At 40.6% G+C, this 144,179-nt stretch overlaps 1 protein-coding gene across 3 annotated transcripts; it reads left to right on the forward strand.

Moving 5' to 3' along the window:
* Positions 1 to 16,350: 16,350 nt before the first annotated feature.
* On the forward strand, positions 16,351 to 97,185 carry ptbp3 (polypyrimidine tract binding protein 3). Of its 3 annotated transcripts, XM_063048961.1 has the most exons (15): positions 16,427 to 16,565; positions 17,445 to 17,478; positions 56,633 to 56,708; positions 62,308 to 62,477; positions 63,042 to 63,188; positions 74,732 to 74,896; positions 75,811 to 75,921; positions 82,308 to 82,503; positions 85,105 to 85,179; positions 85,659 to 85,795; positions 88,047 to 88,080; positions 88,397 to 88,489; positions 89,963 to 90,179; positions 90,957 to 91,034; positions 94,475 to 97,185. In XM_063048961.1, the coding sequence occupies exons 1-15, from the start codon at positions 16,558 to 16,560 to the stop codon at positions 94,605 to 94,607; spliced, it is 1,674 nt and encodes a 557-aa protein (XP_062905031.1). In that variant the 5' UTR covers positions 16,427 to 16,557; the 3' UTR covers positions 94,608 to 97,185. The 3 variants fall into 3 exon arrangements, with proteins under 3 accessions (XP_062905028.1, XP_062905030.1, XP_062905031.1); XM_063048958.1 differs by lacking the exon at positions 17,445 to 17,478 and having other exon boundaries at positions 16,351 to 16,565; XM_063048960.1 differs by lacking the exon at positions 17,445 to 17,478 and having other exon boundaries at positions 16,352 to 16,565; positions 82,308 to 82,482.
* The last annotated feature ends 46,994 nt before the right edge of the window (positions 97,186 to 144,179 follow it).

Here is a 144,179-nt window from a genome sequence, read left to right on the forward strand (position 1 = left end):
GACCAAGCGGTCCCCCAATCTGTGTCAGGTTTCACCAATGTAGAGGAGGCTGCACTGTGAGCACCGGATGCAATAGATGACCTCCATTCCCCTATCCCTATTTCATTAAATTACACACTATTGTTTTGAAGCACACCTTTGGACTGACTAGAATTTGCCTCATAAGACTGGATAATAGATCCATGTTCTATCCAATGAGACAATAATTATACAGCTTAGAAAATCAATGTTTTACAGAAATGTTGATCTTTTTGTAGCAATGCTAGCTGCTACATATTACAAAATTAAGTTGGAAAGAAAAAATATCAATTTTAGCAATGCTGTTCTAATATTGCAATTGCTAAACACATTATGTGAAGTAATACCTCTGAAGTTGTAATTTTAAGCATGTAATAATATTCATGTTGTGCACTTGCGAGTTATGACCTCCCAAGCATTAGGTAAACAGCAATAACAATCAACTTGCAAACATATTTCATGTTAATACACCTTCTTGCAGACAAATATCAACTACAAACTCCTATTGAATTTAAGACGGGCAGATTTTTAAAATTGTTTACAGTAAGGATAAATTAGTCTGAAATGCAATTTAGTTAGTCATAAACAATATATTTTATCAACTTGCAAGGCTTTTATATCATTTTCTACATTTTCCAATTCAAAATATTTGAGCCAGTATCCTGCCGCCCAAATTGTCACCTTTGCTCATCTCAGTTCGACACCTTCAATGAAAAGAAATTTAAGCTAAATCTTCCCTGGTCCTGCAGGAAACCAAATAATACAAGTGATATTTGATTTTTTTTTTACAAGATGAGCATCTCCTTTTGTGTTACATTAATTTTCTTAAATGTATTTGGGTAACTCATAGTCAAATTAGAACCACTGATTTTGTTGACTGCCCACTGAAAAAAAAAGGAGTTGCTTCAGAACCTGGGCCCAGCCAGAGCAGCTTCAATTCTGTTGTTAATCAGCAGTTGTCTCAGTAAATGTGATACGAGACAAATAATTGGTAATTCAATCCAAAACCAAGAGTTCTTCATAAAATGAAAGAAAAACTGACTTTGGAAGGACAGCTTTCTCACTGGGGTTCTCTTTGAGACATACAAACTTTCTGGAATTGCCTGCACCAACATTTGTTGCAATAACAGAATAATTAATTACATGATACAATGCTTAATGTGAAATCCTAAAACAGCAATTATTGTTAACAAATCTTACCAAGATTATTGGCTCATTATGGTCTTTTCATGACCAATATATACCAGAGGTTCTGGATTGCTTTGTCAACTTCAGGAAAACTATCCTAATTTCTGATGTTTCTTCCTAATGGACAAGCCCTCTTCTCACTGTTACCATCAGGGAGAAGGTACAAAAGCCTGAAGACGATTCAGGAACAACTTCTTCCCCTCTGCCATCTGATTCCTAAATAGACATTGAACCCACTTTTTTTTATTTCAGTTTTTGCACTATTTCTAATTTCACTAATATATACATATATATATATATATACTTAATGTACTTGATTTACTTATTTTTTCTATATTATCACATATAGCATTGTACTACTGCTGCTACTAAGTTAACAAATTTCACGACATATGCCAGTGATAATAAACCTGTTCTGATTTTAATGTGCTGTATGCAGTTTTCTTCTAATTGCACTCTTTCTGAAACAGAAGCAAATTTAAAATGCAGTGTTTAAAAATATATTACAATAAAATATTGCAGAGAGGATGAAAGAAAATATAAGATGTCATGATTGTGTATTTCCTCATGAAAATATAGTTAAGCAAATTAACAATGCAAGTACACTTGGAGAAAATTAGACTGGAATAATCATACAGAATCAGAATCAGGATTAATATCACCGGCATACGTGTTTTAGGTGACAAACCAAATCTCCTAAAACTCCTAATGAAATATAGTCACTGTCTTGCATTCTATAAAACTTTTTCACTATGTTGGGACCAGGTTAGATCCTCAAGAGATCTTGACACTCAGGAACTTGAAATTGCTAACTCTCTCCACATATTAGAATGACCCAGAATACCGAAGAGAATATTTCTATTTCTCGGTATAATAAAGTTATATTTTTGAACTCAAAGTCTGATAACAAAAAAATTCACACATCACAAATAGATAATTAGAATATTATTAGAGATTATATGATACTATACCTGAAATGTAAGAACAAGGACAAGGGCAAACTCAGTATAGAATGAGAGCTTGGTATGCCACCAGTCAAATGGACATCTGTGACTATCTTCAATTAACTTCATGGTAATAAAGACAATTTATATCCTGTAGTTTATACCTGAGGAAATCCACCAATGATTCATGATTACCAATAATTTGAATAAGAATGCAGGAACTAGTTTGCAAATGACAACAAAATTAACGATTAGTGAAATGAACCTGGTCAGGTATCAGATCTCTTGGTTGAAGAGCATTTTGAAGGTAGTGATCACAACTCTATCTCCATTACCATAGCACTGGAGAGGGATAGGAGCAGACAATTTGGGAAAACATTTAATTGGAGTAGGAGGAAATATGATGCTATTATGCAGGAACTTGGGAGCAAACGTTCTCAGAGAAATGCATGACAGAAATGTGAAATATGTTCAGCGAAGATTTGCATAGTATTCTGCAGAGGTATGTTCCACTGAGGCAGGAAAAGGATAGTAGGGTAAAAGAACCATGGTATACAAAGGATATAGAAAATCTACTTAAAAAGAACAGTAAAGCTTACAAAACGTTCAAGAAACTAGGTACTAATATTTTAGAAAATTACAAGGTTGCCAGGAAGGAATTTAAGAATGAAAGTAGGAGAGCTAGAAGGGGCCATGAGAAGGCCCAGGCGGCCAGGATTTAAGGAAAACCCCAAAGCTTTTAACAAGTATGTGAAGAGCAAGAGGATAAGCCATGTGAGAACAGGACCAATCAAGTGTAATAGTGGAAATGTATTCCTGGAGTCAGAGGAGGTAGCAGAGGTACTTAATGAATACCTTTCTTCAGTATTCACCAGTGATTAGGATCTTGGTAATTGTGGGGATGACTTACAATGGACTGAACACTTGAGCATATAGACATTAAGAAAGACGATGTGCTGGAGCTTTCGAAAAGCATTAAGTTAGATAAGTCGCCACGAATGGGTGAGATATACCCCAGGCTACCATGAGAAGCGAACGAGGAGATTGCTGAGCCTCTGGCAATGATCTTTGTATCATCAATAGGGATGGGAGAAGTACTGAAGGATTGGAGGGATGCAAATGTTGTTCCCTTGTTCAAGAGAGGGAGTAGAGATAACTCAAGAAATTATAGACCAGTGAGACTTCAGTGGTGGGCAAGTTGTTGGAGAAGATCCTGACAGGCAGGATTTATGAGCATTTGGAGAGACATCATCTGATTAGGAATAGTCAGCATGGCTTTGCCAAGGCAGTCCGTGCCTTATGAGCCTGATTGAATTTTTTGAGGATGTAACAAAACACAATGATGAAGGTAGAGCAGTGGATGTAATGTATTTGAATTTCAGTAAGGCATTTAATAAGGTTCCCCATGCAAGGCTCATTCAGAAAGTAAGGAGGCATGGGATCCAAGGAGACCTTGCTTTGTGGATCCAGAATTGGCATACTCACAGAAGGCTAAGGCTGGTTGTAGATGGTTTATGTTCTGCATGGAGGTTGGTGACCAGTGGCATTCCACAGGAATCTGTTTTGGGACTCCTTCTCTTTGTAATTTTTATAAATGACCTGGATATAGAAGTAGAAGGGTGGGTTAATAAGTATGCTGATGATAAAAAGGCTTGGGGTGTTGTGGATAGTCTGGAGGGTTGTCAGAGGTTTCTCCCGGACATTGATAGGATGCAGAAATGGGCTGAGAAGTGGCAGATGGAGTTCAACCAAGTAAGTGTGAAGAGGTTCATTTTGGTAGGTCAACTGTGAAGACAGGGTAAGACTCTTGACAGTGTGGAGGATCAGAGAAATCTTGGGGTCCACATCCATAGGACACTCAAAGCTATTGTGCAGGTTAACAGTGTTGTTGAGGAGGTATATTGTGTGTTGGCATTCATCAACCGTGGGACTGAGTTCAAGAGACGTGAGGTAATGTTAGAGCTATATAAGACATTGGTTAGACGCCACTTGGAGAACTGTGTTCAGTTCTGATCACCTCACGACAGGATGGATGTGGATACCATATAAAGAGTACAAAGGAGATTTACAAAGATGTTGCCCGGATTGGAGATTGTGCCTTATGAAAATAGGTTGAGTGAACTTGGTCTTATCTCCTTGGAGCGATAGTGGATAAGAGGTGACCTGATAGAAGGGTGTAAGTTGATGAGAGCTATTTATTGTGTGGCTAGCCAGAACTTTTACCCAGGGCTGAAATGGCTAACAGGAGGGGGCATATTTTAAAGTGCTTGGAAGTAGGTACAGAGGGGATGTCAGAGGTAAGTTTTTCACACAGAGAGGTGGGTGTGTGGAATACACTGCCAGTGATGGTGGTGGAGGCGGATACAATAGGGTCTTTTAAGGTACTCTTAGATAGGTACATGGAGCTTAGAAAAATCGAGTGGTATGTGGTAGGGTAATTCTAGGCAGTTTCTGGATTAGGCACACGGTCGACACAACATTGTGGGCCGAAGGGCCTGTAATGTGTTGTAGATTTCTATGTTTTATCACCACAATTAAGTTAATAAAAGATCATTCAAAATGCATGCAAGACAGGTAAACAGTAAACAATGTACAGTAAACTGCACATTGACCTAGTGACAAGACCTTGGTGGTGGCATGGTCTCACAGCCTGAAGGAAGAAGCTGTTACACAGACTGGCAGTTCTGATGTTTCTGTACATCCTTCCTCATGGTAGTGTGTCAAATAGATTGTGGGATGGGTGGTGGAGAGCTTCAACAATGCTTTGGGCCCTTCATCTGCAATGCTCCCGATAACTGTCTCAGAAAGTACATTGTTCCCTGAAAGTGACATTAAAGTTAGACAGAGTGATGAAGAAAGTTATGGCACACTGCCTTTATTCGACAAGTGAATACAAGTCATAAGTCATAGAAAAGTACAGCACAGAAACAGACTATTCAGTTTATCTAGTCCATGCCGAACCATTTAAAATGCCTACTCCCATCGACCATAGCCCTCCATACCTCCACTGTTCATGTACCTATACAAACTCCTCTTAAATGTTGAAATCGAGCTCACATATACCGCATGTGCTAACAGCTTGTTCCACACTCTCTTGACCCTCTGAGTGAAGATGTTTCCCCTCATGTTTCCCTTAAACTTTTCACCCTTAGTCCATGACCTCTGGCTGTAGTTCCACCCAACCTCAGTGGAAAAAGCCTGCTTGCATTTACCCTATCAATATTCCTCATAATTTTGTATGCCTCTATCAAATCTCCCCTCAATCTTCTATGTTCCAAGGAATAAAGTCCTAAACTATTGTAACATTAAACGTTGGAGATTAAGCAACATGCTGGTAAGATCACATTTGGAGCACTGTGTGCAGTTTGGATTGCCACAATATAGGAAACATGTGATTAAGCTAGAGAAGGTGCAGAAATTATTCACAAGAGGTATGTTGCCAGTACTGGAAGGCTTATGTTATACAGAAATATGGGATAGCTAAGATTATTTTCCCTAGAGACTTATAAAATCATGAAAGGCATGGATAAGGTGAATAATCACATTCTTTTTTCCAGGATGGAAGAACCTAAAACTAAAGAGCAAAATTTTAAGGTGATTGAGGAAATATCTTAAAGGGACCAAGGAGGTAAGTTTATCCAGACAGAAGGTGGTGGGTATCTGGAACAAGCTACCAAAGGAAATTGAACAATTGCCACATTTTAGAGATATTTCAACAAGTACATGGACAGGAAATGTTTAGGGATATGAGACAAATGTACATAAACTTAGGCAGACACCTAGGTTGGCACAGACCAGTTGGACCGAAGGGTCTTTTTCCTTGTTATACATACTCAGTGGCAACTTTATTAGGTACATCTGTACACCTGTTCATTAATACAAGTACCTATTCAGCCAATCATGTAGCAGCAACTCAATGCATAAAAACATGCAGACATGGTCAAGAGATTGTTATTTTTCAGACTGAACATCAGAATGGAGAAGTAATATGATCTAAATAAGTTTGACCATGAAATGATTGTTTGTGCTAGACAGGGTGGTTTGAGTATCTCAGAAATTGCTGATCTCCTGGAATTTTCATGCACAATATCTAGAGAATGGTGCAAAAAACAAAAAAAAACAAAAAATTCAATGAGTGGCAATTCTGTGGGTGAAGATGCCATGGTAATGAGAGAGGTCAGAGGAGAAGGGCTAGACTGGGTCAAACAGATGAGAAGGCAAAAGTAACTCAAATTACCACACGTTACAACAGTGGTGTGCAGAAGAGCAGCTCTGAATGCAAAATGTGTCAAACCTTGAAGTGGATGGGCTACAGCAGCAGAAAACCACGAACCTATATGCAGTTGCCACTCTATTAGGCTCAGGAGGTACCTAGTAGAGTGTAACTCCATAATTCTTTGGATAAATTGATTTTTGAGTAAATAATAAACAAGGACAGCAAGTTAATTAAAGGGTCCACATATGTGATAATAGTGTCTCAAGCGGAGTTAATGTCAGTCAGCATGTCACATAAGGAATTTTCTCAATGTCAGTGTGGTCACTTTAGTATGGTAACTACTGCTTCAACAAAACAAAGTTTCCACATAAATAAATTACAAATATAAACTAAAGATTCAGTAAGGTGCTGATACAAAGAGCATAGGCAATTTTAACCAAAGCAGTGAAAGGGACAATTGGATAGGATTCTTGCCTCTGATTACTTTTAAGCAATCACAATGATAAGTGCATGTGTGATCAGCCCCAAATTTGAGAATGAACAAATGGTTATTTGATCATGGCAATAAATAGCATTTCCAAAATCAGATTGCAGCAAATAATAAATGTATTCAGTACAGGCAAGAAAAGAAGTTTTTCTTGTTCCTTTAATTCAGCTCTACCTAATTAAATTATCATAAAAGGATAACTGAAGGAGCTTTCCATACAATCCAAAAGCCTCAAAGCAAAAGCAAATGTCATAATTCATCTGACATAAAGTACTTATCTTTGCAGAGTACGCAGGATAATTCAAGACAACTATAGTTCACTGCAGTAGTACTTTACTTATATATCAAAGGTATCTAATTAAATAGTTATTCCTGCATTCTGTTTATGGTATATTAAATTTATTATATGGTTTGCCCTGAGGTTTCTACTGCCAACATTGCATTAGTGAGGGATGAAAATTAACCCCAGTGTTGTGAGAAGAAAATAACACATATGCACTTGCAACGATCTCCAATGAATGCTGCAATCTCCCCAAAACCATTTCCTGTCTTTGTTATTCCCACTATTTTAACATGTAATAGATGTCCTTGTTTATATTAGTCAATTGGATAGAAAATCCTTTGTTTCCTAACTGTAATTGGTCAAGGTTCAGCTGGCAGTCAGCATAACTTATAATAAATCATATTTGGTAAGAGACGTCAGTATTTTTCAATCTAAATTCAGCACAAAATAAAAACCTGACATGTTTCTTTGTTATCTTTGGAACTCAGAAAATTCCTCCCTAGTAAGCCACATTCCCAGAGCCACAAGAGCAGTACACCTTCAATCCTTCTGAACACCAGTGCCATTTCTCATTATATAGTATAAAATATTTCAGGATAAATTAAGAAAGGCGAGATCCATTTTCTAAAGAAGCTATCCTTGTCAACAAAAAACAAAACGTACTGTGTTGGATGTCATTTCTGGAGCCTCTTTATGTACATCCTAAAATAACAGTAAGAATTTTTAGTTCATTTAGAAAAACAACAAAATTAATTCTAAACATGCTTTTTAAATGTGAATGTGGAGCTGTGCAAAGGATCAAGGCTACTTTGGTATGATGCCTTAAGGGCTTATATACTGATATGCTGCTAGTTTTGTTTTTGCCTGGGCAATGCTACATATCTAATTCATTTATCTATTCCATTCAAGTCAGGCAAAATACACTTACATGTTTTGGACAGGAGACAGGGTATGCAATAGTTAATGTAGTACCCTTGAAAGAGATGAAATCTGTGTGTACACATCCAATGGCACAAGGTCTCTCACACTTGCACAGAACAATTCATACCTATCTCCTTGGCACTTAGTCAGTGTCCACATAACTGCCATCTTCTCTCCCTTAATGCCAGCAAAACAAAAGAAGTTATTGACCTTAAGAAAAAGGGTAGAATACACACTCCTGTCTATATCAAAGATGTTGAGGTGGAGATAGCTGAGAGCTTCCAGTCCCTCAGTGTAAATATTCCCAACAATTTGTCCTGGTCCAGCCATGTCAGTGCTATGGCCAAGAAAGCACACCAGCACCTCTATTTGCTCAGAAGGCTAAGGAAATTCCACATGTTCACCTAATTTTAACAGATTCACCATAGAAAACATCCTTTCTGGATGCATTGCAGCTTGGTGTGGCAACTGCTCTGTCCAAGACCACAAGAAATTACAGGGATTTATGAACGTAGCCTAGTCAATCACAAGAAATTGATTTTGTCTATACTTCCTGCTGTCTCAAGAAAGCAGCCAACAAATCAAGAATCCCTCAATCCGCAGTCATTTTCTCTTCTGCCCCTATCTTCCACTGGGCAAGATACAAATCTTGAGAACATGTACCACCAAACTAAAGAACAACTTCTATCACACTGCAGTAAAATTCTCGTATCGACCTCTTATACGATAAAAGATGATCTCTCAATCTAACTCATTGTGGCCCTTGCATTTCATTTGTCTACCTGCACTGCACCTTGTGTACCTGTAACACTATAGTCTGCATTTTTTTCCCACTCTTCACTACCTTGATATACTTATGTATGGAATGATCTGTTTGGGTAGAATGCAAACAGAAGCTTTTTACTGTATCTCAGCATTTATGACAAGAACAAACCAATTATCAATTTAATCCTGAGTAACTGTTGTGTTGCTTCTTAATAAGAGCAATGCAACATGCTTAAACAGGTCAATTGGCACGCCTTACTTCATTCTTCCAAAAGTCTTTTCCTTGTCTGCTGGGCTGCAGGTGCTTGTCAGTTCCAAACCACTTGGAAGGATAATTGGTGTCCTGCATCTACCTTTCACCAATCATTCAGGAACCCTGATATGATCTTTTCAGTGTACGTCAAGTGTTTGATTCAACCAAAGGCTTACACAAAATACTTCTGAATTTTGCTGTCCATATTCTGTCCCTGCCCAGCCAAGAGGAGTCAGAAAAACAATGTAAGATTGCCTTCCATCTCCGAATAATTGATCATTTCACCTGAAGAATTGAAGAATTGCATCATGCTATTTAAGCTGAGAAACTGATACCTCTAGTTTCAGGCTTCTCAACGTGGTGAGGATATGGACATAATTCGCCAAAAGTCTTGTCATTACCAAATCTGCTGCAGAGGATAAAACAATATTTGATTTTTTTAACGTCTCATTTTACAAGCGCCTCTCAGGAGCCTTGTCACACCAATATTTAAAAAGTTTAAATTGCTTTGAAAAACAATGCAGGCCAACAATTTAAAAATTACAAAACTGCTCAAGATCTAAATTGGAGAAATAAATGTAAGATTGGATTCCCACATTGCATAATGTCCAAATTGCATGATAAGCCTGCCTCTAGGATCTTTTACAATGACTGGGATGGGGGGTGTAAGGGACAAGGTTGTTGGTGTTGGTTAGGGGAAGGAAAAAGACAGTGGAAGTAGGGTACTAAAGAACATGAGAGTAGATTGGCAAGAAGATCTTGAGGAGGGTGCTGGGACATGATTGAAGAAGTTGAGACAGGATGATTCTAGGAAGTGTGGGAAGAGGAAAATCAGTATATTAAAAGAGAATAACATCAATTTTACAGAGGAGGTGGAGGTTGGACAAGATGATAGTGGGAGTTGTGGATGGTGGTCATCATGGAAGATTTTGAGAGTAATCAAGGAACTTATCTTAGGAATACTCCCTAACATTGGTCAACAGCAGTGTCCCAGGGAAAGTCCTGGACTATGCAACATAGAAGCAGGTCTTAACCATTCGGTTAGCATCAGCTTTCCAAATCAAGGACTGTGCAGTTTGTAAATTATTAGTATAACTTTAAAAAGATTGTCCAAATGATGTCCATATTATGTACTAATTGGCATGTCATTGAAGATAGCACTTTGATTTATAAAACCAAAGTACACCCACACAATGTACATAACAGATATCTGATTACTTTTCTATCACATCATGCATAAAGATAATGCATTAACTCCTGTTGCTAACATCATTGAGATATGCAAAATCACTTCAGTGAAGTCATGAGGATATCCAACGTCAAAAGAGCTGTCTATTAGATGAGAAATTAAGACAAATTCTCAGATACTTTCTCAGGTAGGCAATAAAAGGTCCCTGAGCACCACTTCAATGAAGAGCAAAGTAAAAGCTGCTGACTAATATTGGAGCCTCTCATTTTTTATATCTGCATTAATGATCCAAGTGAAAATGTCAGGTCTGCTAGAGACGTAAAGATTAAATCAAAGTAAGTAAAGTACACGTAGTTAGTTATCTGGCAAAAAGATGGCAAATGTAATATAATGTTGGAAAGTACAAGGATAGAGAGGAAAGAATAGAAAAGCAGAATAGCACTTAAGTGGTGTGAGATGATTAGGTTCTGAAAAACCTGTAAATACATTTGCAAGGAATTCAGAAATGTAGCATATAGGTAAAGCAAGTAATCTGGGAAGCAAATGGAATGTTGCCCTTTATTGCAGGGAGATAATAACAAAATTGATCTTGCTACTGAATAGAGCTTTGATAACACAGCAGCTGGAAAACCACATGTTTTTTCTGCCTGCTTTTTTAAGCTTTGAACATTGTAGATTCTTTGGAAGATAACAAAAGGAATATGGAGATGACACAGTAAAATGGAGCTAGGTGGAACTGGCTGGAGATTGTATCAGATTAACAAGGCATCTACTTTTATGAAATGAGGCATTTTCCCCTCACTGGACTGTAATTCTTGGAATTATTGGCTGTGACTGTTCACTTACCAAGTATTTTCTTTTCTCTCAAATGTTCATTCACCATCTTAATTGGTAATGGATGAGGGATATCCATAAATTGGAGAGGATTATGTATTTTCAAGAAAGCTTTGAGATGATGCTTCAAGTGCTTTCTCCATCCTTTCAGTATTTTTTTGCCATCAAAGAGTTCAGAGTGGCTATTTCAGGAGTGTGGTTTTGGGTACACAATCAATGTAGCCTGACCATCAGATCTGGTTGAGTATAATTAAAGGCTAAACAAAGGAGCTACTAGCCTGGGAAAGACCAACAATTTGCAATCTCCAAATTGTTTATCTAGTACTATTTTTGGAGGACCTTGAGAATTCATCATTAGGGCACCTCTAATGTACTTTTGAATACCTGCTGTTGATCAACTGGCAGTGATCACTGCTGATTGACAGATCGTGAGCCCAGTTTTGAGGCTGTAATCTACAAAATTATTTTTTACAAAGGATGTGCTAGCTAACACCCTAAAGACTGTGATGAATTTCAATAACAGTGTCCTTCTTTGTTAAATGATGGCATCCGAGATAAAAGGTGGATGAACCAGATCATATCTGGTTCACTTCATTGATCTTGTTGTGCACTGGACAGAAGGCATTGGTAGAACACATTTATTTATGAATGTTTAGTATATGACTCATTCTCCCCAAAGAAGTCAATGACGATTGGGAGCTCAGCTTCTAAGTTGACACAAGCTTCATCATTGTTGCATCCTGCAACTGGATGACTGTGGCTGAAGTAATTTTGATTTGGAATTGGATATATTAGAAGTTAACTAACATATGGTAACACAATGTACATAGTGATTTTACAGAATATAACACTAATAATAAAGTTATTAGAGTTTAGCTGGAATTCCTCCACCTCCACTCGAATTATACAACCAACTCCTAAATTAAAGGTGGTCAATAGAGTGGAGCTTATCTTCAGAACAAAGGGAAAATGTTTAAAATCTATTGCCTACATTTCAGAACCAGTCACTGCAGCTTCAGTCTTGAACCACAGTACATTGACAATGCTTGCTGGTACACACCTTTGAAGACCATATTCCATATCACCATTAATTCAGTCAATGAAATGTACAAAAACTGGCCATATGCTACAAGTCTGCAAAACAAATGAAAATTCAAATGCTGGAGATCTGAAATAAACACAGAAAATGCAAACAACAGGAATTCTGCAGATGCTGGAAATTCAAGCAACACACATCAAAGTTGCTGGTGAATGCAGCAGGCCAGGCAGCATCTCTAGGAAGAGGTACAGTCGACGTTTCAGGCCGAGACCCTTCATCAGGACTAACTGAAGGAAGAGTTAGTAAGAGATTTAAAAGTTGGAGGGGGAGGGGGAGATCCAAAATGATAGGAGAAGACAGGAGGGGGAGGGATAGAGCCAAGAGCTGGACAGGTGATTGGCAAAAGGGATACTAGAGGATCATGGGACAGGAGGTCCGGGAAGAAAGACAAGTGGGGGGGAAACCCAGAGGATGGGCAAGGGGTATATTCAGAGGGACAGAGGGAGAAAAAGGAGAGTGAGAGAAAAAATGTGTGTATAAAAATAAATAACAGATGGGGTACGAGGGGGAGGTGGGGCAATAGCGGAAGTTAGAGAAGTCGATGTTCATGCCATCAGGTTGGAGGCTACCCAGACGGAATATAAGGTGTTGTTCCTCCAATCTGTGTGTGGCTTCATCTTTACAGTAGAGGAGGCCGTGGATAGACATGTCAGAATGGGAATGGGATGTGGAATTAAAATGTGTGGCCGCTGGGAGATCCTGCTTTCTCTGGCGAACAGAGCGTAGGTGTTCAGCAAAGCGGTCTCCCAGTCTGCGTCGGGTCTCGCCAATATATGAAAGGCCACATCGGGAACACCGGACGCAGTATATCCCATTCCCATTCTGACATGTCTATCCACGGCCTCCTCTACTGTAAAGATGAAGCCACACTCAGGTTGGAGGAACAACACCTTATATTCCGTCTGGGTAGCCTCCAACCTGATGGCATGAACATCGACTTCTTTAACTTCCGCTAATGCCCCACCTCCGCCTCGTACCCCATCTGTTATTTATTTTTATACACACATTTTTTCTCTCACTCTCCTTTTTCTCCCTCTGTCCCTCTGAATATACCCCTTGCCCATCCTCTGGGTTCCCCCCCCCTTGTCTTTCTTCCCAGACCTACTGTCCCATGATCCTCTCGTATCCCTTTTGCCAATCACCTGTCCAGCTCTTGGCTCCATCCCTCCCCCTCCTGTCTTCTCCTATCATTTTGGATTTCCCCCCCCCCCAACTTTCAAATCTCTTACTAACTCTTCCTTCAGTTAGTCCTGACGAAGGGTCTCGGCCTGAAACGTTGACTGTACCTCTTCCTAGAGATGCTGCCTGGCCTGCTGCGTTCACTAGCAACTTTGATGTGTCTTGCTTAAACACAGAAAATGAAGGGTTTCGGCCCGAAACATCAGCTGTACTTTTTGCCATAGATGTTGCTTAGCCTGCTGAGTTCCTCCAGCATTTTGTGTGTGTTGCTCAGATTTCCAAGTGCTGCAGATTTTCTCTTCTTACAGAAACGTTAGAAACATTCAGCAGGTCAGGCAATATCTGTGGAAAGAGAAACAAAATTAGTGTTCCAGGTCTGACAAAGACTAATTATTTTTCTTTCTATAGATACTGTGGAGTACTTTCAGTAGATTTCATCTTTACTTTCAGAGTAGGGAGTCCTCTCCCTACATGCCCTCCTTGCATAACACTGTACTCAACAACAGAGGTCCATGATATGATCTAAGAAAACATAAATCACTATGCATTATCCCATTTTATCCAGTGTGTCATTTGGCCACACGTAAAAGAATGTTTGGATATGAAGAGCTTAAATTTGGCATCAAGTTATGGTCCACCAGGCAGCAGTAATCCAGTCTTCCCTAATTCCTCAGAGTCAAGGCCTACCCATTAGATGATGTTCACCATGGCTGACTCCGCAAATTCATCTAAATTCTCTAATCAATGTGTCTTTTCCCAACAGGCTTGTTTACCTGTTGCTTGCATGCTTAACACCAGAATCCCAAAACAGATATTCTAATCAAAGCAGTATCACAAGAGCTTTTTAGGCAGACAAAGGAAAATAGGTTCAGATTTGTTCCTAAAGCATTCTCAAGAACTGTAACATCTTCACCAACTTTGGGAATCACTGGCCTATAAATGCTTGAAATATGCCTGTGGTATGTATGAAGAGCACGCTGAAGCATTGCATAAACAACAAACAGGCTGCACCATCTCCTAAGCTACCCACCCACCATCAAGAATCCGCTGACCCTCCTACAGCAGAATCTATGAGCCATCTCACATCCAATAGAACTGGATGGAAGCAAATCAGAGACACAAGAGATTCTGTAGATGCTGCAAATCTTGAGCAACACACACAAAATGCTGGAGGAACTCAGCAAGTCAAGTACGTAGAAAAATGAAGTTGACGTTTCAGGCTGAGACCATTCACCAGGCCTGGGGGGGGGGTGCAGGATGTAGAAGCCAGAATAAGAAGGTGGGGGAGGGGAGGAGTACAAAGATGGTAGGTGATAGGTGAAACTTAAGTAAGGAGGAAAATGGGTAGGTGGGATAGCGGGGATGATATTTGAACTGGGAGGTGATGGTTGAAAGATGTAAAAGGCTGTGGAAGAAGTGATCTTAAAAGAGAGCACAGTGGGTGAAGGAATAAAGGATAGGAGGTAGTAAAGCAGTACAAGATGATTGCCTGGTCATGAGCAGGGGCAGGGGAAATAAGGGGTGAGAGGGGAACAAGAATGGGAAATGGGAAAATAGAGATGGGGTGGGGGAAAGAGAGGAGTGATTATGGAAGTTGAAAAAAAATCAAAGTTCAAGTCATAAGGTTGGAAGCTACTCAGATGGAAAATGAAGTAATGTTCCTCAAATCTGAGTTTGGTCTCAAAAAAAGGTGACATCCATCATTAAGGACCCCCACTACCCAGGACATGCCCTCTTCTCATTGCTACCATCAGGAAGGAGGTACAGAAGCCCAAAGGCACACACTCAGTGATTCAGGAAAAGCTTCTTCCTCTATGCTATCCAATTTTTGAATGGACATTTAACCTATAAACACTACCTCACTACTTACTATTTCTGCTTTTGCACTACTTAATTTAACTAATTAATATACATGTAATTCACAGTTTTCCCCCTAAATTTATATGTATTGCATTGTACTGCTGCTGCAAGGTTAGCAAATTTCACAATATATTCCAGTGATATCAAACCTGATTCTGATTCATGGCAGTAGTGAAGGACATGGACAGACATGTTGGTATAGGTGTAGGATAGATATTCTTTTCCTGCTGAGGGTCAAAGAAATTTAATCTCTTACTTCACAAGTTTCAATTATAATAAATGAATAAAATCAAAACAGATACTGGAAATCAGAAATTAAATCTTGAATCTATTTTAATATTTCTTGCAATACAGTACTCCAAAATGCAATACTGGCAAACTGCAACAAATCTTGAAAATTACTCAGTTACAAAAATTCCAAAGAAACAGTGATTTCACCCAGGGCTATAATTTGGAATGATTTTGTTAAAAGATTTAAAACGTTAAGTAGAAACTCACCAAGTTGAATCTATTTATTGAAACTCAAAACACATTTATTCCTGTTAACAAATGTGGGAACAGAATGCTATCGTTACCAGCTAAGTTCATAAAGGAGAAAACAACAGAAATATTCAACAGTTCGGGCAGTAACTGCAGAAAGAGTAACTATAAACGTTTCAGGTGCCAAACCCTTCAGAAAAACAGATCCTATTCGATCTGCTGAGGTGTTTTTTTTTAGCAGTGTCTGCTTTTATTTCAGATCTGCAGTTTTTCCCCCCCTGATTTTCTTCTTCTGTTTGCAATTGTGTGTGGATACAGACGGTTATCGCTAAGTTGCTTCCACAGCCAAGGAACCAAAACAACAAAACCATATTTACATTTTGAAGCAAAAATCAGCAGAACAGGAATTGTACCGATGTACGTGGGCAAGAACAATTCAAAATACGCAATTGAAAAGGAATGCAAAATAAACGCATCATACAACATTTGGAGTGGTTAACTAAGCAAAAGGTTGCTGTGGTTTCCAGACCTGGTGGCGTTGCTAAGGCTTGGTGGCCATTTTGTGAATGCGAGTGCGAGGTGGATGAACAGGAGGAGTTTCTGTTTCACCCGCCCCCCTCCCCCCAGTCTCTACCTCCCTTTCCGTCAGCCTTTCGCTCTGGCACGCCTCGTTCCCTTCGGTATTACTCACGGCGGGAAGTTGCCGCTGCCGTCTTCTTTTCGGACATCACCGCGTGTTTGAAAGCTCAGCTCGCGGCAGCCCCCTTCCCCTTCCCCACCAACGGCCGCCGTCGCTGTCCCTTCTCGTTGTGGATCTGTGCACAAGGCGGGCGTGTGTGCGATGGACGGGTAAGTTCATGGTGGCCTTTTTTTTTCCTCCCCTTCCTCCTCGGGCCGCGGGCTTACGCTGGCGCCCAGACTCGTCGACGCCGACTTGTTTTCCTTTTAAATTTATTACCGTGCGTCTAGGATGATTTGATGGTGTTAAACTTACGTGACATTTTGTTGTCTGATCATGTTGAGATTTCAAAACCGTTTGGTAAATTTGAGTTAAAATTTCGCTCTCCAACTTGATTTTTTTTTGTGTGTGCGTGCGTGCCTTCCTTTTGAGTCTTAAAAATGTTCTATTAACTGGTCATAGCACGATAACTCCCAAAATAAATTTGAAATGTTATGTGAAATTGTAAATATGAGGGGAGAATTGTTTATTTATGAACACGTTTTATTTTTTAATCAAAGAAAGGTTTCCCCCTCCCCCAAAGCCAGTTCTGTCTACAACTGGAACTTGTGGTAACGAGCGAGGGGCTGGAGGGTGAGTGTTGGTTTCCTAGTAGAGTATCATGGCCTTCTCTGGCTTTTTTCCCCCCTCCTGTCTCGCTTTGTACGAGCGACCGTGGTTCAGATTGTAATTTGGTTTGTACAACACCACCGAGCTGGAGTGAAGAGCCTTCCCCCATTATGAAAGCTTAGAGACTTTTTCTGTTTCCTTAACTCGATTAGCTTCATCTGTGTTCTCTTTTTGCCTTTAAGAAGAAAAAAAACTGCAAACGTAAGCCATAAGCATACTTTCCTATAAGCTTTCCCCTTTGTTAAAATCCATTTTTAAGTTTATAAATTATTTCCATACCCCTCCTTGTCTCTTTAAGTTTCATTATATCACTGTGTAAGTAACTGGCGCTTTAACTTTTTTTTTCTCACGTTCTCTTTTCCCCTTTTCCTTCCCTACAGCATTGTCACCGATCTTATAGCAGTCGGTTTAAAGGTAGGAGTCTTTTCTCTCTTTCTAACTTCACTATTTTTCCTTTATTAATTTCATGCATTCTTCTTAAGTTACATGCTTTGAAAAGTTCAGCCTTGAATCTCCTGCCTTTTGTGTTTCATTGTATCGCTTAGAGGATTTTCTTCCTCTCTAGTTCATCGTCACCATTTTCTGGCAGGGCTGCTGTTTCAACAACAGCTTCTCAAACAATTAGTCATAGGGTTGGAGCAATGAAGCCGTTTCTCTTCGTAAAAGGATTATGTGAAGGCCCCGAAAAGCCTTTGCGGCGATTATAAGCAACTTGGTCATTTTTTTTTTACTGAAACTTGTCGCCAACTTCCAGCGAGAAAATAAAGCTGAAATCAACAGGAAGTATGTAGCTGTTGAAGGAGGAACTGATGTTTTTTTATATAGATATCTAACCGGTTTGTTACTTTCGTGAGTCCTATTTCGGGTTTTACTTTAGAATTGCATGTTTTTACCTTAACTTAAAAAAATGTATATGACGTACAATCGCTTTGAAACGCAGTTACTAGAGTTTATGAAAAATTATGATGCATTTTAAGTGGGTAGTCCACATTGAGGTAGTTTTCCCTTGGGCTGTGCGCAGCCAGTAGTCGGTGATGTTTTCTGTGTTTAACCATGCACATTGTTGGTCTTAACTGGCAGGAGTCGACGTCAGTCTCCGCTTTTTGAATTTGTAGATTCCCTGGAGAAATTGTACATACGATAGCAAATAAAACTTTGTTTTTAGTACTTAACTTGGATTGGTGACTTAACAAACCACGAGCAGGAGTTAAAATGTGCAAGGTATTTTCCATATTCCATTTTAAATGCTTTCTTATAGCATAAGCCATTCAGCCCATCAAGCTTATGCTAGCTTGCAGAACTATCACTCCCCCACTCAACTTCGAACTGGGTTTTGGGAATATCTTGTGGTCCAGAAGCATTTTTTGTTGGATTGAGAAATTTTATCACTAATTTCTTTACGCCATTTGTTCTTTGAAATGTGCAACTGAGTTAAACTACATTCTTGAAGCACACCAGTTATGAATTTTATAATGTCTGTCAGACATAACTTGCAATAATTCTTTTAAAGACCTTTAATGTAGATGTAGCCCAGGAAATTGGTCTTTAAAATTTATACTCTGGCCTTTGTTTGAATATAGCCTTGACCCCAGCATTACTGAGCTAGTGTTAAGATTATTTACTCTCTTCCTAAAATCTCCAGTACCTACCTGCTATCAAGTTTTTGCCACCAATCTTGATCTGTGCATGGTTTCATGTATTTTTCCACATGTCTAATGATTTGTATGTTGTAAAATATATGGATGGAATATTTTGTCATAAGGGTGGTAGCTACGTGAACATAATCAAGAACCCAGCCAAAGCGGTGATAGTTGAGTTGCTTTCTCCATTCTTGGGTGTTAATGCTTCATATCGTCCCATTATAGTCAGTTCTCAAGTCATTCATTCCCTTTTTCTTGCAGAAAATTTCGACACAACTGATGCTTGAGAACTTGTGCATTGAAGAAATAATTTTTTGAGAGGGAGTAATGTATAATTGAGGTTTTAGTTAAATCTCTACACAATATGTGATATTCAGGAGTTTTGTTTGGTATCATGCATAAGCACAGAGCAATTGTTAAAATTTATGTTTATTGCTTGAACACATTTTTTTTAACTGATGGAACTATAAAACTTGCAGTTTGCTTCATTAGTTTTCATAACATAGGCTGCAATTACTAGGTTCCCATGAACAAGAATGACTAATCCAGCAACTCATTATAAAACTGTAGTACAAATTACATTTCATGGACTGTACATAGATGCAGCCTTTGCATCCATAGATGCTGCTTGATCCACTGAGTTTGTTGTTCCAGATTTCAGCATCTGCAGTCTTTTGTCTTTGATCTATACATTGCTTAATATTTATACATTAGCCTGAAGTCTGCACTCTTTGGGGAAATAAGAGTTGATAACAGGTTACTACATGCTGACATAAACATGGAACAAACATGTAAATTTAAATTGACTGCAATCAATATTTTCCATACTTGTATATACAGCTTTTTGTGCTTTAAAGTTGAGGAAAATGAAGTTCATCCTGTTCAATGAAGAAACAGTACAATTGACCATTATTTCACAGTAGTTGCAATAATAGGTTACTGCAATGCTTGATGGTTTAAATGGTCAACAAGAAGTTAAGACCTAAGATCTGATTTTGAGCTTGGCAAAAACATGTTTTTTGAGTGGGTTAAGAGAATATCAAATTGTACAGCACTGTTAGAGAGCTTGAGGTGAGTTTGGGGAAATTGCCTGTTGAAAGTCAGGTTTTGGTTTATAATCTTGGACACTTAGACTTTCTGGATATGACTTTTTTGGGACAACGCAATTGATTAACTGTCAAGATGCAGTTTTTTTAATATATATACACACACATACAAGTGTATTAAAGCCACAATGACCACTGCAAAAAACAAGTTCTTTATTCAGTCCATAGACGCCAGACTCTATCCTCATATCATCTGGGATATTGACCTCCAAGAGGGCATTATGTTTTATTGTGGTCTCACCAGTTTGTATAACAACGGTTCATTTGTTGTATAACAATTGTATTATCTATTAGTGTCAGTACTTCCGTATTTGGATTGAGGCAGTGCGTGAAAGCATATGGAAAAACTGGGAGAGTGTACTAATCTGGAGCAGTGCCGGTGACAATTGAGAGCCTTACTTGTTGACTGACGTGGAATGAAGCTGGCTGATGGCTCTGATTAGTTAATTTGAAAGGCACAATAAACTAATTGTTAATCAGTAGGGCTGAAATAGAGCAGGCAGCCAGCCCAAGAACTGGTTTTAGTGAGTTGCATGTTTGTGTGATTTTTGTGAGATGTTTAGAATTAATTATCTAATGTATACTTTTAATTTACACAGTCAGTTGTGGTTTAATTAAGTATAAATTTAATTAACTTAATTTCCTTCATCATAAGGTATGGTTCCTTTTGTGTAATGTTTGTGCATTCGGCAGATGCCAATATCATTGGAACCCAGAGCACTAGAAGTGCTGATAGTTGTGACTAGTACTTTTTTATATATTGCAATTCAAATCCAATGTTATCCTATTGCAGTATTAGCCAAGGTACTTTTTCAAATGTTTTCTGAAATAAGATGACTAGTGTAACCATAAGATATTTTTGCTCAGGAAGTTCATTCAGATTTTGGTCCCTGTTAAAGACCTAGATTAATTCAAGGATGGTCTGTGCCTCCATTTAATTGTTCTTAGTGTGTGCTCATAGCTCACAAGACGTAAATATTAATTGAAATAATTTCCATAGGCTTGTAGCCAAATCAGGTCCAGGTTATCCCATTCTTGATGTGCATAAAGAGCTATCTCTTCATTAGTTAAATGGCCTAACCGAAAATCTATATCCATAGATTTGGCAACAGATAGGTTTATGTTGAGGGAGAGACATTGAGGTGTTTGGCTTCATAGATGTCCAAGTACAAATATCTGCCAACTCCAATTAAGATTGTTAGATCTTTAAATGGCATTTTGCAGGGAAAAGATGGGCATTTTCATTGGGAAGTATTTGGCTTTGTCATCCCTTGCTTGGTAAATTGTATTTAACATTTTTGATTGTCTTGATCTTGCATTTCTTTAATGTTTCTATTTCTTTCACAGATGTCAATAGTATTTTGTAGCTTCGAAGCTCTCGTGTTAAACATAATTGAAAATTCTAGTTGTTTTCATTTCTTACATTTATCGGCATATTGGAACAAAAGTAATTGTATGTAGTTGTTGGATATGGAAAGCTGAACCCATAACGTGTTTACAAAAATAAAATGCCCCACACCCATGCTTTAGTATGCCACTACAGATGGACTTCTAGTCAAGAAACAAAGTTTTCCCTTTTAATATATCAAGCCTGTGTGGAAACACTGGATATTTTACTTGTATGACCCGGCCGAATATGAGTTTAATCCAGCCAAAAGTGAAATATTGTACTTTGAGATCTAATGTAAAAGAACAGTATGCTGTTTGTTAGTAGCAAGACCCTTAACTGTCATGGTGAGCAGACGGATCTTGAAGTCTAAGTTCATACTTTCCTGAAATTGACTTTGCAGATCAATGGGGTGGTAAAGAAGGCATTGATGTGCTTGCCTCAAGGGTCAAGAGGTTACATTGCAGCTTTATAAAACTAGTTAAATTAATCTGGAGAATTGCATTCAGTTCTGATGCCCCATTATATGAAGGATATTGAGGCTTACCAGGACACTGCCTGGATTAGAGGGCATTGCTATATGGTAGGGTGGACAGATTTGGTTTGTTTTCTCTGGAGTGGATAAACAGCCAGTATCACTTTTTTGAAATATCTAATACCAGAGGGCATGCATTTGAGGTGAGAGGGTAAGTTCAAAGATGATATGTAGGCAAGTATTTTTAATACAGTGGGGTGTGCTTAGAATGCACTCCCTGTAGTGATGATGGAGGTAACTTCAATAGGGATGTTCAAGAGACTTGTAGATAGGCACGTGAATGCATAGGAAATGGAAGAATACATTGTGGGCAAAGGAGATTAGTTGGACGTGTGATTATTTCATTAGGTTAGCATAACACTGGGCTGAAAGCCTGTTCCTTTGTTGTATTAGCCTTTTGTGTTTGAGGCCCCAATAACCTGTACAAGTGATAAGTTCGTCTTGCAGATTGAAGGAAATAAATTGGATACATTGGTTTCTTTGACCACTAACTATTTATAGGTACATATTTCTATTTTCGAAGCAAGTTTATTAAGCTGTTTGATTTGCAAGTTCAAAAATGGTACAACAAATGGTGTTCCTCATTAAGTGCATTGTACACTGATGGCAAACCTTGTTTCATTCAGTGGATTAATTTAAAAGTACTTAATTTTACGTGTCAACTAGATTTGATTCCCTCTTTCAGCCTGTGAAAATAAGCAACACACTCGGGTAACTCAAGTTTAAAACTTAGCTTATAGCCCCATAGGATTTTTATTCATAAGGAGCCAAAGGTGCCAGCAGGATCCAATGTAAGCTTTGACCTAAAATCTTGCTAAAAGCTGACCCTACCCTTCTCCCATACAGTTGTATTTCATTTGGCTATGTGTTTCCAAGACTGTTCTGTGGTGTAAAAGGCCAGAGTGTAGTGGTTGATTCTGTGCTCTTCTCCTCCTTCCCCTGCCCCCTCCCTTATTTTTCTTGGATATCATGAGAGTATAGATGTCCATTGTGCCTTCCAAGTGGTTGCAACTCATACTGACTTGGGAAGTGTTTTTTTTAGCCATTGAAAGGAAGAGAACATTGGGAGAGCTGAGACTTGATAAACAAGAATTGTAAAATTCTGCTGCACCTGTAGATTTGTCTCCATTTTATATCAGTTACGTACTGTGATTGCTACTAAAGGTTTCACAGGGCAGTCTGGGGTTAAGCAAGACATCCTAAACTTGATCCATTTTGTGTAAGACAAGGTTCCAACTGGCATGGAGCTGGTTGTGAGTTCAAATGGGGGAAAAACTATTCAATCTTAGTCATCTCCATTGCAGATTGTACATTTGGAGCTGAAAGCTCCAGGAGTTGGACTAGTTTATGAAAGAAAATACAGAATGAACTTTGCATTAGAGTCCTGCAAAATAAAATCCTCTATATGCTCTTGTTGCATCCTTAAACAGTTTTAAGGTTCCTTACAAAACTCTGGCAAGCAAGGGGTACTTGCCATATCTTGGAAGTTGCCTATTGTTGAAGGTGGTAAACTTTACCATTGGCACTACAACAGTACAGCTATACACAATGTGAGTGAATGGGCTTTTAGCGACAAAGCTCATTATCGGCACCAATGAGTTCTCCTTTCAGCAAACAGCTTGAAAAGAGGAGAGGTACTACTGCTTCCACCAATGTTGTCTCTGCAGAATCCCCCAAACCACTGGCTGAGTAAGTTAATCCATGTTGGTGTCTTCAAGCCAGCATTGAGGTCTAAGTACTAGAGAACCTTGAACAGGTTCTCAATTGTGAGGAAATTAGCATGAGGACAGTGAGATGATTGTAGGGTGTGGTCAAGGTCTTGGGTAGAGAAAATGTAAGGATGTAAGATTGTAGAAACAGTTGGTTAAGCCACAATCAGAGTGTTGTGTGCAGTTCTGGTTGCCATGCTATAAGAAAATGGGATTATGGTAAGGTGCAGGAAAGATTTGTTTGTGTAACAGTAAAGATTTACAAGAATATTGTTGGAGCTGGAGATTTGATTGATAAGGAGAGATGGGCTAGGCTGGGTTGTTTTCCTTGGAACAAAGAATAAGTCGTGACCTTATAGAGGGGCATGGGTTACATCAGTCTTTCTCACCAGTGCAGGCAGATGGAATCAGCTTATGTTGGTCAGTATGGATGAGTAGGGTTAAAGAGTTAAATGCGTGGCTCAAAGATTGGTGCGCGAGAAGTGGGTTTGAATTCACGGGACATTGGCATAGTATTAGGGGAAAAAAGCTGTTCTGGGATAAGTTCCACCTGAACCAGGGTCAGAGTCTTGCCAAATCACATAACTCAGGCTGTGGATAGGATTTTAAACTGAACAGTAGAGGGGTGGGACTGAACAGACTGGAAAAGTATGGATGAAGTCGAAAGGAAGGGTAGCACTGGAGAGCGACTGAAGTCTCCAGAATAAAAAAAAGACAAAAGTTTCGAAATGGATAAACATTTGACTTCAAGCAACATGAAAACAAATTTGAGAAGAGGTATTATTTGAATGCATGCAGCATACAAAATAAGTAGATTAGTTTACAGTGCAGTTAGAAATTGGCAGGTAGAATGTTGTAAGCAACATAGTCATGGCTGAAAAAAGATCACATCTGGGAGCTAAACATGCAAGGATACACATCTTGTTGTAAAGAAAAGACAGTTGTGCAGGGGAGTGGGGGGGCTTTTAGTTAAAAATGAAATCAATCCTTAGCAAGAAATGATATAGGGTCAGAGCATGTAGAATCCTTGTAGGTAGAGTAAGGGACTACAAAAATAAAATTACCCTGATGGAAATTACATGCAGGCCTCCAAATAGTAACAAGGATGTGGGATACAAATTACAAAGAGCAATAGAAAATGCATGCAAGAAAGACAATGTTATGGTAGTCAATGGAGGACTTCAGTAGGTAGGGAGACTGAGAGAATCACATTGGCACTAGACCCTAAGAGAAAGAATTTGTGAAATGCCTACAAAATAGCTTGTTAGAGTAGCTTGTGGTTGAGCCCCTTATCCAGACAATACTGGATTTGGTGCTGTTCAATGAATTGATTTATAGGGAGCTTAAGGTAGGGCTGGCAAGAGTTTCAAGGAGTAATTCAGAAGAGGCAGGATAATTTCATCCTAAAGAAGGGTGTTACAGTGGCGTAGAGGTTAGAATAATGCTGCTCGCTGTCTGTAAGAAATTTGTATGTTCTCCTTATGGCGATATGAATTTCCTCCGGGTGGGTGCTGCAATTTCCTCTAGCATTCCAAAGTTGTAATTGGTCACATGGGTGGTGTGGGCTAGTTGGGCCAGAAGAACCTGTTACTGTGCTGTTAAAAACCAACAGAAGGCAACTCAAAAGAGCAGTAAGGGTAGAAAAGAAAAGATACCAGTAAGCTAGCCAGTAATATAAAAGAGGATGCCATAAGTTTTTTTCCCCCAGAAAGAATAAAAGAAAACAGGTGAACATTGGACTGCTGGAGAAGTAGTAAAAGGGAATAAAGAAATGGCTGACAAACTGGCAAGTATTTTGCTTATCTTTCATTTTGGAAGGTACCAGCAACATGCCAAAAATTTGAATGTGTCAGGGCAGAAATGAAGTGAATGTAGTTGCTATTTGGAGAAGATGCTTGGGAAGTTGAAAGGCCTGAAGGTAGATAATCTCTGGGGCCAGGTGGACTGTACCCCAGGTATCTGAAGGTTAGCTGAAGAAATTGTAGAGGCATTAGTAGAGATCTTTCAAGAATCACTAGGTTCTGAATGATTCCAGATGACTGGATAATTGTAAATGTCACTCTGTTGCTCAGAAAGAAAGGCAAAATATAGGAAACTACAGGCTGGTTAGTTTGACTTCAGTGGTTAAGATTTTAAGAGTTCCATTACAAAGATGAGGTTTTGGGGGAACTTGGAAACACCTGATGATAAAATAGGCCAAAATGAGCATGATCTCCTTTAGAGGAGATCTTGCCTGAGAAAGTGATTGGAATTCCTTGAGAAAGTAACAAGCAGACTTGTGGATGTTGTTTACCTGAGTTTTCAGAAGGCCCTTGACAAAGTGCTGCACATGAGACTATTAAACAACATGAGGAGTCCATAGTGTTACATGAAAGATGTTGGCATGGATAGAAGATTGGCTGACTGGCAGAATGGTAAGAGTGGGAAGAAAGGGGACCTTTTCTGGTTGGCTACTGGCCAATCTTCAAAAGGTTTTGGCAAGTTTGGGAGAATAGGCAAAGAAGTGGAAGATGGAAAATAGCATTCAATGGTCATGTACTTTGATAGAAAGAGTAAAAGTGTTGACCATTTTCTAAATGGCAAATTTAGAAATCGGAAATACGAAAGGATATGGAAGTCCTTGTGTAGGATTCCCTAAAGGATAACTTGCAGATTGAGTCGGTAGTGAGGAAGTCAAATGCAATGTTAGCATTAATTTCAAAGAGGAATAGAATATAATAGCAAGGATGCAATGGCTGAGGCTTTATAAGGTGTTGGTCAGATCATTTTTGGAGTAATGAGAGCAGTTTTGGGTCTTAGACATACAGTAAAGAAGGATATGCCGGCATTGGAAAAGGTCCAGAGGAGGTTTATGAGAATGATCCTGGGAATAAAGAGTTACATAAAAAGAACATTTGATGGCTGTGGGCCTGTACTTGAGTTGAGAAGGATAAATCTCATTGAAACATACCATGCCAAGTGTTAAAGGCCAAAATAGAGTGGACGTGGAGGGAATTTAGGACCAGAGGGCTTAGCCTCGGAATCAAGAGATGTCCCTTGAGAACAGAGATAACGATATTTGGATATTTCTGTAGCAGATCGTTGAGAATTCAATATCACAGTGGGCTGTAGAGACCAAGTCTTTGGGTATATTTAATGTAGATGTTCAAAGGCTTTTGATTAGTAAGGGTGACAAAGTTTACAGGAAAAAGGCAGGAGAATAGGGTTGAGGAAAAATAAATCACCCATGATAGAATGGTGGAGCAGACTTGATGGACTGAATGACCAGATTCTGCTTGTATCTTATGGACTTAAGGTGTTTCTGTGGTGTATAACTGAATCCCCACTGCTTTATGGGTTTACCTGATTCATGACTGTCGATTGGCAAAGAATCTTTGGTTGACTGTGTAAATGCTGCAAAGATTACAGAAGTAAAGTATCAGCCCTCCACGCTTGCCCTGTTGAACACCACTCGTCAGTTGGACTCTTGATATCCTTTGAACTGGAGTGGAAGTAAGTCAACTTTTTCCACCATTCATCCCACGGAGAGAATGGTGAAGCAACATGGTTGCATTTCAATTACTTCCAGTTACCCCACATTTAATTACCATTAAACTAACTACTTGCCTTATGACTGGCTGCAGCTTGCCTTTGAGGAAGTTGAGTTTCAGCAGTAAACTTGGGTTAACATCTGTAAATGAATTGTGATAGATTTTAAGTGCATGACCTCTACTAAGGAGATGTTGTCAGTCTTATTTTGATATGATCAAACTGTATTTTTACAATGGGAATTTTTTTTCTCTCTGTACTACTGGCTACCATAATGCAACAGGCCCATTTGTCCCAATGAGCCTGCACCACCCAATAATGCCCATTGACCAATCCTACTAACACATCTTTGGAATGTAAGAGGATACTGGGCCACCTGGAGGAAGTCCATGTGGGTAAAGAAAGAACGTACAAACTCCTTAACAGAGAACAGTGAAATTAAACCTGGGTTGCTGACGCAAGTGCAGTGCCGCCTGTGATGCATTGTTGAATTGCAAATCAAGACAGGGATGTTTTGTGATGTTACCATGGTTTCTGGCAATTTGGTGCTAAATCCATCCCACTTGATTAAAAAAAAAATGGAGTACGAAATAGAGCAACAACAAAATGTGGCTGACTAGAAAGATCACCATTGGTTGTGTTCTGAGATAATTAAGAACAAAATTTTACTGACTAGTCCCCTTGGAATTAGTTTTTGGATATCTGCTTAATAGCTCTTCAGATATTGACAATGTATTACACAGATGATATTTGGTTTTCCCGAATTAAGAACGCAAGTGTGTCTGATCCAACTAGAATAAGTGGTGAATTTTACAAATATGAGAATTATAAAGCTTAGAGCAGTAAGCTTGGTGTCCTGACTCATAAGTGACTGTCAGTGGTCAAAGCCAAAATTCTGATGAATGACATTGTATAGGATTGAAAAGAAAAAGTGAATCCATGCACAAGCTTCAGGATTTGCAAAATGGAGAGTTGTGAGGAGATCTGCATTCGGGAGGAGGCAAGATGTAAAAGCAGTAGTAGAAAATAATTGAAAAGCAGTAAGCTTGTGCTTGCCATATTGTGTATAATTTCTTGGTTGGCCTTCTGATACAGCTGAGCCTTTCTGTTTTGATGGGTATGATGGATGCATTTGATCTTTAATATAACTAACAATGCATTTGGGCTGAAAGCTCAAGATATTAAGCAACAAAGAAGAGTAGATTCATTGAATTTATTTTACCACTATCTAGCCTGAAGCAAAAAGAATCATCCCTGTTATTATGTTTTGAGTTTAAAAAGGTTAAAAGTAATCATAAATATAGCCATTGATAGAACCTAGGAAAAGTGATTGCGGTTACACAAAATGGTTTTTTTTTGCAAAGTGTAATGTAAAAATTAGGTAAAGTAATCTGTTTATGTAATGTTTAATAAAGAAAATATATTGGTCAAGTCATAACTGCACTCTTGGTTGAAGTAGTGGCATGGTATCTTTTGCAGAGAGCAGATGGGGCCAGCTTTTAACATCTACTCCCAAAGGTGGAAACTTGGAACTGCTTTGACATATTAATTGACACCAATATAGTCAGGTTTTTAAAGTGGGACTTAAGCACTGAATTTGTGATGTAAGTGAGAATGTCACCCCAATTCATGGTTGAAGTGGCATAGACCATATGCGTCTAAAAAGATGCAGTATGAAGTTCAAACTATGTTAGTGATCTTAGTTTCTCATTTAAGAACCTAGAACAATGCAGCACTGTAACAGGCCCTTCAACTCAGTGCTCTTTAGTTTATCTCTCATGGAAAGGTTAGAGTGGTATGTCCTTGTATTCTTAACAGTCCTAACTTAGAATGCTGAACTGCAGAATGGAATTTTAAAATATTGTGCTGTTAAATGCAATCTGAAATAGGATGGCTGAGTTTTACACCAGTCAGAAATTAAGAGATTAGGCTAATGGCCTGTATTAGACATGAAAGAGCATTCAATATTCTTGGAGATTTGTCTGATTTCTTTAGTTTGAATCAAAGATGATGTAGTGCCCTCTGCATTAAATATGTAACATAGGAACATTTGAAAAAAGAGTATAGGTAGGCTGCACTGCAGTAAAACCCTGTCAGATTGCCACCTAGCTCAACAGATAATGTTTGCTCTGCTCCTTATTCAGGCTTCAGTCACCACACTCTCTTTGAACTGAACAGTTCAATATTGCTTCAATTTTTTAAATGTCAAGAAAGAAAAATGGGCTGAAATCTGCTAGTTGAGCACCAAAGTCGTAACTGTGCAAGACTGCTGGAGTTTTGTGACGTTTGTATGTTGAGCCAGCTATGCCATTAAACAAATTCATGGCTGGCATCCTACCTTGGGTTCGCTTTCAAGTGTTATTATCATAAGCGCAGGTGTAATTAATAACTTATTTGCAGCATCACTGACACTGGGCATCATGCAAGCAGCATTCACAAGTATAAATTACATCAAATTTTCACAAGAACAAACACAATTAGAATAAAAATGTAAACACGAGGAATTCTGCAGATGCAGAAGCTGGAAATTCAAGCAACACACATCAAAGTTGCTGGTGAACGCAGCAGGCCAGGCAGCATCTCTAGGAAGAGGTACAGTCTACGTTTTGGGCCGAGACCCTTCGTCAGGACTAACTGAAGGAAGAGTTAGTAAGAGATTTGAAAGTTGGAGGGGGAGGGGGAGATCCAAAATGATAAGAGAAGACAGGAGGGGGAGAGATGGAGCCAAGAGCTGGACAGGTGATACGCAAAAGGGATATGAGAGGATCATGGGACAGGAGGCCCAGGGAGAAGGGAAAGGGGGAGGTGGGAAAACCCAGAGGATGGGCAAGGGGTAGTCAGAGGGACAGAGGGAGAAAAAGGAGAGAGAGAGAGAGAATGTGTGTATATAAATAAATAACGGATGGGGTACGAGGGGGAGGTGGGGCATTAGCGGAAGTTAGAGAAGTCGATGTTCATGCCATCAGGTTGGAGGCTACCCAGACAGAATATAAGGTGTTGTTCCTCCAACCTGAGTGTGGCTTCATCTTTACAGTAGAGGAGGCCGTGGATAGACATGTCAGAATGGGAATGGGATGTGGAATTAAAATGTGTGGCCACTGGGAGATCCTGCTTTCTCTGGCAGACAGAGCGTAGGTGTTCAGCAAAACGATCTCCCAGTCTGCGTCGGGTCTCGCCAATATATAGAAGGCCACACTGCGAGCACCGGATGCAGTATATCACCCCAGCCGACTCAGAGGTGAAGTGTCGCCTCACCTGAAAGGACTGTCTGGGGCCCTGAATGGTGGTGAGGGAGGAAGTGTAAGGGCATGTGTAGCACTTGTTCTGCTTACAAGGATAAGTGCCAGGAGGGAGATCAGTGGGGAGGGGTGGGGGGGACGAATGGACAAGGGAGTCGCGTAGGGAGCGATCCCTGCAGAAAGCAGAGGTGGGGGGGAGAGGGAAAGATGTGCTTAGTGGTGGGATCCCGTTGGAGGTGGCGGAAGTTACGGAGAATAATATGTTCGACCCGGAGGCTGGTGGGGTGGTAGGTGAGGACCAGGGGAACCCTATTCCTAGTGGGGTGACGGGAGGATGGAGTGAGAGCAGATGTGCGTGAAATGGGGGAGATGCGTTTGAGAGCAGAGTTGATGGTGGAGGAAGGGAAGCCCCTTTCTTTAAAAGCAGATGTGCGTGAAATGGGGGAGATGCAACCCCATTAGGAATGGGGTTCCCCTGGTCCTCACCTACCACCCCACCAGCCTCCGGGTCCAACATATTATTCTCCGTAACTTCCGACACCTCCAACAGGATCCCATCACTAAGCACATCTCCCCTCGCCCCCCCCCCGCTTTCCGCAGGGATCGCTCCCTACGCGACTCCCTTGTCCATTCGTCCCCCCCATCCCTCCCCACTGATCTCCCTCCTGGCACTTATCCTTGTAAGCGGAACAAGTGCTACACATGCCCTTACACTTCCTCCCTCACCACCATTCAGGGCCCCAGACAGTCCTTCCAGGTAAGGCGACACTTCACCTGTGAGTCGGCTGGAGTGATATACTGCATCCGGTGCTCGCAATGTGGCCTTCTATATATTGGCGAGACCCGACGCAGACTGGGAGATCGTTTTGCTGAACACCTACGCTCTGTCCGCCAGAGAAAGCAGGATCTCCTAGTGGCCACACATTTTAATTCCACATCCCATTCCCATTCTGACATGTCTATCTATGGCCTCCTCTACTGTAAAGATGAAGCCACACTCAGGTTGGAGGAACAACACCTTATATTCCATCTGGGTAGCCTCGAACCTGATGGCATGAACATTGCCTTCTCTAACTTCTGCTAATGCCCCACCTCCCCCTGGTACCCCATCCATTATTTATATACACACATTCTTTCTCTCTCTCTCTCGTTTTTCTCCCTCTGTCCCTCTGACTATACCCTTTTTCCCCCCTCCTCCCCCTTTTCCTTCTCGCTGGGCCTCCTGTCCCATGATCCTGTCATATCCCTTTTGCCGATCACCTGTCCAGCTCTTGGCTCCATCCCTCCCCCTCCTGTCTTCTCCTATCATTTTGGATCTCCCCCTCCCCCTCCCACTTTCAAATTTCTTCACTAGCTCTTCCTTCAGTTAGTCCTGACGAAGGGTCTCGACCCGAGACGTCGACTGTACCTCCTCCTAGAGATGCTGCCTCGCTTGCTGCGTTCACCAGCAAATTTGATGTGTGTTGTTAGAATAAAAATGGTTCATTTTAGTGCCAAGTGATCAACTGTAGTGTTTAGGGTTTTGCCAGTTGGTTCAAAAAAAATTCAGTTGAAGGGAACTAGATTTTATTGAACTTGGTGCCCAGTGTAGATCCCAAATAATTGTAGTAATAGGTATTTTTCCCACCTGTAATTAAATCCCTTGTAAGGAAGCCAATGTGGCATTTGCCTTCCTATTCAGTAACTCCAGACGCAAGTTGAATTTCAGTGACAAGGGTATTGGTATCCTACTGAACATCCAACATCTGAATGCGCACAGTTTAGTGAATAAGGTAGGTAGGTATAATGAGGTACATATATACGGAATAAAGTAGACGAACTTGCAGTATATTGCAGGTCGGCAGGTATACGTTGTAGGCATCACTGAATCTTGGCTGAAAAATTGTTGCTGGGAACTTAATGTCCGAGGATACACATTGTATCAAAAGGATAGGCAGGAAGGCAGTGGGGTTGGCATTGCTCTGTTGGTAAAAAAAAATTGTACGTTCTGGTATCAAAAGTATAAAGTTAAGTAAAGTAAATTAAATCATTAGAAAGAGACCAGAAACGGGTGTATTTTCACCAGCATGTGTCGTGAAATTTGTTAACTTAGCAGCAGCAGCAGCAGCAGTTCAATACAATACATAAAGTAGAAGAAAAAATAATAAATGTGTAAACAAGTTACAGTATATGTGTATTGAATAGATACTTGAAAAAAACTGAAATTATATTTTAAAAAAGTGAGGTAGTGTTCATGGGTTGAATGTCCATTTAGGAATCGATGGTAGAGGGGAAGAAGCTGTTCCTGAATCGCTGAGTGTGTGCCTTCAGGTTTCTGTGCCTCCTACTGGATGGTAACAGAGAGGAAAGGGCATGCCTGGGTGCTGGAGGTCCTTAATAATGGATGCTGCCTTTCTGAGATAGAGGTGACATAGGGTTGGAAGATGAATCATTTTGGATAGAGCTAAGGAACTGCAAGGGTAAAAAAGAAACAAATGAGAGTTGTATACAAACCCTCAAGCATCATTAAGGATGTGCCCTACAAACGGGAAATAGAAAATGCATGCCAAAAAGGCAATGTTACCTGTCAAGAAGGACTTCAATATGCAGGAGATTGAGAATTTCAAGTCAGTTCTGGATTTCAGGAGGAGGAATTTCTGGAGTGCTGTATTTTGCATGAGTCTTATGTATAAGTACTTTGCATCAGTCTTCACTGTGGAAGACTGTAGAAGTATGATGGAAGCTCCAAGTGTCAGGGGGCATGAAGTTGGCATAACTGGAGAGAAGGTTCTTGGAAAACTGGAAAAAGTCTGTAGGTTGACAAGTCACTGGACCCTGGTGTACACCCTAGAGTTCTGAAAGGTGGCTGAAGAGATTGTGGAGGATTTTAAGAATTCTTAGGATCTTTCAAGAATCACTAGATTCTGGAATGGTCCCAGAAGACTGGAATATTGCATATATCACTCCACTCTTCAAGAAGGGAGAGAGGCAGAAGAAAGGAACTATAGGCCAGTTGGTCTGATCTCAGTGGTTTGGAAGATGTAGCTTAACAAACTACAAACCCATGGTATTACAGCCCTTGGATAAAGCAGTAGCTGATTGGCAGGAGGAAAAGAGTGGGAATAAAGGGAGCCTTTTCTGGCTGGCTACTGCTGATTAGTGGTGTTCCACAGGAGTCTGTATTGGGACTTTTTACCTTATTTATCAATTATTTGGATGATGGAATTGATGGCTTTGTTGCAAAGTTTACAGATGGTATGAAAATCGGTGGAGAGGCAGGTAGCTGTGAGGAAGTCGTAAGGTTACATGTAGAAGGACTTGGACGGATTGAGGGAATGGGTGAAGAAATGGCAGATGATATACGGTTTGGGAAGAATATAAAAGCAAGAATGTAATGTTGAAACTATATAAAGAACCAGTGAGGCTTCACTTGGAGTATTGTGAGCAGGTTTGTGCCACTTACTTTGGAAACGATGTGCTGAAACTGGAGAGGGTTCAAAGAACGTTTATGAAAGTGATTCCAGGATTAAACTCTATTTACTCTATTGCATTGAGTAAATGATACGTGAAGATATTTAAAATGCAAGACTTTGTTACTTCCTTTTAGGAAAGAAAAGTAAAATTTGGTAAAATATGCTGGACCCAGGACAGGTCCTCTGAAATTATAACACTGGGGTGAAGAACACTGAGGAGTCGCACTCTCCGTGTCTGATTTTCCCCCAATGGTTCATGGACCTTTGGTTTCCTCTTGAAGTCAGTTATTAGCTCCTTGGTCTTGCTCACTGATTGAAAGCTTGATTTTTGTGGCACCACTCAGCCAGATTTTCAATATGCAGATTCATCGCCACCTTTGCTTCAGCCAACAGCAGTGGTGTCATCAGCAGACTTAAACATGGTGCTAGAGCAATGCTCAAGCACAGTCATTAGTGTAAGATGAGTAGAGCAGGGGCTTAAGCACACAGCCTTGTGGTCCACCTTTGCTGATGGAGTTTAAGGAAGGGATGTTGTTGTCAACCAGAACTGACTGGGGTCTGCAAGTGAGGAAATAAAAGATCCAATTCCACAAGGAGGTATCGAGGCCAAGGTCTTGAAGCTTGTTGATTAGTTTAAAGTGGATAATTGTTTTGAATGCCAAACCTGAATAGATAAAGTATGTCCTGTTGTATGCATCCTTCATGTCCATGTTTTCCAAGGTTGAGTGAAAAGCCAATGAAATGGTATCTGCTGAAATGGTGGACCTGTTGTAATGGTTGGCAGATTGGAGCAGATCCGATTTGCTTCTCAGGCAGGAATTGGTATATTTCATCATCAACCTCTCAAGGCACTTAATCACAGTGATGGTAAGTGATTCTGTACCATAGCCATTGAGGCAGGTTATTGCGTTCTTGGGCATCTGTATGATTGAGACTTGCTTGCAGCAGGTGGGTATCTCAGGTTTGCTGAAGTGAGAGATTAAAGATATTAGTGAACACTCCAGCCAGCTGATCAGCACAGGTCTTTAGTACTCGGCCAGGTACACCATCTGGGCTGGATGCTTTCCATGGGTTCACCCTCCTGAAGGATGCTCGCATATTGACCTCAGCTTGTATTCACAGGGTTGTTGGGTGGTGGGGGAGAGGGGGCTAAGCAGCTGGCAATAGAAGCCAGTTGTTTGTACATCTATTGAGAAGAAGCTACTATTAGTCATGGCATTTCACATCATGTTTTAAGGACTGCAAGTTGTAATATTTCACCTGTTGCTGTGCATCATTGGAGTTGTATGTGTCGTGCGTGAGCCAAAGTGGGATGGGGAATTAGAGTAACAGACAACTTGGGATGCTTGGAGTTACCTTTTAGAAGACTGAATAAAAATCTATAAAGTGGGAGAAAGCATTGAGTGGAAGAGATGTCATACGATCAACAAATGTTCTGTTCTACTTGGAAAGGTGAGTATTATATATTGAGGAGGGGAAGAACCCAAATATGGACTGCATGAAAATGAGAGCAAAATGAACATTCCTATAATTGTAAAGAAATTACAGTTGGTGTTTTGTTACGTGGTGACCTCCATATTGAAGAAGCCAAACTCCAGGTGACCTTTTGCAAAATGTCTCCATGACCCTGAACTATCCTGCCTGCAATTCATCTTGAGCCTTGAATTCCACCCTTGATTTACTTCAGTTGGCTGCACCATTGCTTTGATTTTTTTGATGCAACTTTTGTAACTGATAGTTTCTAGCTTTAATTTTTAACTTGATCTCTATGGTGTACAGATCTGATCCCCTAGAACAGGCAGGATGTGAAGGCGCAGAAGATGTTTATCAAAATAATTCCTGGTTTAGCGGGTTTGAACTAGAAAGGAAGGACTGGAAAAATTTGGGTTGCTTTCCCTCGAGCATTGATGGCTGAGGGGAGACCAGGTGGAGATGGTTCAGATTGAGGTCATGGGGAAATGGTCAGAATCTTCTCCTTGTGGTTGCAGTGAAAACATTACCATTTTGCTCATATGTCTAATTCCAAGATCCCAAAATTCTGTAGTTGTCCTCAAGCTTTGTCGCAGCTGGTGGAAGTAATTCGAGACATTCTCAAAACCTGCGTTGAGAAAGTAACATCTCTATTGACTGTAGGAGTCCTTGCCCACGACCATTATTTAGACAAGTTGACGAACACCTTCCATTATTTCTCAAACCCAGCATTTGCAGTCCTTGGGCTTGTCAGTCTCTCCTAAACAGAAATATTAAACCCTTTACCAAAGGTAGTGTCGTCTTGGACACCTGTGCATCCTGGTGAAACCATGGTTGAAGTGTTCTTTCCAGTGGAAGCTGACTTTGTCTGACACCACTCCTCTGTTCTTGGATATAGAAACATAGAAAACGTACAGCACAATACAGGCCCGTCGGCCCACAAAGTTGTGCCGAACATGTCCCTACCTTAGAAATTACTAGGGTTACCCATAGCCCTCTATTTTTCTAAGCTCCATGTACCTATCCAAAAGTATCTTAAAAGACCATACTGTATCCGCCTTCACCACCGTTGCAGGCAGCCCAATCCACGCTCTCACCACTCTCTGCGTTTTTAAAAAACAACATCTTAGCCCTGACATCTCCTCTGTATCTTCTTCCAAGCACCTGAAACCTGTGCCCTCTTGTGGCAGCCATTTCAGCCCTGGGAAAAAGCCTCTGCCTATCCACACGATCAGTGCCTCTCATCATCTTACACACCTCTATCAGGTCACCTCTCATCCTCCATTGCTCCAAGGAGAAAAGGCCGAGTTCACACAACCTGTTTTCATAAGGCATGCTCCCCAATCCAGGCAACATCCTTGTAAATCTGCTCTGCACCCTTTCTATAGTTTCCACATCCTTCCTGTAGTGAGGCGACCAGAACTGAGCACAGTACTCCAAGTGGGGTCTGACCAGGGTCCTATATAGCTGCAACAGTACCTCTCGGCTCCTGAATTCAGTTCCACGATTGATGAAGGCCAATACTCCGTATGCCACCTTAACCACAACCTGCGCAGCTGCTTTGTGCGTCCTATGGACTCGGACCCGAAGATCCCTCTGATCCTCCACACTGCCAAGACTCTTACCATTAATACCATATTATGCCATCGTATTTGACCTACCAAAATGAACCACTTCACACTTATCTGGGTTGAACTCCATCTGCCACTCCTCAGCCCAGTTTTGCATCCTATCAATGTCCCGCTGTAACCTCTGACAGCCCTCCACACTATCCACAACAGCTCCAACCTTTGTCATCAGCAAACTTACTAACCCATCCCTCCACTTCCTCATCCAGGTCATTTATAAAAATCACGAAGAGTTGGGGTCCCAGAACAGATCCCTGAGGCACACCACTGGTCACCGACCTCCATGCAGAATATGACCTGTCTACAACCACTCTTTGCCTTCTGTGGGCAAGCCAGTTCTGGATCCACAAAGCAATGTCCCCTTAGATCCCATGCCTCCTTATTTTCTCAATAAGTCTTGCATGGGGTACCTTATCAAGTGCCTTGCTGAAATCCATATACACTACATCTACTGCTCCACCTTCATCATTGTGTTTAATCACATCCTCAGCAAAAAGTTGAGGAAGACTCCAAATTATTTTATGGGGGACACACTCATCATGACTGTTTTTATTAAGTCTGTGACAACTGAGATGTATTCATTCAAATCCACGAGTTCTTGAACACAGCCCACCAATTTGAAGCAATCCAATACTGCTCCTGTGCCTCCTGAGACCACCTCTTTGGTGTCCTAATCTCTGGAGTCTTGCTTTTTAGTCTATGATCCTTAAGTGTCTCAGTCTAAACAGTATTGTCAAATCCTTGTATTGCTGCAGATTAAAAGCTAGTTCTCTTTCACATCTTGAGCCTACAGTATGTTCTTTAAGTGGCATGATTTTGTGTGGCAAAGCCATATTGAGCTTTCTAATGAATTGTGAAGGTGCTTCCTGTTCAAGAATGCTTTGATAATTTTATTAACTCCTGCATGGAGGCAAGTTTCTTCAAATTGGAAAATAGACTGATTTAAAAAAAGCAGGATATCGTTGTGATTTCTACAGAGGCCCGCAGAGAAGATAATCATGGATACTAGGAATTGTCAATTTTTTTCATTGCAATGTTTGTTCCCACTGACATGTAGTGGCCAATTAGATTAATTCAGCAGTTAGAATGCAGTGTCTGTCTGTTGGTACAGCAATTATAGTTTCTGTTCATGATGCTGGCTGTTTAAGTATCCAGGGTGCTGCAATGAGTGGTGTCAGTCGTGGGATTGAGGCAATGGACGCTACTCAGTATAGACATTGCACACTGAGCACATTTTTTTGTATTAACTATTTTGTCTATGTAGTTAGAATGACCATTCTCCTGACATTATACCATATTACCTTTTACTTCAGTAACTGGCAGACAGTCTGTCTGATTAATATAATTGAACCATGGTATTCTGACAGTACTATATTGAATTCTTAGATTAGACTGTGCTCAGCAAATGGAACCTTGTGGCCATTTTGTTTTGGATAAGAGTGCCACGTTTTGACCCTTGAGTAAGTGGATAATCTGGCAACAGCATAATTTCCAATTTCCAAAAAGGAATTGGATTTTCAGACCTGATTTCAAAGAATTGAATGTATTTCAAGTTCTGTTCAAGTTGCCTGATCCTTGGATGAGCATCATTTGGAATTAAGCAAATGTCCTTGAACAATTTCATGCCTTAAATATCATTTTGACTGGAGAGAAGTGAAAAAGGGCATATTGTAATCTTGTATGCCAATGGTTTCTTTATAATTCAGAATCTTGTTTGGAGTCCTGGCAAAGATGTTTTTGTTACTAAATATGATATTGGGAGCTTTGTTTCTGCACTGTTAAAATACTGCAGGAACAGCATTTTGTTCAAAATCTACAAGTCCTGGATGCCTCGAAGAAATAATGCACAGAATGCAATATAGCTTGTCTTGTCATCCAGGTGTTCCAGAGCACAGTAATAATACCAAGAGGAAGTAGGACGTCATTTTTACTTGTATTAGACAAATCCTTGAATACTTGGCCTGAAGTTGTGAATAAAGCTTCATCTTTGAAAGTGGTGTAACTTCTTGATCATATTTATACTGTCACTTGTGCTCAAGGGGGTTCATATAATACTTAGCCATTCACATTGAGGAATATATTGACAGTGTACATGGCGTGACAGCCATTGCATGCTGTAACTGGGATATTGCTTTTCTTTTTGTTTCAATGATTCCATCGAGTTTTTATTATTTCTCCCTTCCATTGTACTAAATCTCGTATTTCATTGTTATATTAACCTCTCTCACCATCTGTAACAGAAAATTATTTGCAAGTCTGATGATCTGGAAATCTATTCAAATAAGGAAAGTGCAAATCTAACAGATAATAGTCTTTAAAGTAGCAAATGGTGATATTCATATATTTTGCTACCACTGATTAATGCTTAAAGCTTGGTTGCCTCATTTATTTTCTCAAGTGTCCCACCTTGATCTAGGTATTGGATTACAGAATCTAGACGAGTATCTTCTGGGCCAAAACCGAAAGCTTGTTAAGCAGTTTGCTAATGAATGTTGTTTAAACATGGGTATATAATTACGTTTGAAACTGACTTGGAAGATTTAAAAGAAATGTTTACAGCCAATGAACTTGCTCTTGCACACCTCCATTATAGTTTGATGCTATTACTTAAAGCAGAAATTTGATGGTAGCCCACAGTACTCAGCCTGATCAGTCATCTGTTTATTTCCCTTCATAGGTATTGTCTGACTTGCTGAGATCCTCCATTATTTTGTGTTTATTTCTCAAGATTTCCAGCATCTGCAGAATCCCTAATGTTTAGAAGTTTGCTGATTGTGTCACAGTACAGTACATGTGCTCTTAACATTACTACCATTGGAAAGAAGGTAGAAAAGCCTGACCACCCACATTCAGCAATTTCGGACATCTTCCCCTCTGTCATCAGATTTCTGAATGGTTCATGAACAACACCTCACTATTTCTCTCAGACTTGATTTTATTGTATCTTAAGAAAATGCTTATTTGTCCAATAATTTCCAAGTTGAAATGCTTAAGATTATTCCAGTAGCATATGGTAGTGCTTGTAGTAGTAAAAATTAACTTCGAGTGTTTAATAATGTTTCCTAGTAGCCATGTTAAAGTATAGCTTTTACATTACTAGTCACATAACTTATAATGACAACCTAATGCTGTTTCATGCCTCTCATCATTTTGCATAAGCAATCAGTATTGCATATCTTGGCACATCGGGTTGGACCGTGTTGAAGAAACCAAGCTCATTATTTGATCCAGTTCAAACTGGTTTTAGTTTGCTTTTGCATTGCTGCACGTGAATTGATATTTGTGAAGTCCTTTGCTCTCTAGTTCTGTTATTTCTGCCTTAAGACAGCGCTGCTGAAGGTGACAGTTTACTGGCAGTTTGCAAAGCGAGAATTGCAATTAAGTACTTTAACAACATTTTTACTTAATGGTAAATGATCACCACAAACAATGAAGAGGCAGGTGAAGGTGAAGCTGACTTGAAGTTTGAGGCATATGGATGGATGTGAGTGTAGTCAATGCATGTGTTTGAAGTCAGAGACAGAGTTGGAGCGAGTGGAGTGGAGGAGTTTCGGAGTCTGTCCACCAAGAGCAAGGTTTCATCGATTTAAGCACTAGGCTGATTTGGAAAGATTGGGTTGGGCTGAAATGTGGCAGTGGGGAACCAGGCCTAGAGTGTATCAAAGCACAGGGCCCTAGTGCGAGGAATGACCTATTTAGTCAATTAAAATGCTGGGCTGGATGGATTGGAAAAAGCAGGGTGTTGGGACCGCAGATGAGAGTTGAGCTCGTCCTCCTCCACGAGAATTTACTCTGCTGTTCACTGCACTGAGGCTGTGGGTCTACTCTGGGGTTCATGCCTGTGGGCTTACTTTTGATCTGAATGCTGTTTGCTTGCTTATTTGTTGGATTTTTTAATGGGTTCTTTTGGGCTCCTTGTTTTGTGGTTGCCTGTAAGGAGACGAATCTTGGGGTTGTATAATGTATACATACTTTGATAGTAAATGAACTTTGAACTTTGTTCATGGTTAAGTGCTCAGATGGGGTTTCAGTCTCATTATTTATTTTATTCTCTCAAACCTAAAGTTCAGGATGGCAACACTGCATGAACATGTGGTTTAAATGGGGAACAAAGAGCACTGTTTTATTTGCTGTGTTTACAGAATTTGATTGCATAAATCATTAGAAAGGAATTCAAAAATAGTTTGAACTAGATGTTGACTTATGAGAGGTTTATTCCTTTACATACAAGTTGATTGAAGAAATTATAGTGGCAGAATAATACACTAATTACACTGGGGCTGTTTTTGCAGAAGTGACTTGGATTTGACCAACTCTGTTACTAAATGTCATTTTTTTGTGAACCCCTTCAAACCTTTTGAAGTTGTTCCCTGGTGCAGAGAAAATTGTCAAACTGCAGCTGTTGCACCCATATGCCAATTGGTTACGATTGACTAAAATCAGAACTTAAAGGTAAAATCTCTAAGGCCAGCAGAGTTGAATTAAACTGACAACTACCTTGGCAGCAATAGCATGAATCCTTTGGCAATTATTCACATGCATCCTGCAAGGTAAAATGGAAAATAGTTGATCGAGAGTGATAGATAAGTTCATCATTTGGAAGGTTCCTGAAAGTTCCTTTAAGAATTTGCCATTCTTCATGAATGTTACATGGACGAAACTAGGGTTCTAATTAGGCATGGAGCTGAGAAGTGTCTTCTTTCCACTGGTTCTCAATAATTGATGTATCAGACAATGGACCTCATGAGCTCTGTGGGCAAAGCACGTGTGGCTAAGCCTGCAGCTGTTGCAGGCTTCAGAAGACACTTGTTTCTACGGTGATAACCAATCATTCTGCAGTGGCAACCTCTCCATGATACTTGCAGTCGGTCTATTTCGTTACGCGATGAAGTGACCACAATTTCAAGTACAAAGTATTTACTTGAATAATATTGAAGTACTTTAAACTTAATGTTAGCTTGAATCAGTTATTATTTGAGCCTGTTGTCTTTAGTTTTAATACCCTTTTCAGCTTCTCTTGTATTATTCAGTGGAATTTTTTTTTCTTTTAAAGAATACTGACTGGTATGCTTAATGCTATGATCAACTATTGGAGGTACATTGTTTTCAGGATTTTTGAAATTTACATATACTAAACATTGCAGAAGCTCAGCTTTTTATAGCTTTGTCAGGAGAACAGTTTCAAGTTTTGTAGGTGAACTTAACCAATTTTGTAGAAGGTGTTTGATATTTATATGTTTAGGTGTGTCGCTGTTGAGACAGAATGGATTTAAAATTGTTTTTCCTTCAAGCATTGCAACTTAGATTTTGTTTTAGTTAAAAAGGTTTCACTAGAGCTGCATTCATTTCATTGAATAAAAACAAGGACGTGTTAGTTTCTTCTGGGTTATTCAAAAAATTAGCATATTTTCAATTTCCATGTAAGTTTGTACTTGTTCACCTGCATTAAAACCAATTCATAATGGAAGAAGATTTTAGTTTGAAATATACTTGTGATATCTTATTTAATCCATTACATTATGGTGTCTTTGAGCAGATTGGCAAAATGGGGAAGGAGAGGGATCATGGTGCTGAGTGAGAGATGTTCAATGTTTGAGTTGTGTTTATTTCTATAGTAGTATGAACATGTAATATTGTAGATTCCTACAAGTTCAAAACAGCAAACTGAAGATGCATCCTATGGTGAGAGTTATTGGTGTTTGACACATTAATATGCTGTTGGAGCTTTACTGATCCACTTCTGACATAATGTTAATCTCCACCGCTTGATGGGACTGCTTCACAGTGCACCCTTGTGCATTCTTGAAATCCTTCAATTTTTTTTGTCATCTTCTAACTGGGTTTGTACTCTGTATGCAGCAGTCAGTTCTTCAGTTCTTGTTTTATGCAAGTTGTTGACAATTTTGAATTGTAATAGGCACAATTGTTGCAAGTCAGCATCCAATAATTTTGAGTACAAGTTTTGCTGATTTCTAGTTTCTGCATTGTTAACACTTGAAGTTACTTGCACATCAGATATGACTGTTTCATAGTATTGTAGGCTAAATTATGGCTGCATTTTTTTTAAAGAAAACTGGAGTGTATTTGTACTTTTCTCATTTGCTTGTTATAAAAGTCTGCTCACCTTAACTGCTCCTTAAGCTATTTTATACTTGCTTAATCATTAAACTGGTGTCCTATATCTCCTCAAAAGGCCTTGTCAGGGTAAGTTATGGCTGAAACTGATTCTCCCCAGGGCAATTTTATGATAGGTGCCCAAGGGTGCTTGATATGTAAATAAAATGTAGGATGCATTTCTTAATTTGTCAAAAAGCATTAATTTTGAAGTTTTTGTCCTTAATTGCAATAATTATTCTGTATTAAACCTTTATTCTGACAAATTAGTCTATTAAAGGTTATTGGGCAGATTGTGAGTAATTGTATATGTAAATACTGAATTAGAATTATATTTGAAGAAAGGATCAAGATAAAAATCAGTACACTTTTTTGACCATGGCTGGGGGAGGGAGGAACATATTGTAAACTATTAATTTCTGAACTGGTAATCATCTGCTTTGCATAATATTATTGAATCTATGTTCCTGAGTAGCATGATTGGATTTTAACATTGTGATAGCACATTAGGTGGTGATAGTGTTTTAAAAAGTCACAGGAAAACATAGCCATCAAGGCCTGTCACGCTGTTGATAAACCTGCTTGTCTGGGAAACTTCAATAGAAGGCCTTTATTCATGACCAATGCTGTCGTTCTGGTGCAAAAATTATTTTGTGCAACCTTTTGTAATGTTGAGTCAAAATCATTCTTGTGAAGTCAAGTTTAGTATCCCTATTTCTGAATTCAAAGCAAATTTTATTGCTTGTACATTGGTTGTCAAATGTATTGATTTTTATTTAACATTCTCACAAATACACAATGCTTTGATACAGGCTTTCTATTTATCCACTAAGTACCTTTTTAGAACTCCTGATAGCATTTGATTAAAGAAAACACTAAATTAATGTCATATATTAATTTAGTATTATGTTGTAAGATCTTGCAATGTTATATCTAATGCTGCTTAATGAGCAATTGTACACTCATCCCAGAACAATCTCATATTTTTACTGGAACAATATCTAAGCTATTTATTTGGTACCTCAAGACTTTGGTTCCTTCTCTCAGATACATTTGTACCTTACTGGTTTGAGTCATAGCTAGCTTTTGGGGAGGGGGTGGGGGAAGGGAAGGTCTCTTGATTTGATAAAAGATGGTGCCCTAGTTATGAAAGCAACAAGCTACTATGCAGGTAATATTAAGGGCAGAAATAGGAACAAACGTAGAAATTCACTTATTACATGTCAGTTTGTACTCCTCACTTTTCCCTGCTCCTTGGCTTTTGCCCCTTTTTGTTTGTTGCTTATTCCCTTCTAAAAGATGCTGCTTGATCTGCTGAGTACCAGCACTCCAGCAATTGGAGAGGCATTCTACAGTTACTACATTTTCATAGTTATCTACCAATTTGCTACAGTTTTTGAGCTGAAGTTTGCTATCATCAAATATGTGGTGTCTTGAAGAGGCCATTGCCTTAAATCTGTAGCATGTGTGAACAAGATGAGCAACATCTATTATTTTGAGAAATTTTGTAGTATTGGTCAGGTGAAGCTTGGAAGGAACCCGAACAAAATTCTCTTGAAGAGAATGTGTGGATATTTGAAGCAGGTGATCCGTTTCGTTGCTGCTTTATCTAAAAGCATTGTTTCATATAATCATCTGTGTAAGGCAGTTTGATTTGGCTGAACCTGAAGTCTAATATAAGAATTAGATCATAAGAAGCAGCTGGAGATTGGATAGATTTCAATAAACTGCTCTGAATGCTGATTACAACTTTTTGGTTTTGTGCTTTAAAATGAAATGCCATGTAAGGCGAATCAAAAAGAATAGATTTGTCCAACTCTTTGGTCTTTTTGCTTAGTGCTGGATTTCAGTGGTTTATTGCTCATAAAGCTTCATGTAAAAGTTTCTTTTGAGCAGATTGAGTTTGGATAAGTAATTTTGCAGTATTAAGTGTACATTTCCATGACACCGCCAACTTGTATGTTTTAATCTTGTGTGTTTTAAAAAAAATATTACTGCATGTGTGCATGGATAAGCCATGGATTCAGTAGGGATGCTCATTGATTACATGACTTCAATGGAGACAATTGATAGCCAAATGACTATCATGTAGGGAAAATATTTTGGAATACAATTATAAACGGTTCACTACCTGATGATTTTAAACGCAAACAACAGGAATTCTGCAGATGCTGGAAATTCAAGCAACACACATAAAAGTTGCTGGTGAACGCAGCAGGCCAGGCAGCATCTGTAGGAAGAGGTGCAGTCGATGTTTCAGGCCGAGACCCTTCATCAGGACTAACTGAAGGAAGAGTGAGTAAGGGATTTGAAAGTTGGAGGGGGAGATCCAAAATAATAGGAGAAGACAGGAGGGGGAGGGATGGAGCCAAGAGCCGGACAGGTGATTGGCAAAAGGGATACAAGAGGATCATGGGACAGGAGGTCCGGGAAGAAAGACAAGCGGCGGGGGGGAACCCAGAGGATGGGCAAGGGGTATATTCAGAGGGACAGAGGGAGAAAAAGGAGAGTGAGAGAAAGAATGTGTGTATAAAAATAAGTAACAGATGGGGTACGAGGGGGAGGTGGGGCATTAGCAGAAGTTAGAGAAGTCGATGTTCATGCCATCAGGCTGGCTCTCTGCATTCCGCAGGGATCGCTCCTACGCAACTTCATGTACTCCTTGTCCATTCGTTCCCCCCCCATCCCTCCCCACTGATCTCCCTCCTGGCACTTATCCGTGTAAGCGGAACAAGTGCTACACATGCCCTTACACTTCCTCCCTTACCACCATTCAGGGCCCCAAACAGTCCTTCCAGGTGAGGCAACACTTCACCTGTGAGTCGGCGGGGGTGATATACTGCGTCTGGTGCTCCCGATGTGGCCTTTTATATATTGGCGAGACCCGACGCAGACTGGGAGACCGCTTTGCTGAACATCTACGCTCTGTCCGCCAGAGAAAGCAGGATCTCCCAGTGGCCACACATTTTAATTCCACATCCCATTCCCATTCTGACATGTCTATCCACGGCCTCCTCTACTGTAAAGATGAAGCCACACTCAGGTTGGAGGAACAACACCTTATATTCCGTCTGGGTAGCCTCCAACCTGATGGCATGAACATCGACTTCTCTAACTTCCGCTAATGCCCCACCTCCTCCTCGTACCCCATCTGTTACTTATTTTTATACACACATTCTTTCTCTCACTCTCCTTTTTCTCCCTCTGTCCCTCTGAATATACCCCTTGCCCATCCTCTGGGTTCCCCCCCCCCCCTTGTCTTTCTTCCCGGACCTCCTGTCCCATGATCCTCTGGTATCCCTTTTGCCTATCACCTGTCTGGCTCTTGGCTCCATCCCTCCCCCTCCTGTCTTCTCCTATTATTTTGGATCTCCCCCTCCCCCTCCAACTTTCAAATCTCTTACTCACTCTTCCTTCAGTTAGTCCTGATAAAGGGTCTCGGCCTGAAACGTCGACTGCACCTCTTCCTAGAGATGCTGCCTGGCCTGCTGCGTTCACCAGCAACTTTTATGTGTGTCACTACCTGATGATACCACCTTCTGCCTGTGTAACTCCATTTCAAAAGGCTTAGTTGACATCATATCTCAAAAGGCTAGTACAAGTTGGGTTACCCTGATCCAAAATTCCGTAATCTGAAAATATCTGAAATTTTTTGAGTGCTGCCATAATGTCACAAATGGAAAATTTCACAAGGTGCTGGGAAAACTCCCATGTGATGCACAGGTCTCTGCACACCACAGACAGTTCTGAGAAGTGACTTTGCATATGTAATAAAAAGAAGTTAATGAAAAATTTAAACACTGCATAAAGTGAAAAATAAACATCTCATGTATAGAGAGAATGGACTCGTCAGTGTTAGAGTGAACATAGCATGCTTAACATTATGCTGGCCATGAATGCAGAATGCTGTGGGTGCATCTGGAGGATAGTACCATTTTGATTTCCTTATTAAGAGAATATGTAGGTGGATGTTTTTCTTCCTTCAAAAAAAAAGTTCATCTTAGTTGAACTGGCATTTAATGAAAGATTGTGCCTTTAATCATTAGAATTTAGATCTTTAGTGTGGCGGGACTTAACAAAATTGTTGGCGGGTGTTTAGACCCCAAGGGAAGTCCAGGACAAGAGAGTGTTATTAAGGCAAATGAAGTGGAATTTCAAGTCGAGGAACAGTCTCCATTTGAGAAACTCCAGGCAGCTGGGTCACTTAATGTGTTTAATATTGAGCTAAATCTTTTTGTTAGGGAGCTAAAGATTATAAGGAATAGTCAGTTGCATAGTGCGTATGCGCCGGTCGTGCATGCAGCCTGGTACAGTCGTTCCGATCTATTCTTACTTTCTTCTTACTTTTTAATTTACGTTATTTTTTGTATTTTTTTTCCCTCACGGTAACACGTCGAAGCTGCACCCTCTCTAACATGCTGGTAGAGAGTTTTATTTGGGTTTTCTTTAGCGCTGGAAATGGTTACATCCCGACACGCGGGACAGAAGCAAGGTTGCATTGTGTATTCCACGGACCAGCAAACACCGGCCGGCTTAGCCAACAGAGCGGCGGCCATCCCTGCTGAAATCCGGAGGAAAACACACAGAGGGGGAATCACAAAGCCGAGGAAAGAGGACCGGGTTGAGACAACAGAGACCTTTGGAGAAGAGGAGTTCGGTGGGTAATACCGTTCCGGCTGACTGGAAGTGCACTGAGAGCGGTAAGCGTAAAGGAACTGGGTGCTTACTGATCTGGCTAACAACGGATGGTGTAATCTAGGGTATATTACGATCGAGGAACGTGTTTGCAGACTGGATATTGAATTTTTTACTGTTGGACTTCGGCCACATCCCACCGTGATACAACACTTGACGGCACGGGAGGTTGTTCCTGCCTGTGGCCATCGAACGTGCAGCTCCTCCCGTGGAGGGTCAGACATCCTGAGCCAATAGACTGGTCCTGGACTTATTTTCCATCTGGCATAGTTTGCATTTTGGTGTTTGATTGTTGGGGTTTTTTTTTTGTATTGCTATATTTATGCTCTATTCTTGGTTGGTGCGGCTGTAACGAAACCAAATTTCCCTCGGAATTAATCAAGTCTGTCTGTCTGTCTATCTATCCATCTATCGTTTATGCCAAGCTTAGATGAGTCATGATACTATTGAATAGCCAACTTGGTACAAAGCAGTGGTCCCCAACCACCGGGCCGCAAAGCATATGCTACCGGGCTGTGAGGAAACGATATGGTTTGGCGGTATGATGAGTGGGGAAAAAAAGTCACTTGAGAGTTTCATTGGAAGAGGTGGTAGGGGACATAAAAGGCCTAACGATGATAACGCAGAGACAGCTGAGGTCAAGACTGCAAAGAAAAAAGAGAAAGCTTCCTTCAACAGAAAATATGACGAGTCGTACATAAAATATGGCTTTAATGTAACTGGTGACTCACACTGTAAGCCGCCTGTGTGTGATATGTGACGGCAAGCTGTCTAATGGGGCAATGAAGCCCTCAAAACTGCTTTGGCCCCTTGAGTCCAAGCACCCTGCAGTTAAAGACAAATCCGTTGAGTTTTTTTCAGCGGCAAAAACGTGAGCAAGCGGGACAGAAGCAAGTTCTGAGAGCCACCACCTCCACAAAAACTGCTGCTCTGAGAGCGTCGTACTTAGTGGCTAGCCGTATTGCTAAGGCTAAGAAACATCTGAGCAGCTTTGCAAGGAAATGGATGCAGAGCACAAACGCCTTCTTTTACACATTGAAGTCTAGTGGCTCTCAAGGGGGAGAACACTGGCCAGGGTTTTTGAGTTAAGAGAGCTGCTACAGAGATTTCTTTCAGGAAAAAAGTCACTACTGGCAGCACACTTCAGTGACGAGGAGTGGATAGCAAAACTTATATGTGTGACGTCTTCAACCTGCTCAATGAACTCAATTTGTCACTTCAGGGGAGAATGACAACTGTCTTCAAGTTGGCAGATAGTGCCTGTTTTCAAAGCCAAACTGGAATTGTGGGGACGGCGAGTGGATGGGGCATATTTTACATGTTCCTAGCATTAGCTGCGATTTTGGGAGAGACTGAGGCTGCACCGTCCTTCTCAAAGCTGGTGCACAATCACCTATCTTTGCTGTCGACAGAATTCGAGCATTACTTCCCAACCGCAAATGACCCAAGACGTGCAAGGGAATGGGTCCGTGACCCATTTGTGAATGTGCCTGGTGAATCATCCATGTCAGCACAGGAAGAAGATCAACTCCTGGAGCTTGCAAATGATGGTGGGCTGAAAAGTATGTTTGATATAACATCTCTGCCGACATTCTGGATCAAAGTCAAGGCTGAATATCCTGAGATAGCCACGAAAGCACTGAAAACATTGCTTTCATTTCCAACATCATATCTCTGTGAAGTGGGGTTTTCTGCAATGAATGCAAGGAAAACTAAATTGCGGAATAGACTGGACATAAGGAACCCCCTTCGAGTATTGCTGTCTCCCATCATCCTTCGATAGAACCACGTTGTTGCAGGGAAACAAGCCCAGGGCTCCCACTGATTCAGAGATATTGGTGTGTTGCAACACACATCAAAGTTGCTGGTGAATGCAGCCGGCCAGGCAACATCTCTAAGAAGAGGTACAGTCGACGTTTCAGGCTGAGACCCTTCGTCAGGACTAACTGAAGGAAGAGTTAGTAAGAGATTTGAAAGTGGGAGGGGGAGATCCAAAATGATAGGAGAAGACGGGGGGGGGGGGATGGAGCCAAGAGCTGGACAGGTGATTGGCAAAGGGGATATGAGAGGATCATGGGACAGGAGGCCCAGGGAGAAGGAAAAGGGGGAGGGGGGAAAAATCCCAGAGGATGGGCAAGGGGTATAGTCAGAGGGACAGAGGGAGGAAAAAGGAGAGTGAGAGAAAGAATGTGTGTATAAAAATAAATAATGGATGGGGTACGAGGGGGAGGTGGGGCATTAGCGGAAGTTAGAGAAGTCAATGTTCATGCCATCAGGTTGGAGGCTACCCAGACGGAATATAAGGTGTTGTTCCTCCAACCTGAGTGTGGCTTCATCTTTGCAGTAGAGGAGGCCCTGGATAGACATGTCAGAATGGGAATGGGATATGGAATTAAAATGTGTGGCCATTGGGAGATCCCACTTTCTCTGGCAGAGCGTAGGTGTTCAGCAAAACGATCTCCCAGTCTGTGTTGGGTCTCACCAATATATAGAAGGCCACATCGGGAGCACCAGACGCAGTATATCACCCCAGCCAACTCACAGGTGAAGTGTCGCCTCACCTGGAAGGACTGTCTGGGGCCCTGAATGGTGGTGAGGGTGGAAGTGTAAGGGCATGTGTAGCACTTGTTCCGCTTACAAGGATAAGTGCCAGGAGGGAGATCAATGGGAAGGGATCGGGGGGACGAATGAACAAGGGAGTCACGTAGGGAGCGATCCCTGCGGAAAGCAGAGAGAGGCGGGGAGGGAAAGATGTGCTTAGTGGTGGGATTCCGTTGGAGGTGGCGGAAGTTACGGAGAATAATATGTTAGACCTGGAGGCTGGTGGGGTGGTAGGTGAGAACCAGGGGAACCCTATTCCTAGTGGGGTGGTGGGAGGATGGTGTGAGAGCAGATGTGCGTGAAATGGGGGAGATGCATTTGAGAGCAGAGTTGATAGTGGAGGAAGGGAAGCCCCTTTCTTTAAAAAAGGACATCTCCCTCGTCCTGAAATGAAAAGCCTCGTTCTGAGAGCAAATGCGGCGGAGACGGAGGAATTGTGAGAAGGGGATGGCATTTTTGCAAGAGACAGGTTGAGAAGAGGAGTAGGGGAACAACACCTTACATTCCATCTGGGTAGCCTCCAACCTGATGGCATGAACATTGACTTCTCTAACTTCCTCTAATGCCCCACCTCCCCCTCGTACCCCATCCGTTATTTATTTTTATACGCACATTCTTTTTCTCACTCTCCTTTTTCTCCCTCTGTCCCTCTGACTACCCCTTGCCCATCCTCTGGGGTCCTCCCCCCCCCACCTTTCCTTCTCCCTGGGCCTCCTGTCCCATGATCCTCTCATATCCCCTTTGCCAATCACCTGTCCGGCTCTTGGCGCCATCCCTCCCCCTCCTGTCTTCTCCTATCATTTTGGATCTCCCCCTCCCCCTCCCACTCCCACTTTCAAATCTCTTACTAGCTCTTCTTTCAGATAGTCCTGATGAAGGGTCTTGGCCTGAAACGTCGACTGTACCTCTTCCTAGAGATGCTGCCTGGCCTGCTGCGTTCACCAGCAATTTTGTGTGTTGCTTGAATTTCCAGCATCTGCAGAATTCCTCTTGTTTGGTGTGTTGCAATGATTTTATATGTTCATACGAGGAAAATATGTGCTGTGCGTTTAATATTAAATTCGTTAGATAAACCCTTTTAGAGACAAAATTGAGTGTATTAGCCACTTATAAGTGACTTATAGTTGACTCATCACCTATATTCTGGTCGTGATTATCACCCCCACCTCCATTGGCCGGTCCGCAAGAATATTGTCAATATTAAACCGGTCCGCGGTGCAAAAGAGGTTGGTGACCCCTGGTACAAAGGACCATGTGACCTAGTCTTCATTAGTTCGGATGTTAGTGACACTGACGTTGAACTTCTTAAGATTAAGAGTTTCTTGCTTTTATTTTATGTCACCCACTGCATTGGAGTTAACATAGATGTTAATTTCTATTTTTGTATCATTGATACAAAGGTGGTGACAAATCAGCATATTGAAAATCTGGCTGAGCGCTGCCACAATAACACCCTTTCACTCAGTGTCAGCAAGACCAAACAGCTGATTCTTGAATTCAGGAGGAGGAAGCTGGAACTCCACGTGCTGGTCCTCATTGGGGGATCAAAGGTGGAGAGGGTCAGCAACTCTAAATTTATCTGTGTTATTTTAGAGGATCTGTCCGGGGTCCAGCACGTAAGTGCAATTATGAAAAAAGCACAGCAGCACCTCTAATTCCTTAGTTTGTGAAGATTCGTCATGACATCTAATACTTCGACAAACTTTGATAGATGTGTGGTGGAAAGTATTGTGACTGGCTCTACCACAGCTTGGTATCGAAACACCAATGCCCTTGATCACAAAATCTGACAAAAAGTAGTGGATGTAGCCCAGTGTATCACAGGTAAGTCCTCCCCTCCATTGAGCATATTTGCACGGAGGGAGCACTGTCGCAGGAAAGTAGCATCCACCATTAGGGACCCCCACTGTCCGGGTCATACTCTTTTCTTCTCTTACTACTACCATCAGGCAGAAGCTACAGAAGCCTCATGATTCTCAGTACCAGGTTAAGGAACAGTTATTTCCCTCAATCATCACGCTCTTGAACCTGGGGATAACTTCATTCAACTTCACTTGACCCAGCACTGAACTGTTCCCACAACCTGTGGACTCACTTTCAAGAACTCTTCAGCTCATGCTCTCAATATTTATTGATTTTTTTTCTCTTTGGTATTTCCACAATTTATCTTTTGCACATTGGAACTATAGACTGGTGAGTCTTACATTGGTGGTCTGCAAACTATTGGAAAGGATTCTTAAGAATAGGATCTACGAGCACTTGGAGAAGTACAGCCTACTCAAGGATAGTCAACATGGCTTTATGAAGGGAAAGTCCTGCCTCACGAGCCTAATTGAGTTTTTTGAAGAGGTAACAGAAGAAATTGATGAGGGTAGGGCAGTAGATGTGGTCTACATGGATTTTAGTGAGGCATTTGTCAAGGTCCCCCACGAGAGACTCATCCGGGAGGTCGAGGCATGGGATCAGTGGAACCTTGGCTGTTTGGATAAAAAAAATGGCTTAAAGGAAGAAAACAGGAGGGTAGTAGCGGAAGGAGAGTATTCTGCCTGGAGGTCGGTGACTAGTGGAGTGCCGCAAGGATCTGTCCTGGGACCCCTGCTCTTTGTGATTTTTCTAAATGACGTGGATGAAGAGGCGGAAGGATGGATGAGTAACTTTGCAGATGACACGAAGATTGGTGGAGTTGTGGATGGAGCTGTAGGTTGTCGAAGGTTACAAGAGGATATAGACAGGATGCAGAGTTGGGCGGAAAAGTGGCAGATGGAGTTCAATCTGGATAAGTGTGAGGTGATGCATTTTGGAAGAACAAACCAGAAGGCCGAGTACAGGTTAATGGTCGGTTACTTAAGAGTGGATGAACAGAGGGACCTTGGGGTTCAAAGCCATACGTCCCTCAAGGTCACTGCTCAGGTTGATAGGATAGTTAAGAAGGCCTATGGGATGCTTGGCTTCATTAATAGGGGGATTGAGTTCAAGAGTAGAGAGGTCATGTGAAACCAGTTCTGGTCACCTCATTATAGGAAGGATGTGGAAGCTATGGAGAGGGTGCCGAGGAGACTTACCAGGAGGTTGCCTGGATTGGAAAACAAGTCTTATGTGGCAAGGCTAGCAGAATTGGGACTTTTCTCTTTGGTGCTTAGAAGGATGAGAGGGGACGATAGAGGTGTACAAAATTATGAGAGACATAGATGGGGTGTATAACCAGTACCTGTTTCCCAGGGCACAAATAACAAACACCAGAGGGTGTATGTACAAAGTTAAAGGAGGGAAGTTTAGGGGAGACATCAGGGTAAGTTTTTTTAACACAGGGTTGTCGGTGCCTGGAATGGCTTGCCAGGGATGGTGGTGGAGGTTTTAAAACTTTAGGGGTATTTAAGAGCCTCTTGGACAGGCTCATAGATGAAAGAAAAAGAGGGTTACAGGGTAGTGTGGGTTTAGTACTTGTTTTAAAAAGGAATATATGAGTCGGCACAACATCGAGGGCCAAAGGCCCTGTACTATGCTGTAGTATTCTAGTGTCTAGTGGATGTTTGTTCGTCCTGTTGGGTGTGGTCTTTCTTTGAATCTATTAGGATTCTTGGATTTACTGAGTATATCCGCAAGAAAATGAATTTCGGGGTTGTATATGGTGATAATAAATTTAACTTATTTCATGAGGCTATTCAGAAAGTTCATTATTTGACATTCACTCAAGATTTTCCCCCATTGTTTCCATAAGAGGTGCTTGCTACTCTCTGCCTACCAGAAGCCCAATGTGTTCTAAGTGGTGCTTCATGGTATTGGACCTGAACAAGTCATAATTTCCATTACTGACCTGTCCAGAGGGTTAGTTACTAAATTTGATTTCACAAACAACTTAGCTACCCATCTGTGTTGAGGACTGGATAGCCAAGTTCAATGGAGAAAGGTCTGGAAATTCAACTACTTTATGGGGAAATGTGAGGGGGGGGGAATACAAAGCTAGCTAACTAGTGTAGTAAAAGTTAGGGAGGTTTGCAAGGTGCTTGTTTGGGACATTGAGTTGAAGGATTGTATTTGTAGGACATTGGTCAGACTTTATCTGCATTGCTATGCACAATAATTTTGCTTAAGAATGTGAAGGTGATTGATTGAAACAGTTCTGAGGTTGTCTTGACGGGTTGTGGGGACAAAATGTAGATATGGTCATTGTTTAAATTATTTAAGTTGAGGTGAAATTTATTCTGAGGGCCATGTGGCAAAGGTGCTGAGAGCAGACTCTTGGAGAATGTTTTAAATGCAGATACAGGTATTTGATAAGCCAAGGGTTGAAAGGTATCTTTGGTACATGGGAGTTCAGACTTCGAGCTGCTAAGTTGTTAAATGGTAGTACAAGTTTAGGGGGCTGAGTAGTCATTGAATTTGCGTATTTATATTTAACAATCATGCTCATGAGAAGACAGAAATTGGAAGCCAGTGAAGTCAGATTGTTGGGTTAGTCTGTGAATCTTGTAAATAATGAAATAAGGATTGCAAGTAAGCCAGCAGTATAAGATGATATGCAAAATATTCCAGTACTTAAATTTGTTGCAATATATGTCAGCATTTTTGCTTCTGTTCCAGGATGTGCAGAGCCTAGGAATGCGTGTTTTAATATAATTGTTGTGTTTTAATACCTTCCAACCAATTGTTGCCATGTATTTTGAAGAAAATGGAACGGTTTTGTAAACCTTAACATTTTTTTTGTGTGTGTGTACATCGTATTCCAATGTCTTACATATTTTATAGGATGTACTGTCAATTTGATTTTTGTAATTTGGACTTTGTTGTGGGGGCACTTGTCAATTCTAAGACATCTTGAAAATTGCTCATTATAAACAAAAGTACTTGAGTTAATTTGTCCCAGTGGTGGGATTAATTGACAAAAGAATGCAAATCAGTTCATAGAAACATAGAAATTAGGTGCAGGAGTAGGCCATTCGGCCCTTCGAACCTGCACTGCCATTCAGTATGATCATGGCTGTTCATCCAACTCAGAACTCTGTACCAGCCTTCCCCCCCATACCCCCCTGATCCCTTTAGCCACAGTTCCATTGTCAGGTGTAAGTATCATCAGTTAAGTTCAGGGTTATTTTCCAGTTGATTTTTTCAACTACTTATGTAATGTTTCCCATATGCTACTTGTATATCAATGAATATTAATTTAAGAATTAAAAACTCCTGTCAATTTCTCCTTGCAAGCCATGCTGTTCTCTAAGTTAGAAAAGCCTGGGATTTCAAAAAGTTTGTTTTGTTTTGAAAAATTCCGTCAGAATTCTAAATCAGATTAGGAGTGTTCTGAATTTACCAGAGACCTCTGTACAAACACCAATCTGTTTCAGTCACTCCTTTTTTACTCTCATGGTCAGATAAAACCTACCATGCTTGGAGGGAGAAGGGTCTGGTTTCTATCGAAGACCTGTACGTAGAGGGACGGTTTGCAACATTTAGTCTGCTGAAAGAGAAATTTGAGCTGCCCCATTCGCACTTTTTTTGCTACTTACAAATTAGACACTACACTCAATTTAAGATTTGTAAGTTTGATATCCTTCCAGGAAGCATTTTTTGATAACTTAAAGAACCCTCCTGACTCCAAGCATCTCATTTCTAAGTTTGTTCGTTTGTTCGATGGTTGTACTATAGGCCTCTACTGTGAAGATCAGGGAGGCCTGGAGAGAGGAAATGGGCGTTGAACTATCTGAAGCTGCCTGGGACAAGAGTTTGTCTGTGATACAAGCTTGCTCTGTTAACAGCAAACACCAACTGATCCAGTTTAAAGTTGTCCACCGTCTTCACTATTCTAAACTCAGGTTGCACAGGATTTACCCTTCAGTCTTGCCAATGTGTGATAGATGTCAAGGGACGGAGGGCACGTTGTCACACACCTTTTGGTTTTGCCCATCGCTGACTGGATTTTGGTCCAAAATATTTGACTGGTACTCAAGGGCCTATAAAAGATCCTTCCCCTTGGAAGCTGGTCTCGCCATCTTTGGCTGTTCGCAATCCACTGTTTCCCTACAGTGATACAACAGTCTGATGCTGGGGATGACTGTCACCAAAAGACTTGAGAGAATGGGAATCATCCTCTCCCCCTTCTTTTCAGAGATGGATGACTGATATGATCTCAGTCAAACAGATGGAGAGACTTGGGTTCTTGAGAACCAATTCAGTTATAAAATTTTCAGCAACCTGGGATCCCATTTCTTGCCTCCCTAGATGAGGCTGGGGGCAGATGAATAATTTCCCCCCAGCTGATTTCTCATGGCCCTTATTTGAGACTTAATGTTTAGCACTTTGTACAATAGGCATCCCTCTAATGTCCCTTTTTCTTTTTATTGTTACACGTCTGAGCTTGTATGTTCTTGTTGATTTCATTGTTTTTTGAAAATTTTGAAAATAAAGTTAAAATTTAAAAAAATTAAAAACTTCAAATGCTGGCAAATCAACTGATTTTTTTTGTTTTGCAGAGAGGATCTGACGAGCTGCTTTCTGCTGGTATTGTTAACGGCCCCTCTACCATGAGCAATTCTACTTCGGCTGCAGGTATTTGCAACTCATTTATTACATAGAACAATAACTGCTGACCTTTTAATCAATTTAACCCTGCTGTTCCAGATAGCCTGCCATTTTTTCTTTCATCCATATGCCTACCTAAGAGTCTGTTCCAACACTTTACATATCAGACTCAAAATGAAACTTGGAGATGCATGAGACTATGGACACTAGAATTTGGGGCAACAAACAGTATGCAGGAAGAATTCAGTGGATTGAGCAACATCTGTGTTGGGGGAGCAGTGCTAGGGTGTGTGGTGGGATTAGGGTTGAGCTTCTGATGCAGGATTTCAAGCTGTACAATCCCCCAAGTATGCTGCTTGACTTGTGTTGAATTCCTCCAGCGGATTTTGTTGCTCAGAACAAAACTTGATTTGATTTCAAATGGACTGCCAAATTTGTGTCCTTGAAGCAAATAGGTGGTATGGTTGAAATTAAAATGTTGAGGATGTGATGTCCTGGGAGCATAGTAAATGAACACTGTTGAAACATTGTTTATATACCAAGTAAAACAGGTTTCTTTATGAAATTTTCGGACCCTGATTTTATGATGATACAAATGATCTTGTTAGTGAGTATGATTAATTGCATATATTTAATTTTAACATGTTTCCCCATAGGCTTACTTTAAAAATGTTGGCTTTTCTGAATGTTCAATTCCCAAAAAGCGTAGATTTTTATTGTTCACCATGCCTTTTCAGTGTGCTCATCCCTCAGCTATTAAGTTGCTGACTTAGATTGGGAGGGGGAGCAGTTAATTTTGTAGAGAAGCTGTAAGTAGCATGATACCAGGAGAATTTTGTTCTCGAGAAACCTCCGAGCTGGGAAACAATGCTCTCTAAAGAACTTTGGCTTTGATCCCATAAGAGCACTTGTGGCATCTAAATATGTGTGTATTATCATTGTATTATTTTTTTAATATAAATTCTTTAATAGTTTAATATGCCTGAGGGTCTTTCGTATTGTGAATGATTCAGGCTGGATGTCATAAGTCTTAAAATGCGGGAAAATACTAGGCAAGTCGAGCAGCATACATGTTTCCTCAAAAACAATGCAAGAGATTAGTAGTTAAACATGAAGAGGGATAAAATTGAGAATGTCTAATGTCATGGGTGATAAGAGGAAGAGGTAATAGTAAGTTTTAAAAGGATAAGTTTACATTGTACTATGGAAAGGTTAGAACTGATGAGACCTAAAATGAAATATTCCCGATATAGGATAATAAGTTAAGTAAAGCTCAACTGTTTGCTTTTTCCAGAATCAGAATAACATTTGTTATATTACTAGGTAGAGGAGATGGAATGAGTGTGACTGGCTTGCACTGACTCCAATGAATGGGCCAACTAGAAGGCTGTGCGTGATGAGTATTTTTAGGGATCAGGTACTAATGGTGAGAAGTCTGTTAGAAAGAGCAAACCTTTCAGGAGGCTTGGAGAGTGGAAAGAGGTCAGGGGAGGAGAATATGGTTGTGTGGTCTCAGTATTTATTTGCTTTTAGAGTGGTTTTTTGGCAATGGGTTACTGAATATTGTCCTGATTGTAGCCTTCTACACCAGATCTCAAGAAGAGAAAAGATCAGAGACACCAGGAAAAAATTATGGCTTGGTATGCTTTTTTTGGCCATCGTTCATTGGGACTTCCCAATGGTACAAGAATGGTTGTCAGTAATTTGGCAATAAGCTTTTTTGCCAATAATCACCATTTTAAATGTGCTGTCAGTATTGGTGCTATTGGATAATATGCCGTACCTATAAAAAGTATTCACCCCCCTCCACCAGAAGTTTTCATGTTTTTTTTTGAACATTGAATCACAATGGATTTAATTTGGCTTTTTTAACATTGATCGACAGAACAAGACTCTTTCATGTCAAAGTGAAAACAAGTTTTTATAAATAGCTCTAAATTTATTGTAATTATTAAAAACAAAATAATTGGTTAATTACTCACCCCCTTCGACTCAGTATTTAGTAGCTGCACCTTTGGCAGCAATTACAGCCATGAGTCTGTGTGGATAGGTCTCTATCACATCTGGACACTGCAATTTTCCCCCATTCTTTTGTACAGGACGCTCAAGCTCTGTTAGATTGTATGGGGATTGTGAGTGAAAAGTCTTTCAAGTCCAGCCACAAATTCTCAATTAGATTGAGGTCTGGACTCTGACCTGGTCATTCTAGGATATTAATTTTGTTGTTTTTAAGCTATTCCTGTATAGCTTTGGCTTTATGCTTGTGGTCATTGTCTTGCTGGAAAACAAATCTTCTCCCAAGTCACAGTTCTCTTGCAGACTGCATCAGGTTTTCCTCCATGAATTCCCTGTATTTTGTTACATTCATTTTACCCTCTACCCTTTCAGGGCTTGCTGCACTGAAGCATCCCATTACATGAAGCACCCATCACCATGCTTCATGGTAGGGATGGTGTGTTTTTGATGTGCGGTGTTTGGCTTACTCCAAACATAGCATTTAGTCTGATGGCCAAAAAGCTCAGTTTTGGTTTTATCAGATCATAGAACCTTTTTCCAACTGACTTGTCTCCCATGTACCTTGGGGCAAATTCTAGCCGAGATTTCTTGTGAATTTTTTTTTCAACAGTAGCTTTCTCTTTGTCTCTCTCCCATCTCCTCCGGAGTTGTCATAGGTCTCTTGGGTGGCCTCCCTCGTTAGTTTGGACAGCCTGCTCTAGGCAGATTTACAGCTGTGCCATATTCTTTCCATTTCTTGATGATTGACTTAACTGTATTCCAAGGGATATTCAGTGAATTGGAAATTTTCTTATATCCATCTTTTGACTTGTGCTTTTCAATAACCTTCTGCGGAGTTGTTTGGAGTGTTCTTTTGACTTCATGGTGTAGTTTCAGCCAGGATTCTGACTCACCAGCAGATGGACCTTCCAGTCACAGGTGTATTTTTACTACAATCCATTGAAACACCTTGACTGCACACAGGTGATCTCTATTTATCTAATTATGTGGCTTCTAAAACCAATTGGCTGCATCAGTGATGATTTGGTGTGCCATATTAGAAAGGGGGGGGGAATACTTATGCAATCAATTATTTTGTTTTATATTTCTAATTAATTTGAATGACAAATTTTCTGTTGATCAGTGTCAGAAAAAAGCCAAATTAAATCTACAGTGATTCAATGTTGTAAAACAATAAATCATGAAAACTTCCAAGGAGGAGTGAATACTTTTTATAGGCACTATATTAGAGGCAATGTTAAATTCAATTGAAGATAATATAAGCTAACTGCATTTGACAGTTTTCCATTTGCAGTAAATCACTACTGTAGGTTTCAGCAACACAGCTTCACATTTGGGAAAGTACTATGATGCAATGAAGGTGCCAAGAGATGCTTATTTACCACCCTTGTGCTTGACACAACAGTATACAAAGCAGATGCATCTAATACTAACAGACACTGGTGAATCCTTATCACAACTGGTTTAAAAGTTGTGACATTTTCATAATTTAGAAAAAAACACATGCTAGTGAATGAGTTGGACATCTACTTGGTGAGTTCTGAGTATTGTGCTAATGGTCCAATAGAAACTGAAGGTGGGGAAACTTAAATTCCTAATATTTCGGTTTAGTGTTTGAGATTAAGGGATGTATTCTAGCGAAATAACATTTGGAAAATGTTAAGGCCATTTTGTGGTCTTCACCACAAAATTGCAGTGTGTGACACTAATGAGGTAACTATTCATTGAAGATTAACTGGTTTTTTGTAAACCAGTTATAAGGCATGTTGATGTATGTATAGTAGTTGTGACAAAATTTTTGGGAGCTAATATGTTACACAGGAAGTGTTTCCTATGGTGACTTGAAACTGAGCTTTGGCAACAGTGGGTTCAAATCCATTAAGGAAAGTCTCCTTTAGTAACAATCAACAAAATTGTTATTGACCTCATCTGCATTACTTGCAGTACTTAAATACTGCATTTATTTTGAAGCAGTTCTGCATTCTTACAGATGAATGGCATATGCATACTACACTTTGTTAATGTGGCAGATAAAATTATCTGTGAAGGAGAGATATAAAAGAGGTTGTTATTTGTCATGGAATATTAGAATACAAAACTTTCCTTCAATGCATATGCCCCATGGATACAAAATACATTATAGAAAAGCTTAAGAATGTCGTTTTAGTCATTAATTTAGAATGTATACTTATTTCAGACCACCATGAATAGAAGACCAGTCATCTGCATGGATATTGAGTAAAGTTAAAGCATAATTCTGGATTTAGACATTGTATACTGAAACAGTGAAAGGAATGTATCCTCTGTTTGAAGGTTTGTTGTAAGCCTCTTGGCTTCCAAAGATGCTTCTCTCTCCCAAACCCCAACCCCCAACCCCCAACCCAACCCAACCCAACCCAAAATCAATCAAATACCAATCACTTTACGGTGGGAATTTACAGGATTCCTGACTCTGGAGTGAAACCTATTAGTAATCTGCTTGGCCCTGGTCATAATGCGGATTAGGCCTCAAACCGTGTTGTCACCTGTTTATAGCCACCCCATAAGAAGAGGCGTTGGGAGCATGGCTTTCAAGCTGGGATCTGTGCCTCCTCTCTCCTCCCCCCCCCCCCCCCAAAGTTTACTCGGCAGAGGACAAGCTGTATTGTGTTTGACTGCATTTCACTGAAGGCTTATGTGCTTGCTTGCTTGTACTGTGCGTAACTGTTGGTACCATGTTTCATGCCTTGACCCTTTCATTTGGCTGTATTGGGTATTCATGTATTATTGAATGATACTTAGACTTGAGCTTGATTCTCAAGTAGACTTTTCCAGTGCAATCCTGGCTTTTGTTGTGCCAATAAGTTTTAAAGGTGATCCTGAATTCTGCAACAGCTCTGGTCATCTGTCAACCTGCAGTTAAATGGAAACCAATGTAGCTCAGTAAGAAATATTTGCCTTTTTGCATGTCATTTGTATTCAAATTGTTTGTTGGTTTCCTCCATTTCCTCTCGTTAAACTTGCTTTTGGTTATCCTTGTGTTAGCTCCAAAAGTAGCAGTTACGAAAGTCATCATTATTTCTGCATACAGTTCTATTCACTTTGATGCAGTTTTAAATGCAAATACGCAATCTTTATGACTACAGTGTATCAGTTAATCTCTAATCAGTTCATTTCCTCCCATCCTCTCTTTGTTCCACCAAGCCCTGCTAGTACTTGAATATTAAGATGTAGCTCAAGAGCAATCTGTTTGATCAGTCTTCTAGACCTGAAAATTTTGTGTGTCAAAATGAAGTCTTTTGTTTCTTAATACATTGAAGTTTCTGAGACTTCTCTTTAAAGCATCTGTTGTTATTTAGGCTTGGGCCTACAAGATAATGTAAGGAATTTCAGTTCAGTCTTCCACTGATAAGAAATATGAAAAGGTTTCAGTCCTGATTTGTCCTAATCTAAATGTTTTGATCATTTGAATTTGTGTATATTGGAATCAAAATATGTAAACATAATGCATTTTAATACAAATAAAAGGCTGTGTGATTGAGCTAAAGCTATAGAGACATATAAAAGCAGTTGCAAAATTACGGAAGATACCAGAGAAACTCAATGGAATAATTTTTTTTCTTTTCTCAAGCTAATGGAAACAACACAAAAAAATTTAAAGGAGACGGATCTCCCAATCCTCCTTCTCGTGTTCTTCATATTCGTAAAATTCCAAATGATGTTTCAGAAACAGAGGTCCTTTCACTAGGTATACCATTTGGCAAAGTTACTAATCTGTTGATGCTGAAAAGCAAAAGTCAGGTAGGTGCAGAAATGTATTATTTTTCTAAATGTATTTAATATTTTATGGTCTTGCAGTATTTTCATGTAAAACCTAAAAATAATTTTGTAGTTTTAAAGTTTAGTCACCAATTTGATATGAAGTTGACAAGGAATTTATATTTCTAACTGAATGTTTTAAAATTTATCTTGTCATAACATTCTGCACCAATGCAGGAGATATTTTAAAGCAACACTCTTAATAATTTTAATTGTACACTTTGCCAGGGCTGCTGCTATAAACCTCTTGTTTCTGTTAGTGATAAAAGTAATGACATTTTCCTTGCATTATCTGCCCAATTTGAATTATAACATCCACTGGAATAGCTCATTTTAAATGAGGGGTACCAAATAGTCGTGGAAAATACGTTTTAATATGTAGTATATAAACTAGTGTTTCTTAATTGGAGATTACTGGATATTCTATTTATGTGGAGATAAACTACCTTGATTTGTGCTTTTAATCATTCTATTTCTTTTAATCATACTATTTTGCAAGTTAATATTTTTACTTGTGCTTTTCACTCCTACTCCCTGCTGCTGCAGGCTTTCCTTGAAATGGCTTCAGAAGAAGCAGCCGTTACTATGGTGAACTATTACACTACAGTCACTCCACACCTCCGCAATCAGCCCATATACATCCAGTATTCCAACCACCGGGAATTGAAGACGGACAACTTGCCCAACCAAGCTGTAAGTATTTCTTGATGAGTGAGAATTTGGAGAGCAATAGTAGGGGGGTGGGTGGAGGGTGGTGTGGAATCACTTGAATCTCTCTCACGCACACACACGCTGGGTCATGGGTGAAAGATGTTTTCTTTTATTGTAATGGATTTTGGATGTTGACAGGAGTCAAATTTTGACCTGTAACTAATGACTTTGTCATCAGCATGTTTAAATATCTTTGAAAAGCCTTTTGAATGACCAGACAATCTGGTCTGCACCCTAAATCCATGTGTGGTATACTCATTACTGCAGAGAAGTTACTCTCTCATTTGTGAAATCCATATACCCCAATCTTAAGTGTTATTTGTCATCAAATGAAAGTGAGCACCAATTTGTGACTGCATGGTCAGTTACATCAATTTGCACCCTTTGTAGTTAATATGATCGGTTGACAATGTTGCTTTTATTGATAGAATATTTTTGTCCAGCTGATTGAAAGGAAACACCTTTACCCCCAGAATGTTAAAAATGAAGTACTTGTTAACATTGCGCAGCTGAGGACAATAATGCTGATCTGCCTTGATAAGCTTTTTGAGTGTGTATAAGGAAATCGGGAAACTATTATATTGGGATGAGCTGAAAAGCAGGGAGGAGCTATTGGTAGTTGACAAGAAGGAAAAAGGACTCTGAAGGTGAAACCAGTTTTACCATGAAATGAGGATGATAAAGAATTTGAGTATTGAAGCAACACACACGAGATCTGGAGGAACTCAGCAGGCCAGACAGCATCTATGGGAAAAGTTTGAGTTTGGCTTTTTATCGACCTATTGGTTATCACTCTGAAATTATGAAATGCCCAATTTCCTTTGGCTGACAGCCAATAAGTTGGCCTGAATTAAAAAATTTAATACTTAATAAGCAAATATGGTTGGGGCTGCATGCTCGAGCAGTAACCCAGAAAGTAAAATTTGGCAGTGATGAGAATATTTTGTTCTGTAAAAGAAAGTTGCATTAAGGAAAATAAAAGGTATTTGCCCCACTAGGTGTTCTCTTGGAATCAGTATTCTGCTCAACCTTCAGTGCTGCTGACAAACTTCAGGGCTACAGTTTGTCTGTGAAGTACTTGCCCAGTCTGTGAAAAGGCAAAGAAGTGTATTTTATTTATTGCTCACTTTGTATTATTGGGCATTCTGGTAGTGAGCCTTGCTGGATTTTAGAGTTTATGTTATATTGCATGTTGTTGGTCTTGAGATCTGCTTCACCAATTAGATTCTATGCACTGGACTTTAACCCTGAAGTGTTTTGAGGCTGCTCATGAAAGAGCAGCGGGGATAACTTGGAAGGCATTGCTTTGTGCCGTTATACATTGCTTCATTATTGAAGTTCAAAGCCATAATTGATGACTGCCTTCAGCACTTAAGGTTTTTGAATGTGAGAGCTGTGCAACATGTAAACTCATAGATTAGCATATCCTTTTTTCATGCATTTCTGTTTGCTGTTTGAAATGTAGTATGTTTTGCAATTATGCATTACTTAAAATATTGCCCTCATTTGCTTGTTATATATTGGTAAAACATCTTGACTAAACTTGTCCTTCTCACTTGTAATGAAGAGACAGCTAACAAAAGTAGTCATAAATGAGAAATTTGAAAGAAAAGTCCACTTGATTTCTTCAGCTGGTTGATTGCAAGCTAACTAAGAGGGTACAAAATTAATTTCTTACAAGTTAAATGTTTATAATTATGATACTGCCAAACTTGATGGGTCAACTGTTGATTTTGCCCAAGTAATAGATAGTGAAGATCACTAAGTCTGGAATATTGTGTAAGAAAAATTCTTAACCTCGGCTTCTGTATGGTTTTTTTTCATAACGTCCATTCCTGCCAATCTTACTGCAAAATCAAGCAAGTATCATCAAAGTCATTTATATAAGAAATTGAAGCCCTGCTACTAATCCTGTGATACAGAATTCATTAAATTTTGTGGAACAGAGACTTGTGCTAACTATTTCCTGTCAGCCAGGAAAAATATTATGTCCTGTACCTTAGCTTTTCTGCATTACACTTTGAAGCCCTTCAGCGATGCCATTTACCATTTCTCCATTATTCACAGCATATTACTTAAAAGAACTCTCAATAACCTGGGCAAATATGATTTTTCACAAAGTCAGGTTAACAATACCTGATTTATGTTGAAATTTACTTGGTGCTCTTCTTTGTTGTCAATGACAGTTACTGATATTTTTCCAATACATATCTGGACTTTAGTTTCCCACATTCTTTCTCCTGCTTTTAACAAATTAATTTGCTTTTTTGCAATCTTAATTACATTTGTTCAAATGAATGAAGTATTTGAAATTTAAAACCAATACATCAACTACCTCAAGCCATATTTAAGATGATGAGCATAATTTTAATTGACTAAAATCTGGGATCTAACGTTGAGTGGTTAGACTAAGATCTTCTGAAGGCAATGTTGCAGTAAGATACTTTCCTTCCTATTTCTCAATCACTGGAATGCTTTGAACTATAATATACTGAAGAACCCACAACACTAGTTAGCATTCTTTCAGAAACAATCTGTCCAAAGGCAATGCTTCAACTATTGTCTTCTCACACTTTCAAAGTGATATCCTTTTTTAGGCCACCAGAAATGAGAAGATATTAAAATATTTTGGCACGTTTTACTGTTTGCCATGATCAGTTATTTTATGCAGTTGACTGAATTTTAGTCAAGAGATTAACAAGTTTATATCTCCAAACGTTCATGAGTAATATCCACATCAAGTTATTTTCAATTGTTAAATTCCAGGATAGTTACACATATTACTAATCAAACCACTGACAAGTTTCATTTAGAAAGCCGATTGGTCAGTAGTGTGAACCCACTTTTTAAAAAATTATATGTGCCAAATTTAACATAAAAATAAATGAAAAATGTAAATTGATATTCAGTCCTTCCTTTGAATGGAAAGATGGTATAGTTTTGCTGCAGGAAGAAAATAGCGGGAAATAGTACTGTGCTGTAGTGTGTGCCAATAACTTCTGAGGGCCACTTTCAAGTCCTTGATTGTTGAAAATTAGTGTTGAAATTCTAACAGATTGGATTTGACATTTTTCAGCAATTCTGTCCACTTCACAGAGACAACTGCTCTAATGGGGAAAAAGGGTGGGAGTATAACAATTTGCTTAGAACCTTCCAATTAACTGAATGATAAAACATTAGTTTTCATAATTAACCTATTTTAATAGTAAATATCTTTGCTGAAATATCAAGAGACATTGAATTTTCACTGCTAGGAAAATAAGAGTAGGCCTCCACTAGATGTCCAGCTATTTCTTGAGGCAGAGAATATTTATTTTGGAAACTAATGTTCATTCATTGCCAAGGAATTATGTTAAAGCTTTGGGCATGGGTTGAATGGCACCTTAGCATCTTTCCTCGAAGAAGGTATTTTGAACCTCTGGGATCCTTCAATCAAGATGCTCCTGTAATACTATTGGATCAGGTGTTGCAGGATTTAGACCTCTAGATCTAGGTGAATATGCTCTTGTGTGAATATTGTCCTTGTTTTTTTTTAACTGTTGAAATTGCAGGTTTCAAGTTGCAAGTGCAGTTCATTAAGTGAAACTTAAAATGCTTCATGCCTCTGAAATGCTGAGAGCTCTTAATTGTCTTACTTTACTGATCATTGCAACATTTTCAATGTTAAGGTTGTAAAGATTTTTAATGTACTGGCACTTGCATCCATTGCTCCACATTCATTTTCATTGCAGATGCCTGACCATTTTCTGCTATAGGACAAACAGCATCTCCTCGAACCTTGATGTGCACTAAATTTCCTCTAACCACTGGCTTCCAATTCTGTGTAAAAACCCTAAATTTTAAAAAAAGCTGTTTTCCACTTTCAAACAGTGGATCTTACTTGATTGTGTAAAATAAATAAGAGCCAAGATCTGAAGGTAATTTTTATGTTGAGAGTTTACTTTGCAACGGCAGCATGTGTGGAACGAATTGTTGTGACTCTGCTTCACATCCAGACTATTGTAAGACAAAAGAAACAGTGAAAGTGGTGTCTACAACAGTTTTCACTGGCTGACCTTTAATCTTCCATGAGGTATGGACAGGAAAGGTATGCTGCTTTGCCCACACCAGGAATGGGAGCTGAGATTTAAGTATGAAGTTGCACAGGTGATTTTCAGCTTTTAAGAAGCTTAGTTTTTACAGCAAAGAAGAGTTTCCCTTCCTGGAATCCACATTAATATAATGGCTCATATAGAATAGGTAAAATGAAAATGATTCAACAGCTGTAGTAAGGTTCACCAGAAAGTCAATTTGAATATTGAGGTGTGATAGTAAAGTTGTGGATAGTAAGGGAAGTTGCCAAAAGATGCAGTAGGGTATAGATCGTTTGAAATGTTAGGCATACAAACAAGAAGTGGAATTTAAACCAGACACATGAGGTATGCATTTTAGGAGTTAAATCCAAGAAAAAGTTTACAGAAAATATCAGGACACTTAAAAACATTCACTTAGAGGTCTAGGCGTGCATTTCATGGCTACCTTAAAATGACAACACAACTAAATGGGTGGCAAGGCATTGTGACATACTTGCCTTCTTCATTGGTTGTGTCATTGACTGTAGAAGTTGGAAAGTTACGTTGCAATTTTTAAAACTTTCGGACACGTTTGCATTATTGTGTGCAGTTCTGGTCACCACAGTATAAGTAAGGATACAGAGGCTTTGGAGAAAGTGTAGAAGAGGTTTAGCAGGATGTTTTCTAGATTGGAGTTTATTGGCTTTAAGGAGAGATTGAAAGACATGAATTGTTTTCCTTGGAGTGTCAGGTAGAAGGATGTCCGATAAAAGTGTAAAATGTGATCTCTTTTCAAGTGTTAAAGCAGAGGCTGGTAGGTTCTGAATTAGTAAGGGCGTCAAAGGTTACATATGAAAGGCAGGGAGAATGGGGTTGGGAGGAGAAATAATTTGGCCATGAATGGTGGAGCAGACTTGTTGGGCTGAATAGCCTAATTTTGCTCCTATAGCTTAAAATGTTAAATACTAAAGGGCGCAGATTTAAAGTGAACAGGTTTAAATTTATCACATTCCTCTGGAATAATATGCTGGCCGGTGAGGTGATAGAAGCAGATACATTAGCAACATTTAAGATTCCTTTGCCATGTGAGTAGGTTGGGTATACAGGTCTTGTGTAAGCAGATGTATTGTAAGCAAATTATATTAGGTTTTTTGTGCTCATCTACAAAACATTGCATCATGTTAAATCAAAAGTAAAATTCCTAAACCTGTCAACAGTTTAGTAAAAATTAAAAAGCAAAATTGTGAGGCCTGAAAAAGTATTCCTCCCTTTTTGTAATTACTCTGCTAGCTTTCCTCAGGTGCAATATACTATTACCTTACCAACTCACCCGATTTATTGATGCGGAAAATTGGAGAATCATCTGTTTTCAATGAATTTTTAAGAATATCCCCTCTCTCTGTAAGGTCCAACAATATGGTAGATTTTCAACAGATCAAGCCAAAATGAAGACAAATAAGCATTCAGTATTAGTCAGGGAAATGATAACGGAGAAGCACAAATCTAGGGAAGGGTACAAGACCATCTCAAGGGCGCTGAGCATATTCAGAGCTTAGTGTGGCTAGGTATCATATTTTTCCCACTTTTACACAACTGGCTGTACTGTCTCGGTCAGGCTGGCCCCTTTGAACTTAGTTGCTGGAGAAGAATGGCACTTGTAAGGGAGGCTTCTGTGAAGCCAACAGTCACTATTGAGTGGGCTGCAGAAGTTAGTGGCTGCAACTGGAAATTTAAGTTTATGGTTCCATAAAGCCTTGCACAAAAAGGAAGAAGGTCTTGTGGTTAGATGGAACTAAAGTGGAACTTTTTGGCCTCAATACCAAAAGGAATGAGTGGCGTGAATCTAATACTGTGCATCGGCCAGATAACACTATTATTACTGTAAAGTATGGAATTGGCATGCTTTGGGGATGCTTTTCAGCATCAGAGACTGGAAATTTGGTCAGGATTGATGGGAAGATGAACGCTGCTAAATACAGATATATCCTAGATTTAAAAACCCGCTAGCCTCTGCCAGAAAACTTAAAATGGACAATGACTCAAAGCACACGGCCAGAGCAACCATAGTGTGGCTTCAAAGGAAGAAATTTGATGTCCTTAAGTGGCCCAGTCAGTCCTTACCTTAACCTAATTGAACATTTCTGGCAAGACTCAAGATGTCTGCCCACTGCCACTCCCCCGAATAACCTTGCTCAGCTTGAGCAATTTTGCAAGGAGGAAGAGGCAAATCTTGCTCCGTCACGTAGTGCAAAGCTAACAGACTTATCCAAAAGGACTGGCTGTAATAGCTGCGAGAGGTGGTTCAATGAAGTACTGAGCAAAGGGGGGGTGAATACTTATGTATTGCTGACATTTCAGTTTTTGAATTATTAGTTTTTCATGCTTTACAATTTCCCCTGTTTTGTGGGCTGTACTGCGGAGAAAAAAAAACGTGATTTACAAATAATTCTCAGTTAAATTGAGCAAATTTCCTGGTTATAAAACTCATGTGAATGAATGGTTAGTGGCTAAGTACTTATACAAGGCACTGTAGGCTACAGTGCCTGTTGCTGTGCTGATCTGTTTGTTTACCAGAGTCACTTTGTGTGACTTGCTGCCATGAACCAGGATTGAGAGAGCAGTGAATAAAGGACAGGAAGATATAGTGCTTGCAGATATGTGGAAATTAATGTGGGGTAATGATTCAATTGATATGTAAAGCTGCATGGGCCACATTTCAAAAGATCTTTATAGCTGTTACAAACCACTTTAGTCTTGTACATTCAATTGTGCAGCAGTGCACTGCTTGGCCTATTGGTGCTATGGATGGTTTGCAAAGCAGATGGATATTAATGGCTGGGGAATAATTTGAGGCAGGAGTGTAGAGCTTGGGTCGGGGGCTAAGCTTCCTAATCTTAATGAGGTAGGCTGTCTGTCTCTCCTGACTATATGAACCATTGAGGTGTGCTTTATTTTAAAATTTTAAGATTTGCTTATCAGCATTGCCTAAAAGATACTAAAGTGTTCTCTTCCTCTGAATATCTCTGATCTTCCTACTTCTGTTCTTCTGTTCTTGATGAATTATTCTTTTCTATTCTTGAATAGTGTCTTTCCCTGTTGCTCATATTTAATGAGTGCAGCCTGGGATTCACTTTAAGTAATTAGCTCATCTATTCTCTCCACAGATGCCTGATAAGGTGAGTGTTTGCTTATGTTTCAGATTCATCATAATTTGCTTCATTTGTTCCATGATCCCTTTTCATCTGGTAACATTTTGATGTGGCTGACTTAACAGATCATCTTATTGGTTTTGAAATAGAAACTCATAAATTTAGAATGGTTGTGAAGCTTGCCATTCCACAAAATAGATGACTTCCTACATTGCTGGCAATATTTATAATATATTTAAAAAGAACTGTGAATTGTAAATTATTTCCTTTGCTGTTGGATTTTTTTTCTGACCTCTTGAAGTTTAAAGATTGCATCCCAAAACACTGGTATCTTTCCATCATCAACTGTTCTTTATTTATGGTATCTTCTCTAATTCTGCATTTTATAGCCTGCTTTCTAGTCATCTGATGCATTGCTTTCACTGAAACCCAAGTTTTGTTACATTACTTAAGACCTTGGAAGTGCATGCATATGTTCATTCTCAAGGTCCTGCTGCTTGTATTTGTTTTAAACTAGCTTGCATTTGATTTCCTGTAACCTTACTGCTGCGCCCTTTAATTCAGTGACAACATTCTAGTGTAATATCTATACAATATTTTCCCCTTGGTCTTCTGCTAGGCTTATAGGTTTATAGTCCAAGACAAGTCATTCCAGTAAAAGCCTGAAAACCATTGTATCAAGGTCTCCACCACTTCCATGACCCAGATCTCCAGTAATGTTGGGAGGGAATCTTAAGGACAAAGCCTTCCCTGGGGTTCTTGCTAGTGATTTATCTTGCAGATAAATAGACCAGCTAAGTTTGCAACATCAATCGGTACCATTGAATATATGCTTACAATGCACAATGTATGGTACAAATTGTTGATTATGTCGCAACACAAATGGACCTGCTGCTTATCACCTGACATGTGTTATTAAATGACTTTTCATGCTGACCCATAGGGTTTTATATGGTGCTCCATTCAAACATCTGGTAATACATTTGGTGTTTTATCAAACATGCCTTTGGCAGCTTTTCATGGCTGGAATTATGTCAGTTGCCTTAACGTATGGCATACAGAACAAAACAGTAAGGGCACTTCGGCCCACAATGCTTTACTGACCTTTTAACCTACTCCATGATCAATCTAACTCTTCCCTACTATATAGCCCATAACCTTATATTTTTTCTTCAATCCATGCACCTATCTAAGAATCTCTTAAATGTCAACACCCCACAGTGCACTTCAGATGCTTGCCATTCTCTGACATCTCCCTGAAACTTTCTGCCATTAATCTTTGTCCTTTGTCCTTTGGTATTAGCCATTGCTGCTCTGTAGAAAAGGCACTGGCTCTTCACCCTTATAATCTTCAGAATCAAGCTATTGTGAAATTTGTTGTTTTGCAGCAGCAGTAGAGTGCTCTACATAAAATATGCAATAAATTAAAATTTTAAAAAATATTAAAAAATCAGTGCAAAAATAGTGATAGTGTTCATGGGTTCATTGTCCATTCAGAAATCTGATGGTGGAGGGGAAGAAGCTGTTCATTGTATGCTTTCAGACTCTCTGTAGTAATAATGAGAAGAGAGCAGGTCCTTGGCGGTAGGAGTCCTTAATGATGGATGCCGCCTTTTTGAGGCATCACTACTTGATGCCCTTGATTGGTGGCCATATAATAGTGCTCATGATGGAGCTGGCTGAGTTTTCAATTCCCTACAGCTTTTTTTTTCTGATCCTATGCAGAGGCTCATCCAGACTAAACAGATGCAACCAGTTAGAACGTTCTTCATGGTAGAAGTTTGCTGGAATTTGGTGACATACCAAATCTCCTCAAATTCCTAATTAAATATAACTGCTGATGTGCTTTTTTTCATGACTGCATCATTAGCCCCTTCCCTCTTTCCTCTCCAATCAGATTCCTCCTCTGTCAACACTTAACCTTTTCCACCTAGCTTTTTACTTCATTCCCCTCCCCCATCCACCTGGCTTCACCAACCACCGTTTAGCTTGTACTCCTTTCTCTTCCCCCACCACCTTATTCTGACTTCTTCCCCCTTCATTTCCTGTCCTAATAAAGGGCCTTGTCCCAAGAAATTGACTGTTTATTAATTTTCATAGATGCCGCCTGACCACCTGAACTCCTCCAGCATTTTGCATTTGTTTCTCTAATCCAGTCAGTATCCGCACCTTCTCTGAAGCTTCCACATCCTTTCTATAATGGGGTAACCACAACTGAGCACAATATTCCAAGTGTGGTCTAACCAGAGTTTAACAGAGCTGTAACATTACCTTGTGGCTCTGAAACTCAATCCTCTGACTAATGAAGGGTAACACCATATGTGTTCTTAACAACCTTATATATACGGACAGTGGGCCCCAAGGTTCCCCTGTTTCACAATGCTAAGAATCCTGCCATTACTCTACTTTTAAGTTCAGCCTTTCAAAGTGTATCACCTTACACTTTCCTGAATGGACCTCCGTCTGCTATTGTTCTACATTCTGTGACCTACAACAACCTTCTACCCTAATCAGAACACCCCAAATTTCATGTCACCTGCAAGCTTGTTAACCAACCTTTTCACTTCCTTATACAAGTCCTTCATAAAAATCACAGAGCAGATATCCTTATAGAACACCACTAGTCAAAGCTTCAAGGCAGAATGCACACCCTGTACTACTATGACCCTCTAGCTTCTGTGGGTTAACTACTTCCAAATTCTTGCTGCCAAGTTACCCTGGATCTCATGTCTCTCTGGAGAGCTTTCTATGGGGAACCTTGTCAAATGCCTTACTAAAATGCATCTACACCACATTCAGTGCTCTACCATCACTGGTTTAGTTTTAGTTCAAAATCAATCAAAGCCATGAGGCATGACCTGCTCCTCACAAATTCAAGCTGACTAACCCTAATAAAACTGCTTCTCCAAATGCTCATAAATCCAGTCCCTAAAAATCCTCTCCATTAGTTTGTCTACCACTGATGTAAGACATATTCTTCATTCATGGCCATTAAAATATAAGCATATTTAAGACTTGTAGCACAGGAGCCACTGGCAATGAACAGCACATGTTTAAAGATGCTTTTGGAATCTGTATCCAAAAATTATTGCATATTGCATTTTATCTGGACATAGACTACTCCGTGATTTGATGTGCAACATGAAAAGGCCATTCAAAAATAATCTTACAAAACCGAAGTTTGGAAAATGTCTGTTGACTTCTCAGGAAGTGCAGTTCCAAGGTACTAGAATTACTGAAATTGCTAGATATTACAGGATGGGTAACTATCATTGAGTAAGTTGAGGGTAAAGGAGCCAGGTCTAAATGACTCATATTTTGCTAATTATCTTTAGGGTCACAGAATTTTACATGTATCTGTATATACTACAGTTATTTTTGTGCTAATAAACTAGGTTAGTTGTTATAAACTCAATTTTTAAGCGTGCCACTAAAATCATCGAGTAGTTGTAACTTTCATTAAATTTTAAATCCTTAGTCTTGCATACATTGTGCAAGCTTCCATTCTTGTCTTTTGGTGCACTTGTGGTTCGCAGCTTCACTTGTGAATTCTTGTACTCCCTTTGTTATTGGTTATGTTGTTTGTTGCAGACTACAAATTCAACTGTGGTCAAAGCTGACAGTTTCAGAATTAATGATTGGTAACTGGTTCATTTGCGATATGACAGTTATATGTGTTGCTGGTTATATCCACCAGGCACACAGCTGACTGAATGGAAATGCCAAATACTGGAACTAAAATTTGTTATTGCACTTAAAATGAATGACCCAGGTGAAGATAGTGCTAAGTTATCTGTTGCAGAAACTTTCCAGTAAAATTGTGAAGCATGGGATTAGAATTCAATTTCTTCTTCTCTGCCCACAAGGCATTCCAGCACATCAATATAACTTGAACCTCCACTCTCTTACAAATCTGTAGGCTTTTTTTAAAATAGGCTTGCATTTTTTTTTTAAACGAAATAACATCAGAATTTATTTTCCCAGCCAGAGTTTAGGCACTTGTGGTCATTCTTGATTGAGGCTTGATATCAGATTTTGTCTGAATGTTCCTACATAGGATTGGGGTGTTAAAATACTAGTAAGTAAGCAAGGTAACTTGGAAATGAATGAAGTTATACTTGATACTTTTTAAGGATGAATTTTCCTTTAACCCTTGCTGGCAATTTATCATTGTGTTCTTTAAACTAACGTTATTTTTCTGTGAGAACCTGCTCCAAAAATGCAGGTATGCTATCAACTCTTTCAAAAATTAATTTGTGTTCAAGGTGCCCATATAATTTTTGTGAAAAGTTGTAATTTGTAAAAAATGTAATTTTTTTTACAGCGCACTCAAGCTGCTCTGCAGGCATTAAATGCAGTGCATACCAGTAATATGTCGATGGTGGGCAGCACAGTTAATGACGGGGCACTGCTTGCAGGCCAAAGTTCTGTCTTGCGCATCATTGTGGAGAACCTTTTTTATCCTGTTACTCTGGAAGTCTTGCATCAGGTAAGGATTGACAGCTTCAGTAATTTTAGCAGATATTTCAGATGAAATGAAGCAGATTAGTTAAATGTGCAGAATTTGTTCTGGGAAATTGCGTGCCATTTGGCTTCAATAGTGCTAATGGTTGAAAATGGTAGATCCAATTAAGTTGCTTTCATAGTTCAGAGTATCTAACAAAAATTGCTTTGGTAAAACAAAATATACTGCCCTAAAGTAATCCTTGTATTGCTTTGAGGACCAGTTACATTTCCGCTTGCTTTGCAGTTATGGAATTTGATTCTATTTCATTTGAATGGCAACCAGCAAATTTTAAACTTCAAAAGTAAATTTTATTACAGAGCACATGCATGTCACCACTGAGATTCTTTTTCCTACAGGCATACTCAGCAAATCGATAGAATAGTAACTAAACAGCATCAATGAAAGTTCAAGTAGAGCATAAAGACGACAAACTCTAAATTGAAATATAAATAGCAATAAATAACAAGAACATGAGATAACAAGATAGAGTCCTTAAAATGAGATCATTGCTTATGGAACTATCTCAACAGATGAGTGAAGTTATCCTCTTGTTCAAGAGGCTGACGGTTGAGGGGTAGTAACTGTTCTTGAACCTGGTGGTGTGTACCTCTACCTGATGGCATCAGTGAGTAAAAGCATGGTGAGGATCTTTGATGATGGATACTGCTTTCCTACAACAGTGTTTCATGTAGATGTGCTCAATGGTTGGGAGGGCTTTACCTGTGATGTAATGGGCCAAATCCATGGCCTTTGGTAGGATTTTCTGTTCAAATGCACTGGTGTTCCCATACTAGGCCATAATGCAGGCAGTAAATAAACTTTTTTTTCAGGACACATCTATAGAAGTTTGTTGAAGTTTTTGATCATTCTGATGCAGTTTGTTTTTCTTCCAACAGATCTTTACAAAGTATGGGACTGTGCTGAAAATAATCACTTTCACAAAGAATAATCAATTCCAGGCGCTCCTTCAGTATGCTGATCCAATGCATGCACATCATGCTAAGCTGGTTAGTGTTGGGTTGAGCAGGAACTCCATTTATTTGTTGTTTCTTTGGACCAAACAAACCTCGTTGTTTATTCATCTTGTCTTTTGTGAAATTAATTTTTGAGAAACTTTGCAGATAACAAATCCTACTGCTGTAACGAGTTCCTATGTTCTCCCCATGATTGTGTGTGTTTCCTCTGGGTACTCTGGTTTCAACCCACAGTCCAAAAACTTATTGGTTTATAGGTTAATTGATTGTTGTAACTTGTCCTGTCATTATGCTAGGGTTATATCAGGGGCTTCTGGGCAGATTGCAATTTGAAAATCCTCCCTCATAAAGAAACCAGGCCTGGGTTAATTGAATTCTCCTCGGTCAATCCTCATTATTTCAAGTATCCTAGGGACCATACGTTGACACTGTATTCAAGGTGATGTCTCGTCTGAGCATTATATAATTGCTAGAAGATATATTTACTGTGGTTCATAAAGACCAACTTGCCTCTCAAGTTCCAAGTTGTCATACCTGCATATGGCCATCTTGGACATCTAAGTCCATCTGGGGAAAACTTTGCTGTCCTGCAACGTTTTTATTGCCTTTTTGTTAAAGGTGTTGCCTTGTAATATAATGAATCAACAGTGCCCATATCTGTTATCTATCTATGCCCTCTGAAGCCTTTTGGGATCCACCTCCATTTAAATTGACATCCAACTTGATAACAACAGTAAAATTAGGTATATTGCAGCTGCATCTAGATTGTGAGTATGGATACTGGCAAAAATGCTGGGGGTTAACCTCGCGATAGACTGGCTTCCTATCCGGGGGGGGGGGGGGTAGTCTTGTACGTACTGTCAGTTGCTTCTTGCCACGGAAACCGGCATAAGCACCAGCCTGATGGGCCACAAGGCTCGTGACAGATTTTAATCTTTAATCTTCTTAGACTTGAGGTTTACTGTCTTTTGAAACCCATCTAATAACACCATGAGATTGTGTGGTAATGTAACAATTCAGCCCAAGTCTTCCCATCAGAATCATCCCCCTTTAGTCTTCATATTTAATTTCCCTTTTTATCAATTTGAGTAAATTTGAACTCCCTTGCATGTGAACTGCCTGCTTAAATATGTTTGTGTTATTTTTCAAGTCTTAATTGTTTAATATTTTTCCCCAAAATAATTATGCTTTAATACAGACTTTCAATTTATCTGCTTTAGTATTTTGTGAAAGTATTGGTAGCATTTGACTAATGTAACACCTTGCAATAATTTTAATGTGTAAGATTTTTCAGCATTCACTCTAATGCTTTAGTGGCTGCTTTGTGAACCATTTTATGTTCATGCCAGACAAGTTGAGAATCATATAATACTTTGCTGATTAATGCTACATGTTGGAGCTTCCACACTTAATTTAAAAGGAATGTCAAAGCTGAATGTAGTTCTGCTTTCCACTCAACCCCCCCATCCCCATCCTCATCAAAAAGCATGATGATACTTGGCTTCATGTTTTGTCTTTGAACTGCAGCCCAAGGTAAGGAGAATGAGCAGGATTTTCCTCTTCAATGTTTTTTTAAAAAAAACATGAACATATGATTCTTTGGTCATTATAAACAGCCTCCTTAATATTCAAAGCATCACTGAGCATAGTTCTTTCCCTTGGATATACAATAGTGCTAGAAAGTTTGTGAACTCTAGGATTTTCTCTGTTTCTGCATAAATATGACCAAAAATGTGATCAGATCTTCACTTTTCTTAAAAATAGATAAAGAGAACCCAAATAAATAAATAACACAAAAAGCAGTATATTCATTTATTTATTGAGAAAAATGATCAAATATCACATTTGTTGGAAAAAGTATGTGAACCTTTGCTTTCATTAACTGCTGTGACTCCCCTTGTACAGCAATAACTTCAACCAAACATTTCTGGTAACTGTTGTTCAGTCCTGCACATCAGCTTGGAGGAATTTTAGGCCATTCCTCCTTACAAAACTGCGTCAATTTTGGGATGTTGGTGGACTTCCTTCCCTGAACTGCTTGTTTCAGGTCCTTCCACAACATTTCTATAGAATTAAGGTCAGGACTTTCACTCAGCCATCCAAAACATGAATTTTCTTTTTAAACCATTCTGTTGTTGATTTACTCTTGTCTTTCAGATTATTGTCTTGTTGCATTATCCAACTTGTATTAAGCTTCAGGTGATGGACTGCTAGCCTGATGTTCTCCTGTAAAAGGTCTTGATACAATTTTGAATTCATTGTTCCCTCAACAACTGCAAGCTGTCCAGGCCTTAAAGGGATTGGGGGTATGGAGGGAAGGCTGGTACAGGGTTCTGAGTTGGATGATCAGCCATGATCATACTGAATGGCGGTGCAGACTCAGAGGGCCGAATGGCCTACTCCTGCACCTATTTTCTATGTAAAGCAGCCCCACAGCAAGGTGCTCCTTCCACCACCATGCTTCACAGTTGGGATTAGGTTTTGGTGTTGGTGTGCAGTGCCCTTTTTCCTCTAAACATAGCAATGTGCACCTCTGTCAAAAACTTCAAATTTTGCCTCGGAAGCATTGTAGAACATCCAGGGTCTTTTACAAACTTGTGACGTGCAACAGTGTTGTGTTTTTTTTTGGAGAGCAGTGGTTTCCTCCGTGGTGTCTTTTCATGAGCACCATTCTTGTTCAGTATTTTTTGTATACTATACACGAGAACAGAGACTTTAGCAAGTTCTAGAGATTTCTGCTGTTACCCTTAGGTTCTTTTTCACCTCCTTCAGTTGGGCTCTTGGTGTGATCTTTGCAGGATGCCCGCACCTAGGGGGAGTAGCAACAGTACTGGGTTTCCTCCATTTGTAGACAATTTCTCTTACTGTGGACAGATTAACACTTGGCTTTTTAGAACTGCTTTTGTAGCTTTTTCCAACTTGCATGCGTATCTGCAATTCTTGCTCTAAGGTCCTCTGAAAAGTTGTTTTGATTGAAATAGTACACATAAATAGATCTTTCTTGAGAAGAGCAGGCTTTGTCAATAACCTGACTTTTTTTATGTATTGGGCAGGGCACCTCTATAACCCACACCTCCAACCTCATCCCATTAATTGTAACAACTGACACCAAATAGCTTTTGTAGAAGGCACTACCCCCAGAGGTTCACATACTTTTCCCAACAAATACATGCAATATTGCATCCTTTTTCTCAATAAATAAATGAACAAGTACAATGTGATTTTGGGAAACTGAAAGTCGACAATTCACCTGGGCCAAATGGTGTACACCTCAAAGTTCTGAAAGAGTTAGCTGAAGAGGTTGTGGAGGCATTAGTCATAATCTTTCAAGAATCACTGGATTCTGGAATGGTCCCTGAAGACTGGAATATTGCAAATATCACTCCACTCTTCAAGAAGGGAGAAAGGCAGAAGAAAGGAAACTGCAGGCCAGTTGGTCTGATCTCAGCGATTGGGAAGACATAGCTTAACAAGCTACAAGCCCATGGTATTACATGCAAGAGTCTAGCATGAATAAAGCAGTAGCTGATTGGCAGGAGGCGAAGAGTGGGAATAAAGGGAGCCTTTTCTGACTGGCTACTGCTGATTAGTGGTGTTCCACAGGGGTCTGTGTTGGGACTGATTCTTTTTACATTACTTGGATGATGGAATTGATGGCTTTGTTGCAAAGTTTACAGATATGAAAATAGGCGGAGAGGCTGGTGGTTTTGAGGAAGTAGAGAGGCTACAGAAGGACTTGGATTGAGGGAATGGGCGAAGAAATGGCAGATGGAATACAGTTTTGGGAAGTGTATGGTCATGGAGTTTGGTAGAAGAAATAAAAAGGTTGACTATTTTCTAAATGGAGAGAAAAGGAGGTGCAAAGAAGCCCTTGTGTGGGATTTCCGAAAGGTTAATTTACAGGTCGAGTCTGTGGTGCAGAAGGCAAATGCATTGTTAGCATTCATTTCAAGAGGACTAGAAAACAAAAGTAAAGATGTAATGTTGAAACTTTATAAAGAACCAGTGAGGCTTCACTTGGAGTATTGTGAGCAGGTTTGTGCCCCTTAGAAAGGATATGTTGAAACTGGAGAGGGTTCAAAGAATGTTTATGAAAGTGATTCCAGGAGTAAATGGCTTATCGTATGAAGTATATTTGATGGCTCTGGGTTTGTATTCACTAGAATTCAGAAACCTGTTGAATGTTGATACAGTGGATGTAGAGAGGATGTTTCCAATGGTGGGAGAATCTAAGACCAGAGGACACAGTCTCTGAATAGAGGTGCATCCTTTTAGAACAGAGATAAGGAGTAATTTCCTTAGCCAGAGAGTGGTGAATTTGTGGAACTCTTTGCCACAGGCAACTGTGGAGGCCAAGTCTTTATGTATCTTTAAGGCAGAAGTTCATTGATTCTTGATTGGTCATGGCATGAAGCGAAATGGGGAAAAGCCAGAAGATTGGGGCTGAGAGGAAAATTGGATCAGCGACGATGAAATGGTAGAGCACACTTGATGGGACTAATGGCCTAATTCTCATCCTATACAGTATCTTATGGTCTTTACATCTTTAGTGTTACCTATTTCATCGGGTTCTGTTTTTCCAGTTTCAGACTTGTGTGAAGATCTGATCACATTTTAGGCCATATTTATGCAGAAATGGAGAAAATTCTACGGGGTTCACAAACTTTCTAGCACCACTGTATTTGGCTGACTGGTTAAATTTGCAGGATGGTCTTCCATAGAAACTCGGTATATAGATTTTGGATCAGATTGACCGAAGGGTTTAGTACCTTAAAAAGAGATCTGAACAGAACCTCATTGTGTAGAACCTTTCGTACCCTGACAGTCTGGATGTAAATTTGTGTTCACAATGATCATTTTTATCCTTGTTACTTCTGACTTTAACTTGATTTATACTGAGTGTTGCATTAATTATATTAGTATTTGTGCAGTTTATAAGCAACTGTCATAAATGTTGTTTGTACCTTTTTCTTAGCTTCACTCAAATTCTACTTTTTTTTCTGAGTTAAAATCCTTTAGTATCAGCTACTTTTGCATTCCGAGTGTTTGTTTTTAAATTTAAGTATTCTGAGAGGTTTATCTCCCAACTTTAGTTAATTTGCATCCGCATTTACAGCTGAAGCAGCTGTTAGTTTGTATATGCTATGAATTCAGTTGTCTTGTTTCAAGTGCTGCTTACATTCCAAAAATGAGCATTCAGCCTTTATAATACTTTTCCTCCTTTTATTCTAGAGTATGTTTCAGAATGTTGTTTAGAGTTGCTTTACCTTTTGATTTAAATTTCCTCTCACTAGAGCTCTCTTTGCCGACTCTTCCCACTCCAATGAATTGATTAGCTGTGATGCTAGTGCTAGCCCTAGTTGAAGCAACACTGCCGATGGTGCCACTCTCACCTTTACTCACTTTTGGTGCCATTGTCCCACATTATTTGAAACCCATTTTGTTCGCACCACTCTGAGTTGCATATGGAAGTCCCTGATCTTATTTAACTCAGTGCTAACCTGGTTAATGGGGTAGTCATTCAGAGTTTATTGCTGTAGTTTTGGTTCTGATTGTTAATATTTTAAAATCTTTGCTCAGTCTCCTTCAGAACTTTTAATCTCCATGTTAGTTGTTTCCTGGTATAACAACTGCATTTGATGCAGAAGTGTTCTGAACCTGAACACCGGCTAAGCCACACAAAACCTTTTGGAGCTGTGTGTTTTCCCTTAATTAACCTGTCCCAATCAGCAGAATCTTCCTTTTCACTCTATCTTGGTTGATACCATGTGTTCTCATTGCTAGCCTTCTGTAATCTCTGCTGTCCACATAAGCTGGAACAAAATAGCGCTTGTGCAAAGCAACCTCATGCATCCACCTGTCTGTCACTAGCCATGCCATTCTAAACCAACCCTCTTGACTATCAAATTGTTCCGTGCTTAATTTGACTGTTATATGACCTCAAGGAATAAAATGACCATGTGACTTAGCTGCCCTTTGTTTTATAATGTCACTATTTCAGACGCAGCCTCTCAACTCTGAGCCTATCACCTGTTCTACCAGGCATGTTTTAATTCAGTTTATATCATTTTAAATATTTAGTTGCATCTTACCTATCATTGTACTGTTCACTCAACTTGGATAGAGTACCATGGGAGTTAACTGAATATATGTATCCTTGTGATACAGTATATTTTGCTGGAATGGGGGAGAGATTCCCCCCCCCAACTTGAAGTGAGTTATTAGTAAAATATTATACCTACCTGTAATTGAAGTACAGTTCCATGCCAGGTTGCAGTATGGCTCATGCTAATTTGTAATAGCTATAACAAGCAGGCAAAACTAATAAATATTTTGCCCCTATCGTGTCATTATTCTGTAAGAGGCAAGTATTTAGCCAATTTTGCTTTACTGCATATAATGTTGTTCTCTGATTTCAGGCATTAGATGGGCAAAATATCTACAATGCCTGCTGTACTTTGCGTATCGAATTCTCAAAATTGACCAGCCTTAATGTTAAATACAACAATGACAAAAGCAGAGACTTTACACGCCTTGATCTTCCTTCCGGCGACGGCCAGCCCACTGTTGACCCTCCTGTGGCCGCCGCTTTTGGTAAGGAAACTTCACTTCTAGGTAAATACATAATGACAGGTAACTTTTTAAATTGATGATCCTTCTGTTTAGATGACCCTGTTCTACATCAGATAACTAGCTTGGCACACTTTTCACTTTTGTCCAATTAGAACTATTGCCTGCAATCTGGAGAATCTTTTTTGGGGTGGTGAGATCTTTAAAGTTATCTTTAAAAATAATTTTAAATGCAACCCCTAAAAGATGGTAGAAGCAAATTCAATACTAGTGTGGGGGTGGGGAAAAAGTTGGATCTTTAGCTACTTAAGTAAAATTCACAAATGGGGGGGGTAAAGCTTCAGAGTGCTGTTCAATGGCAAATATTTCCAGAAGGCTGGCAAAGGCATAATGGCTGAACAGTAGCTAATGTTAACTTCCCTTATCCTGTTGTCTCAATAACTTGTGTCTCTCAATCTCTTACAGAACTTAATGTACGATCTGTATCGCAAAAGGCCTGTACCAACCAGCCTCTTGATCAGTATTCATACTGACTTGTATTGCATGAATTGACTGTAACAAATTGCCTCCCAAAGAAACAGGAACTTTTAAATTGACATTTTTAGGGGGCAGTTGCCCTGGAATACTGTGCATAAGATTATTCTAGATACTCTAAAGGAAGGATAGTTAATATTAAATGTATATTAAACAGCAAATTTTTGCTTTATAAAGCACTATTTGTTTGATTTTGTGTATTTGCTAAAAGTCTGAGTGACATTTAGTAAATACAGAGAACTATCTCAGCTGGTTTAATGTAGTTAGTATAGTAGGACGATCCTTGCAATTAAGTTATTTGGGCAATTTCCTTGTGTGGTTTGGATCTATCAAGAGATAGAAAACTATGCATTAAGGTTATATATACCAAAGAGACATGTGTTTGCCAGTTGACAATTTTTGAGAGAGTATTTGTACTTGGCCATTGTATAAGCATGTATAGATCTTAGTGATTTGTTCAAAGACAAGAATAGTAAATATTCATATTGTTTGAAGTTCATTGCATCAACAGTTAATGTGTTCTTTGAATTAGATACTAAATGTCTTGAGTCAATTTTTTTGTATTCAATATTGCCAAGTTCCTTTAAGTATTACCGGCATTGATTAATATTGCTTTCCAAAGAATGTTGGAGGGAGGGTGTTCGAAAACACAGGCTACCCATTTAATTATTTGCAACTGACAGCTTTTCTTGTACTTGAAATTGTAATCAAATATTAAAGGTATCTCTTTTCGGTAAAACTAGCAGACGGATTTTGAAACTTCAGTTGTACCAAAAATTGACTTCAAGAGAAAACATTTGTATGCTACTGAGGCAGTATGTCAGGGATTAACTTTGTTAATTTTGAAGCAATGTGTTTTGTGATTGGCTAACAATTTAAATGTGCACCTGCTGAACTAGTCAGAAATTGAGTTTACACAGCTAAGGGATTGAATTGATTGGATTGTACCCCCTTTTAGTTCATCTCAGCAAGTAAATCAAAGCACAGTTGAATTGTTATTACCGTTCCAATTTTGGGAGTCAAGTCAGCTGTACTTAATGTAGTTATTTTTGTAGTGATTGAATTAAAAGCAGTTAACTGAAGATCAGGATGGGGGTTTTTTAAAAAACTGGAAGAGGCTGCAATAGTGTTTCATTTGCCATTCCCATTTGTCTTTGAACTGTGACAATTTTAGATGAAAAGAGTCTGGCCTTAGTTGCTGAATTACTGACAGACTATGCGTAGGTGGGAGTGCTCCCTCCCCAGACCCCAAAGGTGTACTTTACACCAAGCTTGAATGCCTAGGATTGAAGCTGAACTGATGATTTCAGAACAATATGTTTGGATAATTAATCAAGAGACCCAAACAAAATTATGCTATTTTGCTTTATTAGTGTTAGAAAATGTGCAATTTGATTTTTTTTTTGCATCACTAGTGACTCGGTACCTTGCGGATGTAATCATTCAGTGATTATTTTTTTAACAAGTGATTTTTTTTTGTTTATCAAGAAATTTTGTTGCAAAAGGATATCTTCCTTCTGAACAAGGAATTCTGGGGATCATGTGTCATAAGAATACCCTTGGTAGCATTTCCCATAGCACAAACCTGTACATGCAGCAACCATTTAGAATTGATTGTTTTTCTCTTTGCTTCATGAGGAAATAATTGTATGTCCTACCTGTTCAGACCTTTCTCCGAATATAAACTGAATTGGCTGAAGAAAGGGAGTGGGAGTGAATGGCAACAACACTCAATCTGGAGTAAATATGCTGATTTATCAACCAGAATGAGTTTTCATTTCATGGTGTAATTATCGTTTCAAAGGCAGTTTCAATGTAGGCGAATTAAATCTTGTGTGCAAAAACTCTACATTTCTAGAATAATCTTTGTAAATTATCCCTATGAGGTTTTCTTTCAATTGCAAGTGGAAGTTGTAGCTGGCAACACTTGATTGCATATGTAATCTACTATGTAAATATTGTAAAGCAAGGAACTGCTACTCCATTGTAGAGAGGTAATTTAAGCAGTTTTTTTTTAAACATTAGTGCATTGATTCTAAAAGAGAAAGGACTGTCAAGAAGTAAAATGGGATATGTGATTTAAGTAACTCTAACTTAATGAACTTTTGATAGGTGCACCAGGTATCATCTCCAGTCCCTATGGCGCTGGTGGATTTGGGCCTGCTGTTGGCTTCCCTCAAGCTGCAGGTTAGTAAGCTCCAATCATTGATAATGGACTTCAATGTATTAGCAGATTATAATATTCCTATTTATAGTCAGCAATTTGGGGAATACCTTTTATGGAATAGCAACTTTAAAGAGCTGAATTTTTTAAACCCTGGGCAAATGCTGAATGCTGGAGATCAATTTTAGTTGCTTCATTGGAATTTTGCCTTTCCCCTAACATGGGCATCATCATCTGTGTGTCAATTCTCTATTGTTAATAAGTGCGTATTTGGGATGATGTGGCTTTTGTTGTTACCATGTGTTCCAGCTAGAGACTTGAATGTTTTTTTCTGCATTTATTGTGATATTCTAGATGGTTACTATTCCATTGAGTTAGCAGCTTTAAAGATGTGGAAGAAAATAATTATCAAGTATAGACTTTATATTGGTCTTGTGTTTTGTGTGGCATTTGTTCATTATGCACCTGACATGTTTAATGCTAAAGTCCTTTCGGTTTCCAGGCCTTTCTGTTCAAGGAATCCCAGGAGGACTTGGACATCTTGGCCTTCCACAAGCTGCAGTAGGAGGTCGTCTAGCGATGCATGGAATGGGCCCAGCAGTAAATTCAGTCTTACTGGTCAGCAACCTAAACCCTGAGGTTGGTGCCATCATTATGTATTGCAATTTCTCCACTCCTTTGCAGATGATGTTTTATAATTTGAAATGATTTTTGCTAAAGTAGTAAATTGGGTTCTGATTTGTATGTTGAACTTTATCAAAGTAATATTTGAGTTTAGAATGATGTGGCTACAGCAAAGCTGTTCATTTGGAAGAATTGGAGACTGATGATGGCTTCTCGAAGGAGAGCTGTAAGGATATGTTACAACCCTGAGCATCCACATTCCAGTTTTATGTAATCAGGACTCAAATTTATGACTGTCAGTTTTGGACTTCTAATATAATTTAGTTTTGGCTTGTAGTTTTGAGGTCTTTTAATTTCCATTAGCTGCAACAAAAGCCAATACACTCTGCTGAGTGCTAATCAGCACCAGGGCAGCATTTTTGCCTAAGGCTCTCTCTATAATCTGTGGTGGTTTTGTACCATTTATAAATACACAATACATTCCAGTGCTTTGCAGAATTAATATGGTAACATTGAACAGTTGAAGGAACCTAATTGTCATTTGTACAGACATCATTATCAAATATGTGCTTTTGACTGTTTAATCTTATTTGAATTAGTCTGGGTCATTATGCTTGTCTATTGGTTGATTTTGTCAACCATGTAGTTGATAAACTTTGAAAACCTTTTGGCAGCTCATTGTACAGGAATTTAAAGCAAATCAACAACCAGTGCAGCATATTTTAGCAAAATAATGAGACTGGCAAAGCCTAGCCAAATGTAACCAAACTTGCTTTCTACAAATGTTAAGTTGCCTGTGTACCACCTGGCAAACACAAATGTCATCTCACCTTAACATCATTAGGAGATTTCTCATATTAAATCTTCTCGCAGTGTTCTTGCATTGCGTACGAATAAATACTGAACTTGCCAGGAATGCTCATATCCTGTGCTATAGAAGTGAAACTGCCCAATAGCTGGTAAATATCTTGCACCATTATGATTTTAATGAAATTGGAATGAATATTTGACTTGGTCTACAGTATTTTCATACTAGTCAAGGATTTGTCAGAAGTTGTTACTGTTAAAATATTTATAATTAGTATCTCATCTATTGATTTGGTGGTTTTCAGGGCAACTTATTACCTAAACGTATGCATGCTTATATGTATTCGTATTCTGTTCTCAAACTTTTTCATGGAATATGGATGTTACATCTTCATGGTATATGCTTTTTTTCTATTCCACAGTGCAACTTTCCCATTACAGTTGAGTCTTACAACCCTAGGTGACTGAAAACTTGAGTCATTTCCCATATTTTAAACAGTGCATTTACTTTAATGGAGATTTGCCCTGCCTTTTAATTTTTTCTTTTGAAGATCAAATGAAAATATTTTCATAAGCAACTCCTTATTCACAGTAATTTGTTTTATTTTTGACATTAACTGTAATCTTTGAATCATTATGTAGGAGATTGATCAAATGTCATATCAAATTTAGTGCAATTGTTTTTTCTGAAGAATCCTGAGTAAAAATAATTTGAGATGTTTGGCTTGCATTATACATTTCTTTGAGTAAAGCAACTGCCACCAAAACTATCTTTTGTTAACATGGGGAAATACTGCTGCCTGATGTGCAGTAGGTAGTGAGAGAAGTTGCATATATTTTTGATGTTGCGCTTTTATTTGACCCTGGATTAATCTTTTAATTTTGAAAGTAATGCTGTCCGGTACATCTGAATTTTAGGAAAAAAATTAATGCTGTTTCCTGCAATTATTCTGAATAACCAAAACTAAATGGATGCTCAAATATACTCAATTAGCCTTGAATTTCTCTTTGGTCGATTTTTGGTTGCATCTGGAATGAAAACCAAGAGCAATGAAATAAGTTGTCTTTTTTTTTTGCATCATTACTGTCTTACTATAAGTTAGGAAAGGTTTTCAACGCATCTACATAAATGTCTCGCTGTGGAGGGGTGAAAGAGGGATAATACTTTTATATGCTTTGAACGTTTATTTACTGACTTTATAATGTTTCTTTCTTTTCCCCCCTCATTGTCCTGCTTCGTTATTCCATCATTTTTCCAAAACTTGACAAATCAACAAACTTTCCCAAAACGGCACATCTACTGCATTTGAACCTCCTTTACTTTTTTGTTGTGATCAAAACGAATTCTCTATGGATCAAACTGGCCTTCAACTGTAATGCTGAAACTCTTCGATACGGGGGACTTGATGTTTGTCTCCGGTCCATCTTGTGCTGACTTGTTTTGTTCCCCCTACTGCAGAAGGTTTCACCTCACTGGCTGTTCATTCTCTTTGGTATGTTGTCATTTCCACTGCTATTTTATTATGAATTATTTTGCATTACTTTAAGTTGATATTTTAATCCTTCAACAGAATCTTGCATCTATGCTGTCAATGAATTTTGCTAAGTATTAAATGCATGAGCTACTTGGTGTTTTTATTTTGCAGTGTAGCATTTGTTAAAACGTGCACATGTCTTTTTCAGTGTTTAATTTTTTTATAATCCTTCCTGCAATTTTTGTCTCCATTTAAGCTCTTGTTTTAATTGCTATTGAAGTTGTCTCATCCATATAAAATTGAAACATTTTTTTTCCCTTTGGTCATACTAAAGGAGTTTATGGTGATGTGCATCGTGTGAAGATACTGTTCAATAAAAAAGAAAATGCCTTAATACAGATGGCAGATGCAAACCAAGCTCAGCTAGGTAAGGGTTAACAAATATCTTCGTAGCATTTCGTCTAAATCACAGGTGGCAAATCTTCTTGAGAGCCTGTACCCAAATTGATGATTATTTAAAAAATATCTTATATACATGGTAATTTTGAACAGAACCTATCATTGATTAATAAATAACAATAATTCTGGAATTTTTAAAGAAAAAAAAGATGAGTCTTGTTGCTTAATGTGTATTCATTGCTTTACTATTAATAAAACTATAACAGAGACAGAAGTAAAGCTTTTTCGAAAATCTGTTCATAAAGTTGTATGCTGAGTGCTAAATTGTCTTTTTGCATCATTACTGTCTTACTATAAGTTAGGAAAGGTTTTCAACTCATCTACATAAGTGTCACGCTGTGGAGGGGTGAAAGAGGCACATTCTCTAGGTTCAGCAATTTTGATAAATATTCATTAATGTGTTGCTTGATAGTTTTACACTTCTCCCTTTTGAGGGTATGCCAAAACCAAAACAATCATCAAAAGCTTAAATTTGAAGTATGAACTTTTAACTGTACTGGAATACTTATTGTCCTAGTCATTGTTGAATTCAGAAGTCTTAATAAAAGCACATTACCACCTTGAAGTCACTAATCTATACTATTTTCTTCTCTAACCTGAACTCCAAGATCAATATCTTAATTATTGCCCAATCTATTATTTACAAATTCTATTCATGTTGTTTCTTTTCGTATTGTTCTCTTTGCATTTACTTTGATTTGAATCCAGCATCTTGGCTGACCTTAAAATTTTTCAATACAAATTTCAGTCTTTGCAACACATAGTTATTATAGTGGTACTTTTATGTTTGGATGTATTTTCAGGAGCAAGTGTGCTTGTGGAATCTTCACTAATATTTATTTTGCATTGCTTTTATTACACATTGTTGGTGTTTCACTACATAGTGGGGCTGTATGCCACTGAGATCAAAGTTTCACTGCTGAAAGTATCAGTACAAGATGGGGAATTACACTAACTTACAGACACAGCAGATGCAACCTGAGTGGCTTTTTTTTTGCAAAGAATAGAAGCATAAGTAATTGAGTGTTTCCACTTCAGACCATAAATACTAAAATGAATGTACTCTGCAGGATTACACTAAACAATGTAATACACATAAAATTCTGGGAGATCTCAGCAGGTCAGGCAGCATCTATGGAAATGATGAAAACAGTTGAAGTTTTGAGCCAAGGCCCTTCTTCAGGACTGGAAAGGAAGGGGGAAGACACCAGAATAAAAAAATATGGGGAGAAGGGAAGGAGGGCTAGCTTTGGATAGCCTATTCTGCAGAATCTCTTGCATTTATAATGTAGCATTGTAGATAGTTCATTAAATATGTTAAAGTTATATTCAATCTGGCTTAATTGTTTCTTAAATTCATTTGTTTCAGACTTGAAAAATTATGTAGGGTAGTGTTTGTTGTAATGTTGAGTCACAAGTACAAATGTTCTATTCTGTCCAGCCATGAGCCACCTTAACGGCCAAAAAGTGCATGGCCGAGTTTTGCGTGTGACATTGTCAAAGCACCAGATGGTCCAACTTCCTCGGGAAGGACAAGAAGATCAGGGTCTGACAAAGGATTACAGCAATTCTCCACTTCATCGCTTCAAGAAACCAGGATCTAAGAACTTTCAGAATATTTTCCCTCCATCATCCACCCTACATCTCTCAAACATTCCGTGAGTAGCTCAAATGGATGTCTAATGAAGAACTTAAAGCATATATGAAAGTAGCCCATTGATGTGGAAGACTAATTGAGGAATAATTCTAATAAGATGCTGCATTATACAGTGGGTTAATTAATTGCCAATCTTTGAAAATATTTTCTTAATCAGCCTTTCAAACTTGTTCAGGCAGATTTTAGGGCAGAAGTATTTCCAACATGATTACTTTGCAGTGTAGTGACTTAACTGCTTGGTCTGAAATGCAGTTTATCCCAGATGAGTTGCATTGTACTGTCAGAGCTACTGCAGAGTAAATGTATTCCTTGGATTGGTTTCCTGTTTCTACATCATGCTTTGGAAACAAAATTGGTCTAATCTTCCTAATTCTGATTCACTCTTCGCACTTAAAGAATTCATTCAATATTTTCTTTTGGCCTGATGCTGGTTTTGTGCAGTAGCATGTCCAAGCATCGCAAGTTAAATTGTATGTGACTTGTACATCTATACGTTCAGCAGCTTGGTAAGCCAAAACCATATATTTGTGTTAATTTTGTAGAGTTGGCATCTAAAGCCTGAATTTGAATTAATGTAATATCACCATTGATCAACCATGACTTGTATATGTAATTCACTAATTATATGAAATTTTCATAAAACAATTTTTAAAGCTTTAGACACACCTACTTGCACTGTTTTTCTTTAGTAATTGCATATGCATTTGGCATCTTTCATGAATTAAGCAAGTTTCTACCTTAATGTATTGTATATAAGAAAGTCTTTGTCCATTTATAGACCTTCAATCACAGACGAGGATCTGAAGAACCTTTTTGAAAGTGCTGGATTCTCAGTGAAAGCCTTCAAGTTTTTTCTGTAAGTCCTGTATTGTACTACAGGTTCTGTACGCAATCTGTTTAATGTTAACCAGTTGGTTGGCAAGGTTGGGTAGGTATGTTTACTATTTGCAGATTTCTCATATTGCTGTATGTGCCACTCCTGTGGTATTTCTACTATTTATTTGATATACCACATGGTGCTATGTATGTAATCCATGAAGATCTGTAACAGATTTGTAATGTGCCCACACTGTTATCTAAACTTGCAAACATTAAATGTTAGTCAAATGACAGTTATAACTGGTTTGTGGTCCACATTGATTAAAGGATTTTCAGTTACATTGCATCTTTAGCCAGATGTGATTTCCAACTAATTGAAATTTGAATTGAGACATAATTTTCCCCAAACAAATAAAAGCTCTGTCTCCCCTTCATTCCAAAAGAAAAGCGCCTATCTGATGGTCATGAGCAAATATGCCCTTTAAGTAGTGGAAAAACTTGGGAAGCATCAGAGACCTCTTGTTGCAGACCTTTTGTTTGCTCTTTTCCCTAGTTGTTTCTTCTGGTTGTTTGATCTCAATATGTTACTGGTTATGAAATGTGATAAGGGTCAGTGAATGGATATTGCCTTATAGACATAAATCAAGAAGAGTACATGCGCTGGCTATTTGAAATCAGAATGCAAATATTGTAAGCAGCAGATGGGACAATATCTATGGATGGAGAAACAAACAGCCCATTTGTGTTAGTTTACAGTATTTAACTGCTGGGATGTTTTGTTCCATGATCACTTGATCAGATTGAATGAATTAAAGTGACTGAAGAGAGGCTTCTGTGAATGATTTGAGGAAGAATCTAAGGTAGATCATCCATGCACTTTTGCACCTGAGTATAACCATAAAATGATTTGGAAAAGACTCACTGATTTGCAAATTTTTCTCTGTGCTTGCTTTAGAGGTGGTGCGGAGAAGATTTACAGGGGTGTTTGCTCAAATAGAGGGTTAATATCTGAGTAGAGGTTGAACAGATTGATGGAGCTTATACTCACTGGGATTTGGAGGAATAAGCCCCAGTGTCAAAGGAGGGGGACCGCCTTGGGTGAAGGGGCTTGTCCATTCTGGGGAGCTCATTCGCTTTTGTCCCCCCAGACATTCAGCTCTCACCTGTGGCTCCAAGTAATTAGCTGCATGTGACAGCGGCCACACCCAGTACACTGCTTCAGCTGTGGGCTATAAACCAGGTGAGGGTGGCTGGCAGACCTCATACACAGGTAATATATGGATATGCCTGTCGTAGCATGTGAAGTCACCTCTGGTGGACTGAGCAGATGAGATCAACAGTGAAATTGAAAGGCCAGGGTGGTTCTGCAACACATGATGTGGTGTGGAAGAAATCACGGTCATCTACTACAACCAAGGACATCCCCAGTTTGTGACAGCTGCTAGTGCCACTGGACCTGAGAGGGTGAAACTGCAGTGGCTTTTCCATTTTTAAAACACACTCGCACAGGTCTCCTGTTATTGGACATGACAGGGAACCAACATTAGAGGCATAGGTATAATGCTCTAATTTGTTCTGTATTTCACTTAAATGTGTAATTTGTTACTCATGTAAATAGTCCTTTTAAAAACTATTTTCATGAAATTTTAGCTAATTGGGGCAGTCGCTTAATTGGACCAAAATGTCTGGTTCCCATGTGCCCCAATTAACTGGAATCCACTAAGTGGAAGTGATCTTTTGTTTACTCTTCTATTCAAATCTCATAATATAGATCAGCACAACAGTTGTCTATCAGATTGTTTTGTTTTCTTTTGGTGTACTGTGTATAAGAACTCAGAACTCAGCATCAATATTGTCTACTTTTACTGCTTTTAAAAACACACAGCTTTCCTGTTTTATGCATATTATTTTATCTGCCTTGCTCTTGCCTACTCACTCAGCTAGCCTAAATTCATTTTAAAACATCCTCCTTACTTTATCACATCTAATTTTGTAGCTTTAGCAAACTGAACAGCAACAAGGCCTTGAAAGCCAAAGGGTCAAATGCTGGCTTTGGAATGCCCTAATGCTTTGATGGATGATGAAGTTGTGTCTGAACTTGTCTCCTTTCAAAGTGTTTGTAACTTTTGTTTCCAAATGGCTTTTTATTCAAACTCCAAAAGTTGAAAGCTTGGAAATTTAAATATTGGATTGAAAGGTCATTTTTCTGAGACTTAATATTCCTATTGAAGTTAGTGTAACTTCCAATCTTACAGTCTGGCTTGAAGTGCAGTGGCACCAAATGTTGCTTGTGATTTCTGACTTTGTGTCTCACTGACTCAGACTTGAATCCCAGTTTCTGGTATTTGGATCTGTGAACTTTAGCCAAACAAGATCTGAACCATTTGTATAAATTGTTCATGCATGCAGATATTTTCAAAGTATTTCTAAAAAAATATTATTGCATTTTGTGCTGAAGAACTTGTCTTCAGTGGACTGGGCATAAAATCACCAGAAGAGAGAATCACAAGATATTTTTCATATTTGTCAGTTTTTTTAAAAAATAACCTCCCAATGTTTTGGCATGCAGTAATTTGAGTACAATGCTTAAGGTTTTATTTCTCAGCACTCTCAAGTTGCTTATTAATACTTTGCAAATATTTATTGGACTGTTAACTATTACAATGAATTTTGGTTACTGAGGATGCATTGGGACCAGTACATTTTGGCCCTGTTAAGTGCCTACCCCATTTATGAAAGTTTCAAGGAAATAGTGAGAAAGGTATATTTTAAAAAAAGACAGACTACAGTTTAACTGAGTAATAAATTATGTATTTAAATGCAATACAAATTAGAACATTACCAGTGCTGCTTCTGTACTATAAAACTGTATTAATTCCTAATAGTTATTGACAGAGGAATTCATCCAGTACGTTGCTGTTCTCTTGATTGATGGTAGATGGCTTTTAATTTGGGGTTTTTTTTGGCCGATGTCAAATCTTTCCATGGCATCTTGGCAAGGATGTGAAACTTCTTAAAGTCAAATTAAAAAACAATTATTAAAAATCACTGCTTTTTGAATTAGTATTCTTTGGCCCAAATGGAAAACATAACACGAGTACGCAATTGGCGCTGTTTGAAACTGTTTGCTCTAAGCATAGTGCACCAATTGATGCTGGTTAGAAACTGTTCAGTAAGTCTCCTGTCCCAATTGAGAGGCATGGTGCCTCAAATAATGGAAAGGATCCTGGCTAATTTCTTTTTTTGTTCTTTTGAAGTTTTCCCAAATAAGTGGCTGCCCCGGTTTACCAGAATCCATTGTATTTTGGAACATGCAGTGGTTTGGATACAAACAATTCATAGGTTGTGTATTTGTCTTTTGAAGTTCCTTACCCAAAGTTACCTCTTGGCCAAAGATTGAACAGTGACATATAGAATCCTGCCCTTTAAGAAACTGTAAATGTCTCTCTCATTTGAGTTATTTTCTTTGTATTGCAGGAAAGACCGTAAGATGGCTCTTATCCAGTTAGACAGTCTTGAAGAAGCAATCCAGGCCCTCATTGACCTTCATAATCATGACCTTGGAGAAAATCACCATCTCAGAGTGTCCTTTTCTAAATCCACAATTTAATAATTCTTTTCAGTATAGACTGGGGACCACACAAGTGGTAAGATAGCATTCAGACAGAGACTGAAAACCAATGACCAACCATGCCTGCAAGAGATGTTTAGATTAATGATTTAAGTGGGACACACAAAGTGGAGTTTCTCATCTTGAGTGACTTTCCTTTTATCTATCTGTTGACTTCAATTGATACCAGTTTTCTTTATTTTTTCCATAAGTGCAGGTTTGTTGCAAGCAATCAGCAGCCATACATGTTTATTCACCTGTTAGTGGCTGGTTTAGTGATTGAGAATTTTTTTTCCAAAAGTTTACAATCTTGGGAAAGGGGAAAAATCAGGTTTGATCTACATGATTGTCACACTTTAAAAACAAATATTTTAGTAATTTTTCTTGGCAGGGGAAGATTAAACATCATGGGTTTTCATACCACTGAAGATATGAAAAAATCAATTATTTACTGTGTACTTGTTTAATTATCATGTGCCTTATTATCCATTTACCAATTAGATTAGAAGCTTTTTTTCTGCATTTTCTTCAGTATATGTATTATGGATTCTTTTAAAAGGGACCTTTTGTCATTGTAGGTTTTAGGTAATTTTCTTTACACATTTTGCAATGTTGGAAAATCTGCTACATGCTTAAATTTGAATTACAATTTAGTACACAGATGGGAATAACAAATTTTCTTCCTCATCAGGCAGACTGTTGATCCATGTTGTTTCCATCCCAGTCAAGGGCTGCAGATGTGCTACAGCAAAACTTCTGCAGGAGGCATAATTGAATAAGTTTTACCAGTTCAAAATGCCTGAAGTTTTTTTTTTGCTTTCCTTTCCCTTGATCTACAAGATGCAAATGGCTTCATTATCTTATCTGTGTGCTAAAGTTTTTTTATGATATCTTTGAATATTTCATTTATTTCAAACTGTAGCTGTTAAGTTTAAGAATGTTAAATGTTGGCTTTTGTTTTGAGGGAATTTTTGGCTTTTGAATGTTTCAGTGTAGGTACTTTAAGTCCTCTCTGAACATGTGTTTTTTTTTTAATGTGATTTTGTTAGACTCTAGCTAAATATCCAGCAATTTACATTAGGCTTTTGTTTTATTGAATGATCGCTGGACTAACTGCAAGTCTAGAAAACATCTTTAACTCTTCCATTCTGAAAGAATACTTCAGAGCTACACAGACATTGCAAAGCTGCAACTAAACCATGGTTAGAACTATTGATTTATTAAATACAAGACTTTTTAGTCCCATTCAAGTGGAATTCTAAAGGAGTACACACTTGACAGAAAAGAAAATAGTGAATGATTCACTAAAATAGGGAATACAAGCTTTTATTTCAGGGTTTCAGAGAGAAAAAAGGACCAAAGTTTATGTGCCTTCAATAGTCAGTTTATTTTCTGTTCCCTCCCATTTAACTTTTTATTGTCTTTAAAGCTAAAATAGAGATGTGAATGTAGTTTCAAATATAAAAGGAGGCAGAATGAGAGAAATAGAATAATTTGTTTTTCCTTTGCAAAGAGGTGTTTAGTTTGCACCAGGCTTGAAAGAGAGAACACTAAAGGTCACTAACTTGTACTAAATCAGATTTTTTTTCAGCACTGTCATGCTGAGCATTGAACCACTTCATAAAAGAAGTGTCTTAAAAGAATCTTTCAGAATTGCACAGTAATTTCCTCACCAACAAATTTGGTGCCCTGAGCCAGAATTCTACCAAAGTTGCAATTCTGTTTTCACCATTCCCTATTTCAGTCTAAAGGGTGCTGCATTATGCCTTTGTTCTTAAATACTGAACAATAATGTAGCATTCATAACAGTGAAAGACTGTTGTACTCTGTGCTGAATTAATTAACATGGGCTCATCCTCAGTGCGAGTTGCATCATTGTCTAAGTGCTGGTGAAATTTCCATTAAGAGAGTTAAATAGACTGACACAGTGAGGTGTCACTTTTTTCCCCCAAATTTAAAAACTTACCTTTGTATGACACAGAAGAGAGAGATTTACACAGTTGGTATCCCAGATTTGTGATGTACTCTAGGTCAATATCAGACATGTAAATGCATACATTCAGTCATGGGGGGTGTCGCCTACGTTCAGCACCCTGTATAACTAGGTTTGAGACCTGCAGTTTTGTTTGTAGAATGTCATTGGAATGCTTCTACCTGAGTAGTTAGACAAAGGTTGTAGCATTTTCTGTGAAATATTTAAACTCTTTCAAGCTGCTTCCCTTATGACATTCAGTCATCAGCAGGTATATAGGCTTTCCTCCCTGTTCCTTCATGTACTTGATCTGTTCTTAAAATTCCTGCCTTTTTGAGTTTGTAAGAATGTTCAGCAGACAAAGTGAAAATGCTGTAAATATTTAAACAACTTTTTTTTAAATGAGGTTTTTGGGAACAAGTAAAAGTACAAACTGGTTTTTATATGAAAACATTGATTGTCTTGTATATTTTGATAAGCAACAGTACCAGGTTTCATTTGTAAAGCAGTTTGTGTCAAAAGTGGAAGAAACAAAATGGATTCCATTTCTGTTGAGATTTGTTTTTAATGCACAGATAATGAAATATTAAAAATAATATTTTCTAATTGTTTATTGCATGTGTCTGTGTAAAGTGTTCCATTTCTTTCGTTGTGTACACTTGTATGGCCTTGATGATCTTTCCTCTAATTGTAGCATGCTTTCAATAAATGTCATGACACCTCTTTGATCTTCCTGCCTCTTTGTCTAACGCTTTTAAATTCCTTTTTTCCTTTTATTCTAAATCAGAGGTTCCCAAACTGGGGAAGTGTAGGGAGGATGTGAGGGAGATGGTATGCACTGAAATTTGTATATTATTTCAGGCAGTTATTAGTGCCTATCTATCCCACACATCAGATTATCAGCTGAATAGCATTTGCAGTACTTTTTCATTGGAGTTAAGGCTGACCTTGGAACAGCAGATTTTGCTAAGTTAACTGTTCTCTTGTGATAGTGGAGAGATGAATGTGATAGGTCTCAGAGCATGTCTAGTCAAGGAGGTCTCGTTAATTTTCCGAACAAGCTTGTCTGTGAAACTGCAGTCCATTTCATCCGTGGTCTTTCACTGTTTGCATTACATTAATCAGAATCCAAGCCTTTTGCAGAAGGGACCATCTGCAATGACGGAATGCATATAATTGATGTAACCATCTTGATTTCAATACTCACATTTTAACATTCAAGCACACTACATTGGTGCATTGTAATTGTAATCATTTCATCTTGAATCTTAAAAATTTTGTGCAGTGAATCTGATGAACTCCAGAAAAATACTTTGCAGCTAGAATTCCATAAAAAAACAGGCTTGACATCCAAGCAAAATTTGATTTCTAAGAGGGGAAGTAGGGAGATCAAAGTAACACATTTCAAGAGGAGCCTTATTTTTATTAAAAGTTTGGAAACCTCTGCTCGAGATCTAATAAACGATTTTTTTTGTATCTTTACCTCAATACAATCTTTCTTGCTGAAGTATTCTTAAACATCTTATGCACGAATATGGCATTGTTTTGCCCTTTACAGCTGTACTGTTTGCTTTGTGCCATTCTGTTGAGCACCATCCTATCAGATGATATTGGGAGAAGTATGGTGTTAGGGTTGGCTGCAGGGCAAAATGGAAATCTTCAAAAAGAAAAGTCCATCTCATTTGTTTTGTTAGTGCATTGTAAACAAGTGCATGTGTGCACAATGCATAACAAATAGTTAGAAAAATTAAGTTTTGCTTTGTTGCAGGATTATTGAGCCTTGTTATCTTGCTTCATTAACCAGCTGTTTCTGATCATTTTGTTTCGTACCCCTTGTTTTCTCAACATAAACAACTTTTAGTTGTGGCATGTGCTTAGAGAGTGTTACTGTGAAAGTATCACTGGATAGATGCATGATCATGCAGTAGTTTTGTTATGGATTCATCTGATGGTTTGACAAAACCTGAAATGCCCTAGTACAAATAATGCTGAGGCAGTTTGAGTTTACTACAACAAACTTGTATCGTTTTTTTTAAATGATGAAGGCTGTTCTATTTTTAAACCAGCTTGCCTATGCCTTCAAGGGAAGAAATCCAGTCTACTTTTTGCTTACATGTGAGTAACTGGGTGACTCTGAATTCTTTTCTCACATAGTCTAACAAGCAATCTAATTCGTCAATACCAGCACTTCAAGTAGGCGCAATGCTACAGTAGAGCCAACTATGAAATAAGTACCACCCACTCACTATTGCGATCTGTGTACTCAGAAGGTTAGCCACCTCATCAATTTCAAACTTTCTAGAGGCACCAGATGAGTGTACAATGGGAGTGAGCATCCATATTCGGTTGGTGTACAATACACTATCTTGCTTCTTACCTAGTTTTCAAAACAACCATAGATTTTCAGGATTTGTATTACGAATATAATAGTAGCTGAAGAGATGAGAGCCATACTTGGATGTTGTGTAGTTTATAAAATAAGACCATTCACGCAAGCAAGATTCAGCCTTCAAACTTCAATGAATTGGTAGCATGTAAAATCAGTTTTGAAAATTGTGTAATGTGGCACAGCTGCACTGTTAGCTATTAAAACAGCATTTTTGATGCCACACTCAAAAGAGCTATTTGACACATCAAGAAACATGCATATTTATACAGAAAATGTATTAGGCACTTTACCACAATGCCATTTAAATCCTTTAATGCCTTCAGAACATCTAAGAGTAATTTGTTCAATTGGCAGTGTTTTGGGTACAGTGAAGAAGGGTATCCCAGCATTTTTGTTAACCGTGTGGTCCATGCTGAGATCCCTGATAAATAAAAAAGACTTGATATCACAGACAAACCTTGCTAGTGATGTTTACTGTGAAAATGAATGCAAAAACATCTAAAAAATTGAAAACTATGTATGAGCTGATTCCTAGATTTTTTAAAAAAACTTGTATTTCTGTGCAGTTGTACAAAAAATTGTGAGGTGACTTTTTTAATTTGCTGCTTTTGAGGAACACTTCAGAGTAGTTATGATTCATTTCATACAACCAGGATGGAATGAAAAAATTTAACTAGAAAAACATTTTTAGAGGAATTAAATGGTTTTTAAAATGGAGACACTAATTATTCAAGTTAGTAAATTGAGTTGGTTAACATGCTAATAACGAGATCCTATCATACAAGCTATGTTATTTGAATTGTTAATTAAACCTGGAATTAAACTCTGCGGAATTAGCAATGTATAAACCCCATTTCCAGAAAAGTTGGGATATTTTCCAAAATGCAATAAAAAACAAAAATCTGTGATATGTTAATTCATGTGAACCTTTATTTAACTGACAAAAGTACAAAAAAAAAGATTTTCAGTAGTTTTACTGATCAACTTAATTGTATTTTGTAAATATACACAAATTTAGAATTTGATGGCTGCAACACACTCAACAAAAGTTGGGACAGAGTTAAAATAAGATTGAAAAGTGCACAGAATGTTCAAGTAACACCGTTTTGGAAGACTCCACATTAAGCAGGCTAATTGGTAGCAGGTGAGGGACCATGACTGGGTATAAAAGTAGTGTCCATCAAAGGCTCCGTCTCTGCAAGCAAGGATGGGTCATGGCTCACCCCTTTGTGCCAAAATTCGTGAGAATTGTTAGTTCAAAAGGAACATTTCTCAATGCAAGATTGCAGAGAATTTGGGTCTTTCAACATCTACAGTACATAATATTGTGAAAAGATTCAGAGACATAGTGCGTAAAGGGCAAGGTTGGAAACCACTGTTGAATGCGCGTGATCTTCGAGCCCTCAGGCGGCATTACCTAAGAAACTGTCATGCTACTGTGACAATTATAGCCACCTGGGCTCGGGAATACTTCCGAAAACCATTGTCACTCAACACAGTCTGTTGCTGCATCCAGAAATGCAACTTGAAACCGTATTACGCAAGGAGAAAGTCATCCATCAACTCTATGCAGAAACGCCGGCGAGTTCTCTGGGCCCGAGCTCATCTCAGATGGACCGAAAGACTGGAACCGTGTGCTGTGGTCAGATGAGTCCACATTTCAGCTAGTTTTCGGAAAAAAACGGGTGTAGAGTTCTCCGTGCCAAAGATGAAAATGACCATCCAGATTGTTATCAGCGAAAGGTGCAAAAGCCAGCATCTGTAATGGTATGGGGGTGCATCAGTGTCCACGGCATAGGTGAGTTGCATGTATGTGAAGGTACCATTGACTCTGAGGTGTATATTAGGATTTTAGAGAGACATAATGTTGCCATCAAGGGGATGTCTCTTCCCGGGACGTCCATGCTTATTTCAGCAGGACAATGCCAGACCACATCCTGCACGGGCTACAACAGCGTGGCTTTGTAGACACAGAGTGCGTGTGCTTGACTGGCCTGCTGCCAGTCCAGATCTATCTTCTATTGAAAATGTATGGCGCATCATGAAGAGGAGAATCAGACAATGGAGACCACGGACTGTTGAGCAGCAGAAGTCTTATATCAAGCAAGAATGGACAAAATTTCCAATTGCAAATCTACTACAATTAGTATCCTCAGTTCCAAAACGATTAAAAAGTGTTATTAAAAGGAAAGGTGATGTAACACAATGGTAAACATGCCTCTGTCCCAACTTTTGTTGAGTGTGATGCAGCCATCAAATTCTAAATTTGTGTATGTTTACAAAATACAATTAAGTTGGTCAGTAAAGCTATTGAAAATCTTTGTACTTTTGTCAGTTAAATAAAGGTTCATGTGAATTAACATATCACAGATTTTTGTTTTTATTGCATTTTGGAAAATATCCCAACTTTTCTGGAAATTGGGTTTGTAAAACTAAAACATGCTTCAATAATATCCTTATAGGAGGGGGAGAGAGAGGAGTCGGATGGCCTAGCCCAGTCAGGCCTTTGTTGCCATAGTAATGTAGTTGATTTCAAATAGTACCCTGAATTTCCTAACAAGTGACTGGTTACATAAAAACACCTCTGTTAAAACTAAGGAATAAAGACCAATTCAACACTTAGCGTTACCCTATGCAACAAGTTGTCACATGGCAAAGGCACACACAGCCCAATTTTCAAGAAAAGCCAGGAAGTTTTTTTGGTTACTTCAAACGTGGGCAGGTAGGTGGTTAACTGCACAAGTTTTGTGATTTAAACATAACATAAGAAATAGGGGCAGGAGTAGGCCATTTTGCCTGTCGAGCCTATTTGCCATTGAATAAGATCATAACTGATTTGGCCATTGGCTCATCTCCACCTACCTGCCTTTTCCCCATGACCCATAATTCCCCTACTATGCCAAAATATCCAACCTTGTCTTTCCTCCATTTACTGAGGTAGCCTCCACGACTTGACTGGGGAGAGAATTCCACAGATTTACCAGCCTTGGGGAAAACAGTTCCTCCTCATCTCCATTCTAAATTTACTCCCCCTAATCTTGAGATGATGTCCCCCTATTTCTAGTCTCACCTATCAGTGGAAACAACTTTCTTTCCTCCATCTTATGTATGCCTTTCATAATTTTATGTTTCAATAAGATCTCTCATCCTTCTGAATTCCAGCGACAATAGTCGCAGGCAACTCAATCTCTCCTCATAGTCTAACCCCCTTATCTCTGGAATCAACCTGGCAAACTTCCTCTCAAAGCCGGTATATCCTTCCTCAAGTAAGAAGACCAGAACTGCACACAGTACTCCAGATGTAGCCTGAACGGTACCCTGTACAGTTGCAGCGTAACCTCCCTGTACTTAAATTCAATCCCTCTAGTAATGAAGGCCAACATCCGATTTGCCTTCTTGGTAGCCCGCTGCACCTGCAAATCAACTTTTTGTGATTCATGCACAAGCACTCCCAAGTCCCACTGCACAGAAGCATGCTGCAATTCTTTACTATTTAAATAATAATCTGCTGTTCCATTTTTTCTTCCAAAGTGGATGACCTAGCATTTACCAACATTGTATTCCATCTGCCAGACCTTTGCCTACTTGTTTAACCTACCTATATTCCTCTACAGCTTCTCCGGATCTTCTACACAATTTGCTTTTTCACTCAAGTTAGTATAATCAGCCAACTTAGATACTCTATACTTGGTTCCGTCTTCCAGGATGTTAATGTAAATCATGAACAGTTGGGGGCCCAGCACTGACCTCTGCAGCCCACTGCTCACCATTGATTGCCAACCAGTTTCCCAGCTTTCTGTTATCCATGCTAATCCATCATGACAAGATATCTAAGTTATCTTAAAGGAGGTAAATAATTGGTAACTGACCATTTTATTGTCTCTTATCCGGGAACATGAGGACTCTTAGGTGCCAGGAAGCTTCATATGTAGGAAATTTGTTTTACTGCTTGGATTCAAGTTCAAATAGCCAAATCACTGTTGCAAATTATGGAGGATAGCACAAAGAGAGGCAGCAAAGGAATTGTTATTAGTAAATGCTCCTAGCTTGCAGGAAAAATAATCAGGAATCTCATTCAAGGCCAGTCTTGCCAAGGGTAGTGGGTTTTATGGAGGAAAAATGAAGTTAAATTTGTGTTTTGGGACCAATTGTTCAGAAATACTAAACTAAAAGTTTAACTAACAGAAGTATATTCCCTGGCATTATATTCTAAGAAAACAAAATTATTGAGTTGGGATATCACGTGCAAAGTATTAGCCGTAAGTTGTGGTTGCCACACAACAGTACAGATTTGCTAATAGGAGACAATCAGGTGGAAACTCTTCTGGATGCAATTACAAGAGATTGGGTAGGCTGGCTTTATTCTCACTGGTATAGGAGGTTGAGAACTTAATAAAATGTGAGGGGCATAAATAGGATAGAATTTTTTGCCCATGTGCTAGAGGAGTAGGTATAATGAGGGGAGAAATTTGCAGTAAACATGAGGGGCAAGATTTTCTACAGAGGGCGATGAAAATCTGGATTGGGATCAATGTCCTCATGGGGATGTTTAGTCATGTGGTTGACAAGTGTTTAAAATAAATCCACTGAAGTGATTGGTACCAATGGTTTAACGTTTTAGAAAATAAAAAAGGAGCAAGGCATTCAAAGGGGTAACAATGCTGGATAGTACTAGAGAAAGAAGCAGTACCATGTTAGATGAGAAGAAACAATGGAGTTCCATGATGGGTTTAAAGATGTATCTATAATGCACAGTGTGATTAATGGTAGGCAGGAGCAAACAGTGTTCTGTTGAACTATGTGATAACAAAACAAATATGGCTGAAATTTTTTTGCAGGAAGTTCAGAAAAGAGAAGGTAGTGGAGTGCATTTCTTGCTCGCTGTTGTGGGAAAGAACATTTAGATGGCATTAAGACATACTGAGTACGTTAATTGGTCATTGTAAAATGTCCTGTGATTACGTTGGGGTTAATTGGAGTTGTGGGGTTGCTCAAAGGGCCTACTCCACGCTGTATTGCAAAATAAAATAAAGGTTCCCTCATCATTTATACTTCCCCCTCATTATTAAGATGTCTATAGAAGTGCAAATTTCTAGGGAAATTGCTGAGATGTGCAAGAACTAGCAATGTGGTATCCGTCTGATGTGTGAGTAATTAATGTCTGAGGGAAAACATGAGAGCATAGAACACACACGATGTGTAGGCCTTTCAACCTACTCTAAAATCAACCCAACTCTTTCCTTCTGCATAACCCTTAATCTTTCTACCATCCATGTGCCTATCTAAGAATTCCTTAAATGCCCATAATAAATCTGCCTGTACCACCACCCCAAGCAGGTGGGGCTTGTCAGCCTTGGACGGCAGCCCGCCTAGGAGAAGAAAAACTCCAATTTTAAATCTCCGCTGCCTTGCGGCCATACCCACCCAAAGAAAAGGCTTTGGGAGTAAACCCCGAGGAAGAAATCCAGAGCCGGGGTCCCTGAGGCAGTTTGATGTTGTTTATAACTTCATTTGGGCAGCCTCTGCGACGACACTGGTGCCAAGCTATATCAGTGCTTGCCCGTCCCTTGGACTATATCAGTGATGTGGAGGGGGGATCGGATCCCGCTGCGTGGGCATCGGCCGATTCTTCAAATCTTGCGCCCTGGAGAGGACACAGTCCACCAGATGCACAAACCCTGGATACCCTGAGATCGACAGTTGCCTGCTACCACCCCAGCTAGGCATTCCATGCACCCACCACTTGCTGTGCAAAGACATACCCCTATCCCCTCATACTTTCCTCCAATATCTTAAAATTATGCCCCCTTGTATTAGTCATAGTACAAGGAATAATATATAGAAGAATTCTTGAAAACTGATTACTAAACATCCCTTAACCAGTTTTTTTTCTCAATCCACCTAGGAAGATGGCATTGCTGGATCTGGTGCTGAAGCATGAGATGGGCAACATGTTTTAAGGTTTCAATGGTGAACACTTAGGTAAAAGTTGGTTATTTTATGAAGTTCTAGATGCTCATTCTCCATTGGAAAAGGAAAAATATTGGTAATATAAGAGAAGGTATTGCCAAGATAGAATGAAACCATTTGTTTGGAAAAAAAAAGCTAATGGAACAATATAATCTTTTGGGAGATGTTTCAAAGCAGAGGTTGATAGGTTCTTGGTTAGTCAGGGTGTCAAAGTTTACAGGGAGAAGGGTGGAGAATGGGGTTGAAGAGGATAATAAATCAGCCAGGATGGAATGGCAGTGCAAACTCGATGGGCCAAATGGTCTAATTCTGCTCCTATGTTCTATTGTTTCATCTGCAGGCTACAGTATATATGTTCCCATATGAAGAGAAGGTAACAGAGCCTTGAAATGTGAGAGATGAAGAATTTAATGAGGTGGGAAGAGAGAAAGAGGGAGCATGTTAGCTGAATTATTCAAACAGGAGCAAAGCTTAATAGGTTGAAAGAGAAGTGTAAAGAAGACTGGTAAAAAGGGCAATATTGGAATTATAATGGGAGTTAGCAAACCAGTAGAAATTGTTCTGTATGTAAGTATGGTTACCTATTTGGCACCAAGGAGGCAAAACTCGAACACTTAAGTACTTTGTGTTGCCAAAGAAGTGGATGCAGATATTGTAAAGATGATGGATGGGAGGAAAGTGACATGCAACAAAACTTTATGCTTAGTGGCAAGTCCCTTACTTTGGATTACTACAAACATAGTAGATTGTGGGTTTTCAAAAAAATTAGGGGGTGTGTTTAAAATTAACAAGAGGAGGGCTGTGTTGGGTAACGAGCCTGGCCAGGTGACTGACCTTTCAGTGGGTGAGTAGTTTGGAAACAATGACCGTAACTCCTTACTTGCAGGACAGCTACAGATAAGAATAGGCACGGTCCTTGTGGGAGAGCTTTAAATTGGAGCAGGGCAAATTACAAGGGCACTAGACAAACTAAGGACTGTTAGGCAAGTCCACATCAGTCATGCAGAGGGTGTTTAAAGATCTATTACACAGAGTACAAGAAAGGTATGTTCCTGTTAGAAGGACAGATGGGGATGGAAAGATGAGAACCTCGGATGTTCAGAGAGGTGTTGTATTTAGTCAAGACAAAGGAAAAAAGTATGTAAAGCTTCAGAAGTTGGGATCAAATGAAGCACATGAGTATAAGAAAACCAGAAAATAACTAAAGAAGGAAATTAGGAAACCAAGAGGGCCCAGGAAAAGTCCTTGCCAAGTAGGATTAAAGTGAATCCCAAGGCATTCAGTACATACATGAAGGGCAAGAGGATAACTAAGGAGAGGGTGGGATCACTCAAGGATAAAGGGGGGAACATTTGCTTGGATGCAGAGAATGTGAGTGAGGTACTTAATGAGTACTTCTCAGTATCTACCAAGGAAAAGATGTGGTGGACCAGGAGGTCGGTGCTGAGTGTATAGATATGTTAGGCTGTTTAGAGGTCAAGGAAGAAGAAGCATTTAGTCTCCTAATGATTATTAAGGTGGATAAATCCTCAGGGTCTGATGAGATTTACCTCAGATTATTGAAGGAGGCAAGTGACGAGATTGCTGGGGCCTTCATGTCCTCTATAGTCACAGGCAAGGCTCCAGAGGACTGGTAAATGGCTAATGTAGTACCTCTATTTAAGAAGGGAACAAGGGAAGATCCGGGGAACTGGTGAGTCTCACGTCAGTTGTAGGGAAATTGCTGGAGAAAATTCTCAGGGATTTGAGTATTTGGAAACCCATGGCCTAATTAGGGAGAGCTAGCATGGCTTTGTGCAGGGCAAGGTTCATTCAGCAACCCCTGGCATTTGTCCTACCAAGCTGCAATATCTCAACATCTATGTGGATGAAACTCCATCTGCCATTTTCTGCCCATATTTGCAACTGATCTATATCATGCTCTATTCTTTACTAGTTTTTTACACTATCCACAATTCCAGCAATCTTGGAATCATCCACAAACTAACTAACCAACCCACCCATCTTACCGGCTTGACTAGGTGACAAAAGAAATTGATGAAGATAGAGCAGTGGATGTTGTCTACATGGATTTTAGTAAGGCATTTAACAAAGTCCTTCATGAGGGGCTAATCCAGAAGATGAGGATGCATAAGGTAGCTTCGAAGGGGATGTGAAGGGTACCTTTTGTTTTTCAGAGTGGTGGGTGCCTGGAATGCACTGCCTGGTATAGTGGTGGAGGCAAGTATATTAGAGGCATTTAAGAGACGTTTAGAAGTAGAAGAAAATGAGGAAGATGGAGGGATATGGACATTGTGTAGGTAGTAAGAATTAATTTTTGGGTTTATAAAAACCTACTTTTTAGCTGGCTTGGCACAACATTGTGGGCTGAAGGGCCTATTCCTGTGCTTTGCTGTACTGTTCTATGTCCGTCTTTGTTTAAAAAAAAATCGTAAGGAGACCCAGCACAGAATACTAAAAAGCACAAATAAGAGAAAATCTGCAGATGCTGGAAATCCAAGCAACACACACAAAATGCTGGAAGAACTCAGCAGGCCAGGTAGCATTATTGGAAAAGAGTAAACAGTCGATGTTTTGGGCCGAGACCCTTCATCAGGACTAGTAAATGAAGGGTCTCGTCCGAAAACGTCAACTGTTTATTGTTTTCCATAGATGCTGCCTGGACAGCTGAGTTCTTAGAAACATAGCCCACAATGTTGTGCCAACCATGTAACCTACTCTAGAAACTGTCTAGAATTTCCCTACTTCATAGCCCTCTATGAGTTCCATGCACCTATCTAAAAGTCTTTTCAAAGACCCTATTGTATCCACCTCTACCACCTTCATTGGCAGTGCATTCCATGCACCCACCACTCTCTGTGTGGAAAAACTTACCCCTGACAACCCTTCTGTACCTACTTCCAAGCACTTTAAAACTATGCCCCCTCATGTTAGCCATTTCAGCCCTGGGTAAAAGCTGCTGGCTATCCACACAATCAATGCCTCTCATCATCTTTTACACCTCTCTGCGGTCACCTCTCATCCTATGTCGCTCCAAGGAGAAAAAGCTAAGTTCTCTCAATCTATTTTCATAAGGCATGCTCGCCAATCCAGGCACATCCTTGTAAATCTCCTCTGCACTCCATAGTTTCCACATCCTTCCTGTAAGGAGGTGACCAGAAATGAACACAGTACACCAAATGGGGGGGGGGGGGGAGAGGTGGTCTAACTAAGAGCTTATATAGCTGTAACATTACCTCACAGCTCTTGAACTTAATCCCACGGTTGATGAAGGCCATCACACCATACGCCATCTTAGCAACACTGTCAACCTACACAGCAGCTTTGAGTGTCTATGGACACGGATCCAAGATCTTGCTGATCCTCCACACTGCCAAGAGTCTTACCATTAATATTATATTCTGTCTCAAATTTGACCTACTGAAATGACCCACTTCACACTTATCTGGGTTGAACTCCATCTGCCACTTCTCAGCCCAGTTCTGCATCCTATCGATGTCCCATTTTAAACTCTGACAACTCTCAAGACAATCCACTACACCCCTAACTTTTGTATCATCAACAAACTTACTAACCTACCCTTTTATTTCCTCATCCAGGTCATCTATAAAAATCACGAAGTGCAGGGGTCCCAGAACAGATCTCTGCAGGAACACCACTGGTCACCGACCTCCATGCAGAATACGAACCATCCATACCACCCTTTGCCTTCTGTGGGTAAGCCAATTCTGGATCCACAAAGCAAGGTGTCCTTGGATCCCATGCCTCCTTACTTTCTGAATGAGCTTCACATGGGGAACCTTATCAAGTGCCTTACTGAAGTCCATGCGCACTACGTCCAATGCTCTACCTTCATCAATATGTTTTATTTCATCCTCAAAGAATTCAGTCAGGTTTGTAAGGCATGACTCGCCCTTGACAAAGCCATGCTGACTATCCTATCCCTCTCCAGTGCTATGGTAAAGGAGATAGAGCTGTGTTCACTATCAGATGTTGTCCCTCCAAATGCTCATAAATCCTGCTTCTCAGTATCTTCTCCAACAACTTGCCCACCACTGAAGAAAGACTCACTGGGCTAACTCTACTCCCATTCTTGAATAAGGGAACAGTATTTGCAACCTTCCAATTCTCTGGTACTTCTCCTGTCCTTATCAATGATGCAGAGGCTCATCAATCTCCCCCCTTGCTTCCCAGAGTACCCTGGTGAATTATCTAACTTAATACCTCCAGCACATCCTCTTTCTTAATGTCTGTGCACTCAAGCACTTCAGTCCGTTGTAAGTCATCCCCACAATTGCCAAGGTCCTTTTCACCGATGAATACTGAAGCAAAGTATTCAGTAAGTACTTCCGCTACCTCCTCTAACTCCATGCATATTTCCACTCTCGCTCCTGATTGGTCCTATTCTCTCACAGTTTATCCTCTTGCTCTTCACATACTTGTAGAATGCCATGGGCTTTTCCTTAATCCTGCTTACCAGGGGCTTGCAATGGCCTCTTCTAGCTCTTCTAATTTTATTCTTGAACTCCTTCCTGGCAAACTTGTAATTTCCTAAAGCTCTAACAGTACCTAGTTTCTTGAACTTCATAAGCTTTTCTTTTCTTCTTAACTAGATTTTCTACATCCTTTGTACATCATGGTTCTTTTACCCTACCATCCTTTCCGTGCCTCAATGGAATATACCCATGCAGAACACCATGCAAATGTTCCCTGAACATTTGCCACATTTCTGTCATGCATTTCCCTGAGAACATCTGCTCCCAATTTATGTTCCCAAGTTCCTGCCTAATACCCCGATTAAATGTTTTCCCAAATTGTCTGCTCCTATCCCTCTCCAGTGCTATGGTAAAGGAGATAGAGCTGTGTTCACTATCTCTGAAATGCTCTCCCACCGAGAGATCCGACACCTGACCAGGTTCATTTCCCAATACCAGATCAACTACAGCCTCTCCTCTAGTTGGCTTATCTATATATTGCATCAGGAAACCTTCATGAACACAACTGGCAAAGTCCACTCCTTGCTCTAAAGAGATGCCAGTCAATATTAATATAGTTAAAATCACCCATCACAACATTATTATTGCACCATTCCAGAATCTACATCCCTATCTGTTCCTTGATGTCCCTCCTACTATTGGGGGTCTATAAAAACACACACACAGTAGAGTTATTGCCCCCTTCCTGTTTCTGACTTCCAACCACAATGACTCAGTAGATAATCCCTCCATGATTTTCTTCTTTTCTTCAACCGTGATACTATCCCTGATTAGCAATGCCATTCCCCCACCTCTTTTGCCTCCCTCCCTGTCCTTTTTGAAACATCTAAAACCTGGCACACTTAGCAGCCATTCCCTCTCCTGAGACATCCAAGTCGCAACATCAAAGTTCCACGTATTGACCCACACTCTAAATTCATCTGCCTTGCTTATGATACTCCATGCATTAAAATAGACACATCTCAAACCACTGGCTGAGTGCTTCTTTGGTCTATCATCTGCCTATCCTTCCTCATAAACTCCCTACATGCTGTCACTACGTATGCCCAACTGTCCCATCTTCTGCCTCTTCACTTTGGTTCCACCCCCCTGCAAATCTCGTTTAAACCCTCCCCAATAGCATTAGAAAACCTCCCTCTCAGGATATTGGTTCCCCTCCAGTTCAGGTGCAACCCTTCCCCAGAAAAGGTTCCAATGATTCAAGAACTTGAAACCTTGCCCCCTGCACCACTTCCTCAGCCACTCATTCATCTGCACCATCTCTCGTTCTGACCTTCCCTAGCTTGTGGCACTGGGAGTAATCTGGAGGTTACCACTGTGGAGGTCCTGCTCTTCAGCCCCCTTCCTAACTCCCAATACCTACTGTGCAGGACCTCTACCCATCTCCTGCCTCTGCCATCGGTACCGACATGTACCACGACCTCTGATTGCTCAACCTCCCCTTCAAGAATATTCTGCAATGACTCAGAGACATCCTGGACCCTAGCACCCGGGAGGCAACATACTATCCTGGCGTTTCTTTTGCTGCTGCAGAATCTCCTATCCGTCCCCGAAACTATTAAATCCCCTACGACTATTGCTTCACCTTCTGAGGCTCAGAGATGACCACAGTGCTATTAGTCTAGCTGTTGCTGCCTTGCCCAGATGGGACATCCCCCTCAGCAGTATCCAATGGGGTGTACTTGTTACTGACAGGAATGGCCACGGGGGGGTGGGGGGGGCGGTTCCTGCACAGACTTCCTTCACCATTTACCTCTCTCGGTGTTCACCCATCTACTCCCTGAATTCTGCACTCTGGGTATAACCACCTGCTCAAAAGTTGTATCTATCAATTGCTCTGCCTGGCCCCCCCCCCTCCATGATCCAATGTTCATCCAACTCCAGCTCCAGCTCCTTAATGCCATCTTTCATGAGCTGGAGATAGCTGCACTTCCCGCAGGCGCAGTCATCGGGGAGACCATCAGGTTCCATGAATTCCCATATCCTACAGGAGGAGCATTCCACTGCCATATCTGCCATCCAACTAAGACCAAATCCTCTAACCTGTTTCTTTAGCCTCAGCCTCTTCTCGTTGAAGCCTCTTGAGTCAAAGCCTGATGCTCTTACTCTCACTGCTGGCCTACTCCCAACAATAGCTGCCCCGTTTGTCCCTTCTATACTTTTATTTAATTCGCGGTGTTCTGCTCCTGACACTGATTGGACCTCTGGAATGTATGAACATCCGCAAAGTTCTTTTTTATTAGCTTCGCCAACCTGCAAGTAACCTCTTCAAAGTGCTCTGCTCTCAACACTGATTGGACCTTTGGAATTCCTCGGGCATTTGTGTGTGTTACTTACTAAAAGGCAGATTATGTTTGATTAAGTACTTTTTTTAAGTGGTTGAGAAGGCTTGGAAAAAAAAGCACTTAGACGTTGTCTCTGGATTTTAACAGTTTTTAACAAAATGCCAAAAAACTATTTAATAAACTTTATGCTCATGGAATAAACAGTTTGAAGTCATATTGGATTAAAAATATCTTGACTTAAGGAAAGTATTGGTGTTGTAAATGTTTTGTCCCAGGTAGAATGCTGTACAATCATATATGAAGGAAGAGTAATTAAGGTAAGCATTGTTCCTCTTGAGAATGGATTTGAATAATTGATAGGGAACTATGGAAATGACAAAATCTTTGAAGAGATACTTTTTAATGAGTGCTCACAATTAGAGACTAAAAGGATTGCAATACCAATTGGGAAATCTGAAGACCAAATGGAGGGACGAGCTTTAAACAATCATAAGATGAAGGATGACAGTGAGGTCCTGTGGAGAGAAACCAGGAGTGCTAAAGAGAGGGAAAAAAAGACAAGGAAATGTTCGCAAAATTGTTAGAAGAGACTCAATGTACAAACCAAGGACTGTTTTAACAAATCGGATCAATTTAAGAAAGAGTAATTTAGGGTCTGCAGTATAAAAGGAGTTTAAATATCTCAAAAGTAAATATAGATGTGTGAAAACCTCATAATAAAGGTAGCTTATCTCTATTCTGATTTTAACTAATCTATAACTTGGGAAGGGCAGAGAATAAGGAAAAGGATTTGGTGTGCCATTGTTAGGATAAAATCTGAAGGTAATTGACTTAGGAGATATCAAGATGTAGGATCAGTCTTGGTAGAACTTAGAATAACCAAGAGATAGAAAACATGGGTGAAGTTTGTCAGTAGGCTTCCCAACTCTCTTGTAGTGTCAGAGATGTCATCAAGCAAGAAATTATAGACACGAGCAATTCTGCAGATGCTGGAAATCCAATGCAACCTACACAGAATGCTGGAGGAACTCAGCTGGTCAGGTAGAATCTATGGCAATGAATAAACAGTTGACGTTTTGGCCTCAGATACTTCTTCAGGATATTAGGTGCTTGTAACAAAGGTATTTGGTTACAAATAGAAGGATAAAACCAATTTAACAATAATATTGCAAAGGAAAATTCCTACAGTTTGTAGATTATTCTTTTTAGCCCAGTGCTTTAAGCCTATTTAGGGGAAAGAAAGGCTTCTTTAACTTTGATACTGCACAATGAGAAGGGATCAGATAGCAATCTTGTTGGAGTCCTTTAGGAAAGAGTGGCCATAACATGATAGGATTTTCTATTAAGATCGGTAGTGAAATAACTATATTTGGAACCAGGGTTAAAATCTAAGCAAGAGAAGTGAGTTGGCTCTGATAGTTTGCGGAGCATCATTGAAACCTCTGACAGTGGATAGGCAATGACTATTATGCCATAGAAACATCTAAAAAATGTGACCTAATAATAGCTAATAGAAAAGGTTCAGAGATTAGTCCAATCGTTGGCATCCATACGTCCTGAGAGACAATGGAGTGATTCCTTTTCTGATGGTTGTTGGTGTTGTAGACTTGGGGCTATTTGCACTTCCTAGAGTGGCTGTACAGCCCCCGTCCAGGGTGACAGTTTCTTTCACAGAAGGAGGAAGGTGCTCTGTCTGATGCAGCTCTGGCTTTTCTTCTGGCTTTCTTGTTGATGGGCATGTTGGTCTTTGCTATCTCAGCATGTTGTATACCGCCTTTGCCTGCGCCCCACCATGCTGTCTGGTTTTCAACTGTTTCCTCCCATGTGTTGAGGTCGATACCTGCCAGCTTCACGAGGCACTTGCAGACACCACTGTAGCGGAGGTGTGGTCTTCCTCGTGGGCGGTAACCCTCATTCAGCTTGCCGTGCAGCACGTTGTTGGGGATGCATCCCTGGTCCATCCGTTTGGCACAGCCCAACCATCTAAGGGTGAGTAGTGCGTGGATGCTGAAGGTGTCAGCCCACCGCAGACCTCCTGTGTTGGTGATTCTGTCCTGTCAGGAGATGTGTAAGATGAGCCTGAGGCAGCGTAGGTTGAATGAGTTTAGCCTCTTCTCTTGGCTGATGTATGGTGTCCAAGCCTCGCTGGCGTAGAGAATGCCGAACATACATGCCTGGTACACACTCAGCTTGGTCTTCTTTGTCAGCTGTCTGTTCCACACTCTCATTCAGTCTGGCCATGACAGCTTCAGCTTTGGCAACCCTGCTGTTCACCTCCGCTTCGAGGGGCAGGGAGCTGGTGATGGAGTCAACTACATCAGGACAGCAACCATCAACGGTGATGTTTCGGGGAGATTCTGCACCCTGGGCCATGACGATGGTTAACCCAAACTTCTTGCAGGCATGGATGAAGCGGTTAATCAGTTGTTGGAGTCTGCCTTCAGTGTGTGACGTCAATGCTGCATCATCTGCAGACAGCATCATGTGGATGAGGGCTGTCCTAACTTTGTTCTTGGAGTGCAAGCGAGTGATGTTGAACAGCTTACCATCAGCTCTTCTGCAAAGGTAGATGCCTTCAGTGCAGTCTGCGAAAGAATAGTGAAGGAGCATGGAGAAGAAGATCCAGAGAGGGTCAGTGCTAGGACACAATCTCGTTTCACTCTGCTGCTCACTGGAAGGGCATCAGAAGTTGCTCCATTGAAGCAGACAGTGCTGTGCGTGTCCTTATGGAAGGATGATATGATGCTGTGCAGTCGTGGTGGGGGAGCAGCCAATCTTTAGCAGGAGCTTGAATGACTACCCCATTTCTGCTGATGAGGTTAAATGTCTTGGTCAGATCAATGAAGGCTGTGTACAGTGGCTTCTGCTGCTGTCGACATTTCTCCTGCGGCTGGCGCTGTGAGAAGATCATGTCCACTGTAGACCTGCCTGCTCTGAACCCGCATTGAGACTCTGGGGAGACTTTGGATGCAAGGCTCTGAAGTTGTGACAAGACAATGCAGGTGAACACTATCCCCACAATACTAAGGAGAGAGATGCCATGGTAGTTGTTACAATCACTATGGTCGCCCTTGATCTTGTACAGTGTGACAGTGTTGGCATCTCGCATGTCTTGGGTAATGTCGCCTCTCTTCCAGCAAAGACACAGAAGCTCAAATAGATGACGCAGCAAGGCAGGCTTCCTGCTCTTCAAGACCTCGGTGGGGGGGGATTTCTATCTTTCCTTTGGGCTTTCCCACTGGCGAGACAGTCGATAGCTTTGCTGAGCTCCTCCATAGATAGCAATGCATCAAGCTCTTCCATGACTGGCTAGTCAGGCAGTGTCTCCAGGGCAACATCGGTCAATAGACAATAGACAATAGGTGCAGGAGTAGGCCATTCAGCCCTTCGAGCCAGCACCACCATTCGCTGTGATCATGGCTGATCATCCACAATCAGTACCCTTTTCCTACCTTCTCCCCATATCCCTTCTATCTTTAAGAGCTCTGTTTAACTCTTTCTTGAATGAATCCAGAGAATTGGCCTCCACTGCCTTCTGGGGCAGAGCATTCCACAGAACCACAACCCTCTGTGTGAAAAAGTTTTTCCTCAACTCTGTTCTAAATTGTCTACCCGTTATTTTTAAACTGTGGCCTCTGGTTCTGGACTCCCCCAACATCGGGAACACGTTTCCTGCCTCTAGCGTGTCCAATCCCTTAATAATCTTATATGTTTCAATCAGATCCCCTCTCAGCCTTCTAAATTCCAGTGTATACAACCCCAGTCGCTCCAATCTTTCAACATATGACATTCCCACCATCCTGGGAATTAACTTCGTGAACTTACACTGCACTCCCTCAATAGCTAGAATATCCTTCCTCAAATTTGGAGACCAAAACTGTACACAATATTCCAGATGTGGTCTCAGCAGGGCCCTGTACAACTGCAGAAGGACCTCTTTGCTCCTTTCTCAATTCCCCTTGTTATGAAGGCCAGCATGCCATTTTTCACTGCCTGTACCTGCATGCTTACTTTCAGTGACTGATGAACAAGGACACCTAGATCTCGTGTACTTCCCCTTTTCCTAACTTTACACCTTTCAGATAGTAATCTGCTTTCCTGTTCTTGCTACCAAAGTGGATAACCTCACATTTATCCACATTAAACTGCATCTGCCATGCATCTGCCCACTCACCCACACTGTCCAAGTCACCCTGCATTCTCATAACATCCTCCTCACATTTCACACTGCCACCCAGCTTTGTGTCATCTGCAAATTTGCTAATGTTACTTTTAATCCCTTCATCTAAATCATTAATGTATATTGTAAATAGCTGCGGTCCCAGCACTGAGCCTTGTGGTACCCTATTAGTCACTGCTTGCCATTCTGGAAAGGACCCATTAATCCCTACTCTTTGTTTCTTGTCTGCCAACCAATTTTCTATCCATGTCAGTACCCTACCCCCAATACCATTTGCTCTAATTTTGCACAATAACCTCCTATGTGGGACCTTATCAAAGGCTTTCTGAAAGTCCAGGTACACTACATCCACTGGCTTTCCCAAGTCCATTTTCATAGTTACATTCTCAAAAAATTCCGGAAGGTTAGTCAAGCATGATTTCCCCTTCGTAAATCCATGCTGACTCGGACCAATCCTGCCACTGCTATCCAAATGTGCCGCTATTACATCTTTTATAACTGATTCCAGCATCTTCCCCACCTTTGATGTCAGACTAACTGGTCCATAATTGCCTGTTTTCTCTCTCCCTCCTTTCTTAAAAAGTGGGAAAATACTAGCTACCCTCCAATCCACAGGAACTGATCCTGAATCTATAGAACATTGGAAAATGATTACTAATGCGTCCACAATTTCTAGAGCCACCTCTTTAAGTACCCTGGGATGCAGACCATCAGGCCCCAGGGATTTATCAACCTTCAGTCCCATCAGTTTACCCAACACCATTTTGTGCCTGTTGCGAATTTCCTTCAGTTCCTCTGTTACCTTAGGTCCCCTGGCCACTATTACATCTGGGAGATTGTTTGTGTCTTCCCTAGTGAAGACAGATCCAAAATACCTGTTCAGCTCTTCTGCCATTTCCTTGTTCCCCATAATAATTTCACCCGTTTCTGTCTTCAAGGGCCCAACTTTGGTCTTAACTATTTTTTTTCCTCTTCACATACCTAAAGAAGCTTTTACTATCCTCCTTTATATTTTTGGCTAGCTTACCTTCGTACCTTATCTTTTCTCCCCATATTGCCTTTTTAGTTATCTTCTGTTGCTCCTTAAAAGTCTCCCGATCCTCTGGCTTCCCACTCATCCTTGCTATGTTATACTTCCTCTCTTTTATTTTTATACGGTCCTTGACTTCCTTTGTCATTCACTGTCACCCCTTACTCCCCTTAGAACCTACCTCTTTGGAATGAACTGATCCTGCACCTTCTGTATTATTCCCAGAAATACCTGCCATTGTTGTTGCACTGTCATCCCTGCTAGGGTATCTTTCCAGTCAACTTTTGCCAGCTCCTCCCTCATGTGTCCATAGTCCCCTTTGTTCAACTGTAATACTGACACTTTCGATCTTCCCTTCTCCCTCTCAAATTGTAGATTAAAACTTATTATATTATGGTCACTACCTCCTAATGGCTCCTTTACCTCGAGTTCCCTTATCAAATCTGGCTCATTACACATCACTAAATCCAGAATTGCTTTCTCCCTGGTAGGCTCTAATACAAGTTGCTCTAAGAATCCATCTCTGAGGCATTCCACTAACTCCCTTTCTTGGGGTCCAGTACCAACCTGATTTTCCCAGTCTAGCCGCATGTTTAAATCCCCCATAACAACCGTAGTATTACCTTTGCGACATGTCAATTTTAACTCTTCATTTAACTTGCACTCTATATCCAGGCTACTGTTTGGGGGCCTGTAGATAACTCCCATCAGGGTCTTTTTGCCCTTACAGTTTCTCAGTTCTACCCATACTGACTCTACATCTCCTGATTCTGGGTCCCCCACCCCCCCAACAAGTGACTGAATTTCATCCCTCACCAACAGAGCCACCCCATCCCCTCTGCCAACCTGTCTGTCCTTTCGATAGGATGTATATCCTGAATATTCATTTCCCAGCCCTGGTCCTCTTGCAGCCATGTCTCTGTTATTCCCACACCATCATACTTGCCAATTTCCAACTGAGCCTCAAGCTCATCCACTTTATTTCTTATACTCCGTGCATTCATATATAATACTTTTAATCATTTTAAAGTAATTTTTTTACTCCCCTCACCTTTCACATCGATTCCTATTGCACTTGCCCATACTTTCCGATCCCTTCCTGATCTTTCTGCCCCTTTAATTCTGTTGTCTTTCTTAACTTTTCTTATTCTCTCTTTCCCTTTAACTCCATCCTTATATTTCCTGTACATCCCCTCCCCCCCACTACTTAGTTTAAACACACCCAGGTTCCAAGCAAAAGGTGCAAGCTGGGAAAACTGACAGCAGTTTGGACTTCAGCAAAATGGACCAAAGGATTTAGAGAACAGAAGTAAAGCTGAGTAAATGGTAAGGAATGCAAAATGCTGTTCCAAAAGCATGTAGAAAATAACAATCAGTAACAGCAAATGTTACTTCCCTACAGTTAGAAACTGAAGAACTTAAAAGAGAAACCAAGAGATGGTAAAGCAGTTAAACATGTAATACAGCTATTTTCATAGAAGATTTTAAGTCCCAGGCATGCTTAGGAAGCTAAGAGTCATGCAAAGGAAGAATTTAAGGAATTCAGTTTTAATTCATTAATAAAATGTTGCAGAATCTAACAAGACCGAAAACTATTAAATTCCCAGTACAGTACCTAATGATTGACTCTCCTGGTATTCACAGAGGCATTTGGGAAAATACTGGATACATTGGCTGTCATCTTCCAAAATTCTGTACGTTAAGCATCAATACCTGGAGATTGTATGAAAGCAGTGAACTCTAGACCTGTTAGCTTCTGACTGGCCTGCATCACCGTCTGGTATGAGGGGCCTACTGCACAAGGTCGAAGTAAGTTGCAGAAACTTGTAAAATTAGTTAGCTCCATCATGGGTATTAGCCTGCGTAGTATCTAGTACATGTTCAAGGAGCAGCACCTTAGGAAGGCGGCGTCCATCACTGAGGACCCCCACCACCCAGGACATGCCTGCTTTTCATTATTACTGTCGGAAGGAGGTATAGAAGCCTAAACGCACACTCAGCAATTCAGGAATAGTTTCTTCCCCTCTGACATCCGATTTCTGAATGGACATTGAAACCATGAACACTACCTCACTACTTTTTTATTTCTGTCACTTTGCCCTGCTTATTTTAACTTCACTATTTAGTAGACATGTATATCCTTAAAGTACCCCAGTTTTCTCTCTATATTTATTTATCGTGTCTTGCATTGTACTGCTGCTATGAAGTTAACAAATTTTACGACTGATGATACTAAACCTGATTCTGATTCAGGTTTAGAGAAAATGTTACAGTACTGGAAACTAAGCTCCTCGGCTTTCCAATTACTTATTTAAAATAAATGTGGCCAAATTTGTTAAGTCACAAGGATAGGTACAATATTCAATTTTGGTCTCCTCGTTTAAGTAGTGATATACATGAAGTTCAGGGAGTTTGTTAAGTGTGTCCAGGATGGATTCCTGTCACAGTATGTGGACAGGCCGACTAGGGGGAATGCCATACTAGATCTAGTACTAGGTAATGAACTGGGTCGGGTCACAGATCTCTCAGTGGGTGAGCATCTGGGGGACAGTGACCACCACTCCCTGGCCTTTAGCATTATCATGGAAAAGCATAGAATCAGAGAGGACAGGAAAATTTTTAATTGCGGAAGGGCAAATTATGAGGCTATAAGGCTAGAACTTGCGGGTGTGAATTGGGATGATGTTTTTGCAGGGAAATGTACTATGGACATGTGGTCGATGTTTAGAGATCTCTTGCAGGATGTTAGGGATAAATTTGTCCCGGTGAGGAAGATAAAGAATGGTAGGGGGAAGGAACCATGGGTGACAAGTGAGGTGGAAAATCTAGTCAGGTGGAAGAAGGCAGCATATATGAGGTTTAGGAAGCAAGGACCAGATGGGTCTATTGAGGAATATAGGGAAGCAAGAAAGGAGCTTAAGAAGGGGCTGAGAAGAGCAAGAAGGGGGCATGAGAAGGCCTTGGTGAGTAGGGTAAAGGAAAACCCCAAGGCATTCTTCAATTATGTGAAGACAAAAAGGATGACAGGAGTGAAGGTAGGACTGATTAGAGATAAAGGTGGGAAGATGTGCCAGGAGGCTGTGGAAGTGAGCGAGGTCCTCAATGAATACTTCTTTTCGGTATTCACCAATGAGAGGGAACTTGATGATGGTGAGGACAATATGAGTGAGGTTGATGTTCTGAAGCATGTTGATATTAAGGAAGAGGAGGTGTTGGAGTTGTTAAAATACATTAGAACGGATAAGTCCCCGGGGCCTGACGGAATATTCCCCAGGCTGCTCCACGAGGTGAGGGAAGAGATTGCTGAACCTCTGGCTAGGATCTTTATGTCCTCGTTGTCCACGGGAATGGTACCGGGGGATTGGAGGGAGGCGAATGTTGTCCCCTTGTTCGAAAAAGATAGTAGGGATAGTCCGGGTAATTATAGAACAGTGAGCCTTGCGTCTGTGGTGGGAAAGCTATTGGAAAAGATTCTTAGAGATAGGATCTCTGGGCATTTAGAGAATCATGGTCTGATCAGGGACAGTTAGAATGGCTTTGTGAAGGGCAGATCGTGTCTAACAAGCCTGATGGAGTTCTTTGAGGAGGTGATCAGGCATATAGATGAGGGTAGGGCAGTGGATGTGATCTATATGGATTTTAGTAAGGCATTTGACAAGGTTCCACATGGTAGGCTTATTCAGAAAGTCAGAAGGCATGGGATCCAGGGAAGTTTGGCCAGGTGGATTCAGAATTGGCTTGCCTGCAGAAGGCAGAGGGTCGTGGTGGAGGGTGTACATTCAGATTGGAGGATTGTGACTTGTGGTATCCCACAAGGATCTGTTCTGGGACCTCTACTTTTCATGATTTTTATTAATGACCTGGATGTGGGGGTAGAAGGGTGGGTTGGCAAGTTTGCAGACGACACAAAGGTTGGTGGTGTTGTAGATAGTGTAGAAAATTGTCAAAGATTGCAGAGAGACATTGATAGGATGCAGAAGTGGGCTGAGAAGTGGCAGATGGAGTTTAACCTGGAGAAGTGTGAGGTGGTACACTTTGGAAGGACAAACTCCAAGGCAGAGTACAAAGTAAATGGCAGGATACTTGGTAGTGTGGAGGAGCAGAGGGATCTGGGGGTACATGTCCACAGATCCCTGAAAGCTGCCTCACAGGTGGATAGGGTAGTTAAGAAAGCTTATGGGGTGTTAGCTTTCATGAGTCGAGGGATAGAGTTTAAGAGTCACGATGTAATGATGCAGCTCTATAAAACTCTGGTTAGGCCACACTTGGAGAACTGTGTCCACTTCTGGTAGCCTCAGTATAGGAAGGCTGTAGAAGCACTGGAAAGGGTACAGAGGAGATTTACCAGGATGCTGCCTGGTTTAGAGAGTATGCATTATGATCAGATTAAAGGAGCTAGGGCTTTACTCTTTGGAGAGAAGGAGGATGAGAGGAGACATGATAGAGGTGTACAAGATAATGAGAGGAATAGATAGAGTGGATAGCCAGCATCTCTTCCCCAGGGCACCACTGCTCAATACAAGAGGACATGGCTTTAAGGTAAGGGGTGGGAAGTTCAAGGGGGATATTCGAGGAAGGTTTTTTACTCAGAGAGTGGTTGGTGCGTGGAATGGACTGCCTGAGTCAGTGGTGGAGGCAGACATACTAGTGAAGTTTAAGAGACTACTAGACAGGTATATGGAGGAATTTAAGGTGAGGGCTTATATGGGAGGCAGGGTTTGAGTGTTGGCACAACATTGTGGGCCAAAGGGCCTGTACTGTGCTGTACTATTCTATGTTCTATGTAAAATATATTTGGTCAATTCCTTAATGATTTGATTGTCTTTAAGACTAAGCAGGTTTAGATGCTTGCACCCTGAGTAAGAGAACTGCGAAGTGATTTTGTTAAAAAGTATGTAAGATGTTAGAGGTGCACGACAGATAAGTGAGCAAGTTTCACACTGTGGGAGAATCTGTGCAGTGTCCTTTTATTTTAACCTTTCAATCATTTCCATTTCTCCTTGTTTAAATATCTTTATCCTTGCTCTTCTCCTTGGCATTTTTAGACTAAGCAAGATACCTTAAATGTGTTTTTACAGTTTGTCCCAATTCATTGGACAGAACCACATCAGGTGGTACTTTTGTAGAGTTCAGAAATTATGTGAACAGGTTTTTTGTTATTGCTTGGAGAGCTATAATATTCCATCTGCCCTTTTCATTATGTGATCTTTGTTAAAATTTGGGCAGCTGACTGACTAAGGAAAAGAAAGGTAGGCAATTAAGATTAAACCTTGATTGCCACTATATCACTTTGCTTCAATTAAAAAAAAGTTCAAAGTACATTTATTATCAAAATGTATATATATTATACAACCTTGAGATTCATCTCCTCCCAGGGGGCCATGAAACAAAGAAAACCAAAAGAACCCATAAAAAAGACCATCGAACACCCAATGTGCAGAGAGGGAAAAACAAATCATGCAAGCAATAAACACAAGCAAATAGTGTTCTGAACTGAAGTCCACAGTCCATCCACTGACCCTCAGTTCAGGTCGGAGCCCAGTAAATGTTGCAAAGCAGTGAACTGAACCGCCCCATCCCTTGCCGCGGGCCCCAACACCCTGACCTTTTCAATCTGGCTTGGCACCTAAATCATTGCCCACTTATGGGGTTCAGTCACCTCAGTATGTTCTGGGGCTTCAACCCCTCTGCCTCAATTTGGTCTGTATCCAACCTTTCCAATTTGTCCCAGTGATTAAATCGATCAAACTTTGGGTCTTCCTTGCTCTTGGCGATGGGCCCACTGCCTCACCTTGCCTTGGTTCTGCCACATTGAATTGCCTTCAAGTCAAAAGGAAAATTACAGGCTATTGTTGCAATAATCATTGCAAACAAATAGACTAAAAGTTTTCTTATGATTTTATCTCCACTAGTGCAAGAGTGGAAATTTATGGATGACATAGATATGGTTTATGAACGTAGTCCATTTGTCTGCATGCAGTTTGTTATACTTCTCTCTGTTTTTGAGTCTAGCTATCTGCTTGAATCTTGGTATTTCATTAGACTTGGCTATTGGAAAAGTTGAAGTTCAGCAAAGTTGATTCTGTTTTCTGTTGATACTCGCTGGAATTCAGAAAGATGAGGGGGGATCTCATTGAAACCCTTCAGATGTTGAAAGGCCTAGACAGCGTAGATGTGGAAAGGATGTTTCCCATGGTGGGAGAGTCTAGGACAAGGGGGCACAGCCTCAGGATAGAGGGGCATTCTTTCAAAACAGAGATGAGGAGAAATTTCTTTAGCCCAAAGGGTGGTGAATTTATGGAATTTGTTGCCACATGCAGCTGTGGAGGCCAGGTCGTTGGGTGTCTTTAAGGCAGAAATTGAGAGGTTCTTGATTGCACGTGGCATCAAAGGTTATGGGGAGGAGGCTGGAAACTGGGGTTGAGGAGGAAAGAGAAAAAAAGGATCAGCCATGATTGAATGGCAGAGCAGACTCGATGAGCCAGATGGCCTAATTCTGCTCCTATGTCTTCTGGTTTTCATCCACAACCTGAAATCAGAAATAATGTGGATAACTCGTTAACCACTACTCTGAATTGATTCTACAACCTACAGACTTGCTTTCAAGGACTCATTGGAACTCATGTTCTCAGTGTTATTTATTTACAGTTTGTCCTGGACTCCTTTGAACATTGATTGTCTGTCAGTCTTTGTCTGTTTATTAATATCTTTTCATAAAATTCTTTTCTCCTGTAAATGCCTGCTAGAAAATGAATCTCAAGGTAGCATGTAAGACCCGTTGCATCTAGTGGCATGATCTCGGGGGTGGCGCCCCCTCCCCGACCAAACTTTAGCACTCTTGTTTGGGTGGATGGTGTGTGTTGTGTCCTCTGTGTAACATCAATACCCCGAAATAACATTCAGTCCACAATGTGCGGTTAAACGATTAAGATTTTATATTTAAGTATGGGGTTAGTAGAGAAACAAAAGAAAAGGAAAACAAATAAAAGGTGCCAATAATCTCATAAACATGTCCAGTGCACAAACGTTGGAGCTCACGGATTCCCTTTCACTGATCCTCCTCCGCTAGTTGGCCCCTGGGCTCCCGCCCCGAGCCCAGGCCCAGTGGTCCAGCCACCGTCTCCTCAAGCCACGTCTTCTCTCTTCATCCTCCTCACACCTTCTCCTCCAAGAAGCCCATGCAGACTAACAGCTTTCACACAGACAGAAAAAATAACATCTATCCCAAATGATTAGCAAATGAATACAAGTCCTGTTATCACTAATTATAGCCCCACACATGCTGCTATAGAGAACCACTGTCTCAGCAGTTAACAGTAGAGAAGCCATTTTATTCACCTTAGCAGTCACATCAAAGAAGAAACCCTTACACTCTCCCCCCCCCCACCTTCATGACCTCTAAGTAACTCACCAACCCTTCCTGCAGACACAAAAACCCAATGTAGGTACAAACAGTGACATTGCTCCCCGAACAGTAGACATTATGCCCTGCTCCCCAGGCACTACATAGGCCAACCTATCTGGGAGTTTCCTAATCCTCTGAGACCTCCGTACCCCCTCAACTAAACCCTTCAGGCTTGGACACGACTGGGGATATCTCGGGTCTGTAGCCAAATCCTCTCTCAATCTCTCACTCATGCCCCCACTGCAACTTGGAGCCTCCTGTCCCGGGTCCAGGCACTCCTGTCTCTCCTTCAGGGTCCTGCAGCAACCCAGGCTGCTCACAGCTAGCCCCCCTCCCCTCACCTGACTCAGTGGGAGAAGGGCCAAGAGTCTCTTCATCCAAAAAGGGGAAGTTAGCGAAAGGCAGCACGTACCACACCTCCATCTCCTCATCTGTCAAATCCGTATTCTTCCCCTTTTCCTCGATTTGTAGCTGCTGGAGTATTTGGCCTGGACTGCTTCTGCAGCCTCTTCAGCCTCCTGTAATCGAGACGACAGCTTCTTCTTGGACTCCTCCAACTCTCGCCACAGTCTCAGCAGTTCTGACTCAAGCTTCTTGGCCATCTCAATCTGGGGCGCAGTTACTCCACCAGCTTCTTCCACCCTGACCTGAAAAGCAGCAGTTAAAGTTTGTTCAGCCTCCAGTTTAAGTGTTCACTGAACTTATCTCCAGATTTTTCTTCCTAATGACTTCTTCCAGGTCAACTTACAGTTTTTCCACTTCATTTAAACTGTCGATAGTCATCTTCGGGTTCCCTTCAAACTTCCGCTTCCCTCTTCCTTCTGTCCGCAATTGCTTCACCTCCTCGGAAGTGTAGTCAAACTCCCCTCTCTGGGCTCTTGGTTTTCTGTTGGCCTTAGTCAGACAATTTTCTTTGTCTTCCCCAACTTGCAAGTCTTCCAACTGGTTCTGGATCACTTTCTCCAGTTTCTGCAGGGAATTCTGTCTCTCCGTCTTCACTTCAAACTTGATCCCGTAGAGAGTCACTCACAAGCTGCGGACCTTCGCCAGACCTGGCACGGGTCCAGAGAAAGCTTTAACTCTTTGGTTCTCGGCCGCTCCGGCAACAACCTAACTTCATATTCTTCCGAGGTAGATCCAAATACTTGGAGATCATCCAAATACACCAAAACCCCAAACAATTCCACATCTCCCACCGTCTTCCTCATGCCCCGCTGGAAAGTTGCAAGGGCTTCGGATATGCCCTGGGGCATCTTTTCGGACTGTAAGAATTCCAGGGGATTTATAACTTCCGTCCTCTCCTTGTCGGCCTCACTCATCGGGATCTGGCAACATCCACTGCTCAGATCCTGCACATTAAACCACATCACACCACTCAGACAGACCAGTGTGTCTTCGACCCTCGGGACCGTATTCTGGTCAGGTACAGTGCGCCTTTTCAGGGTCCTATAACCCACACACACACGCTGCCTGTGTCCTCCACGTCTACAGGGGCCAGTCCCCGCAAACTCCCTCTCACCAAGGTGTCTTCAGCAGTCAACCCCCCCGTGGTACGTCGGAGCATCCATTAAGACAGTCTCACCCTCAGATACTTCCCCCGGGCCGTACCACCATCGGTTCTTGTTTAAATTCGGTACTGGCCCAACGCTGCTACACACGTCCTCACAAGCAGCTCGAAACACAGGGTGCACAGACAGTGCCCCCAAACAGCTCTCACCTGCCTCCGCCTGGCAGGCCCTCATGCGTCTCCTCACCAGCGGGGTGTTGGTCCCCTCCAGAATTGAAATGCTCCCCGTCTCAAAACGGTGTCCGGACACACCAGCACTAATGATTCACAAATCTCAGACACCTTGGCCTCCGAGAACTCCAATTTCACTGACCAATAATCATCTTCTGGATAATCCCTAGCATTGATATTCCGACTTTCCAGTGCCCGGAATGTTGTCAGGGGTAAATGCTTCAGAAACCGGTTGTAAAACGAACTGTACAACAACTTGACCTGCGCCCCAGTGTCGAGGATGGCTTTGGCATAGCCTCCCTCCATCCGCAACGACACACTGAAGCGTGGTCCCACTGAGCCCTCAGAAATAGGGTCTTTTTCTTCCTGGAGTTCCTTGGTACATTGCTGGGAACATGTTCCCCCAAAGACCCCATGCCGTTCCCCCACTGGGCCTCCTCTAAGTTTCCCGACACCTCTCTGATCAGCTGAACAACTGAGGGAGGGGCTGATCCCCCTGGCACTGCAAGCAACTTATCTGCCCCCCTACCCAGAGAAGATACCCTGAAAACTTTCCCCTAATCCCCTGACACAGGTATGGAAAGCCCCCCAGGTGCTGCATTTTACTCCCAGTTCAACCAAGCGCATTTCCCTCCGCTTTCAGATAACTGGCAGCTGTCACTATGGGGTAATTGACCCTGACATTTTTAACACCATCATCAGCCCCTCTACTCAAACTTTCAACCAATCCCTGCCGCTCTCCCTCAACCGAGCACTGCCACTCATCTAACAACTGAGAGCTCCATTCCGCCCACGTCTCGTACGCCCCCGCCCCCTCCCTCCTCACAGTATGGACAGCCCCTGACCCCACCTCCCCCAGGGCACCAATAGCCACTGGCAATCCCACTTCCGTGACGTCAGCGCTAGCCAGCGCTGAAGCAGGGTCTGAGCCTGCCATTCCATCAGTTTTTTGCTCTATGATTTCAAACTTACCATCAACTTTAACCATACTCAAAAATCGAATTAACAGTTCATCCAAGGTACGAATATCCACCCCGCTCAGCCCATTACTAACCCCAATCCCACAGAGACACACATGTCTAACTGCAATCCCACAGAGACACACCAGCACTGATTTAAACAGGGCAAACACGCAGCACCCTACAAAAATCCATATCCCGGACGAGCCCCCACATTGTAAGACTCGTTGCATCTAGTGGCATGATCTCGGGGGTGGTGCCCCTCCCTGACCAAACTTTAGCACTCTTGTTTCGGTGGATGCTGCGTGTTGTGTCCCCTGTATAACATCAATACCCCAAAATAACATTCAGTCAACAATGTGCAGTTAAACGATTAAGATTTGATATTTAAGTATGGGGTTAGTAGAGAAACAAAAGAAAATGAAAACAAATAAAAGGTGCCAATAATCTCATAAATATGTCCAGTGCACAAACGTTGGAGCTCACGGATTCCCTTTCGCTGATCCTCCTTCGCTAGTCGGTCCTTGGGCTCCCACCCCGAGCCCAGGCCCAGCGGGTCTGGCAACCGTCTCCTCAAGCCACGTCTTCTCTGTTCATCCTCCTCACGCCTTCTCCTCCAAGTCCACACAAACTAACGGCTTTCACACAGACAGAAAGAATTGCATCTATCCCAATTGGTTAGCAAATGAATAACGGGACTTGTATCACTAATTATACCCCAAACATGCTGCTATAGAGAACCACTGTCTCAGCAGTTAACAGTACAGAGAAGCCATTTTATTCACCTTAGCAGTAACATAAAAGAAGAAACCGTTCAGGGAAGTATTTAGTAACATATGTACTTAGATAATACATTTGCTTTGATCTTAGTAAAATCGTCCTACAAACATAGGAAAATCAAGGGCTTTCTTGTACTGTATGTGTCTGAGATTGCTGAAAGAGAATTCTATCCCAACGCACAGGATTTTTGCATCAAATACTTTGTCATAATATTGGATAAATATCCTTGATGATTCATACAGTGAGCCACTGTGACTACTGCAGAATTGAAAGACACATAAAAGATACTATGTAAATTCATTTTAAGAACTTCACATGGAAGTGATATTGTCAAATAGGGCTCCTGTTGATGCATTATTTTCTAATCAATAGAGCTCTGAAGAAATTATTTTGCAAAGCCTGGGCTTGGGAAACGATGTACAATATATACTCAGAGGTTCAATGTTCAATGTGCTGTGCATACAGAGGTGCTATTCTGCACACCACTGTTGTAATACATGGTTATTTGAGTTACTGTTGCCTTCCTGTCACCATGAACCAGTCTGACCATTCTCCTCTGACCTCTCTCATTAACACGGCGTTTTCACTGCTGCTCCCAGTGTTGTCCCCTCAAATCAGTGAAACTCATCACAGGTAATTTTTTTTACTCAGTGGTTATTGAAAGGAACAACCTGCCGGGGGTAGTGGTAGAGGCAGATACATAAGGGATATTTATGAAAATCTTAAGTGCATGGGTGACAGAAGAATGGAGGGCTATGTGGGAAGAAAGAGTTATAGATCTTAGAGTAGGTTAAAAGTTGGTGCAACATTGTGGACCTCTGCTGTAATGTTCTGTGTTCTTTGATCCAATAAACTATTCATTCCGTGTTCCCATTAATTTCACTCAAATTCAGCCATTCATCAGCACACAATTTACAGTAGCCAATTAACCTCACTGTACTAGCATGCCATCCTTCCTTCAGGTAGGACTTAGGAGATGCCATCAGCCTCCTCAAATGATGTAAGGGAGCTCTCAATTACTTCTGTAAAACTTGAGATTGTGACAGCAGTTACTTGTGGAGCTTAGCACCAGACTTAAAAAGTGAGCAGGGCCTCCAGGGACTTCCTGCAAACCTTGTGATTGAAAAGAAGATAGGCTTAAGTGGAGTGGCTATTGTGTGAGTGGGACAGAGTTGCAGAGGGGAACTGAGGCTTTGGCTCAAGAGGCTTTAGTGAGGAGAGGCAGAGGCTAGTCTGAAGTTTTTCTTTCTTTATTAGTGCCTAGTTAGAGTTGCGAGAATGGATCCCTCATCAGTGGCACGCACTCCTCATGCAAGATGTGGGAGATTTGGAAGGTGTCCGTTCTCCTTGATTGCTACATCTGCAAGAAGTGTATATGGATGCAGCTCCTCACAGACTGTGTTAGAGAACTGGACCTGGATGACCTTCGGCTCATTTAGCAAAATGAGGTTATAGATCGGAGATGCAGGGAAATAGTTGCCCCTAGGCTGCAGGAAACAGATAACTGGGTGACAGTCAGAAGAGGGAGATGGAATAAACAGGCAGTGAAGGGTTCCCCTCAATAATAAGTATGTTGCTTTGGATATTGTTGGGAGGGGGTCTTGTCAGGGAAAGCTGCAGTGAACAGGTCTCTGGCATGAGTCTAGCTCTGGTTCAGAAGACCATAAGACCACAAGATATAGGAGCAGAATTAGGCCATTTGACACATTGAGTCTGCTCTGCCATTTCATCATCTCTGATCCATTTAACACACAGCCCCAGTCAACTGCCTTCTCCCCATATCCCTTCATGCTGTGAATCTATCAGCCTCTGCCTTAAATATACCTAAGGACATGGCCTTCACAGCCGCCTATGGCAACAAGTTCCACAGATGCTCCACTCTCTGGCTGAAGAAATTTCTCTCCATCTCCATTCTAAAAGGATGCCCCTACATGCTGAAGCTGTGTCCTTTGGTCTTAGACTCTCCCACTACAGGAAACCTCCTCTCTACATCCACTCTATTAAGGCCTTTCACTGTCTGATAGATTTAAATTAGGTCACCCTTATTCTTCGGAATTCCAGTCTGTACAGGCCCAGAGTCATCAAATGCTCTTCACATGATAAGCCTTTCAATCCTGAAATCATTTTTGTGAACTTCCTTTGAACCCTCTCCAATGTCAGCATTTGGTGAGGAAGGCGAATGCAAAGTTGGCTTTCATTTCTAGAGGAATAGAGTATTGGAGCAGGGATGTGATTTTGAGGCTCTATAAGGCACTGGTGAGACCTCACTTGGAGTACTGTGGGCAGTTTTGGGCCCCTTATTTAAGAAAGGATGTGCTGACTTTGGAGTGGGTTCAGAGAAGATTCACTGGAAAGATTCCGGGAACGAGAGGGTTAACATAAGAGGAATGTTTGTCCGCTCTTGGACTGTATTCCTTGGAGTTTCAAAGAATGAGGGGAGACCTTATAGAAACATTTCGAATGTTGAAAGGCATGGATAGAGTGGATGTAGCAAAGTTGTTTCCCATGATGGGGGAGTCTAGTACAAGAGGGCATGACTTAAGGATTGAAGGGCGCCCATTCAGAACAGAAACGCGAAGAAACTTTTTTAGTCAAAGGGTGGTGAATCTATGGAATTTGTTGCCACGGGCAGCAGGAGGCCAAGTCATTGGGTGTATTTAAGGCAGAGATTGATAGGTATCTGAGTAGCCAGGGCATCAAAGGTTATGGTGAGAAGGCGGGGGAGTGGGACTTATCTATGTGTATTCGTCACAAGATGTTAGCTGTCCTGTGTGATCAGCAGTTGGTCTGCCACCTGTCTTCAAGAGAGAGATAAGGGACACAATGAAACAGCACCTGGAGATGTGTAGAGAGCTGTCTGGAATGGCCTCCCCCTTTGAACCCTGAACTGTTTGAAGTGATGGACAGGCGATACCCCAGCAGGGGGATAAAAAGGGGCAGGTTCGCTAAGGCAGGACACACACGCCACCCGAGGTAACGAGACCCTGGAAGCGGTACGCCTCTCACGAGTCGGTGGAAAGTACCAGACAACGGCTAGGGTGGAAAGGTACGATCAGCGGGAACCCGGTGTGTGTCCGCCCTTGCCTGGGTGCCGGGTTCACTGCAGAGGATCGACCGCATCTGGAGGAGGGGTCACAGTCGGTGACCTCAGGTGACATCACCAAGGACCTGCTCAAAAAGCTGCTTGTGAGCCATATCGCCGGTCTGTGAGTGAAGCTGTGTCTGAATGATCAGTTGTTCCCGTTCTCTCTCTCTCTCCCCCAACGTTGTCCATCGCCATGGCAACGATTACTGCGAACTGAACTACTAAACTGGACTGAACTTTGAGTCACTTTGAAATTTGGTCATTTACTCCTAGACAACGATAGAGCTTGATTGATGCTGTTATCTTAATTCTGTGCACATGTGTGTTTATCATCGCTGAACTGTTGCATTTATTATCCTTTCGATTACTGTGTTGCTTGTTTCTTTAATAAAACTTTCTTAGTTCTAGTACTCCAGACTCCAACTGAGTGATCCATTTCTGCTGGTTTGGCAACCCAGTTACGGGGTACGTAACAGACTAAATGGGAGAATGGATCAGCTCATGATAAAATGGCGGAATAGACTCAATGGGCCGAATGGCTGACTTCTGTTCCTCTGTCTTATGGTCTTATTATCCTTTCTAAGTGGCCCAAAACTCTGCACAATACTTCGTGAGGCCTCACCAGTGCTTCATAAAACCTCAACATTACATCCTTGCTTTTATATTCTAGTCCTCTTGAAATGAATGCTAACATCACCTTTGCCTTCCTCACACTGACTTAACCTGAAAATTAACCTTAAGGGAATTCTGCACAAGGACTCCCAAGTCCATTTGCACCTCAGACATATGAATTTTCTCTCTATTTAGAAAATAGTCTACCCTTTTATTCTTTCTACCGAAGTGCATGACCGTACACTTCCCAACACTGTATTAGATCTGCCATTTCCTTATCCATTTTCCTAATCTGTCCTTTAGTAGCCTTTCTACTTCCTCAAAACTACCTGCCCCTCCACCTATCCTCATATCATCTGCAACATTTGCAACAAAGCCCTCAATTATGTCATCCAGGTCATTCATGTATAATGTAAAAAGAATCGATCCCAACACAGACCACTGTGGAACACCACTAGTCACTGGCAGCCAGTCAGAAAAGGCTCCCTTTATTCCCACTCTTTTCCTCCTGTCAATCTTTCCTGTAATACCATGGGCTCGTAGTTTGTTAAGCAGCCTCATGCGTGGCACCTTAACAAAGACCTTCTGAAAATCTAAGTACATAGCATCAACTGATTCTCCTTTGTCTATCCTGCTGTTACTTCTTCAAAGAAATCCAACAGATTTGTCAGGCAAGTTTTTCCCTTGAGGAAACCATGCTGACTATGGCCTATTTTATCATGTGCCTCCAAGTACCCCAAAAACACATCTTTAACAATCAACTCCAATATCTTCCCAACCACTGAAGTGAGACTAACTGACCTATAATTTCCTTTCTTCTGCCTCTCGCCTTTCTTGAAGAGAGAAGTGACATTTGCTATTTTCCAGTCTTCTGGAACCATTCCAGAATCTAGTGATTCTTGAAAGATCACTACTATTTCCTCCACAATTTCTTCAGACACCATCTCTTCAGGAGAAGAGAGTGTGGTGGAAAGCTGGATTCAATATTTAGGGGAACAGACAGGACATGAAGTAGACTCCTGGATGATATGTTGGCTGCCAGGTGCTAGGGTCAAAGGCATCTCACATAAGGTCCACGGTATTCTTAAGGGAGAGGGTGTGCAGCCAGAAGTCATGGTATATACTGCTGCAATGACATGGGTAAGAAAAGGGATGAAATCCTAAAGAGAGAATATCGGGAGCTAGATAGGAAGCTGAAAAGTAAGACATCAAGGATAGTAATCTTTGGATTGCTGCCTATGCCACATTCCAGTGAGGGTAAGTATAGGATAATTTGGCAGACAAATGTGACGCTGAGGAATTGGTGTAAGGGGCAGGGTTTCAGATTTCTGAATCATTGGGATCTCATTTATACAAAAGGGGCAGGTTATACCCGAGCTCGGAGAGCTATATTCTAGTTGGCAGGTTTAATAGCGGTGTTGGGCTTGGTTAAAACTAGATGGTAGGGGATCGGAACCAGAGTGATTGGGCAGAGGACGAGGCAGTTAGGTTAAAGGTAGATGGACTGCCACATTATGGCCATTACAGAAACTTGTTTCTCGCAAGGACAGAAATGGCTGCTGAATATCCCAGTGTTCACCTGTTTTAAAAAGGGCAGGGAGGGAGGTAAGAGCGTAGGGGGAGTGACACTGCTAATTGGGAATAGTATCACAGCTGCAGAGCACGTAGTGGAAGGATTGTCTATTGAGTCAACTTGGGTCAGAAACAGGAAAGGAGCAATCACTATTGGACTATTGGGAGTATTCTCTTGACCACCCCCAACTCCTTCCCTACCCCCCGCCCCCATCATTAACAGTAGACACTGATGGAGGCAGGTCTTGACAAGTTGCAAAAGTAACAGTGTTGTTGTCATGGGTGACTTCAACTTCCCTAATATTAATCTGTATCTCCTTTGTGCAAAAGGTGTAGATGGGGTGGAATTTGTTCTGTGTCCTGCATTCTGCCAATGTCCTGTTTCAACCTACAACAACCCTCCACACGATCCACAACTCTACCAATCTTTGTGTCATCTGCAAACTTACTGACCCACCCTTCCACTTCCTCATCCAGGTAATGTATAAAGATCACAAAGAGCAGGAGTCCAGAACAGATCCCTGCGAAACGTCACTGGTCATTAACATCCAGGCAGAATGTGCTCCATCTACTGCCACTCTCTGCTTTCTAGGGGCAATCCAATTCTGTATCCACACAGTCAGGTTTCCCTGCATCCTATGGCTCCTGACTTTCTGAATGAGCCTACCGTGGGGAATCTTATCAAGTACCTTATTAAAGTCCATATAATCACATACACTGCTCTACCTTCATCAATTTGTTTTGTCACTTCCTCGAAGAATTCAGTCAGGCTTGTGAGGCATGATTTGCCCATCACAAGCCATGCTCTTACAGATTATGTTTCTCCAAATGTTTGTAATTCCTGTCTCTAGGAATTTCCTCCAATAATTTACCCTCCACTGAAATAAAACTCACTGGTCTATGAATCTCTGATGCTTTAATGTTCCAATGTTTTTTTAAAAGATCCAGCACATCCTCTTTCTCAATGTCAACATGTTCTAGCATATCAGCCTGTTTTACACTGTCCTCACAAACATTAAGATCCCTCTCACTGGTGAATACTGAAGCAAAGTATTCATTGGATCTCCCCTACTGCCTCTGACTCCAGACACATGTTACGTCTACTATCCCCTAATCGGTCCTACCCTCACTCTGACCATCCTCCTCTTCTTATCATCATATGTGTAGAATGTCTTAGAGTTTTCCTTAATTCTACTCACTAAGCCCTTCTATACCCCAGTTTAGCACTCCCAAGTCCATGCTTAAGCTCCTTCCTGCCTACCTTGTACCTCCCAAGATCCCTTTCTGATCCTTCCTAAATCTTAAGTAAGCGTCTTACTTCCTCTGGACTAGATGTTCCACATCTCTTGTCAACCATCCCTTCCCTGCCCGAATGGGACAAATCTATCCAGAACCCCATGCAAGTGCTCCCTAAATAACCTCCACATTTCTGTTATGCATTTCCTTGTCTGTATCCATTCCCCATTTCTACTGCTGAGTTCCTGCACAATAGTATCATAATTCCCCCTCCTGAACCATCTGCTCCTATCTCTGTTGAAGGCTGCAGTAATGGTCAGGGAGTTGTCCCCAAAACACTCACCTACTGAGAGATCCGAAACCCTGACCTGGTTCATTGCCTAGTGCCAGATCCCGTATGGCTTCTTCTCTAGTCGGTCTGTCTATATATTGTGTTGGGAATCCATTCTGGCTCAACTCCACCTTTTGTGCTAGGGAGGAGCCAATCAATATTAGGGAAGTTGAAGTCACCTATGTCAGCAAACCTATAATTTTTTCACCTTTCCAGAATCTACCTCCCAATCTGTTCCTCAGTGTTCCTGTGACTATTGGGGGATTTATAAAATATTCCAAATACAGTGATCGCTCCCTTCCTGTTTCTAACTTGCACACACACCAACTCAGGAGACAATCTTCAGAAGAATGAGAGGAGATCTTATAGAAACATATAACATTATGAAAGGGATAGATAAGATAGAGGCATGAAAGTTGTTTCCATTGGTAGGTGAGACTAGAATTAGGGGACATAGCCTCAAGATTTGGGGGAGTAAATTTAGGATGGAGATGAGGATATTCACCAGGGAAAAAGGACCTTGGTAATTGTGGGGATGACTTAATCAGCGGACTGAAATGCTTGAGCATATAGACATTAAGAAAGAGGATGTGCTGGAGCTTTTGAAAAGCATTAATTTTGATAAGTCACTGGGACTGGTCGAGATGTACCCTAGGCTACTGTGAGAAGTGAGAGAGGAGATTGCTGAGCCTCTGGCAATGACCTTTGCATCATCAATAAGGACAGGAGAAGTACTGGAGGACTGGAGCGTTGCAAGTGTTGTTCCCTTCTGCAAGTGAGTCTTACTTCAGTGGTGAGTGAAGTTGTTAAAGAAGATCCTGAGAGGCAGGGCTTATGAGCATTTGGAGAGACATAATCTGATTAGGGATAGTCAGCATGGCTTTGCCAAGGCAGATCGTGCCTTATGAGCCTGACTGAAATCTTTGAGGATGTAACAAAGCACATGTAACAAAAATGGTAGAGCAGTGGATGTAATGCATATGGATTTCAATAAGGCATTTGATAAGCAAGACTCGTTCAGAAAGTAATGAGGCATGGGATCTAAGGGGACATTGCTTTGTGGATCCAGAATTGGATTGCCCACAGAGGGCAAAGGGTGGTTGTTGATGGGTCATATTCTGCATGGAAGTCAGTGACCAGTGGTGTTCCGCAGGGGTCTGTTCTGGGACCCATCCTCTTTGTGATTTTAATAAATGTCTTGGATGAAGAAGTAGAAGGGTGGGTTAGTAAGTTTGCTGATGACACAAAAATTGTGGGTGTTGTGGATAGTCTGGAAGGGTGTCAGAGCTGATCGCAGGACACTGATAGGATACAGAACTGGACTGAGAAGTAGCAGATGGAGTTCAATCCAGTTAAGTGTGAAGTGGATAATTTTGGAAGGTCAAATTGGAAGGGAGAATATAATATTAATGATAAGATTCTTGGCAGTGTGGAGGATCAGTGAGACCATAGGGTTCGAATCCATATGACACTCAAAGTTGCTGTGCAAGTTGACACATTTCAACCCATCCAACTGACTGCAATTTTGCTCTATCAATTGTCTATCCTTCCTCACAGTCTATCTACATGCTGCGTCTACCTTTACACCAACTGCCTAATGCACTGACCTATTACTCTGGTTCCCATCGCCCTACCAAACCATGCCTAACAGTTCTAGCAAAGCTGCCTGGAAAGATATTGGTCCCCCTCAAATTCAGGTATAACCCATCCTTTTTGTGCAGATCATACCTTTCCCAGAGAGAAAGCAATGATCCACATTCTGAAACACTGCTCCCTGTATTTATTCTTCAGCCACGCATTCATCTGGCAGGTCATCCTATTCTTACCCTCACTGGCACGTGGCACAGGCTACAATCCAGAGATTACCACCCTTGAGGTCCTGCTTTTCAGCTTTCTACCAAACTCCCAATATTCTCTCTTCAGGACCTCATCCCTTTTCTTGGCTGTGTTGTTGGTACCAATATGTACCACATCTTCTGGCTGCTTCCCCCTCCCCCTTTACAATTCTGAGACATCCCTGACCTTGGTACCTGGGAGGCAACGTATCATCTGTGTGTCTCCTTCACATCCACAGAATCTCCTGTTTGCACCCCTAACTATTGAATCTCCTATAGCTAATGCTCTTCTACCCAACTCCCACCCCTCCCTTCTGAGCTCCTAATACGCCATTATATGGAATATTAAGGAGGATAGGACGGGACTGTAAGTCAAGTAGACACAATGATCTGAAATGACATTCTCCTGCATCAGAAGGTGATGTGGAAATGCATTCTGAAATAGACATTCCTGTTTTGTGGTGTTAGATTGAGAAGTCAGCAATTTGGCATTGAGATCTGTAGAATTGTTTTGATAGGCTCTGAGTTTCAGTCTCACAGGCCTGAATGGTCAACTGTTGATCACAAATCAAGACTGAAGTTAATAAATTACTGGAATTGAGAAGTTATTTTGTGTCGGTAAATTGGGCTTTAGGTAGAAGATCATCCATGATGTTCCTGATTGGTGGAGGAGATGTGTGGGGTGTGAATGGCCTACTTGTATTCTGAATTTCTTTTTCACCACGAGTGGATGCAATCATCCTTGTCCATGTGATGGCATTGGTAGAATGATGAGAAGGGAAGGTAGTCTTTTTTGATTTGCTCTTCTCTGTTCTAACCAGAAACCAGCCCCATATATAATACCTGAATGCACCATTGTGATGAAATGATCTGTATGGACAGTATACCAGACAAGTTTTTCACTGTACCTCAGTACATGTGACAATAATCAACCAATTAACCAAGAGTTAATGTGCAAACTTTCCTTGACCTTTGCTGCTTCACAGCAACAAATCAGGAAGATACAAATTGTATTTATTTAGTCGTGAATACTGGGTTACATATAATGAAAACGTGGTCAGTCTGGCTGTGCTATAAACTGCTTCCACTTTTCTAAGTTTAAAAAGATAAAGTCTAGACCTTACTGATAGGCTGAGTCACCTTAATCTCTCATTCACAGCATGCTCTATTAATGGAAAAGGGGAGGGACAGGACACAAGTGACAATGTGGGCTGGAATATCTTATCAATTTTCAATTTACTCATCAGACCGCTCAAAAATGAGTAGAAGCAGGGAATCAAACTCTGCATACCATGTCTGGTTTTCCTTAAATCATTGATATCATAAATATCTGACAGCTGTAGTTTGAGAATACATCGTTCAAAGTTCTGCAAAAATAATCTCCCTCCAAAGGGAAGGAATGTCTTGAATTAATTCTAGATGATTTACAACTATCTGTGAATGATGATGTGTATAATGGTTTGCATGAAATAGTGTTGCAATCATTTAGAGGCAGCTTTCCTGTTGATGGGCCTGGGGCTTCCTCATTCCATATCCATCTTTGTTCACCCTTTTCAGAAACTCCAGCTTCTTCTAGTTAAGCTTGTTTGCTGATCAATTCTGTTCTGATTCAGTGAGCTTCTTAGTGCAATATTCCCATTATTATGTTAAGGAGTTAAGCAGGAAGTTAAAAAACAGGACTCTGGAATACACTAGATGCCACATGCCAGTGAGACTAGGAATAGGAAGATAGGGTAGATGAGTTCGTGGCCAAGGAGCTGGAGCACGTAGGAGGAATTTAGTTTCCTAGACCATAGGATACGCTTCTTGGACCATAGGGAACTCTGAGGGAGACCGATATTCTGGTGGGAGGACTTGTAAAATTGCTCTGAAGGGTTTAAACCAGCCTGGTAGTTGAGTAGCAGATAAGTAAGTATATGGGGTGTCAGGGAGGGGTAGCACCTCTGGTGGGGGAACATGTCGCGTCCTTTTCAGGGTGATTAGTCCACCTTTGGTCCCCACCTGGCACTCAGCTCTCACCTGTGGCTCCCCGTAGCTGTTTGCATGCGACAGTGACCACACCCCGGGCAACAGCTTCGACAAGCCGGCTAAACCAGGTGAGGGTAGCCGACGGGTCACAAACCCTCGGTGTGATAGGGAGTTGTCTATCCCAGCATGTGAAGACAGACTCCGGCGGATTGAGTGGATGAGACCAATGGAAGGTCCAACGGTCAAGAAGGCGGTCTCTGCAAGCGTCGTGGAACGTGTGGAGCAGGACAAGACACAGAAGATGTCCTGGTCATCCACTGCGCCTAGTCCCATCTCCAGCCGTCTAGATTCTGTCTTGCCACTGGACCCAGATGGGAATTGGGAAGAGAGAGTGAGGCTGACGCTGCGCAACTCTCCCTCACTTAAATCCAAATCACGCGCTAGTCTCGACACCATCATTATGGTGTCGAGGTCCTCATCGACGTCAATGATGGACGAACAACCAACCAACCAAGTTAGTTGAGATAAATATAGAAATTAAAGCAAGCAAGTCTAGTAGGAAGGGTCAGGATAGGGAGAAAGAGAGATCTGAAAGCATTTACTTTAATGCAAGAAGACTGATAGGTAAAGAGCTGAGCTCGGGTATGGATAGGAACATAGAAAACCTACAGCACAATGCAGGCCCTTCAGCCCAGAATGCTGTGCTGAACATGTCCCTGCTTTAGAAATTACCCAGTGTTCCCATAGCCCTCTATTTTTCTAAGCTCCATGTACCGATCCAGGAGTCTCTGGAAAAAAATGGGAGATAGCCACATGGGATTTAAGATAGACACATGGGATTGTGATGTTATAACTTTTACAGAAACATGGTTGAAGGATTGGTAACTCCAGGATACAGATGCTTCAGGTGTGATAGAAGTGGAGATGAGAGAGGGCTGAACTTGCATTCTTGCTTTGGGAGAATTTTATAGCAGTAGTTAGAGAGGATTTTCCTGACGGTCCATTCTGGCTACATGGGTAGAACTTAGTAATAAGAAGAGGTCACCACATCGGAATTGTGGTATAGACAACCACCACCCCCACCCCATAGTCAGCATGTATTAGAGGAGAAGCTATGTAAGGAGATAGATGTAGAAATAATAAGGCTTTAGTTATAGTTGATTTTAACTTCCTTAATATTGAGAGATGGGTGGTGGGGTGGAGATAGATCTCTACCAAAGGAGGTGTAAGGCACTCCTTCCCACTGCTAGCCTGCAGTTCACCCTTGGGGAAGGTGTAGCACCTGCTTAGCCTCCCCTCCCCTTCACCACCCCGTACAAGGACAAATTAGCAACTAGAGATAGAATAGGACCCTGGCGATCAGTGTGGTCATCAATGTAATGAGTGAGGCCTTACACCAATACTTCTTCATGGTAAATACAGACTAAAAGGTCATGGAAGCTAATCAATTCAGCAAAGAGAATAGTGATCTCCTGAAACATCAATATTATGAAAGAAGGGTTGTTAGCAGACTTAAGGTGAATAAATCCCAAGGGCCTGACCAAGTATATCCTAGGACATCATGAGAAGATAGGGAAGAAATTGCTGGGGCCCTGGCAAGTATCCTCAATGCTCAGAGTATAAGAAATAAGGCGGATGATCTTGTTGCACTATTACAGACTGTCAGGTATGATGTTGTGGCCATCACTGAATCGTGGCTGAAGGATGGTTGTAGTTGGGAGCTGAACGTCCAAGGTTACACATTGTATCGGAGGGATAGGAAGGTAGACGGAGGGGGTGGCGTGGCTCTGCTGGAAAAGAATTGCATCAAATCAGTAGAAAGATGTGACCAAGAATCGGAAGATGTTGAATCTTTGTGGGTTGAGTTAAGAAACTGCAAGGGTAAAAAGACTCTGATGACAGTTATATACAGGCCTCCCAACAGAAACTGGGATTTGGACCACAGATAACAATGGGAAATAGAAAAAGTGTGTCAAAAAGGCAATGTTATGATAGTCATGGGAGATTTTAACATGCAAGTCGATTGGGAAAATCAGGTGAGGAATGGATCTCAAGTGAGTGAATGTGTGGAGTGCCTATGAGATGGCTTTTTAGAGCAGTTTGTTGTTGAGCCTACTAGGGGATCAACTATACTGGATTGGGTGTTATGTAATGAACCAGAGGTGATTAGAGAGCTTAAGGTAAAAGAACCCTTAGGAGACAGTGATCACAATATGATTGAGTTCAGCTTGAAATTTGATGGGGAGGACGTACTTGATGAACTGCACCCTAGGGTTCTGAAAGAGGTAGCAGTAGAGATAGTGGAGGCATTAGTAATGATCTTTCAAAAATCATTGGACTATGGCAAGATGCCAGAGGGCTGGAAAATTGCAAATGTCACTCCACTCTTTTAAAAAAAAAGAAGGAAGATGCAGAAAGGAAATTATAGACCAGTTAGCTTGACCTCAGTCGTTGGGAAGATGTTGGAGTCAATTGTTAAGGATGAGGTTATGGAGTACTTGGTGACATAGAACAAGATAAGACAAACTCAGCATGGTTTCTTTAAGGGAAAATCTTGCTTGACAAACCTGTTGGAATTCTTTGAAGAGATTACACGTAGAATAATTAAAGGCGATGCAGTGGATGTTGTATATTTGGACTTTCAGAAGGCCTTAGACAAGGTATTACATATGAGGCTGCTTACCAAGTTAAGAGCCCATGGGATTGCAGGAAAGTTACTGGCATGGTTAGAGCATTGGCTGATTGGTAGGAAGCAGTGAGAGGAAATAAAGGGATCCCCTTCTGTTTGTCTGCCACTGACTAGTGGTGTTCTGCAGGGGTCAGTGTTGGGACCACTTCTTTTTATGTTGTTTATAAATGATTTAGATGATGGAATAGATGGCTTTGTTGCCAATTTTGCAGATTATATGAAGATTGGCAGAGGGGCAGCTAGTGTTGAGGAAACAGGTAGGCTGCAGAAGGATTTAGACAGATTACGAGAATGGGCAAGAGAGTCGCAAATGAAATACAATGTTGGAAAATGCATGGTCTTGCACTTTGGTAGAAGAAATAAATGTGCAGACTATTTTCTAAACAGGGAGAAAATCAAAAAATCTGAGAGGCAAAGGGACTTTGGAGTCCTTGAGCAGAACAGCCTCAAGGTTAACTTGCAGGTAGAGTTGGAGGTGAGGAAGGCAAAAGCAATGTCGGCATTCATTTCAAGAAGTCTAGAATACAAGAGCAGGGATGTGATACTGAGGCTTTAAAAGGCACTGGTGAGGCCTCACTTTGAGTATTGTGTACAGTTTTGGGCTCCTCATCTAGGAAAATATGTGCTAGTTTTGAAGGGAGTTCAGAGGAGGTTCATAAGGATGATTCCAGGAAGGAAAGGGTTATCATATGAGGAATGCTTGATGGCTCTGGGTCTGTACTTACTGGAATTTAGATCTCATTGAAACCTTTTGAGTGTTCAAAAGCCCAGACAGAGTAGATGTGGAAAGGATGTTTCCCATGGTGGGTGAGTCTAGGACAAGAGGACACAGCCTCAGGATAGAGGGACATCCATTTAAAACAGAGATGCGAGAAATTTCTTTAGCCAGGGGTGGTGAATTTGTTACCACAGGCAACCGTGGAGGCCAGGTCGTTGGGTATATTTAAGGCAGAGCTTGGTATGTTCTTGATTGGACATGGTGTCAAAGGTTACGGGAAGAAGGCTGTGGAGTGAGGCGGAGGAGTAGAGAAAAGGATCAGCCATGATTGAATGGCGGAGCAGACCTAATGGCCTAATTCTACTCCTAGGTGTTATAGTCTTATCATCTTCAGCCATGGATGATGTACCAAAAGACTTCAGGTTGATTAATGTTGTACCTTTATTTAAGATGGGCTGCAAGAGTAAGTCAGGGATCTCTAGGCTGATGAGGCTAACATTAATGGTGGGAAAGCCAGTGAAAGGGTTTCTGAAAGACAGGATCTATCTCCACTTGGAAATGTAAGGACAGATTAAAGATGGTTTTGTGCATAGGAATTTTTGTCCCATGAAAGTAAATGAGCTCTCTGAAAAAGTAATCAAGATCATTCATTGAGGCAGGTCAGTAGTTACTATGTATATGAACTTTAGCAAGGCTTTTAACAAGGTCTCGAATCATAGACTGATCTAGAAGGTGAAAACACATGGGATCCAGACTGGAGCCCCGTGACCAGTGGTGTGCTGCAGGGATCAGTGCTGGGTCCTCTGTTTTTTTGTCATGTACATGTAAGTTGGAGGAGAACATAAGTGGCATAATTAGTAGGTTTGTGGATGACAGCAAAATTGACCGTATGGTAGATAGTGAAGAAAGTTATCTAAAGTTATAACAAGATCCAGATCAACTGGGAAAGTGACAAAACAATATCAGGGAGAATTTAACTTAGACGCATTCAGCTTTGGGAAGTTAAACTTGAATAATAAATGATAGCCCTGGGGGGTGTTTTAGCACAGAGAGATTTAAGGGTGCAAGTACATAGTTCCTGGACATTGGCAACACATGTAAATATGGTGAAGAATGCATGTAGCATGTTTGTTTTCAATAGGCAGAGGACTGAATACAAGAGTAACAATGTTGGAATGTCACGCTACAGTGGTACAAGATGTTGGTGAGACCTCAAATGGAGTATTATGTGCAGTTTTGGTCGCCATGCTATTGGAAGGATGTAATTAAGCGGGAGAAGGCTCAGAAAAGATTTTGGAGGATGGTGCTGAGAGAGCTTGAACTATGGGAAGAGACTGGATAGTCTGGGGCTGTTTCCCCTGGAGTGAAGGTCACGCTTCAGTCACATGATACACGAAAAATATAGGCAAGGTAAATTAGATGGTCACAGTCTTTTTCCCAGGGTATTGCAATCTAAACTAGAGGACACAGGTTTGAGGTGAGAAGTGAAAACACACACAATGCCTGTTTAGAAAGGAGGTCTGCGTGACAGGTTTTTCACACCGAGGGTGGTGGGTAGATGGAATGCTCTGCCAGAGGTGGGGGAGTGGAAGGAGTACAAGTTGCCAGGTAATAGGTGAAATCAGGTAAGGGGAAAGGAGGAGGGATGGTGGGGTGGGGGATGTGAAGTAAGAAGCTGAGAGTTGATAGGCGGAAGAGTAACTCCTCATCCCGTCTGTGTAGTCTCCAACCTGACGGCATGAACGTGAATTTCTCTAAGTTCCAGTAATTTTTCTTCCCCTCTTCTTTTTTTCCATTCCCCATTTTGGTTCCTTTCTCACCCCCTCTCTTCTCCTCACCTGCCCATCACCTCCCTCTGGTTCCCTTCTTCCTTTCCCTTCTCCAATGGACAAACTCTCCTCTCCTATCAGATTCATTCTTCAGTCCTTTGCCTCTTCCACCTATCACCTGGCAGGTTGTACTCCTTCCCTCACCATCCTCTCTCCCAAACCTTCTTATTTTGGCTTCTACCCCTTTCCTTTCCTGACTTGATGAATGGTGTCAGTCTGAAACATTAACTGTTTATTCCTCTCCATAGATGCTGTCTGACTTGCTGAGTTCCTCCAGCACTCCGTTTGCGTGTTCCTCAGATCAACAACTAACCCTCTCTATTACTTTATAAGTCTTACAGCCCCTTCAGCAGTAATCTATCCTTATGATATATCCCTGTGGACACACATTAATGAATCTGCTTGTATAAACACGTTGTGATATACTTATTGTCTGTGCCTTGAATATGGTTTAATGTCATCATTAGAGGGAATTGAATTTGAAGGCACAATA

The sequence above is a fragment of the Mobula hypostoma genome, chromosome 5, assembly GCF_963921235.1.
Source record: "Mobula hypostoma chromosome 5, sMobHyp1.1, whole genome shotgun sequence".
NCBI classification, from domain to species: Eukaryota; Metazoa; Chordata; class Chondrichthyes; order Myliobatiformes; family Myliobatidae; genus Mobula; species Mobula hypostoma.

Coding starts and splice junctions, on each gene's coding strand:
- ptbp3 (XM_063048961.1), top strand. Junction 56,709..62,307: donor CAATTCTACTTCGGCTGCAG/GTATTTGCAACT, acceptor TCTTTTCTCAAG/CTAATGGAAACAACACAAAA. Junction 90,180..90,956: donor CTACATCTCTCAAACATTCC/GTGAGTAGCTCA, acceptor GTCCATTTATAG/ACCTTCAATCACAGACGAGG.